This window comes from Canis aureus, chromosome 19 (genome assembly GCF_053574225.1).
Source record: "Canis aureus isolate CA01 chromosome 19, VMU_Caureus_v.1.0, whole genome shotgun sequence".
In the NCBI taxonomy this organism is placed as follows: domain Eukaryota; kingdom Metazoa; phylum Chordata; class Mammalia; order Carnivora; family Canidae; genus Canis; species Canis aureus.
The window spans coordinates 52,971,421-53,110,311 of record NC_135629.1 but is presented as its reverse complement, the minus strand read 5'-3'; the positions used below and the strand labels follow the sequence as shown (position 1 = coordinate 53,110,311).

The 138,891-nt window shown below is 45.7% G+C and overlaps 3 protein-coding genes across 7 annotated transcripts in view; 1 reads left to right on the top strand and 2 right to left on the bottom strand.

The window, feature by feature from the left end:
* The window catches only part of LOC144290644 (uncharacterized), a 20,626-nt gene extending 6,234 nt beyond the window's left edge, over nt 1–14,392 (bottom strand). The window contains exons 1-6 of one of the 3 annotated variants that reach the window (XM_077860081.1): nt 14,107–14,392; nt 12,745–12,851; nt 8,003–8,122; nt 7,203–7,299; nt 6,410–6,498; nt 5,683–5,809 (exon numbers count right to left, since the gene is read on the bottom strand). In XM_077860081.1, coding sequence (XP_077716207.1) covers nt 5,683–5,809; nt 6,410–6,498; nt 7,203–7,233 — 247 coding nt within the window. In that variant the 5' untranslated portion in view covers nt 7,234–7,299; nt 8,003–8,122; nt 12,745–12,851; nt 14,107–14,392. The remainder of the gene's footprint in view (nt 1–5,682; nt 5,810–6,409; nt 6,499–7,202; nt 7,300–8,002; nt 8,123–12,744; nt 12,852–14,106) is intronic. The other 2 variants (XM_077860080.1, XM_077860079.1) reach the window with 2 other exon arrangements.
* Nucleotides 14,393–22,825: 8,433 nt separating this feature from the next.
* On the top strand, nt 22,826–27,739 carry MBD3L1 (methyl-CpG binding domain protein 3 like 1). 3 transcript variants are annotated; one of them, XM_077860058.1, is made up of 2 exons: nt 22,826–22,962; nt 26,814–27,739. In XM_077860058.1, the coding sequence occupies exon 2, from the start codon at nt 26,832–26,834 to the stop codon at nt 27,465–27,467; it is 636 nt and encodes a 211-aa protein (XP_077716184.1). In that variant the 5' UTR covers nt 22,826–22,962; nt 26,814–26,831; the 3' UTR covers nt 27,468–27,739. The 3 variants fall into 3 exon arrangements, with proteins under 3 accessions (XP_077716184.1, XP_077716182.1, XP_077716183.1); XM_077860056.1 differs by lacking the exon at nt 22,826–22,962 and adding an exon at nt 26,160–26,292; XM_077860057.1 differs by lacking the exon at nt 22,826–22,962 and adding an exon at nt 26,187–26,238.
* On the bottom strand, nt 27,436–134,745 carry MUC16 (mucin 16, cell surface associated). Its single transcript, XM_077860055.1, has 67 exons — nt 134,613–134,745; nt 123,701–123,805; nt 122,379–122,489; nt 107,938–120,942; nt 106,451–107,002; nt 104,668–104,781; nt 97,717–100,632; nt 96,490–96,614; nt 96,328–96,395; nt 93,827–93,999; nt 91,285–91,320; nt 90,997–91,062; nt 90,167–90,291; nt 90,004–90,071; nt 88,831–89,003; nt 86,864–86,899; nt 86,555–86,620; nt 81,980–82,104; nt 81,818–81,885; nt 79,648–79,820; nt 79,014–79,049; nt 78,747–78,812; nt 75,648–75,772; nt 75,392–75,459; nt 71,419–71,591; nt 71,057–71,092; nt 70,751–70,822; nt 68,610–68,669; nt 67,297–67,418; nt 67,024–67,091; nt 66,261–66,433; nt 66,114–66,149; nt 65,831–65,887; nt 62,381–62,502; nt 61,961–62,028; nt 60,212–60,384; nt 59,843–59,878; nt 59,546–59,605; nt 58,427–58,551; nt 58,106–58,173; nt 55,843–56,015; nt 55,685–55,720; nt 55,091–55,215; nt 54,830–54,897; nt 54,072–54,244; nt 53,925–53,960; nt 52,770–52,894; nt 52,606–52,673; nt 51,983–52,155; nt 51,681–51,716; nt 48,321–48,445; nt 48,161–48,228; nt 46,088–46,260; nt 45,158–45,193; nt 43,740–43,805; nt 42,716–42,837; nt 42,548–42,615; nt 42,217–42,389; nt 41,152–41,282; nt 40,750–40,817; nt 39,832–39,980; nt 38,589–38,752; nt 37,987–38,054; nt 32,632–32,798; nt 30,934–30,975; nt 30,652–30,731; nt 27,436–29,715 (listed from the first exon to the last, which is right to left on the bottom strand). The coding sequence occupies exons 1-67, from the start codon at nt 134,698–134,700 to the stop codon at nt 29,617–29,619; spliced, it is 22,749 nt and encodes a 7,582-aa protein (XP_077716181.1). The 5' UTR covers nt 134,701–134,745; the 3' UTR covers nt 27,436–29,616.
* Between the last annotated feature and the right edge of the window lie 4,146 nt (nt 134,746–138,891).

Below are 138,891 nucleotides of genomic sequence, written 5' to 3'. Positions count from 1 at the left end.
TTGGGTAAATTTTTTAAAATTTCCTTCCTAAGGTGCCTGGGTGGCTCAGTCAGTTAAGCGTCTGCCTTTGGTTCAGGGTTTGATCCCAGGGTCCTGGGATCAAGTCCCACATTGGGACTCCCTGCTTAGTAGGGAATCTACTTCTTCCTCTACCCTTCCCCTCTACTCATGATCTCTCTTCTCTCAGATAAATAAAATCTTTAAAAAATGTTTTTCCCTCCTATTTCTTTAAATCTAGAAATCTAGGATTGGTCACATGCTCAGAAAAGACTTGAAACAGTGCTAAGCCCTCAGCTTTGGCTGACCTTCAAGTCCTGCACAAGCAGAAAGTGAAGATTATGGCTGAGTTGTAAACCACCTGCTGATTTTGCAGGTATGCCCTATACACACATGCAGAACACATCTGCAGAGACTACAGGTTTTTAATCTCTGACAAACTACTAGCTAGCCGTGAAATTAACAAAACAGCCTTTAGGGACCACGTGTGAGAAATACAGACATTACAAAATTAGTTCAGGAGTATCATTTAACAACATACAAGTAACAAAAAAAATTTTAGTGATAGGGAAAAATCTGATTCCAGAATTGCCATATAACAATGTTCCAAATATCCAGTTTTCAACAAGATTTTGAGGCAAGCAAAAAACAAATGTGTGGCCCATCACAGGAAAAAAAATTCCTCCCTGAGGAAGCCCAAACATCAGACTTACTAGTCAAAGAATTTAAATCAACTATTTTAAGTATGGTCAAAGACAAAAAGAAAGCCATATAAAGAATAAAGGAAACCTTAAGGATGAATTCTCATGAAATAGAACACATGTTAAAGAGATAGAAATTGCAAACACAAGTAAAAAATTTTGGAATTGAAAAGTAAAAAACTGAAATGTAAAATGTAAAATGTAAAATTTGGAGGATGTGTCCAACAGCAGATATAAGCGGGCAGAAGAATCTATAAGCATTTATACTATCTCATCGGAAGAATAGAAAAAAAAAGAATGAAAGAAATAGGAACAGAACCCTAAAAATCTATAGGATACCATCAAACATACCAACATACATATCATGGGAGTTCCTGAAGTGGAGAAGAGAATGAGGTAGAAAGAATATTTGAAGAAATAATGGCCAAAAACTTCCAAAAACTGATGAAAGACACAAATGTATACAACCAAGAAGCTTAAGAAACCTCAAGTAGGCTAAACTGAGAGACACAGAGATCACTAGCACATCTACCCTACAAGAAATGCTAATGGGAGGCTTTCAGGCTGAAATGAAAGGATAATGGATATCAACTCAAATCCACACAAAGAAACAAAGAACCTGATAAATGGAAATACATAGGGCAATAATAATTGGCTCTTTATTTTTGGTTTTAACTCAAATTTATGATTTGAAATTCTTTTTTTTTCTTATATAATTTCAAAGAGAAATGTCCAAACTGGTAATTATGAATCTATGTTAATGGGCATAGAAAGTAAAAAGATATAATTTGTGAAAAGGCAATATAAAGGGGGTGGTGTATGTGCACCTATACAAGAGCAAAAACTTGGTATGCTATTGAAACATGGTTGGTAATTAAATCAAAATAGACTGCTATAAGTTAAAATGTTAATTGTAATCCCTAGGACAACCATTTAAAAACATAACCAAAAACCAAAAAGAAATGAGAGAGAATCAAAGTGGTCCCCTATAAAACATCTAACACAAAAATAACAATGAAAGAACTGAGGAACAAAAATGGTGTAAGACATGTTGAAAATAACAAAATGGCCTACCTACATGAATCTTTAATAATAATTACCTTAAATGTAAATGGATTAACCTGTCCAATTAAAAGGCAGATTTTGGCAGAATAGATTAAAAATATTCCATTATATGCTATCTATAAGAGACTCAATTTGTATCTAAATACACTAAGGGGCTGAAAGTCAGCAGATAGAAAAATATATTCCATGCAAGGAGCAGCCAAAAGAGAATGTAGCTATGTTAATTTCAGGCAAAATAGACTTTAAGACAAAAACTATTACAACACACAAAAAAAATTATTTCATGATAAAAAGGTCAATTCAGGGCAGCCCGGGTGGCTCAAGGGTTTAGTGCCACCTTCAGCCCAGGGCCTGATCCTGGAGACCCGGGATCGAGTCCCATGTCAGGCTCTCTGCATGGAGCTTGTTTCTCCCTCTGCTTGTGTCTCTGCCTGTGTGTGTATGTGTGTGTGTGTGTGTCTCATGAATAAATTTAAAAAATTTCTTAAAAAGGTCAACTCATCCAGAAGATGTAACCATAACAGACAGTAACAACAGAATTCTACATATTAAATTTCAAGCTGATAGAATTGAAAGGAGAAATAGGAAATTCTACAATAGTTCCAAACTTTGTTGCAAACACCCCACTTTGGCAATGGGTAGAATAACTAGTTAGGAGGTTAATAAGGAAATAGAGGACTTAAACAATCTTACAAATTAATTAGACCTAACAGACATATAAAATACTCTGCTCCACAACTGAAGACACATTCATCTTAAGTGCATGTGGAACATTCTCCAGAACAGTCAGACCATATGTGAGGCCACAAAACAAGTCTGAATAAATTTTAAAACAGTGAAATCGTACAAAGTATTTTCTCTGAGTATAACAGAATCAAATAAAAAATTAGTAACACAAAGATGTGTATTGGAAAACTTCATATTGTTAGGATGACAACACTCACCACAGTGATCTACAGATTCAGTGCAATCATTACCAAAATCCCAACAGCTTTTATTTGTACAAATGGTCAAACGAAGCCTAAAACTCACATGAACTTGCAAAGGATCCCAAATAGACAAAACACTCTTGAAAAGAAACAAAATAGGAATTCTCACACTCCCTGACACCAAAACTTATTTCAAAGCAAGAGTAATGGACATTCTGCAGTCCTGGTATAAGGAGAGGTGTAAAGATCCATGGAATGGGACTGAGTGAACGTAAACTCCCAAGGGTGGTCAATTTTTGACAAGGGAGTACAAATAATTCAAGGGGGAAAGAAAAGTCTCCTACAGAAATGCTGGGCAACTAGGTAAACACAAGCAAAAAAAAAAAAATGAAACTGGCACTTTCTCTAAGCTATACTGAAAATTAATGGGCAAAGGACCAAAGACCTAATTGAAGAGAAACTAGAAAAATTCCTGGAAGAAAACAGGGATTAAAGTTCAAAGCTTTGGTGGGTTTGGCGATAACTTCTTAGGTATGATACCAAAGGAACAGCAAAAAAAAGAAAAACGATAGTTATCCATCAAAATAAAAACTTTATCAAAATTAAAACTTTCCGTGACTGGCTTATTTCGCTTAGCACAAAACTCTCTAGTTTCATCCACGTCATTGCAAATGGCAAGATTCATTCTCTTGTATGGCTGAGTAATATTCCATTGTATACATACACCACATCTTCTTTGTCCATTCATCAGTTGATGGACTTTGGGCTTTTTCCATAATTTGGCCATTGTTGATAGCGGTGCTATGAATATCAGGGTGCATGTGCCCCTTCAAATCAATATTTTTGTATTCTTTGGATACTTAGGAATGCAACTGCTGAGTCATAGGGTAGTTCTATTTTTAACTTTTTGAGGAACCTCCATATTGTTGTCCACAGTGGCTGCACTAGTTTGCATTCCTACCAATAGTGCGAGAGGGCTCCCCTTTCTCCACATCCTCACCAACACCTGTTGTTTCTTGTGTTGTTGATTTTGGCCACTCTGACAGCTCTGGGGTGATATCTCTCACTGTAGTTTTGATATGAATTTCCTTGATATTGAGTGATGGTGAGCATCTTTTCATGTGTCTGTTGGCTATCCAGATGTCTTGTTTGGAAAAACAGGATTTCACTCATATGTGGAATTTAAGAAACAAAACAAATGAGGAAAGGGGTGGGGGGAAGAGACACACACAAACCAAGAAATCGACTCTTAACTATAGAGAACAAACAGATGGTTACCAGAGGGGAGGTGGGTGATGGCTGGGTTAAGTAGGTGTAGAGATTAAGGAGGGCACTTGTGATGAACACCGGGTGATGTACGGAAGTGCTGAATCACTGTATTGTACACCTGCTGAATCACTGTATTGTACACCTGAAGCTAATCTAACACTGTATGTTAACTAACTGGAATTTAAATCAAAACTTAAAAAAAATAAGACTTGGGGTGCTTTGGTGGCTCAGCTGATTAAGCACCTGCCTTTGGCTCAGCTCATGATCTCAGGGTCCTGGGTTGGAGCCTCACATCAGACTTTCCTGCTCAGAGGGGAGCCTGCTTCTCCCTCTCCCCCACCCCCCACTTATGCCCTCTCTCTCTCTCTCTCTCTCTCTCGCTCTCAAATAAATAAATCTTTTAAAAAAATTAAAACTTTCATATGTTAAAGGACATAAGAAAATGAAAATACATCACAAAATGGGAGAAATGATTTCCAAATCATATTGTGGATAAGGGACCAGTATTCACAATATATAATATATTTTTATAATCCAAGAACAAAAGATAAACAACCAAATTTCAAACTGGGTGAAGGACTCCACAGAAGATCTGCAAACAGCCCACTGGTACGTGAAAAAGTGCTCAAGGTCATTAGTCATGAGGGAAATGCAAATCAGAACAGCAACGGAATCCCACTTCATAACCATGAGGATGGCTATGGTCAGAAAAACAAATGTTGGCAAAGACATGGAGAAATCAGAACCGTCACACCCTGGTGCAGCGGCTGTGGAAAATAGTTTGGCAGTTCCTCCAAAAGCTCAACGTAGTAATATGTGACCCAGCATTCCACTCCTAGACACATACTCAACAAAAGTGGAAACATGTTCAGACAACAACCTGAACGCAAATATTCATAGTAGCATTGTTTGTAACAGCCAGTCAGTGGAAACCACCCATGTTTATCAACCGATGAATGAATTTTAAAAATATGGTAGACCCATAAAAAGGTATGCTATTCAGTCATAACGAGGAATAACGAACTGGTACATGAAACGATACAGCTGGACTTTTAAACATTATGCTGCCCGCATGACGAGATGAGCACTGAGCGTTATATTATATGTTGGCAAACTGAATTTGAATAAAATATTAAAAAACAGACAAAACAAAAAACCCCATTATGCTGCCTGAAAGAAGCCAGACAAAAAAAATCACATATTTAAAATTCCAATGATATTAAATGTTCTCCACAGGCAAATCCATAGAAACAGAAGGCAAATTAGTGGTGGCCAGCAGGGGTTGGGGGGGAGGTAATGGGGACTGAGCACTTGATAGGGAGGGGCTGAGGGGTGAGGATGATGTTCTCTAATTAGATAGTGTTAGGGCTGCCGGCTGTATGGATAGCTACTGAGTTGTAAGCTTAAAATAGTTACAGAGGTAAATTTCATGTTTATGAATGTCATGTCAACTAAAAAAGGAGGGAGGGGCACCTGGGAGGCTTGGTGGTTGGGCCTCTGCCTTTGGCTCAGGTCGTGATCCCGGAATCCTGGGATCCAGTCTCACATGGGGCTCCCTGCAGGGAGCCTGCTTCTCCCTCTGCCTATGTCTCTGCCTCTCTCTCTCTCTGTGCCTCCCATGAATAAATAAAATCTTAAACAAACAAAAAAAAGAGGACCTGCATCATGTTATCTTTGTCACCTGCATCATGAAATAAATGCAGGGCTGCGGTCAGGCTTACCTAGAGATGCCAGGTTCCTGCAGTTTTCCCGCATCACATCTCTGTACAGTGTTCTCTGAGAAGGGTCCAGCAGGGCCCACTCCTCCTGGCTGAACTCCACCGCCACATCCTCGAAGGTCACCAAGTCCTGAGTGGTCACAAACATCATGGCTTAGCCAAGGACCACCCCCACCAAGTTAACAGGAGGATGACAAGATTGAAACAGGGAACCCAAAGCACAGGATGCATGGGTGCGGTTCTGAGCTCAGCCTGCAGTGCTCCTCTCCTGTCAACCTACTCCCACTCCTAAGGCTAAACGTACCTCTAACACGTAGGTGATTCTCTTATTCCAGTGAGACTGTGAAACTGCAGTCTTATCCCTCAATCTCAGGGTTGAGCATAAGATCGGGTCATGGTAGATGTCAGAGAAATACTTGGTAAGTGAATGAGTGATTTCCCAACAGCCATCATCAATTACTTGACTCTAGGACACTTAAGTTTACCTTCCTCTTAAAACTCTCAGCAGAGCACGATGTAGACAGCGACCCTAGAGGAAACTATGAAAATGTAAAAAATGCTGACAAACATTGACGTTCGTGCGGCAGCCCCTAACCCCCTATCAGACGTCCTCAGACCCTGGGCTGTCTGAGACCTGGTTCGGCTGTGGGGCTCTGAGTCACTGAAAGATAACAAAGCCAACTGCCAATGAGAGGAATAATGATTCGGAAAAAAAGAGTATGTGACTCACCGGTAACCAGCCTGTCAGGAAGCCATGAACCAACCCTTCCCCCTCTGCGCATCCTCTCTGAGGGGAGGCCGAGTACAGGGAAGGCTGAGCTGGAGAAGAAGAAATGGGTCAGAAGAATCTAGGATTGCTCTATACTCTAGCACTCACCAGTTTGGAGGCTTCCCCCACTTAGTTGTAACTGGCCATACCCCAACACACACACACACACACACACACACACACACACACACACACACAGCTTTCACAGGACACGAGGGCACAGCCCTGTCTCACCAGGGCCAGAAAATAGGCCCAAGGCTCTTACTGCCCTGGAGGAAGACATTATTATTCCCATTTCACAGATGAGGAAATTGAAGTTCAAGGGACAGCACTGTTACTTTATCAAGTTTTTTTTTTTTTTATGATAGTCACAGAGAGAGAGGCAGAGACATAGGCAGAGGGAGAAGCAGGCTCCATGTACCAGGAGTCCGACGTGGGATTCGATCCCTGGTCTCCAGGATTGCGCCCTGGGCCAAAGGCAGGCGCTAAACCACTGTGCCACCCAGGGATCCCTACTTTATCAAGTTTATAGAAAGAATGAAAGGTACAATTCAAAGGCTCTCCCACATTCACCACACAGGTGACACCCCCACGGATGCTCAAATCCCCAAACCCCCAAATCCCAAGAACCACCTGGAGTCCCAGGGACCCCGGACATTCGGGCCTCTACTCCTGCCTCACCACTCAGCCCCTCCTTTCCTGCTCTGTGGTGCAGGGGCCTTTAACACCGGGGCTCTGGGGGCCCCCAACTTACCGCAGGTGGGAGACAGAACCATGGCCGCCATCCTGTGACTCAGACAGAGAACCTGGATGCTCGTGCTCTTGTCCCCACAGTGCACGCAGGCCAGGCTCTGGAAGAAACGGGAAACAGGAAGCCTTCCCAGTCTCTCTCCCTCTCCCGGCTGCTGAGGAAGAACCTGCCTCAGCCTGCCCGCCATGTCCTCCTTCAAAATGCAAGTGGGCTCTCCAGTCCTGGGTCTTCACTTTGCTTGGCAGGTGATGGGCGCAGGGCACGTGAAGGCATAACCTGTCCTCTTCTGTCCTGACCAGTACGACCAGCACATGCCTGTCCCACCCCACTCAAGTCCCCAGCTTCACTGGGTCCCAGGGCACCTTCCTCCCATCCAGGTGGTCGTCACACATTCCCAAGCACAACCCTTTACCAACTGGGGTCGCTGGCACCTGCCTGCCCTGAGTCCTTCAACCTCTGGTCCCAGCACCCTTGGATGATGTCAGAGCTCGTGAGGATGACCTCACTGTGTCACGTTTGTTCCCATCCACCTTGGCTGCACCTTCCATCCGCATCACCCTAGACCTCGTCATCACCTGACACTATTTTACCATCTAGAACAACCGCTCAGAAATGTCTCTGAACCCAGCCTCCTAAACTACATCCTTGCTCACTCAGCATCTCCTTCACCACACAGAGGACCCATCCAGCTGCTCTCCTGCTTCCCCAGTGCTCCCCGTTCTCACTTCACGCTTCCCCACCTTGGATTTCATGACCCTTCACGTACGCATTTCCTCATCTATACGCCCCACCTTCACGCTCACCCAGAAGAACTCCAACTAGGCAGGACTCCCATCCTCCGCCTGCACCAGGGCTGTAACGCTGCCACTTCTAGGGAAACGCGGTCACCATCGCGCAAAAAGCCCCTGACCCTGCAGGGTATCCTGTAAGTCAGGGTGGCTCCATACCCACCTGCTCGAATCTCTTTACACCTCACACACCCTCCCCACTCCCTCCACATTAACCAGCTTCCTAAATGGCCCTCGATGACCCAGGCCTCCTGGTGTCCACACCCGCCTGCATCAGACTGACCTGCCAGACAAGACTACCTTGGAGGTGACTTCCAAGGCTGGGTGCTAGCCACGCTGCAAGGAACTCGAGCAGCCCCATGGAGAGACTTTCTGGGAGAAGAACCAAGGCCTCCCTCCAACAGCAGCGCCAACAGGGCCGGCCTGGGAGTGAAAGGCCTTGGCTATGAACCCTCAGCACCAGCCAAGGCCACACATCACTGCAGCCCCAGTTGATACCCTGCTAGGAACTCATGAAAGTCCTTGAGCCAGAACCTTCTAGCTAAGCTGCCCTGAATTCCTGAACCACAGAAACCATGAGAGATAACACATGATTGTTACGGTTTTCGGTCACTGATTTTTGGGACAATCTGTTAGGTGGTAACAGAAAACAAACACACCCTTACTTTGGGCAGATGGTCCTGCCTCCTACTTCTCAAAGTAGCCTTCCTGAGAATGAATCTACCTGCCTGCGTTGCTGCCCAAATGGCCACGTGCACCATGGTTTCCGCCCTCCCTCCTGTTACAGACCCAGAGCCATGTCCCCTTCTGCAGAAGGCCCAGCTCTTGGGCTCTGCTCCGTGCTCCGGTCCACCTGCTGCTTTAGGGGCTGCACACAACCCACTGCCTCCTGCCTGCCCTTCCTCCCAGCTCTCCCACTCTACTGGATCCTTTCCTACACCATTTAAACCTGATGCAGTGGTTTTCAGCAGTGAAATAAATCTATCTTAAGGGCAGTTTTCTTTCTGTTACTGGCCAGCCTCTCTCTCTGACCACAGGCCAAGTGTCTTACTCTCTATCTCATTTCCTCATATTCCACACCCTCCTCAACCCGGGACAGTCTGGTTTCTATCATTACCATTTCAAGGACACCACCCTCAATAGAATCACAGTGATCTTATTCTTTTTTTTGTTTTTTTTAAAGATTTTATTTATTCATGAGAGACACACACAGAGAGAGAGGCAGAGACACAGGCAGAGGGAGAAGCAGGCTCCATGCAGGGAGCCTGATGCAGGACTAGATCCTGGGACTCCAGGATCATGCCCTGGGCCGAAGGGAGGCACTAAATCACTGAGCCACCCAGGCATCCCCTGATCTTATTCTTAATAACAGAGACACACACTGCAACTACACTGATACCATTTTTTACCTGTCAGATCAACAAAGACCTGGTGGACCACATCTCTGCGCAAGCTGTTGGTAAAGGCTACTCTCATATACTTCTGGGGCACAATTTCTATGGAAGGAAAATTGCCAATTTCAAGCAAAATGCAACACTTACACTTTCCCTGCCAATCACACTTCTAGGAGCCCATCTTGAGGATACACAAATACTAACTGGCAAGGGTGCTATGATTCACCTCGGCCTTACTTATAATATCAAAGGACTGGAAACAATACAACGGATCATCAATAGGGAATTAGCTCAATAAATTAGCGAATATCCACAAAATGAAGAAACATGGGATGCCTGGGTGGCTCAGTGGTTGACCATCTGTCTTTGGCTCAGGGCATGTTCCCAGGCTCCTAGGATTGAGTCCCGTATCAGGCTCCTTGCAGGGAGCCTGCTTCTCCCTCTGCCTATGTGTTTGCCCTCTCTCTGTGTCTCTCATGAATAAATAAAATCTTTAAAGAAAATAAAGAATGAAGAAACATACAGCCAAAAAAGAAAGGAGGACCTCTAGGTATTGATAGAGATTATCTTCAATAAATTCAGGTGAAAAAAAAAATGAAGGTTCAGAGCAGTATCTATGGAATGTTTCCTTTTTTATAAAAAGGGAATGAATGCCTCCTTTACCTGGAGTTAGGGAACAACTCCTTAAAACCAGTTTTTTTTTTTTAAGGTTTTATTTATGTATTTGAGAGAGAGAGAGAGACCACAGAGGGAGAGTGAGAAGCAGACTCCCTGCTGAGCAAGAAGCCTGACACAGGACTCAAACTCAGGACCCTGAGATCATGACCTGAGCTGAAGGCAGATGTATAACCAACTGAGCCACCCAGGTGCCTCCATAAAACCAGCTTCTCGAGGTCTCTATGAGTGTCTTCCCTGTACCCAACAGATAACAGCAATAAAGGGTTTGAGTGTGAGTAGGGAGGAGGATCTGGGACATTAAGAGTTTGGGCCAGGTGGAGGGAACCAGTTGCAGGGCATCTTTGCCTCCTGGGCCTATGTGGAGACAGATTAACGCCCTTGCCCCAAAGGCACCCAGATTCTACTCCTGAGAATCTGTGAATATGTGAGCTTCCATACAAAAGGGACTGTGTGGCTGTGATTAAGGTAAAGCTCCTGAGATGAGAGTATCCAGGATTATCCAGGAGAGCACAATGTCATCACAAGAGTCTTTATAAGAGAGAGGTAAGAAGGTCAGGGTCAGAGAAGGAGCTGTGATAATGGAAGCAGGAGTCAGAGAGAGAGAGAGAGAGAGAGAGAGAGAGAGACTTGAAGATACTACTCACTGGAACGCAGGTGGCCTCCACAAGGTGGAAAATACAAGGAAAAGGAGTCTCCCCTAGAGCCTCCAGAAGGAATGTGGCCCTGTTGACTGACCCATTTAGGATTTCTCCCTCCAGAATGGCAGGAAAAGAAGTCTGTGTTGCTTTAAGCCACTGAGTCTCTGCAAATTTGTTACAGTAGCCACAGGAAATGAATGCTGCCTCTCACCTCCAACTTTCCCTGAGGCTTGGAGTGAGTCCAGGAGACCCAGACAACTGCTGTGGAGGTGGAGGATGTCTCCTTTCTCCCCACCAGAGACCCAATTTACAGTTAGGAAGATTCTAGTCACTGAGCTGAGGAGTCACAGGGCTCTCAGGAACTGGGAAGATAGTAATGGCTGAGCTGAGACAACCAAGTTGGGGGCAGGGGTGTGAGCCAGCCCAGAGCAGGGCAGGCTGGACCAGGTCAGGTCTTAGATTTGGACCTGTCTTCCCAGTTTCTGGAGCATACAAGGCTCTCTCCTGCTTTGGGGGTTGTCTTCATGTGGTTCCCTTTGCCTGATATGCTCTCCTGAAAGTAATCCCATATCCTTGCTCCAGCTAACCCTACAGCTAACTAAATATCAGTTCTCAAGAAGGCTTCTCTGTTCCCTCGACTGAGTGCTCTTTGCCAAGCTCCCACATCACTCCCGTCATTAGTTGTTTAAAATCACGGGATCCCTGGGTGGCGCAGCAGTTTGGCGCACAATTCCTGGGTGCCTGGGTGGCATAAGCAAGTTGGTTAAGCATCTGCCTTCGGCTCAGGTCATGGTCCCAGAGTCTCAGATGGAACCCCGCAGTGGGCTCCCTGCTCAGCGGGGAGTCTGCTTCTCCCTTTGTCCCTCACCCCACCTGTGCTTTCTCTCTCTCAAATAAGTAAAATCTTTAAAAAAAATAAATAAAATCACAATTTCCTATTAGAACATAAATTCCATGGCAGCAGAACAAGGTCTGTTTGGCTCTCTCTGTTTGGTCTCTATCATCTGGCCCAGGGTCTGGCTCGGGGAGATGATGAGCCATCCTGGTTGCTTAGAACTGTCCTGGTTTGAACACTAAATGTTCTGTGTCCTGGAAAACCTTTCAGTCTCAAATAAACAAGGAGGGTTGATCTCCATAAACTGTGCACTCAAAAAATATCTATTGCATGACAGATAAACATTCCCCTCCAAAACATTACAGGAAAGCGAGAATGAAAAAGGGGCACATACATGTAATTAGTAAAACCCGACAATTAAATAGTTAACAGGATTTTCTGTAATGTGAATCATAAGACTGTTATTTCAGAAAAGTTTTAAGAAATAAAGTTAATTCCTGCCAGACGACCAGGTAGAGAGGACAATCTTTGTGGAAACTAGTGTCCTAACCTTCAAAATCTAAGCTGTTGCTGGATATTCCTCTAAATAATCTTAAATCTTATTAAGAAAAAAAAATCTACTTCTTCAACATGCATCTGGTGGCTGGGCCATTCAATTTTACATTTCTATTATTCATAGAAAGAAGTTAAAAGCATTTTTTTTCCCCCACAGATGTCCATATATTTTGAATCTTTGTGGAGGATTTACAGGGCTTAGAAGTCAAATCGAATGGGCCTGAGGAATGTTGCTGAGTAGTCCTGCTAATCTTTAGTGGGATGACTTGTAATACTACATATATGTAAAAATTTCATATATTTATGCTTATTTATAAAATCCTGAAATTTTTAGTATTATGGAATGCAAGAAAATCTCTTTCCATAGCTAACTAAATAACTAAATAATAACTAAATAACACACATTTAGTTATTTACATATTTGTTTAATGTGTACTTATTTGCATATAACTGTATTTACTGCCTTATTTCCACACATATAACCACACCCGCCTTAGTATCCCTTCCTTTGAACATAATCTATCAAACATACAAATAATTTTTCTTAAGATACCCTCGCTCTTAGGGGCTTCTTGTGATTACCACCTGAGCACAGGAAAGCCCATTAACAGCTCCTTTGAACAGTGGAAGCTGCTGGAACCTGTTGCAAGTACTCACCTGGTCACACCGAAATCCACGGATCAGTGAGGATGGTGGACTTTGAGGCTGGTGGGCCCTGAAGCGGGTTTTAACACAAACTGGAGCTCGAGAGATGCTTTTCCTGTCTAGAAAAAAAAAAAAAAAAAAAGGCACAAAGATTGCTTTTGAGGCCTTTTTACAGGGAGTAATATAGTTCTCAGACAGAAAGACCATCCACCCATCCTTTTTTGTTTGTTTTTCATTTACTTAAAGTGTAAATTGGATTTACCTGATTCCCATCCAGCCATCTACACCCTAAGTGGGAGAAAGCCGTGTCATACTGTGCGTGCATTTGACTTGCTCAACTCATCTGGCTGGATAAAGATTTTTTTGGTGACTGCATACACTTTTTTCAAATTTTTATCTATTTATTTTTAATATTTCATTTATTTATTCATGGGAGACAGAGGGAGAGAGAGGCAGAGACACAGGCAGAGGGGGAAGGAGGCGCCATGCAGGGAGCCGGATGCGGGACTTGATCCCCGGTCTCCAGGATCACACACCCTGGGCCGAAGGCGGCGCTAAACCGCTGAGCCACCCGGGGCTGCCCCCAAATTTTATTTTTTAAAGATTTATTTACTTTAGAGAGAGAGAGAGAGAGAGAGAGAGCGCGGAGGGTGGGGATGGAGGGAAGAACTGAAGGGGAGGGAGAGGGAAAGAACCTCAAGCAGACTCCGTTCTGAGCAAGGAGCCTGAAGGCGGACGGATCCCAGGACCCGCCAGAGGGTGACCTGGGGGGAAACCAAGAGTCGGAAGCTTAACCAACTGAGCCACGCAGGCGCCCTGCCGACTCCAGACACTTTATTTATAACAGCGGCTTGTCACTTAGGGGGCCCGTAAGTGACTCGGCTGACTTTAGATTTCCACGGCTGACTCAGGGCTTCAGAGATTTTGCAGCCCGACAGCAGGATTGCTGGACCCCTGCATTACTGATAATGCATCGCCGTGGGGGGTGGGGCGGGGGTGGGGTGCTGAGCAGCATCCCGTGGCCTCCACCCCCGAGATGCTGGTTGCGCCTCCCCACACCCCTATTTGTACAACCAAAACAATGCCTCCTGACGTTGCTCAAAGTCCCCGGGGTGCGTGTGTGTGCGCGAAATCAGCCCTCAGAGCGCGGCCGGTGGCGTCCGGAGCTGGGAGGATCAGCCGCTTGGGACCGACCTGCGGAAACAGCCCAGGGCGGGTCTGCGGGGCTCCGGCTAGGGACGCAGGGGCGCGGGGACGCCACAGCCCGCGACCGCGAACGCCCGCGGCCCGGGCCCCTCCCTGGGCGCCCGCCGGAAGCCCCGGACTGCCCGCCGCGCACCGAGTTCGGCCCTTCGCCCGGGAGACCAAACATACCACGTGAAGCCGGTCACGCGCGAAGGAGACCGCACACCCCACGCAGCAAACCACCCGAGGCTCCCTCCGCGGCACCGCCCCACGCTTCCGCTTCCGGTCTCGGGCGGGCCGCCTCGCGCCCCAGTTCCGGTCTCTGTGGAGCTGCCGCGGAGAAGGACGTTTAGGGGCCCCGGGGTGGGCGGGGGTGCGGGCAGGGGCGACCGCCGCGCACCCCAGCCTCCGGCGGGGGATTTCCCGGCTCAATTATTGAGGGTCCCGGGGCTCCGGGCTGCGTCAGCACCAGGGACGGAGACCAGCTCCGGTGGCGGGGGTGTGGGCGGGGTCGTGGCCAGGGGGCGGGGCGGTGGGCGGGAACAGCGAGGCGGAGGGCGGAAACGAGCTCAGGGGGCGGGGCGGTGGGCGGGGTCATGGCCAGGGGGCGGGGCGGTAGGCAGGAACGAGCTCGGGGGCGGGGCGGTGGGCGGGGTCATGGCCAGGGGGCGGGGCGGTAGGCAGGAACGAGCTCGGGGGCGGGGCGGCGGGCGGGGTCATGGCCAGGGGGCGGGGCGGTAGGCAGGAACGAGCTCGGGGGCGGGGCGGTGGGCGGGGTCGTGGCCAGGGGGCGGGGGCGGTGGGCGGAGACTAATTCCCGCGGTAGGGGAGTGGCCGGAACAGGCTCGGCGGGCGGGACGGAGGGAAGAAACCGGCTCCGGGGGCGGGGCCGGGGGCGGGGCTTTCCGTGGCTGCACTCAGCCGCCGCGTGCGCCAGGAACGACTTTCCTGCAGTCCTTTCTCCACGTTCCCGCAGCACCGCGCAACCCTATTGAACGACGTGCCCCTATTTAGGGCTTTTTTGTGTGTGTGTGTGTGTGCATGTTTGCTGTCTTAATTTCTTTAAAAACGGGATTATATATGCACATTCCTCTACAACTTGTCTTAGAGATCTAACGCTATTTTAAGAATTTCGCGGGGACGGGGAGGCTACTAGGTTATAGATACATATATAGGAAAACTTTAGAAAGCGATACAAAGTCAGCAAAATATCCTCACTCCCAGCAGTGTCTCCCAGTCCTTTGCCCAGGGATAAACATCCTTTCCTCCTCTATCCTTTTAGGTATAGGTGTATATGTATGCATCCGTATTTGCTCAAGCCCAGGAGGGATGTCCCCAGGCAACAACTGAAACTGATAGACTGTCCCATGCTTCTGGATCTACTGAAAAGACCTTTACATTTCTGGTGGAGAGGGAAAAAAACAGCAATGGATTGATAGGGGGCAAAAAAAGAATTTTACCATTTAAAGAGTCAAAAAAAAACGAGAAAGAAATTTTGTTCATAATATTCTACATGGCATATCAACGGATAAGATTCACATGTCACAAAGTGCTAAACATTTATGTAATAAAATAGACATAGAATTTTGGTTTATCCTAATTCGTTAAATAATTACATTGCCCAAGGGGAATTATGTTTTAAGATATGTAAGAGAACTGCATGCCATTTTTTTTTCAGAGAAGTTATTAGAAAAAGTCAAAAGCTGAAAAATGAAAACGCTCTACAAGGAGCTAATTTAGAAATACAGAGTTACAACTTACAATGAAGAAGTTGTTTCTGAGAGTCAGAAAAGAGGATCCTTTTTCATTATAAAGCATTAAGTTTTATTTAAAATATAATTGTATATATAGGGACGCCTGGGTGGCTCAGTGGTTGAGCATCTGCCTTTAGCTCAGGGCATGATCCCGAGGTCTCAGGATTGAGTCCCGCATAGGGCTCCCTGCAGGGAGCCTGCTTCTCCCTCTGCCTGTGTCTCTGTCTCTCTCTGTGTCTCTCTTATGAGTAAATAAATAAAATCTTAAAAAAAAAAAAAAGACACGAGTTGGGCTCTGTGTTCAGTGGGGAGTCTGTCTGGGATTCTTTCTCCCTCTCCCACCCCTGTGGGAGTATCTTCCTAGATGTGTCTCTCATGAATAAATAAATAAAATCTTTAAAATATATACATAGTTGTATACACAGGCACACATACACACAGAAGCCTGAATTTGTATTCCAAAGGGATCATTGGACTGTAAGAAGAATTTTGAAAGTGATTCACTTTGTAACAATAGAATAGATTTTGAAAACTTCAGTTTTCAATTATAAAAAAAACTATAGTCATCCTTGTGGAAAATGCATACAGCATTATTTTCCAATGTGCATGATGGTAAGCACTTTATGCATGTCACTCCCAAGTATTTTCACAGCAAATCTATAAGGAAGATGCTATTATCTATCTCCATTTTACAGATGAGGGAATTGATGGCATCATATTGCTGAAATTTTCATATTTCATAGAAATTCTCAGTAGGTATTGTCTTATTTTAACATTGTTTATTGAATTCTCTCTTTTTAAAAATTATTTGAGAGAGGGAGAGAGCAAGCATGAGCAGGGGGCGAGGCAGATGGAGAGAGAGGCAGACTCTGCTGAACAGGGAGCCCTGGGATCATGACCTGAGCTGAAGGCAGAAGCTTAACCAACTGAGCCACCCAGGCACCCCTGAATTCTCTTTTCATTAATAAAATAACATGTGCCATTCTAACAAGTAAGCAAAGACTATGTAAAAAATTATTTAATAAAACTACAGTTTTCTTTGGAATATAGTTAACTATAGCAATCACTTTATTTTTCTGCTCTCTGCTTCACATCTAGGAAGATACTTCCTATCCTAGAAAACACTACTAAATATTCAAGAATTAGGAAATTCTCGGGATCTCTGGGTGGCGCAGCGGTTTGGCGCCTGCCTTTGGCCCAGGGCACGATCCTGGAGACCTAGGATCGAATCCCATGTCAGGCTCCCGGTGCATGGAGCCTGCTTCTCCCTCTGCCTGTGTCTCTGCCTCTCTCTCTCTCTCTCTCTGTGACTATCATAAATAAATAAAAAAAATAAAAAAAAAGAATTAGGAAATTCTCAAATCATATGCAAACTTCCTGAACACACAAAAAGCCATTATGAAAAAATATTTGATGAAAAAATCTTAAATTATTAATGAACAGAAATCAACACAAATCACAATTAGGCAAAATTTATCTGTAGAGTGGCAAATATTTAAACTTTAGAAATTTACAAAGGTAATTTGTTACATTAGCTAATGTATGTAAGAATTTTCTTTTTCAGTCTCACTGAGTGACAGGAAAACATTAGAGAAAAATGCACTGCAGCAGTATTTACAATAGCCAAAAGATGGAAACAATCTAATTGTACATTGTTGGATGAAAGAATAATGAAAATGTGGTGTGTTCATATAATGGAATATTATTCAGTCTTAAAAGAGAAGGAAATCCTGTCATATGCTACAACATGCATGAACCTTGAGGACATCATACTAGGTGAAATGAATCAGTCACAAAATGACAAATACTGCATGATTATATGAGGTATCTAAAATAGTCAAACTCATAGGAACAAAGTAAAATGATGGGTGCCAGGGGCTGGGAGTAGGGAGTGATGGGGAGTAGAGCTTCAGTCATGCAGGATGAGAGCGGGTGGTTCTGCATCTGTTGCACAATAATGCGCATGTGGTTGATATTATTATAATGTACACTTGACAAATGTCAGGATGAGTTTTATGTTATGTGCCTTTTTTCCATAGTAAAAATATTTTTGAGAAACATAGTATCCATTTCTAATATAGAATGCACAGAATGGAAAGGCATTCCTTAATTTGGGAAATCTTAAAAGGGCGTTAAAGCCTGTAGGAGAGGGACGCCTGAGTGGCTCAGTGGTTGAGCGTCTGCCTTTGGTTCAGGGCATGATCCTGGAGTTCCAGGATTGAGTTCCACATTGGGCTCCCTGTGAGGAGCCTGCTTCTCTCTCTGCCTTCTCTCTGTGTGTCTCATAAATAAATAAATAAAATCTTAAAAAAAAAAAACTTGTAGGAGTTTCCTGGGGCTGCCATAACAAAGTATCACAGACTTGGTGGTTTAAACAACAGAAATTGATTTTCTTGCAGTTTGGAGGCTAGAATTCTGAAGTCAGTGTGTCAGCAGAGTTGGTTCCTTTTGAAGATCATGAGGGAAGAATCTCTTTCAGGCCTCTCTCCTTGGCTTGTAGATGGTTGTTTTCCCCCTGTGTCTTCACATGGTCTTGCTTCTGTCCATATCTCTGTCCAAATTTCCTCTTCTTATAAAGATACCAGTCACTTGGACTGCCCTGAAGACCCAATTTTACCTTAATTAGCTCTATAAAGACCTATCTTCAAATACAGCCACATTCTGAGATACTGGGAGTTAGGGCTTCAACATAGGAATTGTGAAGGGAGGAGGTGGTGCACATTTCAGCCCATAGAAATCACTAATGGTTAAGAACTGGAATAACTCTCAGTCTATATGAGACCAGGACAAGGATATCTACAGCATCATTAATGTTCCTAATGACAAAATCATCTGCCCAGGAAATCCTAGAAGTTCTACTCACAATTTGATTTCTATTTTATTTTATTTATTTTTTATTTTTTTAAAATATTTTATTTATCTATTCATGAGAGACACAGAGAAAGAGAGAGAGGCAGAGACACAGGCAGAGGGAGAAGCAGGCTCCACGCAGGGAGCCCGACGCGGGACTCGATCCCGGGACTCCAGGATCACGCCCCGGGCTGAAGGCAGACGGTCAACCGCTGAGCCACCCAGGCGTCCCCTATTTTATTTTTTTTAGAAAGAGTGCACAGGTGGGATGGGAGGGGGGCGGAGAGAGAGAGAGAGAGAGAGAGAATCTCAAGCAGACTCCCAGCTAAGCACTGAACCCTACACAGGGCTGGATTTTATGACCTTGAGATGATGACCTGGGCCAAAATCAAGAGTCAGACACTTAGCGAACTGAGCCACCAGGCACCCCATCACAATTTGATTTATAATCAGTAAGCTCATCATGGTGACTGCATACAAGACCAATATATAAGAAGCTTTTTATACCTGAGGATAACAAGTTGAAACTGTAATAGAGAAAAGAACTCCTTTATTAGGTCAACAAAACATGAAAAATATGAAGCAAAACCTTAAGAAATACCCAATTAGTAAAAAAGAAAAGAAATACACAAATAGTAAAAAAAAAAATGTGGCTCCTGGTTTTGAACAAAATGGTATAGACTCACTTTTCCCTGCTTCTCCCTGATAAATACAATCAAAAGCCTTGGGAAAAATTTAACAAATAATTGTATAAAGACTAGAAGATGGAAATAAGAAGGTAGATTGGCTAAGGACCTCAGCACCTGAGGAATGACACACAGTAAGTTCCTTAAATTTTATTAGAATTTTCCATTTTCCCCATTATTCTCATCACTGAGATGTCTGTAACTTGGCATCACCAACAGACACAGGGAAATTAAAAGCTCTTAGAAAAACATGTTCTCTCTGGCTAAAGGGTCAGGTCATGGAACTCAGCAGGACAGAAACATTTTTTACCCACTCTACCCCACCTAAACTCTGTGCTGTCAGTGAAATGGAGTGGGAGTATAGACACCTATTTCCTACCATCAGCATCAGGCAGCAGAGGCAGGTACTTTCTTACCTGCTGATGGTCTACTGACTCCCTGATTCAGCAGCAGCAAGTGCCCCAGGAACACACTTTACTGTCCTGCCAGCAACAACAACAAAGAGCAAGCCAGACACCTGGACTCTTGCTACCTACTGGGCAACAGCAGACATCCCAGCTGGGTGCTTTCCTATTTCACTGGCAGCATCAGTGGACACAGTGTTTCTTTGTCTCCTGCTGGTGTGGTAGAAGATAGCCTTCTGGATCAATGTGAGGGGAGAATGAGTAGGAAATCTGGTCATTCGCACACCCATGGGAAATCAGCAGGCAAACCAGGGTTGCATTCCCTTTTCCAGCTGGCATCTTGTCAGTAGAGATGGAGTGGGAGTCTAAACTTCCACTCCCTTCCAGTGGTGGGCACGTGGCATCCCTTATTCTCTGAATTAAAGACAGAGGGAGAATCTTGAAGAAGTAGGAGCTGGAGAAAGAGCATGCCAAAAGTAGACTTCAGATCAAAGAAAATTGCTAGGGACAAGGGCATTACTTGAGGATAAAAGAATCTTTCCACCAAGAAGACCTTGATTACAATAGAGAATCAAAATATGTGAATCAAAAACCGATATATCACATTGTACACCATAAAAAAGACACATTGTACAACCTAAATATATACATTTTTTGTTTGTCAATCCTATCTCCATAAAGCTGAAAAAGAGAAAGAGAGAAATGTATCAAAACATAAGGTGGTTTTATTAATGATAGGTGATAGCTATATGCTAAAACAAGTATAACAAGGCGTTAATGGTAATATCTATGTGATGAGTATGCAATCATTCACTGTAAAATTCTTTTAATTTCTGTATTCTTGAAAGTGTTCATAATAAAATCAAAATCTAAAAAAAGTACTAATATAACCAGAAGGAAAAGTAGAGGGATCCAAAATTCTAACTGTGGACTTGAACATCTCCCTAATAAATTTATGGTACTACAAGACAAAAAGTCAACAAAGATATAGAATTGAACAATTGAATGATGTCATTAATATCAGTATCCAATCAACATTTATAGAACAGTCAGTTGACATTTATAGGACATTGCAACAAACCACTACAGAACACAGATTCTTATCAAATTCCCATGGAACATCCACCAAGATAGAACAGGTACTGGGTGATAAAACAAATGTTAACAAATTGAAATCATACAGGGTATATTCCCTGACCACAATGGAATCATCCTTAAATCAAGAACATAAAAATAACAAGAAAGTCTCCAAATAACTGGAAATTAATCCATTTATAAATAATCTATGGTTCAACAGGCACTCTCAAATGAATTTTTAAAAAGATGAAAATAATACAACATATCAAAATCTGTGGCATGCAGATAAAGCAGTGCATAGAGGGAAATTTACAGCTCTAAATGCTTACATTAGTTAAGAGGGAATGTCTGAAATCATTAATCTAAGCTCCCATCTCAAGAATTTTTTAAAAAGAAGAGGAACATAAACTCAGAGGAATCAGAAGGTAATAATGACAATAATAATGTCAATAAATTCTAAAGCAAATGAAATAGATAATATGAAAAAATGATAAAACATTAAAAAGGAAATAAAATCCATGATTAAGTAAAAACAAACTTGTATTTATCAATGGTTACAATATTGTAAAGAACTTATTTTCACCCCAAATATTTGATTCAGTGTAATAAAGTTGGAATAGAATCCATAATATACTTTTTTTAGATGAAGATGTTGATTCTCAAACTCAAGAAAGTGAAATTTTTTTTCTTTTTCCTTAAATGTTTATTTTAGAGAGAGAAAGAGAGAGAGCACAAGTGTGTACACACATGGGTTGAGGAGGGGGAGAGGGTGAGAATCTTCAAGTAGACTCCCCACTGAGCTCAGAGCCCCACACAAGGCTTGACATGGGGCTCTATCCCAGGGCCCTGAGATCATGACCTGAGCCAAAATACACACACACACACACACACACACACACACACACACACACACTGGAATACTACTCAGCCATCAAAAAGTGGAATCTTGACATTTGCAACAACATGGATGGAACTGGAGGATATTATGCAAACAAAGTTAAGTCAATCAGAGGAAGACAATTATATGATCTCACTCATATGTGGAATTTAAGAAACAACACAGGATTATAGGCGAAAGGAAGCAAAAATAAAACAAGACAAAATCAGAGATGGATACAAATCATGAGACTCTTAATCATAGGAAACAAACTGAGGTTTGTTGGAGGGGAGAAGAGTGGGGGGACGGGGTAACTGGGTGATGAACATTAAGGAGGGCACCTGTAATGAGCACTAGGTATTTTATAAGACTGATAAATAACTGACCTCTACCTCCAAAACCAATAATACATTATGTTAATTAATTGAATTTAAATAAAATTTATTTTTAATTTATTATTTTTATTTTAATAAAAATTTATTTTTATTAAAATTTACGAGATAAAACCTGAATCCCTATTTCCTCTTGGACTCATTTTAATTCTTAAAGCTCTTGAAGTGTAACTGAGGAGGAGGCTTCAGGGGTCCTCTTGGAGAACACCAGAGGAGAAAATGAGGACTCTGGTTCTGCTCCCAGGATCCAGCACACCGAAGAGCATCTTCATAGACCTCTAGCCAGGGAGAAACCAAGATGACACCTTGAGGGTTGGGATTAACATGGGTAGAGGTCCTTGGTACCCAGAACTCACCTTTCCATCCCACCAGCCATGAGCTGGGGTATGAACATGACAGACTGCCAGGTTTCCTACAAATAACAACCTACTCCTGCCCAGGAAGGCCTCCCCTCCTCATTTCCTGCCTTACTCCCCCTAATCCCCCAACATACATAGGAAGGTGTAAAGGGCATGGGCTGCCTGGTTGGATCACAGTTGTGGCTGGGCCTGGACTGACCTGTCCTGAGCTGTCCTGTATTACCTTAGAGTACTCTGTACCAAATGGCCAGAGGTGTTAGAAATAAGGAGCCAATGTCTATAGAGACGAGTAAGGCTCTCACTCTTGGCTCTTCTGAGGCCAGAGCCTTGGAAAGTTAGGGATACAACAGGACCACATGTTGCTCTATTGAGCATCTCTGGTCAAGTGAGTTGGATGAGGGACTGTCTCTAGAATGTGGGTGCCTTGTGACCAGAATTCTGTTGGGTTCTGTCACCAAGGAATTGAGATTACTTCCAAGATTCCATTTCCTGGGCCCCTTCCTTCACTGAAACCCACTCAAGACCCCCACTGGGCTATTGACTGCTCACCCTCCTTGGTTGTGTTATCTCCATAACTGTACACAAATATCCAACACAGCCCACCCCCACCGCTCCTTGAAAATGTAACCAGGGTCCCAGCTTGGAGGTCAGAGCTGAGTTCAGTTCTCTTTTTTTCTGTCAGTTTCTTATTCTGGAAAAGCCTTTGTGCCACTGGGGACCTCTCCAGTCTCCCAAAATGCATAATGGGGTTCATGCTAGTAACTACTTCCTTTTGACATCACCAGGTGTACATGAGATTATATCTGCAACATCTGTGGGTTGGTGACACATGTATCTGATGAATAAACTCAGAGATGAGAATTATAATAAAGAGACATAGCACAGGATACTCCTCAAAATGGGCCTGGGGTCCAACTCTACCATTTATTAGGCATTTCACCTTGGATGAGTGACTTACTTGTCTGTGCCTCAGTTTCTCCATCTGCCATTGGCATAATAACAAGTGTAACTATAAGGTCATGGAGAATCATTAAAGGCGTTAGTATTTGAAAGATGCTTGGAGCACCTAACATATTTCAAGTGTTATATCTGTATATTATAAATAAAATTTATAAATTCTTCTGGCACTGACTGTAGGCTCCCGAGGGCAGGAACTAGTGCCTTGATGTATGTAGAAAACACTCCATTACAAACGACAGATAAACGAATGAACCACATTTGTGAATGCAGTGCCTATGTTGCACATGTCTTCCTACTGATATTCCCTAGCAAAATCACACCCAAACATACCTGCTCTGTCTGGCACCCTCTTCTCTGATTCTATCCAGGAATCACTGGAGCTTCTTCTTAGACCCTGACACCCCTGCACACTATAGATTCTTTTCTCTGTGTCAGCGAATCTTAGTCCTTGTCCAATCTCTGCAGCTCCCATGGCCTGCACCTTGATTCTTTCCTTCACCTGGGAGAGAAGTGTCACCTCCAGAGCTGGGTAAACACACAGAACATGAACCTTGGAGAAAATGTTTCCTTGGCTGGTAGCGGGTAGAAGAATGCAGTGGTAGAGTGGGATATTGGGAAAATCCTCCAGGTATTGTCAGAGGGGTGGAGCCAGGGGATTGGCCAGCACCAACTGGTCTGGTTGGCCAGCTGTGGTAGTTAAATAGGGCTTGCATGTTCCACAAGTCCTAGTGCAACACGATCAATCTCACAGCCATGTAATCAGAATCAGCCTAAGAGTCCACATTAATCCAGTCTCGTCTGTTCCCTGACTCACAAATCCAATAGTGATTTGATAATAATGATATTTGTGTTCTATCCTCTTATTTTCATTTATTGGTTAGAATGATTCTCATTTAGATTTATTGTGTATTTTTAAAATGACCCTCCCTGAAGAAGTTCCCCAAACAAATTGTATTTACAATAGAGGCCAATGGTGGGCAAGTCACAAAAAATTTTGACTCATGGTTTCTGCTTTGGCTCTTCTTAATTGGTAAATTATATGGACTTTGGATGTCTCTCTTGAGATCAAGTCCAGTTTGGGCTGTGTGAGGGTGCAACCTCATGGCATTTGAGAAGTAGTGGTAGTACTCTGAGACAATGTCTACTTCAGGGTGTGTGTGCTGAGGCACACTGCATCTTGCTATGGGGTCGAGATACACTCCTCTCCTTGGGAAAAGTTTTCCCAGACATTTTGCTCTGGGCTTTATTTTTACACATGCCTTGAGCCGTGCTGTCAGTAGGACCACTAAGCACTCTATATTATGGAATTTAAATTTTTATTTAGTAGCCACCTTTACAAAGATAAAAACAAAAACAAAAAAAAAACAAAAAAAAACAAAAAAAAAGATAAAAACAAACATGTGAAATGAATTTTAATAATGGATTTTAAAACACTGTAACAAGATGTTTTCACCTGTGCATGCAATCAATGTAAAAATTAATAGGGATAGCTCACATTTTTGCCTGTGTACTGAGTATCAGAAATCCAGCTCTTCCAAACTGTGGAAGGAGCCTCGGTGCCCAACGAAAGATGAATGGATAAAGAAGATGTGGTTTATGTATACAATGGAATATTACTCAGCTATTAGAAATGACAAATACCCACCATTTGCTTCAACATGGATGGAACTGGAGGGTATTATGCTGAGTGAAGTAAGTCAGTCGGAGAAGGACAAACATTATATGTTCTCATTCATTTGGGGAATATAAATAATAGTGAAAGGGAAAATAAGGGAAGGGAGAAGAAATGTGTGGGAAATATCAGAAAGGGAGACAGAACGTAAAGACTGCTAACTCTGGGAAACGAACTAGGGGTGGTAGAAGGGGAGGAGGGCGGGGGGTGGGAGTGAATGGGTGACGGGCAGTGGGTGTTATTCTGTATGTTAGTAAATTGAACACCAATAAAAAAAAAAAAATTTAAAAACCCAAAAAACAATAAAAATAAAAAAAAATAAAAAAAAAATAAAAAAAAAATAAACATAAAAAAAAAAAAAAAAGAAATCCTTTGCTCATGCATTGCTCTTTTGACCTTGGCGAACGTCTTTATGACTGTTATTTTGAATTCACTCTCATATCAAGTAAATTACTTATATCTGTTTCATTAAAAATCTGTTTCTGGAAAAAAAAAAAAAAAAAAAGAAATCCAGCTCTTTCCATGTACAGCGCAGTCTCAATTTGAGAGTTGAATTTTGTCAGATGTACTTTCTTTGTATTTAGATTGTATACTATTCACAACTGTAAAATAGGATTCACATATCTAAGTTGTTGCAAACGTAGGTTTTCCACTTAAAGGTGTTGCCATATGAATACTAAAAAGCTCCTCCTGGGTCAAAGGAATCATTGTGGCCTTATCCAGAAAGGCCCACAGAATGGTGAGGGCAGATGGAAGAGTGAGGTGGTCTGAGGAGGTGAAGATGAGGCCCCAGAGGCACACGATGGAGATGACCTTTTCTCAGTGATTCACAATGAAACAGAGGGAGTAGAAGGAGCCCTTTCTCTGTGAAATATCAGGCAAGTTAAGGGATCTTGGATATGGATGAAGTAAAAAAGAAAAGTAAAAAGCTTGAAATAAGCTTTGTGAAAAACCAAGGAATAAATATGCCAACACATAAAAATAAAGTTTCCAGGCATTATGGATGCTTTGCAGTGGATGCAGAAGATTTTGGATTTATAGTGGTACCAAAGTATGTGTGCTCTTCTCAGCAGTTACCACAAGACTAACAGTAGCTATGACATGGCACATAGCCAGGGTCTTCCAGATTTGAAATTTTACAAGGCAGATATGATGAGTGTTAAGGAATTCTGGATTATTCCAAGGGAATTATTGAGATCATAGACCATGGAATCCAGGATTGATAGGAATAGGAGACAAAGTAAGGTGAGGTTATGGTGATCTGGCATCACTTACGATCTTGCAGGACAGGTAACTATTGTATGAGCATTTCAATGAAAACAAAAAATTAGGAATTTTTGATGGGTAAGTATGTTTTCTGAATTATTTATTTTTGACCACGACCATGTGGGTTGATGTAAAGTCTGGGATATGGGAGTGAGTTGCTAAGTGTTGGGCAGATGATAATTTCAATATTGGTGTAAGCTCTGAAGGAGCTATGAAAACCAAGTAGTCAATGGGTCAACCAAATGAATAGTCACACAACACAGAAGGATGATGGGGCTAGAGATTTAGAAAAAGACTGGACACCGTTATCCAGGGAAGGAGTACCAGGAATTGTGTGGTTGAAAGTGACAAGGACAAATAAGAATAAATCATAAAAGAGAGGGCCTTACATGATGGTGAAGGAGAAATGATCTGGAGCAGGTCCTAAATTTTGACCTTGAACTTTCGAGGTTCATCTCCGATGACATCCCAGGACACAGATCAGATCTATCCCCAGAGGTAGAGAAGGAAGGAAGAAGTACAAGATAACCCATACGATGCTCCTAAGAAGTCAGCCTTCATTTATCATTTTAGCCCAATCTCATGATTTATTTTTATAGGGTAAAAGGAAAAGAAGTATGATGGTCAAGCCTCCACAGAGAAAGAAACGTGATTGTGGAAACCAATCCAAACTAAAGTCTTGCTTAAGTGTCTCAATCCCTTTGAGGATGTCCAGTTACATATTCAAGAGGCCAGTTACCAGAATCACATCTCATCGTGGCAATGAGGTCAGATGCCATCACTGGGAGGAAACTCTGGACAAGCCCCAACAGGTGTACTGGCAGAAGAGGCTGCAAGGTCTCCAGGCCTGCAGCAGCACAGGGGAGCCATTAAGCACTTTGGATCTTGCGAAAATCTTACAAAAACTTGCACCTACATGCACAGGTGACTATCTGCCAGGTGTTCTTGCAGGGGGTCTGAACTCTAGCCCCATACCCACCCCTGCCGGGTCTTCAGATTTGGCAAAGTTGATTCCAGGAGCTGGCCTGACTATCCCACAGCTCCTGTGCAAACAATTTCTGGTGACTGAGGAAGATATCAGGAAACAGGACAGGAAAGTGAAGACAGCAAGACAAAGGTTGGCCATGGCACTGGCTGTAGACAGGTTCGCTAAAGAGACAGAGAATATGAGGGACCAAGAAAGACATTCCAAAAAACACCACGAAAAGAAAGAGAAGCTGGTGCAGATGAAATGCAGCACAGCACTTTATTAATGCCTCTTTGCAGTGTCCATGTTGTCTTCGTGTTCCAAGCCCTTGACTTATTAATATGCACCGGTAATTTTCTTGTATTAAATTATTTTGTGTGACATAGACAATCGAGACAGGGATCTTTTTGAGCTGCAAGATTGGGCTTCATGCGAGAAAGGAGATCTTTCTTTTCCATGTTGTACTCTTATCTTCCCTTACTTTGTATATTGTTTGTGTTGTAAAGTCAACAGAGAGTAATCAAAGCCTTGGGATTATTTAGTGTTTGCCCTCACAGTCGGTAAAATAGGCCTTGTCGAAGCGGACTGTTCTTTTTGTGTTATATTCCAGCAGATCCCAACAAAATATTTCTTTAAAGCTGTTCTATCTATGCTCTCAAAGAAGATATCTGTAGGTCTCTATTTTCTGTTCTTCGTCACATGTTAATTCAGAGTTCAATACAAGGAAATACCAGACTTTTCACTTTTAAAAAACTATCTGTGTGTTGGAAATTCGATTCATGAAAACTGATGTGCCATTTTGGGGATCATGATGTCAAGAGAGACTGTTTTCAGCTTCATTAATCTATCACTGAGCCATTGCCCATTGGAATTTAATGGTCAATGCGCTTGAGCAACCTGTGGTAATATTCAAATCCTTTTCATCATTAGTACTTTGGTGTCATGGATTCATCAGTTTCTCAGAATGAGTTATTAAAAAATAATATTTGAGGTATTTCTATCTTCCCTAAAAAGGAATTATTATAAAACGGAATCTTCTCTATTCTTCCATATGATATGCATCTGGAATTTTAGAATGTGTTTTATCATCTTGTTTTAAAACTAATTTGATTTCGATACACTGAATTTCTTCTTTTCCTCATGAGTCCTGTTATGTTTTTCTGGGTTCACATCTCTGCTTCCTGATGTACATCCTTTTACTGGTTCTTTGACTGAAGGCCTGTGGAGGTCAACATTGAGTCTGTCCATATTTTAGAGAGTGTTTTTATCTTTTTCTTTGACAGACAGTGTGGGTGAGGTGTTTAATTTAGGTTCTTAGGAATTCTTTTCCTTCCTTGTTATTTAGTATTTCTGAGCCTCCATATCATTAGCTATAAAATGGGAATGCAGCTCTCAAGGACAGTGAGTGTAAGAAAATGCACACAGAACTTGCTACTCATGTTGCATAGTAGATATTAAGTAGTCAATAATGATAGCTCTTGTTATCTTTATTATAATCTCCAGAGAAGGCATTCTCAGAGAATGGCTGCTTAAGACTGAGGATGTGAAGCTCATACCAAGTAAGTTTGAATGGGTGGCATTGCTGTGACTTCTCTGCCCTTGGGCGTCTTCAGCTGTGGTCTGCAAAACGTGTAGAGATCATGCCAACTATTCTCACAAACCCAAAGCAGGACAGCACAGCTTGCCTCGTGCCCGGCTCATTGAGCACTCCTTGCTGGGAAGCCCCTGCTCTGTCTAGTTGGAGTCAGTGCAGAGAAAGATGAAGAAAAACTGTCTAGCTTTTTCCTCAGAATTTTTTCCACATTGGGTGTTCTTTGTCTCTATATCCAAAGCAGACACTATGTCTCTCAAGCCTTGGTATTTCTCTGGGACTGAGGCTTCCCAGATCCTAGTGATTTCAGCTCCAAGTCCTAACATCAATTGCAGAGTCATTTCTGACCCACTGCTTGTTCTTTCTTGGACTATTTCCCATCTTGGAGTACCCAGGAGGGAAGAGGAGCCACTGAAGCAGACTGGTCTAGAAGTCCCGGTGAACCTGAGCTTCAGAGAATGAGACAGAGTTGGGTTAACTTTGGGAGTGGGGAAATATTGGAGGAATGGAGATGGGTGCAATGGCTGACACAGAGCCAAGGGGAGGTGTGCTCCAAGGTTTCTAGGAAGAGAAGTCTCTCATGGAGGTGGAATGTTGATTTTACACAATGACCACATCTAGGCCTCTTGCCAGTTCTGTTGCCCTTGAGAAGTGAAATGGCATGAAACCAAAAGACAGAATTGCAATTGTCCTTCAAGACCTAGTGAAAGGGGACCTTCACCTTTTGTCTTGGTCTCCTGTGAACTCGTAAGGGGCCAAGTCAAGAAGGGCCCAGAGACTGTGTCTGACCAATGTGGTTTATTGTTGTTTCAGCCAAGCTCCGTTGGAGCCTCAGGCAGAGCTCTCACTGTAGCTTCCTCAGGTCTAGGTGTGGCAGGTAATAGCCTAGGCTGTCCTGCTGCACCTCGTATTCTCCCTCCTTCTTCCGCCGGCAGACAGTGACCTGTGAGGGGAAGGAGAGGGCATGAGAATGGCCTGGGACCACAGGATGGGGGTGGCCAAAGCCACAGAGGCCTGCTGCTCTCTGTATGTCTGTCAACCCTTTCCACTTCATTTTCTCTCATGCCTTGTCCCTCTTTTATCTCTTTCTCTTCTTTCTTCCCTTTAACCCTATTCTTAATATATACATTTAAAGGTTTTTATTTATTTATTCATGAGACACACACACACGCACACACACACAAAGGCAGAGATATAGACAGAGGGAGAAGCAGACTCCCTGTAGGGAACCCAATGCGGGACTCAATCCCAGGACCCCAGGATCCCGACCTGAGCCAACGGCAGACACTCAACCACTGAGCTACCTGGGTGACCCTAACTCTATTTTTCTACCCTTTTCTCTGATATCCCATTCATATCTCTCCCTCCCTCCTTCCCTCCCCTCCCTACACAGACACACACACACACACACACACAGACACACACAGACACACACTCACACACACACACACTGTAGCTTAATGGAGGTATAACTGGCATACAATGAACTGTTTACATGTAGTAAAGCAAACCATTTGATAAGTTTTGATTATAACTCCTCAAACCATCACCACAATCAAGACAAGGAATGCTCGTCCTCTCCAAAAGTGTCCTATGCTCCTTTGTAATTCCTCCTTCCCTGCTCCAACCACTGATCTGACCAATATCCCTGTAGATTAGCTCGCATTCTACAATTTGTTTATAAACAGGATCATATACTACATACTTATTGTTGTCTGAGCTTCCTTTACTCTACATTATTATTTTGAGATTTATGCATGACAGTGCAATATTTATAATTCACTCATTTTTATTGCTGAATTAGTATGCCATTGTGGGGCTAGATGACAGAACTCTTATAACCCAATTGTTAAAAGACAAGCAACCCTTCTTTACTTACCAGGAAGCAGCAGATCAGGCATGTGATGAGTACCAGCAATCCCGCCAAGCAGATAAGGATGATGGCCCAGAAGGGGAGATCTGGGGAGACAAGTGCTGATGTGAGCCACCTCTTGTCATTCCCCCCAGGGTTCCTATTGTCCCTGTACTGTGCCTAATAGTCCCTGACATGGGGTGTCCAGTTTTCATCATTATCAAGACTCTGGGTACATGGTTTTCTTTGACTAGGGACAGCTTAAGACATTCTTTCCCCATCCTGGGCTGGGGTTTCTTGGAGGCTTACCAGAATTCTCAGCCAAGACATCGTTTTTGTTGGGAGAATATCCTGCAAGTGAATGAAATGGAGAATGCATGTGAGTGTGTTTTATGCTTTTTTGTTTTGTTTTGCTTTATGCTTTTTAAATAAAACTCTTCAAATATACAGAAAAACAGAACACTATCATAAACATATGATTTAAAACAATATTGTTTAAAATTAAATATTAAAACAATATTTCATCCAATGTATCAATTATCAGCACTTGTCATCCTTGCTTCATTCCTATTTTCACTGGAATCCTAAAGTAAAAATCATAATGTTCATCCATTTTTCTCTGAAAAATGAGGATACTTTGCTACATAATTCAAGTATCACACTACAGGAGTATAATAAATCAATCAAATTCATACCTCATCCCATGAGGATGGAGGACTGAAATTGGGCTAGGCCATCTTATGATGATTGAGAGAATGGGTCATCATAGTTGGCAAGCCCAAGTGATCTCTCTAACTTTGTAAATTCCCACTCAAATGCTCTCTTCTCTGCCTAGAAAAATACTCACCCCTTCTCCTTCACCAAATTGTTTTATACTCATTTTCCAGGATTCAGGTACAATGTAATTTCTTCCAAGAAGGCTTTTCTGATCCCCACTCCCAAGTATGAATTATTTCACACCAAATAATTTATAATTTTCAATTGCCCATTCTTGTTATTGCAACTGCAACATAAACCCCATTGAGGGTAGGGACACATAGCATTCACCAGGCATGGGGGAGAGTTTCAGGTCCCCCTACTGTACAACTTCTCCCCAGTCAACTTTTTATAGATGTGCTGTCCAATATGGAGCAGCTCCAAGTGGCTTCTTAAATTAAAAATAATCTGAATTAAACAAAATTTTAAAAATATGGTACCTTAGTAACATTAAAAATCAGTAACTGCAAAAGCCAGTCATAATAGCCAGACTTTAGGGGGATCCCTGGGTGGCGCAGCGGTTTGGCGCCTGCCTTTGGCCCAGGGCGCGATCCTGGAGACCCGGGATCGAATCCCACATCGGGCTCTCGGTGCATGGAGCCTGCTTCTCCCTCTGCCTGTGTCTCTGCCTCTCTCTCTCTCTCTCTCTCTCTGTGTGACTATCATAAATAAATAAAAATTAAAAAAAAAATTAAAAAAAAATAGCCAGACTTTAAGTACACAATAGTTGCATGTGGCTACTGCTCTGGATGGCACAGATACAGAACATTTCATCGTTGCAGAAAGTTCTGCTGCATGGTGCTGATCTAGAACAGAACTTGGCAAACTATAGACTATGGACCAAATCAGGTCCATTGCCTGTTTTTATATAGTCTATCTTGGAGAAAACAGGTCCATCCCCTATGCCTGTCAAGGCTGGTTCACGTATAGCTCGGAGCTAGAGTCCCTCACTGACCACTGGCCAAGTGACTTTCAGTACAGGGATGAGAAACAGAATTACAGAGAGGGAAAGTGATCAGCCGGAGGATACAGAGCTATCTCTAAGAAGGCAAGTATCTCCAATATTTTATTGGGGAGAAAAGGGCCTCTCCCTCAGTGGTGGGTAAAGCCTGAGGAGCTATGCCACCTCCTGCCAGCCTAAAAAAGTTTAATGCTGACTCAATCCCAGGTCTACAGATTCTCAGGAAAGGCCCCACATGTGGAGGTTGGTACCTAGTCCCCTGTCCTGGCCCAATGACTAGGAAGCCTTACCATCCACAAGGACACTGTTTCTGTCCAGAGTAAAGTTCTGCAGTTGGGTACCATTTTTGGTCAGCCTCAGGAACTCCAAGTAGATAGCAACTCTGTCTAGTCTCCGAGCCAATGGTGAAAAGTTACACACAGAGTCCACCCCAGTGTGGTTGCTGTGGGGGAGAGACCTGGAAGGCAAGAGGGATGAACAAGGATATCTTGAATTCTACCCTGCTTCCAGGTTCCCTGCTTCTAGGTCCTATCCAAAAGAACTTTCTGCAATGATACAAACATTTGTGTCTACAATATCAAAATACAGTCATTAACAGCCCCATATTGTTGTTGAGCACTTAAAATACGCTAGTGTGAATGAGAAGCTTAACATGTCATTTAATTTAATTTAATTAGCTTATAAATAAATAGCCATGGGGAGAAAATTTTTGAAATATTTGGAGTAAGGCCTTCCAGAAATTCATAAAATCATTGAGAACATTGGCAAGAATGATCAAAATCAACTTTTTCAGAAGTCTAGAAATTAACCAAAGGCTTGCAACAATCTGAGGATCATTTAGTTAAGAAAAAAATGGCTGGGGATCCCTGGGTGGCGTAGCGGTTTGGCGCCTGCCTTTGGCCCAGGGCGCGATCCTGGAGACCCGGGATCGAATCCCACATCAGGCTCCCGGTGCATGGAGCCTGCTTCTCCCTCTGCCTGTGTCTCTGCCTCTCTCTCTCTCTCTCTCTCTCTCTGTGACTATCATAAATAAATAAAAAAAAATTAAAAAAAAAAAAAGAAAAAAATGGCTGAATCTCAGTAAAGGGAACAAGCTTTATGGCATTAGAACTTCCATTATTCACATCCTGCTCTCATAATATCCCCAGAAACTTTGAAAGCCAGCAGTCTGAGAACCATGGTAGCTTAGAAAACCAGCAGCTTAGCAGCCATAATCTTTTGGAGATCCCCAAAAGATCCATTCCCATTTTCAATTGCCCATTCTTGTTATTGCAACTGCAACATAAACCCCATGAGGGTAGGGAATTTTCAATAGTTGACTTGTCTGGAGATTCCTTTAAAAAGCCCCATTTCTAGGGATTGTCTTTATTTGACTCACAGCTTTGTCAGTGAGGACAGCCTATCCCCAGGGCACTTGCCAAAAACAATCAGTGGTAGTTGTTTAACATGGCAGCTGACTGAGGGAGCCATACCAGTTAGGGTAGGCAAGAGGTGAGCCAAAAAAAAATATTTTTAAGTGGGGAAAGAGATGTCTCTGAGGGGTTTGGAAAACTCCAATGTGTCTGTGGGGATCTAGAAGGTCACAAGTGTGTGGGGCTGTGTGAATACTTCTTTTTTTTAAAAAGATTTTATTTATTTATTTATTTATTTATTTATTTATTTATTTATTTATTCATTCATTCATTCATGAAAGGCACACACAGAGAGAGGCAGAGACACAGGCAGAGGGAGAAGCAGGCTCCATGCAGGGAGCCCGATGCGGGACGTACCCAGGGACTCCAGGACCATGCCCAGGCCAAAGGCAGGCGCCAAACCACTGAGCCACCCAGGGATTCCCCCATGTGAATACTTGAAAAGGTCTTAATCTCTCAACTCTAGCTAAAAGGTTGGCTTAATATCTGAAAAAAATTATCAGTGTAATAGAGCATATTAATAGAATAAAGGACAAACACCACACAATGTCAGACATATCCAAAAAAAAAAAGAATTTGAAAAAATACAACATTCTTCATGATTAAACAAACAAAAAAAGTTAAACAAACTAGGAAAGTGGCTCAACCTGAAAAATAGCATTCATGAAAAACCCACAGATAAAACCATACTCAATGATGAAAGACTAAAAATTTTTTCCTATGACTAGGGACAAGACAGTGTTGTCTTCCCTCATTTCATATCTTATTTACATTTTAATAAATGAAATTCTAATAAAACAGGCAAGAAAAACAAAGAACAGGCATTCAGTTTTGAAGGAAAGATGTAAAATTATCTCTATTCACAGACGACATACTATTGAATATAGAAAATCCTAATATACACACACAAAACTAAAAACTGCTAGTTCAGTATGAATGTAGGATAGAAGGCCAATATACAAAAATCAATTGTGGGGATCCCTTGGGGGCTCAGCGGGGCTCTGCCTGCCTTTGGCCCAGGGCGTGGTCCTGGATCCTGGGATCAAGTCCCACATTGGGCTCCCTGCATGGGGCCTGCTTCTCCCTCTGCCTGTGTCTCTGTCTCTCTCTCTCTTTCTCTGTGTCTCCCATGAGTAAAATTTTAAAAATCTTCAAAAATCAATTGTATTTATATACACTAGTAATTAGTTCTTAAAGTGAAATTCATAAAACGATTCCATTCATAATAGCATCAAAGAACAAAATACAAAACACTTAAGAATAAATAAACTTAAAAGTATTGTGAGATATGTATACTGAAAACTACAAAATATGTTGCTAAATTTTGAAATGCCTAAATACATGGAAGAGCATCCCATCTTCATGGACTAGGGACTTATTATTTTTAAAATATTCCACAAATTGGTCTGCAGATTAAATGTAATCCCTATTAAAATCCCAGCTCTTTTACAGAAATTAACAAGCTGATTCTAAAATCCATATGGAGCTGTAAGAGACCTCAAATAGGTAAACCAATATGGAGAAAGTACAGAATTAGAGAACTCCATTTCCCAATTTTAAAACTTACTACAAAGCTATAGTAATAAAAATAGTGGCCACTAGTATAAGAATAGACATATAGTCAGTGGAATTGAACATAGGGAAAGGGAAGGAAAAATTAAATAAAATAAGATAAAAACAGAGAGGGAAGTAAGCCATAAGAGACTCTTAACTATAGGGAACAGACTGAGGGTTGCTGGAGGGGTGGTGAGTTGGCGATGGGGTAACTGGGTGATGGGCATTAAGAAGGGCATGGGATGTAATGAACATTGGGTGTTATATGCAACTGAAGAATCACTAAATACTACCCCTAAAACGTATAATACACTATATGTTAACTAAATTGAGTTTAAATAAAAAATTAAAAAATATACAGAACTTAGAATCCATAAACAGACTCATGCAATCATGGACAACTGATTTTCAACAAGAGTGCCAAGATAAAAGGGAAAGAATAGTCTATTTAACAAATCGTACTGAGACAATTAGATATGCACACAGAACATGAGAGACTCTTAACTCTGGGAAACGAACTAGGGGTGGTGGAAGGGGAGGTGGGCGGGGGTGGGGGTGACTGAGGGGGGCACTTGATGGGATGAGCACTGGGTGTTATTCTATATGTTGGAAAATTGAACACCAATAAAAAATAAATTTATTTAAAAAAAGAATGAAGTTGGATTTGTACCTCACGACATATACAAAAATTAACTCAAAATAAATCAAATGACTAAATGTGAGAGATAAGATTATAAAAACCTCAGAAGAAAACCTGGTGTAAATTTGTGAATTTGGATTAGGCAATGGTTTCTTAGATATAGAACTAAAATTACAAATAACCAAAGAAAAAAATTGATAAATTGAGAGTCGTCAAAATTAAAAATGTGTTTCAAAAGGCAGTACCAAGCAGGTAAAAAGGTTAAAAAGGCAGCATAACAAATGGAAGGACATATTTGCAAATCACTTATTTGATAAGGGTCTAGTATCAGAACATACAGAGAATGATTATAACTCCAACAATGAAAAAAAAAATCAATGTAAAACTGGGAAAAGAGAATAGGCTCTTCTCCAAAGAAGATAGAGAAATGGCCAATAAGTCCATGCAAATATGTTTAACATCACTAATTGTTAGGAAAAGGCAAAATGAAACCACAGTGAGGTACCACTTCACATCCACTAGGATGATATGGATGATTGTAAAAAGAGGACAATAACAATTGTTGGTGAGGATCTAGATAGTTTGAAACCCTCATATATTGCTTGTGGGAATGGGGCATGGTAGGGCCACTATGGCAAACAGTTCAGTAGTTCCTCAAAAGTTACCACAGAATACCATATGACCATACAATACCAGCCCTAAGTATATGCCCAAGAGAACTGAAAACACAAATTGATGCAAAAATTCACACAAGAATGATCATAGATCTATTATTCATAATAGACAAAAAGTGGCCACAACCCAAGGTCCATCAATGAATGGATGGATAAACACAAAGTGGTATAGCCACCCTTATGGTTTGCCTCCATAAGAGACTCGTAACTATGGGAAACAAATTGAGGGTTGCTGGAGGGGAGATGGGAGAGGGGATGTGGTAATTGGGTACTGGGCATTAAGGAGGGCACTTGGCATAATGAGCACTGGGTGTTATATGCAACTGATGAATCACTAAATTCTACTTTGGAAACTAAGAATACAGTATATGTTAATTAAATTGGATTTAAAGGAAAAGCCTTTTAAGTGGCCTAGCTATATTATAGAATATTATTTAGTAATTAAAAAAGGAATAAAGTACTATATTGCTACAACATGGATGAACCTCAGGGAAACATTACACTCAGGGGAAGAGTCAGTCACAAAAGACCACAGAGTATAAAATCCTTTTATATTGAATGTTCAGAATAGGCAAATCTAGAAGACAGAAAGGAGATTATTTGTTTGCTAGGGGATGGGGATAAGGGAAGAAAAGGAAGCAATTGCTAATGGGGACAGGATTTTAAGAAAATCCACCATTAGTGGGATGGTTATACCACTCTATAAATATACTACTAAATTGTACACTTCAAAGGGGTACATTTTAGGGACAGCTGGGTGGCTCAGAGGTTGATTGTCCGCCTCTGGCTCAGGGCGTGATCCCAGGGTGCCAGGATCGAGTCCCACATCGGGCTCCCTACAGGAAGCCTGCTTCTCCCTCTGCCTAACTCTCTCACTGTATCTCTCATGAGTAAATAAATTTTTAAAAATCTTTTTAAGAAACCCCAATGGGGTACATTTTATATGTGAATCATATCTCAATAGATGTGTAAACAGTTTTGATTGCCTCGTGTGATTAGTGGCTACACTACTGAGCAGTACAGTTAGACTGCTGGATTCTAAGTCATCTGGTTCTAGTCTTCTAGACTATCTTCTATGGGTCTTGACTTCAACAGCAATTAGTTTAAGGCGTGGATGCTACACTCCATATTCTATGGCCCCAACACAAGGCACCTCCATGTCTGCTGAGGTCTATACTGCCTCTCTTGAGTTTCTAAACCAGTTGGGCTCACTGGTTTAGGAAGAAGTTGGTTTTTAGGTAACAGTTCTATGCTCCCAGGGCTATGTTCCATAAGAGCTAGAAACTGGGACCATGACACAGGGACATTTTTACTTAAAGAATAGTGGGAGTCTCCAGAGTGATTAGGTCTTGAATTGGAACTCACCTGAATGCTAAAACTTGACAGCTAGAGAAATAGCTCTTGATGCTGCTGTTTCGGAAGACCTGGTTGAGCTGAAAGACAGGGCGATATTCCATTGATCACCATCCCAGGCCCAATGCCATTAGAGAATTTTTAGCCACTGAGCAAAATTTCCCACCTATTTTTTTCTTTTCTCAACAAACACTAGCCTGGATATGTATACCAAAGGACATCCCATTCCAGGGTATGACTTAGCTATATGACCCCAGACTAGCTACTAAAACTCTCTGAGCCTGTTTCTTAATTTGTAAATGGGTATTAGAACCTGTCTTCACGGGATGCCTGGGTGGCTCAGTGGTTGAGCATCTGCCTTCAGCTCAGGTGTGATCCCAGGATCTGGGATTGAGTCCCACATCGGGCTCCCTGCGTGAAGCCTGCTTCTGTTCCCTCTGCCTATGTCTCTGCCTCTCTCTGTGTGTGTGTCTCTCATGAATAAATAAATAAATCTTTTTTTAAAAAAAGAACCTGTCTTCATGAATTGTTATGAAAAATCACCCTCTGACTACCCAGGATCCATAGGTCTGTCTCTACATAGGGACAGAGTGGACATACAACCCCATTCTCACCGCATTCTCAATACTTCGCTTGTTTCGCTGATGTGTGGTGGTGCCTGGCTGGGCTATGTCCTCGGAATAGAGTAGGTTGGTGACAGTGAAATTCAGCTGGAAGTGCTCGGTGCTGGGACTGCTTGTTGGTTTGTCTGTCAGTAGGTGAGCTGATGGCTCCACTTCTATAATAAAAAGAAGGTATATAAGTTCTAATTAGGTGAAGATTTTAGCCAAGAAGTCATTTTAGCTTGGTTACTTATTCCTGGAAATGTGACCTGAGCTGGATTTTTAAAGTGAGCTACATAAGACCTTCTATTTACTGGGTCACTTTGAACCTACTGATCTGTCCATCCATCTGACTCTCCTCTAAGCATTATGAGAATTCACAAGTATGTGGGGAAGAGGAGACTGGGTCCCTCTGGGCGCACAGAAGGCAAGTGCAGGTGCTGACCACCTTAGGGGACATCCCTCATACACCTTTGCTGACCTAAGTTACTAATGTGTCTTGCCATCTCTAGTCTTCTCCCCCTCCCAACCCACTCACTATACAGCACCAGAGGATGAGCTTTCTAAGGCAGAACTCTGTGTTGTGTTCCCCTGCAAACTATTCCAGTGCCCAAGAAAGTCCCTCCCTGCACCTATAGCCTTACCTGCCACTTCTTCCATGTCAAAGTGTTTGCTCCAGCCACACCAAACTCCTTATAACCTCCCTAAGTATTCTATCGTCTAGGTTATAAACACATGTATCTCAACTCCCTATCTCTTCCCACTGGCTGGGTCATGTTCACCATCACATCTCAGTTTGTTCCTCACTTCCTCCAGAAAACTTCCCAGGATGGGCTGCGTGTCCCTCCTAGAGGTTCCCACAGGCTCTTGAAATTCCCTGATTATAACAGTTATCACAGTGCGTCATCAGTGCCTATTTACTTTCATAACATATTTGTTGAATGAATGAATGAGTCCTTCCATCAATCAATGCATGACTCATAATCAGAAGGCCTAAGAAGGCAACTTAGGATACTCTATATTTGGGGTGGGAAATACTTACATGTAAAAATAACCATTCCCTTGGGTGCAACTGCTCCATGATTTTTTCCTACCTCCCGTTGGATGACCCACTGCCATGGGTCATCAACATGGGCATCCAGAAAGTCCCCCTTTCCCCTCCAGAGCCTCTACCCATTCCACTGCTACTGAGAAGCCCCATTCTTCCTCATAGCCCCATCTCTTCAAACCATGAAGCCAGCCCCTAGTCTTGCACCTGTCACATGCAGGTCTGCCAGCTGATAGGTGGTGCCTAGCCAATGGGATGAGACATTCAGGGTCTTGTTCAGAAAGACTTGCTCCACCACACTGGGGTCCACATTAGAAGAGAACAGTGTCTTGATGGTGACCAACATGGAGCCCAACCTAGGGACAGAGACCATGGAACTCAGCCAGCATTCAACACCAGCAATGCCTCCTGAGTTCCTGTTTTATAGACCCAAAGACTTAGAGGCAAGATGTGAGAGGTTATCTGGCTTCCTCTTCCCCCAAGCTAGAGAAGAGACTGACTAAAAATACAAGGTTTCCAGGAGTTGGGAATAGAACAAATAACTATAAAAATAATGAACATCTATTGAGCACCTCTAGGAAGTGACATACATGTTCCCTCAACATCACTGTGGTGGAAGCTATTATTATAATTATCCCCATCTTAAAGACAAAGGAACTGAAGTTTGGAAACACTCAAAGTTGGCACTGTGTCCCATGATCCTCCTGTTCCCCAGTGTAGATGTTTTGGTTCCTCCACCCATTCTTCCAACCCAATTTGGGCAATTCTTGGGCTGTTCACTTTGCCTCTCAGAGCCTCAGCTTCCCCATCTGAACAACGGGGATGATCACAGATAATATCCATCTCACAGGGGCTGTGTGAGAATCCCATAAGATGACCATGCATGAAACTGTCTTATTTGTTGAAAGTATCCAGAAGAGGAGAAGGTGGAGGATGCTGGTATAGGTTGCCCAGTGTGGTTAATCTTTTTCCTGCCCACCCCCTAGACCTATGGAAGGAGCTGAAAGGGATGTGGGGGAGCATGGGCACCATGTCAGTGACTTCCAGCTCAAGGACTGTGCCAGGATGGGAGCTCAGAGTCACAAACTGCCAGCTCAGCCAGTGCTTCCAACTTCCTCAACTTACGTCAAGTTGGTGACCAGGCAGGAGCGGAACATGTCTTGTAGCTGGCTGTCTCTGTAGAGTTTGGTGACCTAGAATAAAGGGTGGGGATAATGGGTGAGATGGAGACCTTCTGGGGCTGGAGGGAGCTACTGGGGCCAGTGAAAGGGCACAGGCCTTGGAGCAAAGGAGGTCTGAGTTTAAATCCTGACTGTGTGATCTTAGGTACACCACTCCCCTTTCTGAGCCTCAGTTTTCACATCTGGGAAATGGAGAAGGCAGGCAGGGCACCATCTTTGGAAACTGAGAGAACTCAGAGCACATAGGTAAAGAGTTGAAGCCATCACTTAATAGATGTGAATCAGACAGAGGAATGAGGGGGGCACCCAGGTCAAGGAGAGATGGGATGGGTGAGAGAGACTCCACCTTGTCCTGGATGTCCCTCTGCAGGGATGTGTATTCCAAGGATGTGGGGTCTGGGTTGCTGAGGTTCCAGTTGATGATGCGGAAATTTAGCTGATACTCACTCTGGGTAGATAAATTCTGGGGTGCATAGCCTGCAGCCAACGGGATGAAGAGAAGACAGTTGGAAACTCTTAGCCTTTAGCACAGAAAGAGGCGTGGTGCCTATCATCAGAATCAGCCAAACTTGGGCCCACATGTTAGAGGCTTCCAAATTGAAAGTCACCGCACAGAGAGGGAAAATAGAAACTTTACAGGGATTCTCCTGAGGTGAGCTTTTCTGCTTGTGCTTATGCAGGTCCCACTTCCTGGAATGTTCTTCAATCTTCTGCTTTTCCTGGAAAACTCCTACTCATGTATCAGAACTCCAGTGAGATGGAATTCAAGGAGAGTAGGTACCCATTTGTCTTGTTCTTGTCATGTCTCAGTGCTTAATATAGTGCTGCATACATAATATCCTCTTCCAGGAAGTCCTCCTTGACTTATCTGTGCTTTCATGGCGCCCTGTTAATAACAGTGTTTCTGCCTTTTTTGTGTGTCCCCAAGTAATGTTTAGTTATCTTGATTATGGGTTTTTCAGGGAGAGAAACTGTGTTCTATCTCTGTACCCAGCACATGGCTTGGGATAGAATGTATATGTGTTTGTTGAGGATCTCCTGTTCATTGGAGGACATTAACAACATCCCTGGCATCTCACTCTTCCCCAGTTGTGGCAACCAGAATGTCTCATCATTGCCTAGTGTCTCCTGAGGGGCAGAATTGACCCCTGGTGAAAACCACTGACATAGAGGAGTTTCACATAGAGAATTCCTGTACCCAAAGATCCCTTGAGTCAGATATCTGGGGTTCAAATTAAAATTCATTATATTAATTTGTTAAAGAATTTCATTCTTTTTACTTGAAATAACAGGAAAGACTCTCTCCATGGAGATTTTGGGAAAGGTTTCCCCTAATCAGAACTTGGGCTGACTTGTTAAAGAGGAAATAAAATAGAACGGGGACAAAAAATGATTGCTGTAAATCACTCACCATTGACGAAGAGGCTGTCCTTGACCAGGGTGTAGGGGCCCATCTGGGTGACACCATGGGTCAGCTGGTTCAGCTCCCAGTAAAGTCGCTCTCTGTCCAGCCCATGACCCATGGAGTCATGGCGGTAGTTGCAGATGGCATCAACACGGGTGGCTGCCCCATCCTTATCAGGTCTGGGGAGAGAGGGATGTGGGAACTCTAAAGAGAGGTCCTGAAACCTTACTATGGGGGCCACAAAGAGGGAGGGACAAAATGGGAGGTCAGTGGGAAGACCAGAAGGGTCAGTCCCCAAAATGGTCACTACTGGCAAATACTCAGGAAAAAGTCTTACCTGAGGGAGATTAATCTGAAACCTGAGTAGAAGGGTCCCAGACTGCTCCTCTGGATCAAGGATCCAAGCTGGGAAGGAAGAATGAGGAGGATTAACAGGAGGGACAAGGATAAAGGAAGGGCTGGGTGGAATTTAACCCACTAGGAACTGCTGGGAGCAGGGTCTTACCAGGCGCTGCAGGGTCCTCTTGGTGGAGTTGAACATGGCTGAGCCATTGCTCATGTCCATTGAATATGGGAGGTTGGAGACGGTGAAGTTGAGTGTGAGGGTCTTCAGACTGTGTCCCGTAGCTACAAGAAGAGAGAGGAGAGAGGGCTACTATGGACAGTTGGCCTGAGACCAAATCAGGGTCCCGAATTCATTGTACTCTGTCGTCTTCTCTTCCATTGGCACCACCACCCACCATTTGGTCGCCTGAGTCAAAACTAGCATGTGGCTCAGGTCCTCTTGCTTCCCCACCAAATAACACCAATTCCACTTTTAGGATGGCCCTAACATGCATCCTATCTCTCTATCCTGTCCCAGTTCAAGTCTTATATTCTCTCACCTAGACAAATACCTCAGCAGACTTATTGGATGCCACATTTAAAGAATGTTCTCTACACTGAACACTAGAAGAAGTTTTCTTAAGTGAAAAAAATCTCAGTATAGTCACTGCTATCCATGGCTTCCTTTGGCCTTCAGTGTCAGGTTAAAGCTTCTTGACCTGGCATTCAAGGTCCTTCCCAAAACAGTTCTTGCCAACCTTTCAGCTTCACTCCAGGTTAAGTTTATTCTTTATGCAAACCAAATCCCTCTCAGTTGTCTCCATACAGTATGCTGAGCCTTTGCTCATCAAATCCCCTAGAACAGGAAAACTCTTTATCCTCTATTTTCCTGGATGACTCCTACTCATTCTTAAAGACTCAGTTTGGGTGAAACTTCCTCCAGAAAGCCCTTCCCCTCCAAATTATGCTAGGTGCCTCTCCCCAGAATATCTCACATTGTGTTATCATGGTCTGTTGATCCCATAAGACTGGGAGCTCCATGAGTGTATGCATTAGATTAATTTGTCAGTATACTCTTCCAATTGGCATGAGTGTCCTAAAACAGAATTTTACACCCTGGCTTCCCAGCTCTTGTGTACAACTGGCTGGTAGAGGTGTTGGGCTGGAGAACTTCTCTTGGGAAGGAAAAGGGATCTCCCAGATACCTGTGGTGGCTTCTGGTTGTGCAGGTGATGATGAACGAGGCAGGGATGTGGTGGCTACCTCAGGAGCTGTGGAAAGGGCAGTCATCAGAAAAGAGCAGAGCCCCCCCACCCCAGAGCAGGAGAAACTCCCCAAACCTTGCCTGGGCTCCAACAGTGGTTTTCCCAGGACAAGCATTCACAGGTATGCCATTAGTGAGAGTAAGGGAAGGAAAAGTTGTGGGAGCAGAGGGTTGAGTGAGCCCATGAGTAAAGTAAACCCAACAGAGTACATGTAGGTGAACAAGAGAGAGAGTAATCAATGGGCATAAAAGTGGACAGACAGATGGGTAACCTGGATGGACAGAGGAAGAATGAGCAAATGAAAGGTCAAAGAGAAAGCAAGAATAAACACAAGGAAGAAAGTTGGACAGATGGATGTAAGGACAAAAAGAGGAAAGGACAAACAGGTAAACAGGATGGATGGATGGAGGGGGGAAAGGGAAGGAGGAAGGGAAAAGGAAGAAAGGATGGAGGGAGGGATGAATGGATGGAAGGAAAAAATGAAAGATGGGTAGATGGAAGAATGAACAAAGGAGAGAGGAATGAAAGATGGATGGAGGGATGAAGGAAAGATGGAAGGATGGATGAATGGATGGATAGGTAGATGAAAGAACAGAGGGGAGGAGAAAAGGATGGGTGGATGAATGGAAGGAAGAATGGATGAATACATGGATGGACAAATGGAAAGAAGGAAGAAAGGATGGAGACATGAAAGAATGGATGAATGAATGGATGGATGGGTGGATGAAAGAATAGAGGGAAGGAGCAAAGGAAGGATGGATGGACGAATGGAGGAAGAATGGATGAATACATGGATGGGTAAAGGGAAAGAAAGAAGAAAGGAAGGAAGGTAGGAGAGAAGGAAGGAAGGAAGGAAGGAAGGAAGGAAGGAAGGAAGGAAGGAAGGAAGGAAGAATGGCGAAGTCTGAGAGAAGGGATAACTCGGAGAATGGAAGAATGGATGGGTTAAAAGATAGATGAAGGAACCACTGGACAAGTGAATGGGCAAATTTGGCCAAATCACTGAATGGCCACCACAGTTTGCAGCTTGACATTAAGGCCTCTTCTGTGGCCCTTGTAGGAGATCTTGCTTTCAGGAGGCATGGATTCCTCATCTGACCTCAATCCCCATCCCTGTAGGAAATGCTTGTTCAAAATTCTTCCTCCATCCCAGAAAGGTATGGAAAGTTTAGAAAGCCAGTACTATGCCCACAGGCCCAGAAAGGACCCAGGGACTCAGCATTCTTCTTCCCACTGACACCTGGCCCTACTCAGGAGAGCAGCCTGAGTTTGGGGTAAGTTCCCTTTATTAGCGAGGAGAAAAGCTTGGCTCAAGACCCATACAGGCTGATATGGGTACTGGATGCAAAGATACATACTTGTAGGAGGCTCATCTGGACCGCGTTCATTATAACCTGGAAACAAAAATGTCACACATAAGGGGAGATGGCAGAAAAATCCCAGATATTCCATGCCTTTGTCCATATGGGGCTCCTGCTGGATGCCTTTCCATCTGTGAACCAGGTAAGCATCTATGCATCTTCTAAGATCAGATTCAAATGTCATCTATACCATTAAGGTTCTCCTGATCTTCCAGTTAGAAATGACCCTTCCCTATTCACCTCTCCAGCATGTCCCCAAGAAACTCTCATCACATTTATGTTCACACATTTATTTCCCCACATAGGCAACCATCCCACCATCTGCCTTCCACCTTCCCTCCAATCTATCCCTCCATCCAACAAATATTTAATGAGAACCTACTGTGTGCTAAATTCCATTACATTTGGGGAATACAGCACTCTACAAAATGTCTCTGCCCCTTTGGAGCTTACATTAGGACAGGTTGCACATGTGACCTGTCTGTGTCCCTGGTGCCAAGCCTGGCTTATAACAGATGCTGGTGATTGCTGACTGAGTGAACAAAATGAAGCACATTTTACAGGGGGAAATATCCTAAAATGGCCTCTGCAGTGGCCAAGGTGAAGGGAGCAGATGTGAATTCAGGCGTAGGGTGGGGGTGCAGCATTGGATGCTGACCACTGGGGCTCATGCCTGGCTCCACCCCATTTTAACCTGGGTGTCCACTTGAGAAAATTACTTAACCTTTCAGAACCTCTATTTATTCATCAGGTGTGATCAGAGACAGCCTTACAGAGTAACTGTTGGAGGGTGGGGGGGTCAGTGTGGAGTTGAGATTCACACCCGAGTTTCTCTCAAGGTTTCCCCTAGAGACCTGACCTGTGATGAGTGGAGACCTTTCTGGGAATGAGGGGTGGAAGCAGTGAGGTGGGCTGAGAACCACTCACCATTGAGGTAGAGGCTGTCCTTGTCCAGAGAATAGGGGCCCAGCCGGGTGATGCCACGGGTCTGCTGGCTCAGCTCATGGAACACCTGCTTGGCAGGTAGACCCGGGCTGCTGGGGTGCTGCCGGTAGGTACAGAGGATATCCACCCTTGTTTTGGCGCCATTCTTTACAGACCTGAGAAAGGAGAGATTGATGTTTAGGGAGTGCAGCTCATGTGGCACCTCTTCACCTGTGGTCACTCCACACCTCATATCCTGTGTCCTAGCCTTGTTGAACCATTCAGTTTCTCTACCTGCCCATGCTCTCTCACCCCAGGATCTTTGCACATGCAATGACTTCTTTCTGGAGATCTCTCCCCTTCTGTCCTTACTTGGGTAATTTCCTGGTCATTCTTTAGATCTCAACTTAGACACCTCCTCCTTCTCCAAGAACTCTCCCACGCTGTCAAGAGAGGGTTCTGGCTGCCACATTCCTCAGGCTTCTCCCATCAAAGCCCTGATTGCTCTCAGTGTGAACATATATTATTTTTTTCTGTTCCCTCCAGATGGTGACCTCTATGAGGGCAAGTAACAGGACAGTGTAGCTCACTGTTATGCTGAACCCCCGGTACCTCTCATATTGCCTATTACATGTAAAAACCAAAGTCCTGAGGAATAGATAAACAAAATGTGACTTTCATAGTTTAACATGATATATTCATGCAATGGAATATCATTCAGCATTAAAAGTGCAGGAAATCCTGACGCCTGCCATAGCGTAGATGAAACTTGGGGACTTTATGATCAGTGAAATAAGGCAGTCACAAAAAAACACCATATAATTTCACTTGTATGAGGCACCCAAAGTAGTCAAATTATGGAGATGGAAAGCAGAATGGCGATTGCTAACATCTGGGGGTAGAAGGAAGCAGGGAGCTGTTATTTAATGGGTGTACAGTTTCAGTCGCAAGTTCTGGAGCTTGGTTACACTACAATGTGAATATACTTAACACTACTGAACCAGACACTTAAAATTTTTCTTTTATGAATATTTTACTACGATTAAAAAATATCAATTCCCGCCAAGACTCTATACTGTGTAGACCCTGCTGATGTCTGGAAACACACCTACTTTCTCTCTGTCCCTTGTTCTCTCTGCTCCAGCCACCCCGGCCTCCTTGCTGTTCACTGCATAAGCCAAGCTCATTCCTACCTCAGGACCTTTGCCCATGCTGTTTCCTCTGCCTGGAACAGTTTTCATGGCCATGTCCTTCTTTTCTAACTGGGACACAGCTCAGAAATCACCTCCACAGACAGGCTATCCTGTGCCCTGGGTAAAGCTGCTTTTCCGTCTCTATGCATTTCTGCTTCCCATCACCTTACCATATTTGAGGCCATTTTAGATATTTATTCTCCCACTTAGTTTCTGCTTTCTCCACCAGATGAGTGCAGGGGCAGTGCCTGTCCTGTCACTGTGGTGCCTACCACCTGCCTCAGAAGAGCTGCATCACCAATGAAAGTGAAATGAAAACAAAGATGGGAAGTCTCCTAACTCTGGGAAATGAACTAGGGGTGGTGGAAGGGGAGAAGGGTGGGGGGTGGGGGTGAATGGGTGACGGGCACTGAGGGGGACACTTGATGGGATGAGCACTGGGCGTTATTCTGTATGTTGGCAAATTGAACACCAATAAAAAATAAATTTATTATTAAAAAAATAAAAAAAATAAAAAATAAAGAAAACAAAGATGGAGAAGTGCTTTGTAAACACCAACAGGATACACCTTGACCTGGAAAAGTGCAAGTAATTGCCTGATGGGCACACAGTGATGAAGAGTTTCAGAACTAGGTAGTGGTGATGGGTGCACAGTATTGTGCGTGTAACAGATGCCACTGAAATGTATACTTAAAAATGGTGAAAATGGCTAATTGTATGTCCAATACGTATTTTGTCACAATCATAACAATAAAGTAACATGAAGAAGTGTATTCCAAAAAGGACCCTCCAAGACAGCTTGCCACGACTGGGAGTGACCCCCTCCCACAGTCAGAAGTCCTGTCCTTTGGTGGTGGGCCATGGTGGGTAGAAGGGTTCTCACCTTAGTGAGGTGACCTTGCAGCCTGCATATCGGGCGCCGAGGCTGCTCCTCTGGAATAATGGGCCAAGCTAGAGAGGAAGGAGAGGGCCAGCGTGGTCAGAGCTGGCGACAGCCCCGAGGAGGGGTCGTGGAGGTGGGGACGGGGAAGCTGGCCTCTCACCAGATGCTGCATGAGGGTGTCCGTGATGTTGAACTTCAGGGAGCCAGGAAGGCCCATATCCGCTGAGTAGCGCAGGTTGTCGATGGTGAAGTTGAGTGTGAATGGCTCCTCACTGACCTCCCCAGCTGCGGTTGGTGCAGAGAGAGCCAAGGATGTGGGGAGGTCGAGGCGCCCAACATCAACCCACTGTGGGGCTTCCAAGGGCCTCCTGCCTTCCTCCCAATGAACCCGAGGGTCACTTGTTAACAGAGACTACTCCAGCGACAGGTAAGGACAGGCTTAATGATTTGGGGGCTGGATATGGTTTTCCTACCCAGGTGCAGGAGTGGAGGGCTCTGTGAAAACACTGGTGGCTTTGTTCTTTCCAGGAAGGAAAGGCTCCAACTTACCACACTAATTTGGGACTGGGGATAACCTCAGACATTGTCCTCCATTCTCTCTGCTGTCTTTATCTCTCTGTCTCTGTCACCCTTTTCCTCTCTCTCTCTCTCTCTCTCTCCCAGGTATGCCAATCTTCTATGCATTGCACACACACAAAAGGCCAACCAGCAGCTGTAACCAGCCTCTCTGTATCTTGATTTACTCATCTACAAGATAATGATTCCTATTTCAAAAGTTGTAATGAGGTTTGAACAAGTCAAATTCTGTACAGTGCTTGAGCACAGTGCTGGGTACAGAGTAAGCAACATATAAGTGTTCATCACATAAAACATATAAGAAAATACTTTCTGATCACTCACTACATATGGAGCTCTTTCCCTGGATAAATACGAACTGGGCACTAGAATCATCCACACTGAACAAAAGAGGAACCACAGTACAGAAATGGTTATCTGCCCAGGGTTACATGACTGGACAGGGAGTGTCCGGGTTTGGACCCAGACTCTCCAATCCCAGAGTCCTTTCTTTTTTTTTTTTCATATTTTATTTATTTATTCATGAGACACACACAGAGAGAGGGAGAGGGAGAGAGAGAGAGAGAGAGAGAGAGAGAGTCAGAGACACAGGCAGAGGGAGAAGCAGGCTCCATGCAGGGAGCCTGACGTGGGACTCATTCCTGGGTCTCCAGGATCAGGCCCTGGGCCAAAGGCGGCGATAAACCACTGAGCCACCCGGGCTGCCCCCAGAGTCCTTTCTAATGACCTCCCCTGTGAAGACACACGCTCTTGTTTAGACACATGCCACTGGTCAGGGTTCAATAGTTGGGGTGACCTGTGTAGACCCCAGAAGAAGTATAATAAATGAACATATGATAGAAGTGAGATCAGAGGCCCAGTGGCCTGACTCTAGAATAGAGAAGCAATGAGCAGCGCAGGGTTAACTATTCGGGATAGACCTCTGGAAGAAAGACTTATCTCCCCTCTTTCCTCCCTCTCCTATTTTTTTTATTTTTATTTTTTCCCTCTCCTATTTTTATTACTCCTTCCAAGTTCCCTTTTATCCTTTCCTCCATCCTTCCTTCTTTCCTTCTGTTTTTCTTTCTAATCATCCATACTCTTATCCTTTGTTCCTTCAACCTTTCTTTCCATCTATCCATCTTTTCTTTTATCTTCCTCCATTCTTTCTTTCCTTTCTTCTATCATCTATCTGCCCATCCATCTTTCCATCCATCCATCCTCCATGTTTCCATCCATCCACCCACCCTCCCATCCATCTACCCATCCATGCATCCATCCATGTACCCATGACATCCATCCATGCACCATCCTTGCATACATCATTCCTTCCTTCCTCATTCCTCCTTTCCTTCCTTCTTCTGATTCATACCCCTTTCTATGCATCCTTCTCTCTGTCCTTCCTTCTAACCCCACTGTCTTCCATTTACCCAGCTTCCCTTGCTTTCTTCCTCCACTCTTTCTTTTCTTCCATCTATCCATCCATCTTTCCTTTCTTCCATATCTGTTCATTCTATCAATCCAGACATCTTTCCTCCATCCTTTCCCCCTCCATTCATCTTTTCTTCCATCTACCATCTCTATTTCCATTTATCATTATTTCCTTCCTTCCATCTATCCACCCATTCATCCATCCATCTTGCCTTCCCTCCATGTACATTGAATTGATCCTACAATGCTTCTGAACTATTCCAAGGACTGGATACTGATAAACAAAACACAGTCAATGGAACTAACTTTAGCTTATTTTTCCTCCTATCATTTGGGAAAAGATGGTTGTCATTGGACCTGAGGATCCTAGAACCCTACTGATGTTCAAAGGAGCAAGGGAGGATGCTGTGGTGTAAAAGACCAGAGATGGACCCAAGAAGAGAGTTTGAGAGGGTTGCAGAAACACTTCTAATGCAAGGGCAATTAATTCTTGAAAAAGCTACAAGATCCTTATTTCAGGATTTGCTGGGGATGCAAAGAGAGTTTGGTCCACGAACTTGAACACAACAGGTATACACCAAAAATTAGCATGTCTTTCTAAAGTAATGAACTGATGGATGAGTGAGATTATGAGTTTTTGGAGACACAGGAACTCTTGGTTCTATTATTTATTTGCTGTGTGGCTTGGCAGCCTCTCGGAGCCTGAGTTTACTCCTCTCTAAAATGGAATTAATTCACATGATTGTAGCGAGAACTAAAGGATAAGATGTATGTGTTTTTGGATGAACTGTGTCTCCACTCCCCACCACACACCAAAATTGAAGAAGCTATAATCCCTAGTACCTCAGTAGGTGATTGTATTTGGAGACAGGGCCTTTAGAGAGGTAATTAAGTTAAAATGAGGCTGTTGGCGTGGGACCCAATCCATTCTGGCTGCTGTTGGTGTAAGAAAGGGAGTTTAGGACACAGAGGGACACTGGGAATGTGTGTACAAAGGACTGACCGTGCCAAAAGGTGGCAAGAATGTGTCATCTGCACATCAAGGAGAGGCTGTAGAGAAACCAACTCTGCTGGCACCTTGATCTGGACTTCTAGCCTCCAGCACTATGAGAAAATATATTTCTGTCATCTGAGCCACCCAGCCTGTGGTATTTTGCTTTGGCAACCAGAGCTGACTAAGACGGTATGTAACTTAGCATGGTGCCCAGAAGGTGGTCAACTTCCATATGTGTTCACTGAAAACCCAAAGAATGGTGCAACACCGATGCTGAGACACATCCAGAGCAACAAGCATAGAGGTGAGTAAAAGAATAAGAGCAAAGTATCAGGGCAGGGTTTTTAGGAGAATCTGAGTGATAACATGAGAGTCAGGATAGTGGGAGGACAGACCTGTATGTGAGAGACACACTTGCCCTGGGCTAGAACTCTCCACCAGAACCAGGGGAGAGAAGGGATGAGTGAGGGGCCCTTCCAGGTATATTCCTCACCGAGGACAGGAGGCAAAGGAGAAGGGACAGGGCCTAGGAATACTCACTAGTGGTAGTCGGGGCTATAGCTCCATAGGTGTAACCTGCGGAGAGAAGACCAGAGAAGATGAATAAGAGTCAGGGTGAGCATAAAGGATTAAGGGAAAGGTAGGATTTAGGGGCCTTTGTGGGAAAAGCAAAGGGGAAGAGACAGTGGAGGGAAGGAGATTGTAGGTGGCTGGAGCCCATGATTATATCATCAGAATGAAGACTGAGCCCAGACCAGAGGAGATGCACCACAGCAGCTCCTTTTAGAGAAACACAGAGCTCTGGCCAGGAGAGAGACCCTGGCTGGAGCATAGCCCCTCACCATTGACATAGAGGCTGTCCCTGTCCAGGGTGAAGGACCCCAGCCGGGTGATGCCATGTGTCTCACGGCTCAGCTCCCAGTACAGCTGCTCTCTGTCCAGCTTGGGGCCTTTGGGATCAGAGTGGACAGTGCAGATCATGTCCACTCCAGTGGCTGCTCCACCCTTCTCAAGCCTGGGGAAGAAAGGACATGGGGATGTAGAATCCTGAGGAGGGGTCCTTCTGGTTGTGGAAAGCAAGAGAATAGAAGACAGGAGGCTGAGAGAGTACAGAAAGGTCTGGCTCTGAAGGGGCTCTCCTTAGTGTCTCTCATCTGGGACAACTCCTTCACAACTAAGGACAGAAAATACTTTAATTGGAATTTGCAGACATGGTACAGTGGTTCTTCTAAGAGGAATGCTTTCATCTAAAACAAATAATCATCTGGATTCCATAAGGATAAACAGAATGCCTCATCTCTAAGCCTTGAGCATTCCCAGCATCTGGGTATAAAGAACACATGAAGGTGTTAATGGTGGGTGCTGGACGCCAGCAGTGCCGAAGGCATGCCCAGGAACTGAGCCCCACTAGCTAGCACATGAGAGTCCACCAGACCCAACACATCCCTCCATTTGGGGGTCTCACCTGAGCGAGGCCAGTCTGCAGCCAGCATAGAGGGGGCCAATACTGGTCTTACTGAACAAAAGCCTGAGCTGGTGAGGAAAGAGAAGGGGGGTGAGCAAAAGGGCTAAAGGACTATGTGGGCAGGCGTGTGGTGGGGCTGATGGTAGACATTGAGGGGCTCTTACTCGGTGCTGGAGGATCCTCTCAGTAGAGTTGAACTTTAAAGAAGTTGAGTGCCCCATGTCTTCAGTGTAGTGCAGATTGGTGATGGTGAAGTTCAGGGTGAAGGACACCAGAGTGGGGCCAGTGGCTGCAGTGGGGGAGGAATAGAAAATTGTCCAGTTTGCACGATAGTAAGGACACCAAGGTTGCCTGGAGCTCTAAAGTGGAGAACCAGCAATGGACCTAAGTACAGCCATGGACTGCAGAAGCTGAAGGAGAGAATATTATGAGATTTTTAAGACATCAAGAACCTTTGCTCACTCATTCAGCAAGTGTGTATTTAATGTATATGCAGCTCTGTGCTGGGGTCCGTGGGTCCAAGGGTGGATAGGGCATAGTCTCTTAATACTGTGGCCAGGAGAGTGGCTAGACCATTATGCTACAGGAGAGCCAGAAGGGTGTACAATTCCAGGGAGACACCCAACCAACAATTGAGGATTGCTTCCAGGAGGAAGCATCATTTCAGGTGTTACCAAAGGCATAAATAAGAGTTAGGTGAACATGAGCTGAGCAAGTAGAAGAGTGCTCAAGCAGAAGAATCAGTCTGGGCTTGAGCCCGACAGGAGGACAGAGCAGTTGCACCCAAGGGACTTGATGTTTTCATTATGGGCATGTAAAAGTATACACATGAGACTGGAGGAGCCCTCTGAGCCCAGAAAGGGGGGTCAGCGACTGTGCGTCTCAGGGATTTGGACATGACTTGTAGATAAGATGGAGTCATCCAAAGATTGTGAACAAGACAGGAACTACATGGACACAGGTACATTGGGAGGGCCATTGCAGTTGCTGTGCAGAGGAAACCAGAGTAGAGGCTACTGCATTAGTCCTAGCAAAAAAATGTCTGTGGCCTGAATAAAGGCTGAATGACACAGATGTAGAGAAAGGACTTGCAAGATATTATGAAGGGAGAAGAGATGATTTGGTGGTAGATGGATGTGGGAGGTGAGTGAGAGGGTGGGTCAAGGTTGGCATCTGTGGGTAGGAGTATGGGTCCCCATTCACCCGAGGCTGGGGTGGAGCAGGGGTGCACAGGGCAGGCCATGGACTCCTGGACACTTCCATTTTAAGGGTGGGGACTCACAGAGTTGCAGAGACTCCTGAAGCCTCTGAATACTCACTGCTGGGGGTGGTGGCCTGGGTCTTGCGGGTGTAACCTGCACAGGGAGACGGAGGAAGGGTGACGAGGGTGAGTAATCACAGAAAGGGAGGAATGGAGAGGAGGATGTGGGCCTGTTGAAATGTGGACCAAGATGGCAATCCCTCACCATTGATGTAGAGACTGTCTGGGTCCAGGGTGTAGATACCCAGCCTAGTGATGCCTCTGGTCAGCTGGCTCAGCTCCTGGTACAGCCGCTCTCTGTCCAGCCCAGAGCCCATGGGGTCAGGGCGGTGGGTGCAGATGGCATCTACTCCAGTGGCTGCCCCATCCTTCTCGGGCCTGGGGAGGATGGGTAGGGGTATCACTAGATGGAGTCCCAGGGCAGGGCTCCTGGGACCTTGGGGGCAGGCCAGGAGGGGGCCAGGGCAAGTGAGAAGGCTGGCACCCACTTCTGGCCAGCCCAGGAATGTGCAAATAGTCATGGGGGGCGGGGGCAGGATTTCTTAAATTGCAAATTTGAAACCCGCAACCTCAGAGCATGGGGACAGGAGAGCTCCTACTTGAGACAGGTGAAAAGCTGGAATTTGGATTAAAGCAAGTAGAAAAGGCAAGCTTGCCTTGAGAGGAATCCTGGGGAAGGAACTGAAAACCCAAAGGAAATGCCCTCTTTGGTCAAAGGGAGGTAGGAGGAATTGGGAAGGATGACCCAGACTAGGGGCTCTGCAGAAGCTGGGGACAGTGTGTGTGTGTGGGGGAGGCAGGGGTGGTTACAACCAGAAGAGGCCTTGGTTCTGGAGCCAGTGCCTCCTGAATTCCACCTCTGCTGAGGACATGGACAGAGAGGGCAGGTAGGAAGCAGAGGGAACTCTTGGGGTCCTCAGGGAGCCCTTGACGCAGCCCTGGCCGGGGATTGCAAGGTCTCACCTGAGCAAGGTCAGTCTGCAGCCGGAGTACAGGGGGTCCAGACTGGTGTTCTTGAACAACGGTCTGAGCTGTGGGTGAGAGCAAGGGAAGTAAATAGATCATCTGAGATGCAGGAGCAGGATGGGCATGGGTGGGTGGGGCAAGAATGAGGTGGGAGGGGCTAGTCCCAAGGTCGGGGCAGGCATGGGCGGCCTGGCGTCAGGATGAGGCATGAAGGCTGGTTGGGCGGGACTGGCAGGGGGAGGTGTGCGGGGCTCTCACCTGGCGCTGCAGGGACTTCTCTGTGCTGTTGAATTTCAAGGAGCCTGGAGGCTGCATGTCCTCCGTGTAGGGAAGGTTGGTGACAGTGAAGTTGAGGGTGAATGGCATCAGGGGTTGTCCGGTGGCTGCAGCAGGGGAGGGAGACGGGAGTCTACCTTGAGTCAGGCCAGGGATGGATATATGGGCAGGGCCTGGGACCCACAGCTACCTCACTGGAGACTGCACAGCAAATGCTGGGGGGCCTTGGGGACCTAATGCCAGAACCAGTGTGGACAACAGGAGACCAATCCAAGCAGCAGGTGAAGGTGGGCAGGATTTGCAGGGGACAATCTACCACCTAACGTTCTTATTTATTCAAGCCCACGTACAGGTACCTTCTTCCATGCACCTGACCTGGACCACATGGTGGCCCTTTCTCTGTGTCCAGTCAACAGCACAGAGGTGATGCACAGCTGAAGCTTACTGCGATGACTTCTCAGCCTGCATGCTCGACCCCTTCCCTCCCTGACAGCTGGAGGTGTGGGCAGGGGCATGCTGCTTCCTTCCCTATTGAGGAGTGGGGGGCAGAGCTCCTGAAGACCCTTGAGTACTCACCACTGGGGGCGGTCACTGGTGTCTGGTGGGTGTAGCCTGCAGAGAGAGGACATAAGAGAGAGGAGGTGCTGAGATGGAGAAGGAATAAAGAAGCCTTGGGGGGTGGGGGTGGACCATGAGCTTCACAGCTCAGCGGAGCGTGGGTGGCCACTGCTCACCATTGACACAGAGACTGTCCTGCTCCAGGGTGTAGTGGCCCAGCCAGGTGACGCCATGGGTCAGCCGGCTCAGCTCCCAGTACAGCTGCTCTCTATCCAGCCCGGGGCCTGCAGGCTCCAGGCGGCGGAAGCAGATGGCATTCACGTGGGTGGCTGCTCCGGCCTTCTCGGGCCTGGGGAGGGCAGGACACAACAGTGCAGATGATTAAGATCTGTTTGTGGAGAGTCCTTGAGGGGTACCATTATGGGGGTACCATGGGGACAGCTAGGAAGTAGTGGGGCTTCTGATGACAGGCCCCAGGAGGCCCATCATCCACTGCTGAGAGAATCTGCTCTGAAATGTGGCCACCTTCTGAGTCCAGGCCTCCCGGTGCTGCGTGATCCACGCTCATCACAGCACCAAGTCCCACTTAAGATGGGAATCTTCCCTTGTTAGGAACTTGCTGAAATCCTCTGGCCCCCTACTACCTGTGAATGAAGCCCCACTGCGCCTGCCCCATCAAATACAACAGGTCATCCACCACCTGCCCTGTGCATCTCCCTGCCTCCCCACCCCTGCTGCTGAGCATTTCTGCTCTGCATGCTCGCTACCTTAGGCTCTCCACCTGTGGTTCCTTCTCCCTGAATCATTCCTCCTGGCCCGGAGCTGTGTCTCCTGGCCACAACGACCTCCTCGCTAGGAACTGAGCTGCCACTTCAGCTCCTCCTAGACCCACTATACTTCCCGTATCCCAACACTTCAATAGGATCTCTGGGCCTCAGTTTCATATCTGTAAGATGGGTAGAATCATGGTACCCAGGTGTATCCTGTGAAGATTAAGTCTGTTGATATAAGCATAATGCTTCTAATAGGATCTGCTGCATCCCTAAGTGCCAGGGAAGTGTCTGTCACTATTTTATTTAGTATTATTTTTGCTATTAATTATATGTCTATATATATAATTACACAATTCACATATAATAATCACACGTAACTAATTTGTATAAATGTGTTTGTTTATGTTATAATTAATATAATACACGCTTCTTGATAGCAGAGTCTGTGCTTTGGCCTCCATGGAGATTTCAGAGCTCAGCAAAGAGCTTGGACATAGTAGGTGTTCAAGCAATGTTTATGGATGGAAAGAAAATTTGTGGAATTCCAGGCCAGGGGAGTGGAGAGGTCACTTCTGCTGTGGGTGCATCAGCATCGTGGGCTAGGCCCTGAGACAAAGGGCTTTATTCCACCTGTCTCTATCCTAGCACCTTAGTAAGGGAATGCTTTCTTAGATTCTATTTTTGGAAGCAGGGAGATATCTTGGAGAGCTGTCCACTGAGGCTAAAGCCTCCAGGGGATCTTGGAGTGGAGAAGCCCTCTAATGCTCAGAAGCCCCATCACTCAGTGAAGTGAGGCCAAGTTGCACCTCTCTATCTTGGAAGGGAGCAGGGAAGTGAAGGCTGCGATTATAGGGAGGGGGAGTGAACTGATGGTTCTTCCCAAAGAAAAGAAGCAAAACAAGCTTAGTGGGAAAGGGTATGGACTCTGAAGAGGCTAGGTTTGAATCCTGGCTCCGCCATTTGGCAGCCATTGGCTCTGGGAAAGTTCCTTAACCTGTTTGTGCCCGATTTCTCACCTGTAAAATAGAAATAACAGTAGTGACATTAAGAGAGTCTAGGGAGATGATGGACAGGAAGCATTTCACCCAGTGACTCTAACCTGGGCTGCTCTGCATCTCAGGAGACATCTGGAAATGTCTGGTGACAGATTTGGTTGTCTCCAACTTCAGGGGTTGGGGTACTTACAGCATCTATCTAGTGGCCAAGATGCTGCTAAATATCCTATCGTGCAGAGGATAACCACCCACGACAATAACTAGCTGGTCAATAGTGACCAAACATTGAGAACCCCAATGTCTGACACATACTAAGTCTGGCTGAGTGTTAGCCAGAAATATTTAATGCAGTGTGGGGCCGGAGGCACAGTAGACCAGGGATTGCATCCTTTGTGAAGGATCAGAGGTGCATCCTTTATGAAGGATTTTGGTGTATACTTTGCAGTTGCTATGTTTCGTCATTTTGTTCCTATCAAATACCCCATGGGAGATTTGAGGCTCAGGAGGATGGGAAGGTCCAGCCAGAGCAGGACCTGGGGGGCCAGCAGCCCAAAGGACAGGCTACCCCAGGTTGGGAGTTGGAAAGGGCTGAGGCCAAAGGGAAGACCTAGCCCTAGCCATGGTAAGAATCTCCGCTGTGCTTCACTGGGCCATCTCCTAGGGGGTCCCACCTGAGCGAGGTCAGTCTGCAGCCAGAGTAGAAGGAGCCAACAGTGGTGTTCTTGAATAATGGTCTGAACTGTTGAAGGAGAAGGAGGTGAGTAAGACTGAGCTGGACAGGGGCAGGACAGGGGGGGACCTGGGTGGGGCATGAGGGAGGTAGGTGGGGCTGGCATCTGCTTGGAGGCGGGGAGGTGGGGGGGGTGGGGGGGATGAGTGGGCGGAAGGGGGGTGGGAGGAGCTGGGCAGGGTATGGGGGAGGTGGGTGGAGCTGGCCTCAGAGGGTAGGTGGGGATCAGTGGGTGGTGGGATGAGGTGGGTGGGACTCTCACCAGGTTCTGCAAGATCTTCTCTATTTTGTTGAACTTGGCTGAGCCTATTAGCTGCATGTCCTCCGTGTAGTGCAGGTTGGTGATGGTGAAGTTAAGGGTGAATGGAACCAGGTCGGGTCCAGAGACTGCAGTGAGGTTGGGCGAGAAATATCCCCTGAGTCACTGCCTTAGCTGGATTTAAGGATGGAGGGATGGTGGGGGTAGTGTCTGGATCCACATCCCTGGTGCCCAGTATATTCACATCTGGTGCGAGAGTTCAGAATATCTCCTCCCCAAATGGGGAATCTTATTTTGTTATTCTACTAATATAGTAATGATATAAACAATGGCCCTAAATAGCAATAATAATGATAAGACCTGATGCTTGGTAAGAGCTCACTCTGTGCTAAGAACTTTTCATCCAGTATCTCATGTCATCCTCAAGCAAACCCTGGAAGTGAATCCTTTTATTTATCCTCCCAACTGACAGGGGATGAAAATAAATTTCAGAGAAATTAAGTCACTTCCTCAAAGCCACACAGCTGTTTTAGGGCAGAAGCTCAGATTCTAGAGTTTGAACGACTTGAACATGAGTCCTGCCCATCCACTGGCTGCGCGACCTCAGAAAAACACCCAGATCCCCAAGAACCAGCCTGTTTTTCTTCAACAGAGAAAGATCAGTGTCCATCTGCTGGGACTGAAGATGGTACATGTGAAGCAGAGTCCCCATCATGTGACAAACAATCAGTGAATGCTGCTGCCATGGCTTTGTAGTCATTTTTCTCGTTGCTACTTATGCCTGATTCCTCTGCTTTAGTCTCTGCGCTCTGGGAATTAGTTCTGGATTTGACTTTGACTATTTCCGTTCCATTCTAGAGGAGGTAAAGCTTTAAGAATTGTTCTAGAATGTACCACTGCATCTAATCTCACTACTCACTCCCTGGGTCTCCTCAGGCCAGCATGGTCACAAGTTGGACCCTGGCATGCCACATGGGGTGGACGGTAAAAGTGACCACAAATTCTTCACCTCCCCAAGCTGTCCCCTTGCTTTGAGCTGTGTGTGCATACTCTCTTGCTCTTCTCGTTGCAAAGCACAGGTGTATGGTGAGAAGGAAGGAGACATGGAGAGAAGGCTCTCACCTGTAGGGCTGGAGGAGATTGGAGCCGCCGAGGTTTCTGAGGGCGTGGAAGTCACAGGGACTGAGGAGGAAGCAGCAGAAATAAGAAAGACAAAGCCCCCATCACCTTGGAGATGCCAGAGACAGGAGCCCTTGATGCCCCTGATGCCCAGCCCGAGTCACAGAAGGCAGAGGTGGGGAAAGGAGGGGGACCAGGCCCCTATGGTTCCATTCCTCCATGAGGCCCTGGGCAGGGAGAGGGAGCAGCTGTTCCCATGAGCTGTGGGGACATGAAGCCATCTAGGATTTGAGCACTTACCACTGGGGCTGAAGGTCAGTGGTGGTCTGGTATAACCTGCAGGAAGTGGATAAGAGTGAGGTGGGATGTTTGAAAGGCTTAAGTGAGGGATGATGGGGCTGGACTGCTGGTGGAAGAACAGTTGCCATGAGGAGGTCCTGTCCCTTCCACACTGTGGATGGTGCCTCCCAGAACCTTTCTCTGACTTTCTACCTCCCTCTGTGTGATATAGCCCTTGGTGGGGAAGGGGGATCTCATAAGGAAAGGAAGAAGGAGGAGAGAAAAGTCTAGAGGCAGATGCAGGTGTATCCTCTGGCCAGAGATCAGAGCATCCACAGAATAGTCCATCTGGGGTGCAGGAGGAGACCCCTGTCACCACCAGATGCTCACCGTTGACATAGAGACTATCCCTGTCCAGGAAGTAGGAACCGAGCTGAGTGACACCACGGGTCTGGTGGCTCAGCTCCCAGTAGAGCCGCTCCCTGTCCAGCTGGAGACCCGAAGGGTCAGGTTGGTAAGTGCAAACAGCGTCAACTCCAGTGGCTGATCCACCCTTTTCAGGCCTGAGGGGAGAAGGACATGGGTATGGGAACAGGACGGAGGGGCATCCCTGCCAGGACATCCTTTCAATAGCCCACATGTATGTGAATACCTGTTTATCTGCCCTCTTGGTCCAGACATAAGCTGCTCATAAGAGAAGGGACATCCTTGCACAATAAAGGACCAGAGTGGGTGTTCTAGAGTCAGGTGACCATTGGTTCAAACCTTAGCTCTGTCACTTGTTGAATAATCCACGTGTGTCTGACTCGGTTCTCCCATGTTTGCAGTGTGGATAAAGCTCTAACCCTTTTGTTGGAATGCCATGGGGTTCAGAAATGACTGATCTATCACACCTAGCTCTGGTGCCAAATGCTCATCAATTAATTGTTTAATTAAACAAATATCCACAGAGCTGAATATTTACAGTCCCTAGCACTGGATAGCAGCTCTGAACAACCCAATGTTTGGACCTGAGCATCTGAGCATGAGATGCTGCATAGCAAAGACCCCCACCCACTGGCCACCTGCTTCCCATATTCTCAGCTATCTAGGGAAGGAAGCAGAAAAAATTAACCCTGATGAGACAACCTGGGGGAACTAGCAGGTTGCACTGCCAGAGAGTATTCCTGGGGAGAAACAGAGTATCCCTTGCGCCTCAACAGGATGAAAGTGACCTTGAGCTAAGTTGCTTCTAGCTGTGGTCTCCTAAGAACTTGCTACAGGTGCAATGTCAGTTGTGTTACCTGGTGATGTTGCTTATGGTGAAAATGACCCCTTGTTGGTGACCTGCATCTTCTCTGGGAGGGCAGAAAACAGACAATAATACCTGGTGGGAAGCTAGAGCTTTGGGCTTCCTTTGGTATGGTAAACCTCTTAACTCGTCAGGACTGTTACAAGAGATATTAGTTACCTTTTGGGACATGGGACATGTAAGCTGGGGGGAGCTCGATCACCTATCTACTGAGGTTATATTTCTTCTTTTTAAAATTTAATTTAATTCTTTAATTTAAATCAAAGTCACCTAACATATAGTGTAGTATTCATTTCAGGGGTAGAATTTAGTGATTCATCAGTTCCATATAACTCCCAGTGATCGTTATATCAAGTGCTCTCTTTAATGCCCATCACCCTGTTACCCCGTACCCCCATCCACCTTCCCTCCAGCGACCTCCACTGAAGTCATATTTATTAATTGTCACCTGGATGCCAAAATAATAGTCCTTGGACTGCCAAGAAGGTTCTTACAAGAAAAGAAATGCCCAGTGCTGCCTCGCTGGCATGCCCTTTCCTGTCTGTGTATGGCTTGTTCAGGTCTTGCAAGTCTGATTATCTGATTGGGCTTAAGATGACCCAGAGAGGGCAGTGCATGGGTCTGGCACCAGAGCTGGGAACTGTGTGAGACAAGCAAGGGGCCTGGACACAACATCTAACGGAGTGCTTACACTCAGGGCTGTGCAAACATCGAGTTAATCCCTGAGCGTGAGCACCTCCTTTTATACTGTGCTCAAGGTATCTTGGTGGCCTCCCTAGTCCGGACCCTGGCTAGCCCAACCAGCCCACACCTTATTACACTTCCTAAGGCCAAAAAGGAGGTCTTACCTGAGTGCCGTCACTCTGCAGCCAGTGTAGAGTGAACCAATGCTGCTGTTGGCAAACAACGGCTTGAGCTGAGAAGAATGAAGTGAGTGAATGAAAAAGAAATGTAAAACCAACCATCATTTCAAAACACAATATTTTACAAGGAAACAGCAACTCCCCAATCGTCTCAATACAACACTGAATTCTCAAAAGAACCCTCTGGGATAAAGGCTTTTATTATCTTACTTTTACAGATGAGCCAATGGTACCAAAAGGCAAGATCACTACTCTGAAGGCACATCACCTGCCTGTGGCAGTTCCGAGTTTTGAACCCAGAAACTGTCCGCTCTGGGGCCCTCCATATTCTCCAAAAGCACAGTAGGGAGACTCAAAGAGGATGGGGAGGATGGAAAAAAGGGATGGGCAGCAGGGGGCTCTCACCAGGCCTTGTAGAACTGACTGGGTGGAGTTGAACTTCGCAGAGCCCGGCCGCATGTCCTTCGTGTAGTGCAAGTTGATGATGGTGAAGTTGAGGGTAAAGGGCACTGGGGCATGGCCAGCAGCTGCAGAGGGACAGGAGGAGAGGAGGCCATGCTCTGAGTCAGGCCTGGATCAGATGTGGGGCAAAGGGCCACTGGGACACAGCTCCAGCCTGTTCAGAGGACCCATCATCTTGGAGGTACTTGGGAGAGGCTGCCTTCCCCTGGGACTCTCCTGAGTATCATTCTCTGTTCATCTGAGGCTGGAGATGGGGTGGGGGTGGGGAGAGGAGGCAGCTTTGGCCACATACGGAAATGGAAGATGCTGGTGTCGGGGTGTTACATAATGAGCCAGAGATGGTGCCTGCATATGAGCTCATAGGGTACTTAATTCTTCACAGCAGGCTGGGATCCATGAGCTCAAAAGCCTGCCAGGACCAAACTCAAAATTTTATATCCAGTTCTTTTAAATATAGCCCAAACAGGCAGATTTCAGCCGATTTCTGTCACTTTGAGCCTGCCTGCTTTGCATACCCCCGAAACTGCACCCAATAGCTGGGAGCTATAAAATAGACGGACCCCGTGGCTTTGGAGAGCCTGAGCCACTGCTGCTGGGCAGAGAGCTGTGCAACCCAGAGACTCCTTTCCAGGCTGCCGGGTGACATCACCTAGACAGGAGAATGTCTTCTCTGACCACTCCTCTCCCCTGGGAGTCCTCTTGCCCTTCCCCCTTTTGAGAAGGGATGCCCACCCAGAACCTCCTGAAGATGTCACAGACTGACACCTGCTGGGAAGGCAAACCTGCACTACTCACAAACATTTGTGCTTGCTACTGTCATCTAGTGGTCATGTTTTTTCTTTGCTCAACCTAGAAATACCTCAAAATCCCAATAGCCAAACTGTGGAAAGAGCCTCAGTGTCCATCGAAAGATGAATGGATAAAGAAGATGTGGTCTGTGTATACAATGGAATATCCCTCAGCCATTAGAAATGACAAATACCCACCATTTGCTTCGACGTGGATGGAACTGGAAGGTATTATGCTGAGTGAAGTAAGTCAATTGGAGCAGGACAAACATTATATGGTCTCATTCATTTGGGGAATATAAAAAATAGTGAAAGGGAATAAAGGGGAAAGGAGAAAAAATGAGTGGGAAATATCAGAAAGGGAGACAGAACATGAGAGACTCCTAAGTCTGGGAAACGAACTGGGGGGGTGGAAGGGGAGGTGGGCGGGGGGTGGGGGTGACTGGGTGACGGGCACTGAGGTGGGCACTTGACAGGATGAGCACTGAGTGTTATTCTGTATGTTGACAAATTGAACACTAATAAAAAATAAATTTATAAAAAAAAAGAAAAAGAAAATAGGTAAAAAGAAAGAAAGAAAGAAAGAAAGAAAGAAAGAAAGAAAGAAAGAAAGAAAGAAAGAGAAGAAAATAGGTGAGAAACCCATAGCTGAAGACCATGAGACTGTCTTGGCTTGAGCCAGTTTCTTCCTCCTTCCAGGGCACCTTTGAAGACCCACCCAGACAGGTTCAGCTTTCAATGCTGCGTTTGAAAATTGACCTCAGGAGCAATTTGCCAACTAACAATTTCTTTCCCCAACTTACTCATTTAATAAGATGTATTGTGTGAATAATTCCTCTCAAGAATATTCTTATTCAAAAGTATATTTTTAAAAAGCAGGCAAAGACAGCTTCTGTTCTGTTGTCTTTAAAAATCAAAGTCCTAGGGGCATCTGGATGGCTCAGCGGTTGAGTGTCTGCCTTTGGCTCAGGTCGGGATCCCGGGATCCTGGGATGGATCAGTCCTGGGATCAAGTCCCACATTGGGCTCCCCGCAGGGAGCCTACCTCTCCCTCGGCCAATGTCTCTGCCTCTCTCTCTGTATCTCTTATGAATAAATAAATAGAAAATCTTTAAAAAAAGAAAAAAGCCACCTACCAAAGGGAGATATTTGGGGAAAATGTGAGTACAAACTGCAATGCTAGATGACACCATAATGTTCTTATTTTTTGAAGCACAGTAATGCTATTATGGTTACATAAGGCAATGTCCTGATTTTGTGGGGATTCTTGCTGAAATCTTTAATGGTGAGGCCTCATGATATTTGCAAGTTTCAAGTGGATCAGGGAAAAAAATTACGTCTACGTCTTTGTCTAGTCAGTTCTACCATAATGCTTGTTTTGAAAACACAATTTTTTCAGGGTCATTGATAGATACATTAGGTAACTGTGAACACAATGTAGATTTCATGTTTGTGTGTGTGTGTGCAATTTTGTCTGCAAGACACACAAACCTGAACCCTGAACGCAGCTACCCCCCTCTGTAGGCGTACACAAAATGCATGGACACAACTCAAGCATCTACTGGCTCAATCACACCCCTGAGGTATTAGGAGGGATGACCCTACTCATCCTGGGTTTCTGCTTTCTGTAGGATTTCAGGTAATCCTCCTTCTTTAATCCATTTGCTAACTTCCACAAGCCAACAACGTCAGGCCTCTTTCAGAGTAAAGTGCTGCATTTATTGCACTAATTTGTATTTCTTAGCCATTTAACATTTGTAAAACTGTGCTGTCTTATTAGATGCCTATTTTTTTATTTTGTCACTGACAAGGTTTTCGAGTGTTGACCCCATCCTCAGCCCTGCACCTTCTGTCGTGTGATTTTGCATAGCATAGTTTAGGGACACCTATGTCATATAACAGAATCATGTACAAAGACAAAAGGTCAACAACTGTGGTGGACAACTGGATTTCCTTGCGCTATTCTTTCAATTGCCACTACTTTTGGCAATTTTCATAATAAAAAGGATAAAAGGATTAAGATATTCATGAAAAGTGGAAATGACCCCATGGTCCCTAGACTTTGACAGATCCGACATTCCTTAAATGAAATGATTATATGCATTGACTATGGTCAGGGAGAGACTATATATATTCACAAGGAACATATTCATAAAGACATGATAAGAAGAAGAATAAAGTCATATCTATTGAATATGTTCACAGAGAATATTCCTTAAAATAAGCTGTTGGTAAATTGGTTAGCTGGGGAAACTGAAGAATTGATTCTTCACTGACTAGGCTTTGGCAAGCTGGCCACTGGACAAATCTATTATCAGTGAATAGATCTGCTCTCTACTTTCCAAGGGATGCAGGGTGATTTGGACATCAGGGGTCACCTATAGGTTTCAGACACAGGCTAAAGAGAATGGCTGAAGACTCCCAGTGCTGGGAGTGGGATTGGTGTTCAAGAAGTCCCTAGGACCTGGGTAGGGCCTAGCAGATCCTCAGAAGTCACCCTTGGGCTCCCCTGGGAGATACCACCCACTCTACTCCTCCTCCCATGTCCTGTGATTAGTACCCACCAAGAGTAGCTGGGAGCCTCTTCAGAGGAGAGAATGCCTACCTGTGGGACTGGAGAAGGAGGCTGGCATCCCTGCAGAAACTGTGGCCACCATAGAAGCTGGAGAGAAAAAAACCAAGAATTTGAGGGTGAGGATCCCTCACTTCAGGGATTACCAGCGAGGGGGTAGCCGTGCCTGGGAATTTCTTAGGTGTAGGTCCCAGTTCACACGGAGCTGGGGGTGGAACAGAGGTGCACAGGGCAGGCCATGGGCTCCTGGACACTTCCATTTTAAGGGCAGGGACTCACAGGGTTGCAGAGACTCCTGAAGCCTCTGAATACTCACTGCTGGGGGTGGTGGCCTGGGTCTTGCGGGTGTAACCTGCACAGGGAGACGGAGGAAGGGTGACGAGGGTGAGTAATCACAGAAAGGGAGGAATGGAGAGGAGGATGTGGGCCTGTTGAAATGTGGACCAAGATAGCAATCCCTTACCATTGATGTAGAGACTGTCTGGGTCCAGGGTGTAGATACCCAGCCTAGTGATGCCTCTGGTCAGCTGGCTCAGCTCCTGGTACAGCCGCTCTCTGTCCAGCCCAGAGCCCATGGGGTCAGGGCGGTAGGTACAGATGGCATCCACTCCAGTGGCTGCCCCATCCTTCTCGGGCCTGGGGAGGGTGGGTAGGGGTATCACTAGATGGAGTCCCAGGGCAGGGCTCCTGGGACCTTGGGGGCAGGCCAGGAGGGGGCCAGGGCAAATGAGAAGGCTGGCACCCACTTCTGGCCAGCCCAGGAATGTGCACACAGTCATGGGGGGGTGGTGGAGGCAGGATTTCTTAAATTGCAAATCTGAAACCTGCAACCTCAGAGCATGGGGACAGGAGAGCTCCTACTTGAGACAGGTGAAAAGCTGGAATTTGGATTAAAGCAAGTAGAAAAGGCAAGCTTGCCTTGAGAGGAATCCTGGGGAAAGAACTGAAAACCCAAAGGAAATGCCCTCTTTGGTCAAAGGGAGGTAGGAGGGAATTGGGAAGGATGACCCAGACTAGGGGCTCTGCAGAAGCTGGGGACAGTGCGTGTGTGTGGGGGGGGCAGGGGTGGTTACAACCAGAAGAGGCCTTGGTTCTGGAGCCAGTGCCTCCTGAATTCCACCTCTGCTGAGGACATGGACAGAGAGGGCAGGTAGGAAGCAGAGGGAACTCTTGGGGTCCTCAGGGAGCCCTTGACACAGCCCTGGCCGGGGATTGCAAGGTCTCACCTGAGCAAGGTCAGTCTGCAGCCGGAGTACAGGGGGCCCAGACTGGTGTTCTTGAACAAAGGTCCGAGCTGTAGAGGAGAGGCAAGTGAGTAGAAAGTCTCAGGGGTGGAGAGCAGGGCAGAAATGAGAGGAGTCGGGCCAGCACCAGTGAGCCAGGCCTGCATGGGGGGCTGCACAGGTAAGGTAGGTGGGTCTCCGTAGGCGTGACAGAGATCAGGTAGGCGGTGCTTGCATCAGTGGGTGGGGCAGGAATTCTGCTGGCGGAGCTCTCACCAGGCCCTGCAGCTTTCTCTGGGTGGCGTTGAACCTCCAGGAACCAGGAACCATATCCTCTTCATGGGACAGGTTGGTGATGGTGAAGTTGAGAGTGAACAGCACCAGGGTCGGACCAGTGGCTGCAATGGAGGCAAGAAGGAGATGTCAGGGAGCCTAAACATGGGTCATCCCACATTTATCTCTTTAAATACTGGAGAGGGGCTTCCTCCATGATGAGCAGTCTCCACAAGAAGGAGATCCCAGACATTAGCATTAAGTGAGGGGCTCTGGGGATAAGTGTGGAAAAACACTATGGAGGTAAATGCAACAAACATTCTGACCCTCCAGTTGGCTAAAATTCCAGACAGACATCCTCTTTTTCTGAGGGTTTTTTTTTTTTTAACTCAAATTATTTCTCTGGGACCCAACTATTTACTGATTTTTAAAGATTTATTTGAAGAAATACATTTCATTTGTATAGGTCAGGCCCTGTTTTAAATGCTTCACTTAAATTTTAATCCATTTAAGCCTTGAGGCAAATCATTCAGAGGGAGATAGTATTCTTATCTCATTTTACAGATGTAAGAACTGAGCCCAAGGGTGATTAAATAATTTGCCCCCAGTCACACAATCTATAAATGGCAGAGCACAGTTCAAACCTGAGCATTGTGGTTGCAGAGCCTGTGCTTCTAACCCATCTACTCTAGTACCAAGGGCAGGTCCATGTAATAACCTCACTCTGGCCTGAATGGTCAGTGGTCAGAACACCCTCAGGAGGCCCTAGCTGATGAGTAAGTAGAGACTCAAGTAAGACAGTGTTAGTAATGATGAGTCATCCAGGACCCTCAGCAGTGTCAGTGGGTGGTATCAAAATCTACCTTGGGCCAGTGAGAAGCCAAGAATGGGAAGTTAGCTGTTGGCCCAACCAGAGTCTGCCCAAATCCCTAACCAGGACCTGTAGGAGGGCATTTTCAGGTACATACGTAGCTCACGCTGTTGTTCCCTTCTTTGTTGGAAATGAAGACCAAGTATTCAAGAGAGAAGCCCACATACACATTTGCAGATCTCACCCCACAACCATGCTGATTGTAATTCAATACTTATTTGTACACTCAAGTCCTTATTCTATTCTCTTTCTTGCTGGAAGTCCATCAAAGACTAAGGCCCTTTCTATTCTGTTCACTGCTGCTTTTGTCCAGTAAGGGCTAAATGAATGCTTCTTGAGTGAATGAATGAATGAATGAATGGGCATGGTGCTCCATATGATACCACCCACTGGCCAAGTGCATGAGACCTCTGTAGGGGAGGAATGGCAGAGAGGAAGCTCGTACCTGTGGATATGGAAGTGGGGGTTGCTGAAGTTGTTGAGGAGATGGTAGAGGCAATTCCAACTGAAAAAAAAAAAAAAACACAGTGAGGCAAATATGGGAGAAGGGAGGGCCTCCCCAGCTAAACAAGGCCCATCAGGGGTCCATGAAATGCTCCTCAAGCCTGTGTCAGGCTTGTCTTTTCTGATCTGGGTAGTGAAGTTGGGGAAAGACTAGAGCTTTCCAGGACCCTTCTGTCCCTGAGGAGGTGGGGTAGGGATAGTGAGGAGGAGAGATGTGTCCCAATGCAGAGAAATGCGAGGGCCTGAATTACTACACACTGTTGGGATTGGAGGTCAGGACCTGATGGGTGTAACATGTAGAAAGATAGGAAGAGAAAGTATGAAGAGTTGTAAGGATGGGAGAAGAAAGGAAGTGTCAGAAATCTGGGGTTCTTTGGGTGTCTATGAATCTATTTATGTAAGTAGCATTTAGAGAGCCCCCTCAAAGTGCAGACCCAGTAGACAAACTCCAGAGAATGCAACTGAAACCCAAGGAGGCATTTCTCTATCAGGTCACCTACAGACTATCCTTCTGCCATCTGTGCCCCAATTCTCTCCATGTGTCTGATCCCTCCATGAATCTCCAGAAAAGCTGTGAATGTTTATTGCCTCATACAAGAAAAAACAAAGGTGCAAGCCAAAGTTGCTACTAACTTTTCCTGGATACTGGTCAGGAGGAGGTGTGAACAGGCTTGGATCAAACTGTTGTTCCCAGCCATGACCCAGCTGAGGTTGAGCAGTTTTCTTACTTTCTTTCTTTCTTTCTTTCTTTCTTTCTTTCTTTCTTTCTTTCTCTTTCTTTCTTTCTTTCTTTTCTATCTTTCTTTCTTTTTTTTTAAGATTTTTATCTATTTATTCATGAGAGACACACAGAGAGAGGCAGAGACATAGGCAGAGGGAGAAGCAGGCTCCATGCGGGGAGCCCGACGTGGGACTCGATCCTGGGATTCCAGGATCATGACCTGGGCTGAAGGCAGTGCTAAACCGCTGAGCCACCCAGGCTGCCCCAGGCTGAGCAGTTTTCAACTCACAAATGCCTTCCAGGAAAACCAAAGAGCCTTCCACACATCAAGGAACTTAATTTCCTTGAATTCTATCCCACAATCCTGTGGCAACTTCAACTGAACTGGTAGTGACTGCCTAGGGTATTTTGTTGGTAAGGATTCTGGAGCTGTTTTGAATTCAGAAAGCAGGGAGGCTGTTACCACTTAGTGATGTCTGCCATGGATGAGGGAATAGGGAATGATGGCACAGATGGCATGTATTTGTCCTGGACAGAATCTGACAGTCATTAAAGATTTGAACAAGGACAAGAAGGAAGTATTTCTACATATTACAAAAAAGTGTATTTCATTCCTTATTATCCTGAGAAAAATCTACATACTTCCTGTGGACTTACAATACACAAATGACCTAAGATCACCATCATCATCATCACCATCACCACCATCATCATCATCACCATCACCACCATCATCATCATCATCACCACCACCACCATCATCATCACCATCACCACCATCCCCACCATCACCATCATCACCACCACCACCATCATCATCATCATCACCACCACCACCATCATCACCATCACCACCATCATCATCATCATCACCACCACCACCATCATCATCACCATCACCACCATCACCACCACCATCATCACCATCACCACCATCATCATCATCATCACCACCACCACCACCATCATCACCATCACCACCATCACCATCATCATCACCACCATCACCATCATCATCAGTATCACCATCATCACCATCCCCACCACCACCACCATCCACCACCATCATCACTATCACCATCCCCATCATCACCAGCTCCATCACCACCACCATTATCAATATCATCATAATTATCATTATCATAAGAATATGAGCTTTATGAAGGCAATAATTTTTGTCTGTTTGTGTTCCCTGCTGTCTTCCCCAGGTCCTGACACAGAGTAGGTGCTCAATAAGGCTGTTGACTGACTCATTATCACTAGATTTACTATGAATTTCTATAATAACTTGAGTAAGCAATATTAAGTATGTTTTTACTCATCAGGTGCCCCCAGTAGATGTGCCACTGACTGGTACTTACCCGTGGGGCTGGAGCTGGGGACGGAAGATGGAGTCCCAGAGGTTCCTAGGTCCACTGTGGAGGTCCCTGGAGCTGAGAAAAAGCCCTCATCAGCGAAAGCAGAAAAGCAATCACATAGCAGAAATGCCAACAAGAGAGACTATTTATTAGGCTGCATGTGGGGCTGAGATTCCCTCTGGATCTGGGGCAGAGAGGAGAGTAAATAACTTGTGGCCTCCCAGGATCTTTCTTCCTCCTGGCATGAGGAGGCATCAGTGCTTTGCCTGCCCTGGGTGAGGGGGCCCTGAGTCATAGATGAATACTCACTGTTGGTGATGGGTGCAGAGCTTTGATGGGTGAAACCTGTAGGGAGAGGGAGGGAAGATTATGGGTATGGGTTAAGGGAGAGGCAGAGGACCAAACAGGAGGCAGGGCTATCCTGGTGCAGTGGAGGGGTCTCTAGCAGGGGGTGCTGTTGGGGATTCTCCATCAATACCCATCAGGAAAGAAGGCTCCAAGGGTGAAGTTAGTCCAAGATGAAGAGGAAACCATGAAGTGCAGACCAGAATCAGCACATTTAGTGCCTAGGGCTAAGGCCCTAAGAGCCAGACAGGGAATGCATTCTCAACCAGAGGGCAGAGGTTGCCCTCTGAGGGGGAAGAGACTCTGACCACATCACGGTTGCTCACCATTGACACAGAGACTGTTCCTGTCCAGGGTATAGTGGCCCAGCAGGGCAATTCCATGGGTCAGCCGGCTCAGCTCCCAGTACAGCTGCTCCCTGTCCAGTGCAGGGCCTTCAGGGTCAGGGCGATACATGCAGATGGCATCCACTCTGGTGGCAGCCCCATTCTTCTCAGGCCTGGGTAAAAATCACCACATAGTTGGTCTAACCATCTATCTATTGATCCTTTTCTCTCTCTCCTTCTAGCCCCTAAGGCAGAAACTTGGGAAACCCTAGTTAACAAAAGCTGTGGCCATCAGGGAGATGCCCTCCATAAACAATTAGCACACCACAGGTCTGAAGCCTCCTGCATGCCTAGGAGAGAAGACTCCAAAACCCCTGGGAGTGGCAGATACACGAGGATGCTGTTGATGGAGTGAGCTGGAAGATGCCAGATGAAGCTCCAACAGCCACATCCTGTTACAGGTCTTGACGAGCACAAAAAAAGATGTCTAAGATCATGCTGCAATGGTGGGGAGGGGCAGTGGCCCCAGGAAAAGTGACTTCAGCTTGGTTTGGTGACATTTTCCTGCAGAGAGTTGAGGTTTCCAAAGAGAGAGACCAAAAAGCTAAAGTCACTCAGTCTGGAAGCAGGACTGGGGCATTTCTAAAAACTCAAGAGACTAAATGGTCAGAGACACACATGCCCTTTGGGTGAGTCTGAAAGCATGACCTGTCCATGTCTCAGCATCACCTCTGGCCACAGGACACTACCTACCCGCCTGCCCACGCAGCCATACACTACTGAGTGATGTGGAGAGAAAGGCGCTCCCACACCCCAGAACCATGGATGCAATGTCTCTTGTAAAAACAACCACCCCTTGACAACGTGGATGGAACTGGAGGGTATTATGCTGATGAAATAAGTCAATCAGAGAAGGACAAACATTATATGGTCTCGTTCATTTGGGGAATATAAATAATAGTGAAAGGGAATAGAAGGGAAGGGAGAAGAAATGGGTAGGAAATATCAGAAAGGGAGACAGAACATGAAGACTCCTAACTCTGGGAAACGAACTAGGGGTGGTGGAAGGGGAGGAGGGCGGGGGGTGGGGGTGACTGGGTGGCAGGCACTGAGGGGGGCACTTGACGGGATGAGCACTGAGTGTTATTCTGTATGTTGGCAAATTGAACACCAATAAAAAATAAATTTATTATTAAAAAACAACAACAACAACAACCACCCCTTGTTGAATTCTTAGCATGCAGCAGGCCCAGCACTTTGTACTCAGGAACACATCGCTTAACCCTCAGAGCGTCCCTGTGGGCTGTATTGCTGAACTCCCACAGTTGTTATTCTATCCATCACACGACATATTGTATGCAACGTAATTATACATAAGGTAAATAGAATATATAATATAATGATTTAACACATAAGTAAATGGTATATGTTTGTTACATTTTAATTTTTATTATTATTACATTATATAACTGTTATACCTAACATATAATATATAATACATATTAGAGATTATGTCTATATTGTTATATATAAAAGATATTATACCCATATAAATATACATAATATTTTACCTATATACAGTATACATAAGCCTACATATGTATATATATATAAGGTTTGGGTATCGATGTTTCTAGAAGCAATGTCCACAATAGCCAAACTGTGGAAGGAGCCTCGGTGTCCATCGAAAGATGAATGGATAAAGAAGATGTGGTCTATGTATACAATGGAATATTCCTCAGCCATTAGAAATGACAAATACCCACCATTTACTTCGACGTGGATGGAACCAGAGGGTATTATGCTGAGTGAAATAAGTCAATCGGAGCAGGACAAACATTATATGGTCTCATTCATTTGGGGAATATAAAAAATAGTGAAAGGGAATAAAGGGGAAAGGAGAAAAAATGAGTGGGAAATATCAGAAAGGGAGACAGAACATGGAAGCCTCCTAACTCTGGGAAACGAACTAGGGGTGGTGGAAGGGGAGGTGGGCGGGGGGTGGGGGTGACTGGGTGACGGGCACTGAGGGGGGCACTTGACGGGATGAGCACTGGGTGTTATTCTATATGTTGGCAAATTGAACACCCATAAAAAATAAATTTATAAAAAAAATAAGGTTCGGGTATAATTATATATTATTCTCATATTGTCTACACTTAGGTAATATGTGTATTATATAATATACAAATATATTAGGAATATACTTATATATCATCTATGTTAGATATTATATCTATATATGACATATTATACCTATTATGTGTATATATGACATATATGTAATATATACCCATGTATAAAGTATAGGTATGATTATATATTATACTTATATATGATATATATTATATATAACTTTATTATAGTTATTATATATTATAGTTCTGTATTATATATAGATTATGTATATTATAGTTATATTATAATAATTATAGTTATATATTATATGTAGGTATAACATATAGCTATATTATAGTTATAGTTATATATTATGTATAATAATATATATAATATATAGGTACATATAGGTATAACATATATATTAGGTATAGATATAACAGATATACTATAAAATTATACCTATTCTTTCTCTCCCTTTCTCTCTCTATATATGTGCATACATATATGTATGTATACAGCTGACTTTTTTTTTTTTAAAGATTTCATTTATCTATTCATGAGAGACACAGAGGGAGAAGCAGAAATATAGGCAGAGGGGGAAGCAGGCTCCCCGGGAGAGCCCAATGTGGGACTTGATCCCAGGACCCTGGGTGTCCCTATACAACTGACTTTTGAACAACATGAAGGTTAGGGGTACGGACACCTAACCCAGTTGTAAATTTTCATAGACCTTTTGATTCTCCTAAAACTTAACCACTAAAAGAGTGCTGTTGACCAGAAGCCTTACTGATAACACAGTCAATTAACAGATATTTTTATGGTATTGGTATTATATACTCTATTCTTACAATAAAGTAAGCTAGAGAAAAAAACGTTAAGAAAATCATAACAGAAAATACATTTATAGCACTGTACTGTATTTATCAAAAACAAAATCCATGTATAAGTGGACCCTGCAGTTCAAACTCAGTGTCCAAGGGTCAACTCTCTCTCTGTATACATATATATGTTAGTATACACGTATTATGTACAGGCCTAATATGTCATATATAACATGCGGAGTAACGAGGCACAGCAAGGTTTTGGGATCTCATTAAATGGCAGAGCTCACATTTGAACTCTGCTCTGGCTTCACCGAGGCTCTTAGCCACTAGGCTCCTATGCCTGGTCTTGCCCCAGGAAGGCAGGGGAGCTGGAGGTAAATGCCTGTGATAAAACAGGAATGTGAGGAGAACCAGACCTAGAGATTCTGAGAGAGATGTAGGAGGCAAGAATGCCAGGTGTGAAGTAGGTCAACCAACTGCCTCCCCAGCTGCACCCATGGGATGGTGTCGTCCCCAACCTTGAGCCATCCTAGGGCAGGGCAGTCCTCCTTCCGTGAGTCTGACCCATTCAGGAGCACACGCTCTCTCTCTAACAGTGTGCTTGCTTTCCTTCCCTCTTAGATTCTTTCCTTTTAGAGGTTGCCAGGTCGGTAATCTCCCCATGCTGCATATGGGGAGATTACCATAATGAGGTAGAGGAAGCAGTGCTGCTTAAGAGCTAGGAGTTTGGCTCTAGAACCCACAATGTGGGGTTGCTCTGTGTGACCTGCACAATCTACTCAATTCCTCTGAGCCTGTTGCACCTCTGGTTCCTGCTTCATGAGGCTGTCGTGAGGGCTGATGGGTTGAAATATGAAGTACTAGCACAGTGCCTCGGATCTTAGGAATTACTAACTGCTGGATTGTCATTGTCAATGATGATGTGTAGTATCCATGGTGGTAGTCGTCCCAAGTATGGACAAAGTCAGGGAGCCTGTAGGTGAGGGTCCCATACACCTGTTGGGCTGTGTTCTTGGGGAGAGTCTTACCTGAGTGAGGCCAGTCTGCAGCCTGAATAGAGGAAACTCAGACTGCTATTCTTGAACAGGGGTTTGAGCTATGAGAAAAGAGATTGAAGGTAAGAAGGAACCTTTGAGGGAGGCCAGGGGGAGCAGGGGTATTGGTGATGTGAATGGGGCAGAGGCGATATGGGTAGGGCAGAAGTCAGGTGGACAGGGCTGACACTGATGGGCGGGGCAGGAGGTGTTGTAGGGTTGGGCTGGTACCGGTGGGTGAGGCTCTCACCAGACCCTGCAGGATCCTCTCCGTGGAGTTGAATTTCCAAGAGCCTGGATGCTGCATGTCTTCTTCGTAGCGCAGGTTGGTTATGGTGAAGTTGAGGGTGAATGGCACCAGGTAAGGGACTGCTGCTGAAGCAGGGGGAGGAAAAAGGAGGCCATGCATGAGTCACACCTGGTCTGGATCCTAAGGCAACTTCTGGGGATGGAGATGGAGGGTCCAGATCTGAGGTAGCAGGGGTTCCGAGTAGGCCACCTAGGCTAGCTACCTTAGGACCAAAGACAGAGGCCAGATAAAGAGCAAAGCTAGATGCTATTAAGTAGAGTAACATGCACATCCTTTCGGATGGCTATTAGGCTATTATAGAAAGAAAGGAAGAAAGAAAGAAAGAAAGAAAAAAGAAAGAAAGAAAGAAAGAAAGAAAGAAAGAAAGAAAGAAAGAAAGAAAGAAAGAAGTCAATCAGAGAAGTACAAACATTATATGGTCTCATTCAGTTGAGGAATATAAAAAATAGTGAAAGGAAATAAAGGAGAAAGGAGAAAAAATGAGGGGGAAATATCAGAAAGGGAGACATAACATGAGAGACTCCTAACTCTGGGAAACGAATTAGGGGTGGTGGAAGGGGAGGTGGGCGGGGGGTGGGGGTGACTGGGTGACAGGCACTGAGGTGGGCACTTGATGGGATGAGCACTGGGTGTTATGCTATATGTTGGCAAATTGAACACCAATAAAAAATAGATTTATAAAAAAAGAATATTTTTATCAATAAATCTATTTCTACATCATTAAAAAAAGAGAAATAAAGAAAGGGAAGAAAAATAATTAGTTTTGTCAAAGATGTGCAGAAATTGGAATCCTCGTGCATTGTTTGTGGGAATGCTGGTGGAGCTGCAATGGAAAACAGTTTAGTGATTCCTCAAAAAGTTAAATATAGGATTACCATATGATTCAGCAATTTTGCCAAATGCTAGGTATAGACCTAAAAAAACTGAAAACAGGGACTCGGATCCTTGAATACAAAATATTCATAGCAGCATCATTCACAATAGCCAAAAGGTGGAAACAGCCTGAGTCCATCAGCAGATGAATGGATAAACAAAATGTGGAATAATATTCGGCCATAAACATGAGGGGAGCTCTGACACCTGCTACAACACAGATGAACTGTGAAAATATTATGCTAAGTGAAATGAAACAAACACGAAAGGACAAATATTATAGGTTCCAATCACATGGGGTACCTAAAATAGGCAAATTCGTGGAAACAGAATGTAGAATAGAGGTAACTAGGGGCTGGGATTGGGATTATAGGGAGTTAGTGTTCATATGGGAACATAGTTTCCATTTGGAATGATAAAGAAGTCCTGAGAATAGATAGTGGTGATAGTGGCATGACACTGGGAATGTATTTAATGCCACTAAATTGCACACTTAACAGTTGGTTAAAATGGTAAATTCTATGTGTTCCATAAAAATTGTTTAATGCAGCAGTTGGATCAAAATATAGGTTATGGGGCTCTTGAGTCTGTATATGGGCCAGGGTAGGTGTCAGGTGTTGAGGTTTTGGGCTCTGGTGAGACTCCAGATTGGCCTGATAGTCTTTACTTGAGAGGTTAAAAGTAATAGGATTGGAGCAATCTCATGGATTAAGGGGAAAAGAAAGAAAAAAAAATCAATTCAATCCCATCCAACACAGAAGAAACATTCTTTTTTAAATATAAGCCAAATATCAAATTTTAAAGGAACCTTCCTGTCACCTACTCAACTCATCCCACCCTACCTGCCCCATAACTCTCAGGACTTGACCTTTAATAAAGAGACCATGTGCAGAGCTGTGGTTACTATGATCACCACCACACTAATAAGTCAGACTTGGTTTCAAGTGCCCTCTGTCCTCTCCCCAGCTGTGTGACCATGGACATCACTAAACTTGTCTCTACAGTTGTTCCCTTTATCTGCAGCTTTGTTTTCTGTGGTGTCACTTACCGGAGGTCAGCTGCAGTCTCAACGCATGTGGTCCTCTTTCTGAGGTATCATCAGGAGGTCAATAGCAGCCTAACACTACGTCACTCACCTCACCTCATCTCATTGTGTAGGAATTTTATCATCTCACATCATCACAAAAGCGTGAGTATGGTACAATTAGACATTTTGAGAGAGAGCACATTCACATAACTTTTACTGTTATAATTTTTCTATTTTATTATTAGTTATTGTTATTAATCCCTTCCTGTGCCCAATTGATAAATTAAACTTTATCCTAGGTACATATGTATATTTTTTAATAATAAATTTATTTTTTATTAGTGTTCAATTTGCCAACATACAGAATAACACCCAGTGCTCAGAATACATATATATAGGGGTCAGTACTATCTGTGGTTTTGGGCATCCATTGGGGGTTTTGGAAAAAATCCCCCATAGATAACAGAGGACTACTCTACCTTCATTTCTTCACTAAAAAATACTACTTTGTAGAGGAATTATAAAGGCTAAGTGACTGTTTGCTAAAAGAGTTAGTTAGCATATTTTAAGGGCTTTATGCTGAGTGAAAAAAGTCAGTCCCCAAAGGCGACATGCTATAATGATGCCATTGGTACAACGTTCCCAAAATAGCAACATTACAGAGATGGTAAACACATGAGTGGTTGCCAGGGTGAGTCTGGGTGGGTATAACTGTAAAAGATCCTTGCAGTGATAGAACTGTTCTGTACTTTGACTGCAGTGATGCTTAAAAAAAATCTGCCTACGTGATAAAATGGTATAGAATCACACATGTACATGGGAGTGTACACACACACACATACACACACGTGTGCATGTGCACATGCGAATCCGTGTAAAACTAGTAACATCTGAAATCTGAAGTCTGTGGATTTTAACAACTACTTGGCAGGTGAAGACACTGAGAAGAGGGTCAGTCAATTGTCCAAGGTCAACACAGCTGGAAAGATAAGGAGGACACAGTCTCTGCTCTTGTGGAGTTCAGAACAGAGCAGGGGAGCCCATGGCAGCTCCATGATCCCTCACTGCAGCTTTTCTCTACAACTTCCAGATGTATCTTTGAGCCTCCTTACAAGGAGCTGGAGAGAGAAGTCGCCTACCTGTGTAGCTAGAGAAGTGGGTTGGCACCGCTGAGGTCCTTGGAAAGAGCACGGAGGTCACAGTAGCTGAGGATAAACAGTCTGGAGTAAGAATGGGGATTCTGAGTGGGGTGTCTTTCCTATCCGGCTATAGCCACGGAATGTAGGAGGAACTGGGTAAGAGTATCAGGTCTCTTGGCTTCCTCTCTCCCCAGGCCCTGGAGTAGGGGGTCAGTTGCTGTCCACCGGGGCCCAGAGCATATGGTTATCAAGACTGTGGGTACTCACCACTGGATGTGGGAGCTGAGATCTGGTGGGTGTAACCTGAAATGAGAAAAGGAGACAGAACTAGAATGCAAGCATGGGAGGGAGGTCCAAGGTGTAGCCCAAAGCCACCTGCCTCTACCCCCAACAAAGACTGCAAGTCTACACAGTTCAACAATTGTGATTCAGGGGTAACTATTTCTTGTTCCTAAATGGCTGAGAAATCAAAGACCCAGTTTCCTGTCTTCATGAGCTTGTAATTTATTTGGGAAGATAAATACACCAACATTTCTAGAAATGGGCTTGCAAACTGTGCTTTTCAGGGTCCAAAGGGGATTTTTGAAATATCAACAGGGAGAAAGATAGCCAGATGCTTGAATCATTGACTTCAGCCAGAGGGATATCCCCTTTCATCAGTCTGGATAAAGACTTTGTGGCTCAGACAAGTATATAAATCACAGTCCTGAAATGCAGAGATGCAAAGGGAAGAAAAGGGTTTGCAAACCAAAGGGCCTATAAGGGCCTTTGACTCATCATGGGACATTGCTTAGGTGGAAAATAATACATACAGTGAGTCCTGTGGCAAAGTGGATAGTCTATATCCCTTCCTGGGGGCAGATTCTCAGCTTCAACTTGTGGTTACAAAAAGGTTGCTCACCATTGACATAGAGGCTGTTCTTGTCCAGGGTGAAGGAGCCCAGCTGAGTGACACCATGGGTCTGATGGCTCAGTTCCCAGTATAGCTTCTCTCTGTCTAGCTTAGGGCCCACAGGGTCAGGGTGGTAAGTACAGACAGCATCAACTCCAGTGGCTGTTCCCTTTTTCTCCGGCCTGGGCAGGGAAGGACACAGGAATGGGGAGGTGGGGACTCCAGGCAGGGCCCCTGAAAAGGTTCACTGAGGGAGGGGACAGAGAAAGCAGGAGGAATGGTAGGCAACCTGGAATGGTCTTGGTGCTGGTGGAGGATTGGAAATGGATGGGATGACCATGGTCCCTGAGCATAGAGGATGCAGCATCTCCAAATGCAAACGTTTGTGCTGAGCTTTAAAATGATAATCATAAGGCAACATACATGCTAACAACAGAAGCATGATGGAGGGGACTTGGGCAAGGTGGGAAAAAAGGCAGTGTCAAATGGCTTAAATCTCAGTTCTGCTGCTCCATTTCTGCAAGACTCTGAGTAAGTCTCTCAACCTCTCTGTGGCTTGTTTTTATTTCATCCATCAGATGAACAGGACAGACTTCATAGCCCTAGTAAGTGCTCAAGAAAAGACAACTATTTTTATTAGGCATTAATAGGCCCAAAGTTCTTGGTGTGGAATGGACCTTGCAGTGAGAGAGCCTAAGCCTTTTGAAAGAAAGAGTGAGGCCAAGTAGCCATCCTAGGATGGAGATGGGCATGAGGCTATGTGGTATCCCAGAGCTAGAGAAATCTCAAGGCCAGTGGAAAGGGAAGACGTAGCATCATGGATGGAGGACAATGTATCTTTGAAGTTGAGGGCATTCCATCCTCAGATGAAAGGTCAGTGATTGGGAGATCTCACACAAGGGGTAAGGTGACCCAAGTGTACAGATGGGGGCTCCCACGTGCTGGAGTTAATTCTCAGCACCTGGGTTTAGGAAAGGTCATGAATAATTTACTGCATGTTCTCAATATGCTAGTTCCTGTCCTAAGCACCTTTCATCTTAATCCTTATTATGCTCACACAAATGGCCACAAATTCTTCCCTTCAATCACTAGTGGAATCTGTTTCTCTGTCTCTTGAATTGGAATTTGGCCACAAGACTAGCATTGGCCAATGGATCTTCACAAATGTGATGTAAGCAGAGGATTGGAAAGCATGTGTGCAATAGGGCTTGCCATTTCTGCTGCTCTTGGAACTCTGAGCATGTGAATGAGCCCAAGCTAGCCTGCTGGATGATGAGAAACTATGGAGGAGAACCAAAGTATCCCAGCCAGGAGCTGACTGCAGACATATGAATGACCCTCATTTAAGATCAGGTGAGCCAGGTCAGGCAGGAGAATCTACCAGCAGAATCTAGACCAAATCACCATCCAACAGAATCATAGGCTAAATTTGTTGTGCAAGAAAGCAAATTGGTGACACTCCAACTGACAGGTGAGGAGGCTGAAGCACAGAGATGTTAAGTAACTTGCTAGGGTCATGCAGCCTTGAAGTAGGGGAGCTAGGCCTGTTGGACTCTTTATAACCCCTGTAGTTTACTACTCAGCGATTCCAAGTCCACCTCTGAGAGGTTAGAAAGCAGGAGGTCATTGATGGAGGACAGAAGAAGGGAGGGCTGGCTAGGTGGTCCAGGCAGGCCAACCATGAGCCAAAATGTGACACAAGCAGGAGAGAGAATTATGCATCCCTAGAGCAAGGTTTCTCAACCTTGGCACTATGCATATTTCAAGTCAGGAACTCTTGGTCCTGGGAGACAGTCCTCCATATTGTAGGATATTTCGCTGCATCCCTGACCTCACTTGCTAGATGCCATTAGCAATTCCCACTTTTGAGCTGTGACAACAAATAATGTCTTCAGACATTGCCAAATATCCTCTGGGAGGGAAATCGCTCCTGGTTGAAAAGTAGGGCTCTATTATGATAAAGCTAGCATGATTTACTAGTTGTTTTTTCAATGGGTTCCAGAAGAATGATCTTCCTGAAGAGTTCAACCTGGGCAGTTGTTACCTGAGAAGGAGAGTCTGAGAGGATTCTGCATTTTTCTGGTTAGGAACACAATGTGACAGATTGGTCAGCAGTCCCTGGAACAGTGGTCCCCTCACCCCCTGCCTATTACCTGCATGTGCACCCTGGAGTTCTCACCTGAGCAAGGTCAGTCTGCAGCCATTATAGAGGGGCCCAATACTGCTGTTCTGGAATAAGGGTTTGAGCTGGGGATGAAAGACATGGATGTAAGTAGATGGGCCAAGGGGCTGGGCAGGACAAAAGTAGGCACTGGAGGGTAGGCATTAGAGGGGTTCTTACCAGACGATTCAAGGTCCTCTCTGTGGTGCTGAATAGCTCAGATCCTGGGAGCCCCATGTCCTCTGTGTAGCGCAGGCTGGTGATGGTGAAGTTGAGGGTGAATGGCACCAGAGATAGGCTTACACCTGCAGCCAGAAAGGGGAAGGGGGTTTCATTATGATCTCTGGCTAGGATGCTGTAAGAGGCAGATCCAAGGGTTGCCACTCCCTCAGTGTTACCCTTGCATCCAGCCAGACTTACAGATGGGGAGGGGCCTCTATACTGGATGGATGATTTCAGCTGCAAAAAGAACCTCCAACCCTTCAGCTCAGTGTGTCTACAGGCAAACGATTGGTAGATATTTTGGTGGGAGGAAAAGAAGCAGTCACTCCGCTGGCCCCTGGGATAGAGATCTCGCATAGTCTTCTGACTTTGCCATGGGAGAATGTGCAACCGCTGAGTGGTCAAGTCTGTTCCCTGTACAGTGACTCCTGCCTCAGCTTCATTAAGCCATCTTTGAAAAGTGAATTATGCATGAACTGACCACATCTCCTGGTTTTCCCTGGACAGTCATGTGGCTCTCATGTAAATGTTAATTTCGACGTCCCTTTCTTTGTCAAAAGTGCCCCATAAAAACAAACAAACAAACAAACAAACAAACAAACAAACAAAACCAACTGTATGGTCATCCTGGGGTTAGGGTACGAAGAATCAAGAGGCCAGAGGTCTGAACTGGGTGACTATACCCTTTACAAATTTCATCTGAGTACAACCTGAAATCTGGCATTGTGATGCCCCCAGCTATGGTTTTCTTTTTTAAAATTCCCCTGGCTATTTGGGGTCTTTTCTGATTCCACACAAATCTTAAAATAATTTGTTCTAACTCTCTGAAGAAAGTCCATGGTATTTTGATAGGGATTGCATTAAACATGTAAATTGCCCTGGGTAATATTGACATTTTCACAATATTAATTCTGCCAATCCATGTGCAATTAAAACCACAATGAGATACCACCTCACACCAGTGAGAATGGGGAAAATTAACAAGGCAGGAAACCACAAATGTTGGAGAGGATGTGGAGAAAAGGGAACCCTCTTGCACTGTTGGTGGGAATGTGAACTGGTGCAGCCACTCTCGAAAACTATGTGGAGGTTCCTCAAAGGGTTAAAAATAGATCTGCCCTACGACCCAGCAATCGCACTGCTGGGGATTTACCCCAAAGATACAGATGCAATGAAATGCAGGGACACCTGCCCCCCGATGTTTCTAGCAGCAATGTCCGCAATAGCCAAACTGTGGAAGGAGCCTCGGTGTCCATCGAAAGATGAATGGATAAAGAAGCTGTGGTTTATGTATACAATGGAATATTCCTCAGCCATTAGAAATGACAAATACCCACCATTTGCTTCGATGTGGATGGAACTGGAGGGTATTATACTGAGTGAAATAAGTCAATCAGAGAAGGACAAACATTATATGGTCTCATTCATTTGGGGAATATAAATAGTGAAAGGGAATAGAGGGGAAGGGAGAAGAAATGGGTAGGAAATATCAGAAAGGGAGACAGAACATGAGAGACTCCTAACTCTGGGAAACGAACTAGGGGTGGTGGAAGGGGAGGAGGATGGGGGGTGGGAGTGACTGGGTGACGGGCACTGAGGGGGACACTTGATGGGATGAGCACTGGGTGTTATTCTGTATGTTGGCAAATTGAACACCAATAAAAATAAATTTATTATTTAAAAAAATAAAAATTAAAAAAAATTTTAAAAATTTCATATGAGGAACACCAATTTTGTGCTAGCCTTTGTACTGGGCACTTCATCTATAGCACCTCAACTTACCCTCATCTCAATCCTGAGAGTGAAGTATTACCAGTTCCATTTTACAGTTGGGGAAACTGAGACTCAGAAAGTAAATTTTACCCAAGGCCCACATGCAAATAAACAGCACAGCTACAATGTTTTTTTTAAATTCAAAAATAGATATTTTTCTGTTTGTACAACCATGTTTATAGCAACATTATTCACAATAGTCAAAGGGTGGAAGTAACCCAAATGTCCATTGACAAATGAGTGGATAAATAAGGTGTGTTATAAATCCAAACTACAATGAGAAATCACCTCACACCTGTCAGAATGGCTAAAATAATTAAAAAATAAGAAACCATAGGTGTTAGTGAAGATGTGGAGAAAGGGGAACCCTCCTGCACTGTTGGAGTGAATGCAAACTGGTGCAGTGACACTGAAAAAAGGTATGGAGGTTCCTCAAAAAGTTAAAAGTAGAACTACCCTATGATCCAGTAATCGTACTACTGGGTATTTACTCAGAAAATACAAAAATATTAATTCAAAGGGATGCACCCCAATGTTTATAGCAGCATTATCTACAATAGCCAAGCTATAAGAACAACTCAAATGTCCATTGACGGACGAATGGATAAAGAAGATGTAATGTATATATATATGTATAAAAAAAAGAAATCTTGCCATTTCCAACAATATGGATGGAGCTAGAGAGTTGCACTTGTGAAATAAGTCAATCAGAGAAAGACAAATACCATATGATTTCACTCATATATGGAATCTAAAAAACAAAACAAACAAGCATAGGGAAAAAAGAGAGAGAGAGAGAGAGCCAAATCAAGAAACAGACTCTCGGGCAGCCCAGGTGGCTCAGCAGTTTAGAGCTGCCTTTGGCCCAGGGCCTGATCCTGGAGACCTGGGCTCAAGTCCCACATCGGGCTTCCTACATAGAGCCTGCTTCTCCCTCTGCCTGTGTCTCTGCCTCTCTCTCTCTCTGTGTCTCTCATGAATAAATAAATAAAATCTTAAAAAAAAAAAAAAGAAACAGGACTCTCAATTATAGAGAACTGATGGTCACCAGAGGAGGGATGGGTGGGGAGATGAGTGAAATAGGTGATAGGGATTTAAGGAGTGCACTTGTATGAAGTGATGTATGGAAGTGTTGAATCACTATATCATACACCTGAAACTAATACAAGACTTATGGTAAGTAGCTGGAATTTAAATAAAAACACACAGAAAAAGAAAACTACAGCAGACAAAGCTATAGTTATCAAGATAGCAAGGTACTGGATGAGGATAGACACAAGTCTAGAAACAAATCCTCATATTTGTGATGAATTGATTTTCAACAAGGGAACCTGTACAATTTAAGGGCAAAAGAAATTTTCTAAATAAATGGTAATGGTATAACTAGAAAAAAAAGAAAGAGTGGCTAAAACTTCCCCCAAATTTCTTGAAAACACACATTTTCAATTCAGGAAGCTTCAAAAATCCCAAACAGTATTTACCAAAAGAAAATCATGCTGAGATACATCATACCCATCATACCCAAAGATGAAGAAGAAATCTTGAATGCATCTACAGAAATGATGCCATCAAACATGGAATGACTTGGTCTATGGTGTATGTCACAAATTTACAAGCTTGTAGCAGTTAGGCCTATTATAGAAATGGTTGAATTGATCAGGGTAGAGTAAGGACATGGAAAGTGTGCATTCTGTCTAAAGCTTATAAAAAGTTTGCAATGCTTTGACCCATGAAACAAAGAATGCCAGAAGACAGAAATCAAATTATAGGACACCAGCTTGGATCCCACAACTCCAGACTCCCATGGCAGGATTAAAGGTCAGGGACACCCAGCCTGGGTCATGATGTAAGCATGAAAAATACCCATAGACTCAATTTTTAAAATAAATCTTAAGGGTTGGAGTAAGATGGTTTCCTGACATAAACCAAGCCCTTGTGTCAGGTTCCTGGAAACTCAAGAGCCCTCAGATCCACATCTGGACAAGATGAGGAGACAGAGCAAGAAGCAAGTTCAGATCCTGAATGATTTTCTGGATGTTCAAATAGAATCCACAAATGTGGACATATACAAGATTGCTACATTCATCCATTCATCCAGTCAATAAATATAAAGCAAGTGCAGACTAGGCCCTCAGCTCCAAGGTGACAAATAAATGAATAGACTAAATAGAGCCAACAGTAGTAAATTCCATGAGAAAATACTCATGGTGGTGGATAGAGAAAACCTGTGGCCCAAGTGTGTATTCAGATGTGCTACTTCTTATAAGGTAGTCTAGGAACGTTTTTTTTTTTTAAGATTTTATTTATTTATTCATGAGAGAGACATACACACACACACACACAGGGAGAGAGAGAGAGAGAGAGAGAGAGAGGCAGAGACACAGGCAGAGGGAGAAGCAGGCTCCATGCAGGAAGCCTGATGTAGGACTTGATCCCAGGACTCCAGGATCACGCCCTGGACCAAAGGCAGGTGCTAAAATGCTGAGCCACCCAGGGATCCTCATAGGAGGGTTTTTCAAAGGCGATGGTTGAGCTGAGATTTGAAAGGCAATAAGGCCCCAGGTGCAGCTGATCTCTAGAAAGAGCTAGTATAAAGGCCAGACAGAGGTTAGGACACTAGAGGAACAGACAAGTGTCTGATGTGGCCAAAGTTTAGAGAGCGAGGGAGACAGTGAGTAGGATAGGCTAAGGATAGGTGGTCGATAGCAACCAGACCGCATAGAGTTGAAGTTTCACAGGTCCCAGAGAGCAGACTCCTACCTGTAGAGTTGAGGATGGAGGACAGAGTTGTGGAAGATTCTGGAGTGAAGGTAGAAGTCACTGGAGCTTAGAAAAAAAGAACATGGAAAAAATTATTAAGTCCCATCCTGAAGGAATGTGGGACCAAAGCTGTTCATTAGAATTTGGTCTTCTGTCTTGACTCTGAGCAAGACCCTGGGTGAGTTGGGGGTTCCTCTGAGTCTGTGGCTGGACACTTAGGGAGGAAACATTGTCAGCTTCTCTCCAGAAGAATGTGCTTGGGGAATAGGGTCGAGTGGGCATTGAAATTTCACAGTCGTGAATACTCACTGCTGGTGGTAGGGGTCTGGTACCGATGGTTATAACCTGCAGAAAGGAATAAAGGACGGTTATAATGGGCAAGAGTTAAGGAAAGGGTAAGATGGTAGACATAGAGATGAAATTCATTAACATGCTTGGTGAGATTCATAAATGAATAACAGCCACATTTTATTCAGTGCCCTTATGTGCCTTGTCCTTTGCAAATAATGGTGAACATCTTCACTGTTATTATTGCCAAAAGAAAAATACAATAGTAAGAGCTGTCCCTATTTATTGGGACATACACTAAGCACCAGAAATAATGCTAAACACCACATGACAAGGAACTGGGGATAAATTTACAAACAAGTGTGTTCCAAGCTTTATCCATGTCTTCTCAATCCAGAAAGATAACTTATCCTTGCTCTCTCAGCTTCTCTCCATTCACAAATTTTATGACAATATGATTTTATCTTTATAGCTTAGTTTCTGATTTTTTGGGAGTGATGTAAAAATGATAGAATTGTGGCAGGTTGAGAGAGGGGTCTGTGGAAGTGAACAAGATGGAGAGGGAATGTACATGTGGTTTGGAATATCAGAGTAACTTTGGAAATGGGCTAGGATAATGAAGATAAGAAGAGAACTGGAAGTCAGATGGATGGCATAAAAATTGGAGTCTGAAAGGAATTGGGAATTGAGAATTTTTTATGAGTGTTTCTCTGAGTCATGGTCATCTCCTTGGGTGCTCTGTGAGGGGTGGGCGTCAAGACTGGACCTCTTTCATTTGACAATCAGGACAATCCTACATGACATGTATGCTTATTCCATTCTGCAAATGGGATATTAAAGCCTAGAGAGGTTGCACAGCTTGTTCAGCATCACATAAAACAGAGATCTGTCATTCACCAATCCTCAAAATCCTCAAAGTTAACCACTGCTTTAAGGAAATCTCCATGTTGATATAGAGGGGAAATAACTAATCAAGATATAGATTAGATTGTTAGGCTAGATGTCACTCATGCCCCTTTCTGTCCTGAAATTTGAGGCTTTCTCTATCTGGATGGTCTGTGGTGTTGCCTTGTGGTTAGGAACTTGGGGTTTAGATTCAGTTCTGGGTTTGAGTCTTGTTCTGTCATGCATGATGGCTGGATTATCTCAGGCAAATGACTTCTTGTTTGAATATACAATGGCTCTCTCTGTAAAAATAACTGCAACAACTCACAGGGTTTTGAGATGAGATAATACAAATAAAGACGTTATCACAATTCCTGGCACATAAGAACCATATGATAAGAATCAACCATGATTATAGTTACTATTCTCAGTGTTTGCATTGGTCTTAGGGGCATTGTTGCCAATGGTTTTGTGCACAGAGTCATTACTTATGGAGCATGTGCTAAGTATGATGTTATTTCATGAAGTCTGTGTAGCTCTGACTGGCCTGTGGGAACTTAAACATTGGTTGTCGTGATGGAGAGAGTGACATGGGGTGAGGGTTGACATGGTTACCCACTGCCCATTTGGAAACCTTAGCCACAGAGTTCTGCATCACCCACTTATCCCCCTAGAGTCTGCATGCTCCAGTTGGGCTCTTGTGGGGAGCAGTGGAAATAAGGAGGAAGAAAAATGTCATCTAAGAGGTGAAAAGGGAGAGGAAATCAGCCTCCCATGATGTGTTAAGCAGTCAAAAATAAGTCCCCAAGGAAATGCTAGGTTTGCATCAGAACTATAAATCTGTACATAGCAATTTCTCAAACTCAGCATTATCGACAATTTGGTCTAGATAATTCTTCATGGTGGAGCGCTACATTGTATATTGTGGGATGTTTAGCAGCACCCCTGGCACCCACTAGATGTCACTAGTACCACTCCGGTTACGACACGAAATATCTCCAGACATTGCCAATGTCCCCTGGGGAGCAGAATCATCCTAGTTGAGAACTACTAGTATAAAGTAGTATGGGACTGGAGACCCTAACTGCAGCACAAACACTCACCATTGACATAGAGACTGTCTTTGTCCAGGGTGTAGGTTCCCAGCAAGGTGACACCATGGGTCAGCTGACTGAGTTGCTGGTACAGTTCTTCTCTATTCAGCCCAGGGCCCATGGGGTCCGGATGATAGGTGCAGATGGCATCCACTCCAGTTGCTGCTCCATCTTTTTCAGTCCTAGGATAGTAGGGACGTGGGAATAGGGGTATCCTGAGATGTAGGAGAATTATATACTTTGTTCAACTCTAGCCTTCAGCTTGCTGCCCCTTGCCCCCAGCCTTGTTTTATGACGTTTCACGTTCCTGGGTCTTGTCTGGTTTCTCATGCACATTCTTTTCTGGGGCCTTCTCAACTAAGATGAGCCAAATATATGGAGCCAAACATGTGGAAATATTCTGGACCTTCCCCTGTCCTTGGTACCCCCCATCCAAGCAACATCCAGGTCTAGCCCAACATCTCACTGGCTTCCCCACCTCCTGTCCCTTCCTCACATCTACCAGTGCACTACTTAAAATAAATGATATCACATCAAAATTCTGCATACAACTCCATGGTTCCTCATGGATCTGAGATATGCCACCCCTTGAAATATCTTTGCCAAAATTTCTTCTAGCTAATACCTATTCATACCTATTCAGCTCAGGCATCACCTTCTCCAGACTGTCTCCACTCCACTTCCTCACAATGAGCTAAAAGTCCATCCTCCAGGCCTCTATGGCCTCCTTGTAGTGAGTGCTTTATCATTGTAGTAATACTGTTCCTATTATGGTTTTAAGTCCTCTCAATTATTATGGTTGCTGTCCTCTCAATACTGTGGGTACCTTGAGGGAAGGGCCCATGACTGACTCTCTCAGTGCCCTTAGCACCTGTCACAGGCCATGGCCTGAAGTGTGTCACTTTATGTCTGCCTAAAGAGTCAGTGCTGCCCTTTCTGACCAGTGAGCATGAATGCTCCGTGGCTCTGCTTATGCAAGTAATTTAAGACTTTTATTTGACAGCCACCTCTTTCAGGAAGCCCTCTCTGAAATACCCAGTCAGAGGGGATGCCTTTCATCTGAATTCCTGGAAGACCTCAGCCATTTATGATTCTTCTGGTTGCTATGTTCAGGTCCGCACTACCAGGTGAACTTGCCTGTAACAGTGCAAGCCTTCATGTTATAAGAGAAGGAAGTCTCACCTGAGCAAGGTCAGTCTGCAGCCAGAGTACAGTGGGCCAACACTGGTATTCCTGAACAAGGGGCCAAGCTGGGAGGAAGGAGAAAGAATTGAGCAGGAGAGGCTGAGGTGACTGGGTGAGGGAAGGACAAGGCAGGCCAGGGAAAGCATTGTTGGGCTCTTACCAGGCGATTCAGGGCCCTTTCAGTGGAGTTGAACTTCATAGAGCCTGGGTGCTTCATGTCTGGGGTGCAGAGCAGGTTGGTGATGGTGAAGTTGAGGGTAAATGGCACCAGGGCTGGACCCACACCTGCAGCAGGAGGGAGAGAGAGAGGAGACCTATCACAGTCTTAGGCCTGAGACCTCCCCCTGTACGTTAGAGGGAAGACACTAGTGCCATCTCTCTGTTCAGTGCCCAGTAGGTGAAGCCTGAGATATCCCTTCCGGGGTACCCTCCCTCCTTAGCCAGCCAAGGGAGGAGAGGGGACCTCCATGGTAGATGTGTCATAGCAGCTCAAAAGGAAACTTCAATCTTCTCATCCCAGAGTGTTCAAAGGCTGACCTGTCACAACATCTTGGTGGGAAGAGGAGGGGCCAAGACCTTTGGTGTCACAAATGTTTGGACAGTCAAGAAATCCAAACAATAGTAATTTCCATGAAGGAAATGATCATAGAGATGGAATAGAGATTAGAACACATCTATGTGTGAGATATGGGGAAAAGCTACTTTCTAGGAGGAGATCTGAGCAAGAGCCAGCTGACCTGAATCTGGAGGACAAAGAGAAACCAGGAACAGAACTGAGTTCCCATTACAGTGAGAGCAAAGGCCCTGAGGATGGAAAGGTGTTTGGTCTTTGGCGGAACAGAAATGGGGCTGGTATAGCCAGAGATGAGGGAGCAAGGGAGACAGTGGGACAACCTGGGGTTGGGTGGATAGCAGGGTCCAGATCATGCAGGGATTCACCAATCAGAACAGGAGTTGAAGTTTCATGGGACTCAGAGATTAAACTCCTACCTGTAGAGCTGGGAGTGGGAGGCAGAGATGTAGGGAGTCCTGGAGAGAATGTGGAAGTCAGCAGAGCTGAAGGAATGAAAGAATACAACATGAATGCAAATTGTTGGGCTCTATCATGAAGCAATGAGAGGACAGGGCTGTTGACAGGAGCTCGCGTCTCTAATGGGTGGTCTGGAGCTGCTCTGGGGCTGAGAACTGGGGGTCGGTGGATACTTCCCCCCCTCAGGGAGCAGGTGTAAGGAGGAAGCATCCCAGGGGTGCAAGGACATCTGGGCCCTCGTGACTTACTGCTGGTGGTGGGGATCCTGTACTGATGGTTATAACCTGCAGAGAGAGCCAGAGAGGAAGAGTAAGCTGATGGGAGGAGGTTAAGAAAAGAGTAAGGGGTAGGACTTGAAACACACAACACAAATATCCTTGAGTGGTTTCTCTGAGACTCATCAACTTTATAAGTTAAGTTATAAGTTAACTGCCTCATACTCCAGTGCTCATGACCATGTCATCCTCATGGTCACCAACCACAAAGACAATAATGATCAAAATCTCCCTCATCATGTAGGAGTTTACTAGGTGCCTGGGACAGTATTAACCTCATTAAATGAGTATTAGGAACAACAACTTTATGAGAGTATTTTCAGCCTTATTTGTGTTTTCTCTGCCAATTAAATATACCTTTGTCCTTGATCTGAAATTTTCCCACTACCTCACTCTTCAGGGACAGTGTGATCTTTGACATGGTTCCTAGACTTTTATAATGTGGAACTGAGATCATGAGGGTGAGAGAATGAGACAGGCAGACAAAGGGGGGAGTCAAATAGAGTATAAAGTTGGAGAGTAAGAGGGAAAAGGTAAAAGAGAGTTTGAATAAGTATGGTTCTGGATCATAGTTTGGATCCTCTCTGATGATCTGTAAGTAATACAAGTAAAATTTAGATTTATTTTATATTTGATGGTCTGACTGGGCTCCTTGAAATGGAATTCTTCTTTGAGACTGGATCTTGTGGAGGGAGCCCTGTAGTGTACTTAGATTATTCAGGTTTTATCTCATTTGACCTTTATAATAATCTTAGATGATGTTTTTAAAAATTCCATTCTAAAAATAGACACTGAGGCCTAGAGAGGTTGCATGGTTTGCCCAGGGTCACAGAATGAGCAAAAAACCAGGATGAGGGCTTAAGGAAAGACTTGTAAATCACCCAAACCCACACTCAACTACAGCTTTAAGGAATTCTTGAGGACTACTGAAATACAATACAGGTTTTAATCCAGATAGAAAGCCAATGTCAAAGGCAATTCAGTGGGAATGTAATTAATTAATCAACCATTAGTTTAAATTGTCATATTAGAGGTATCTTGATATGCCTTCCTATCCTGAGATTTGAGGCTAGTTCTAGTTAGTCTAGGTAGCCTAGTAGTTAGGGGGCCTCTTGGGAGGCCTTGGAGCCAATTTAGGGTTTGAGTCCTATTGCTACCACTTATATTAGCTGTCTGAACTTGGGAAAGTAGATTTCCCTCCTTGAGCCTTGGTTGCTCCTCTGTAAAACATACATAATATGTCACAGGGTATTGGACAGGATTAGTAAAAGGTGATACACAGAATGTTCCAGATCATAGGCATCCCTCAATAAATATTAGCCTTTAGTATAGGCGTTACTGTGGGTTTTGTTGCTAAGAGCATTGGTGCAGCGGGATTTATTGCTAAAAACATTGCTAACAGCCTTGTTGTTTTATACTCAGGTGAGGTGTAATCTGGCTGGCCCCTAGAAAATGCATAAGGGCCACAGGCTGTCATGACAAAGAGAAAGAGGCAGATCAGTCACCACCTTGGGAACTTGTTGCCTGTTGGGGAGGAGTTAATGCCTACAGCCACTGTGGGCTTGCTTTACCTTCTTCCGTCCCTGACAGCTGCATGCTCCAGATTTGGGTTTCTGTGAAAGGTTACTGCAATAAAGAAGACTTTGGAGGGAATCCTATTTCCATACCTTGGAAGTTGTTCTGGGAGTACCAGGTAATGCACGAAGTGCCAAATCACTCTACTGTACATCTGAAACTAATGTAACACTATATGTTAACCAAGTGGAATTAAAATTAAAATGTTAACAAAAAAAATAGTAGGACTTAGAGACTAACTGACCATGGAATGTCCACACTGCTGATATTTGAGAGACTATATTTGTGCAACTAAAGGAATGTAATGAAGACAAATATCAGTATTCATGAAAAGAGATGTAACAAAAAAGTGATAGCCCAAGGAAGTGACATCAGCAAACAAAACTTCACATTAATGAAATTTTCAGAGTAGTTTACCATACTGGAAAGCACACAGGGTAAAATGCTGGAATCTGATCAAAAATTAGAAAGTAATATAACAATTCACCTTGGCAGAGAAAAAGGCAGGCCCTGTATTGTAAATCAGGTGATAAGAAGGTTCCTAAGAATTTTCCTAAAATAGGAAAAGGATATTTTCCTAAAATACCCCTTTCATTCTCAAAGTTTCTAATATTTAAAATGACAATGTACAAAATAAATATTAGATTTACAAGAAAGAAAGGAAGAGAGAGAGAGAGAGAGAGAGAGAGAGAGAGAGAAAGAAAGAAAGAAAGAAAGAAAGAAAGAAAGAAAGAAAGAAAGAAAGAGAAGGAGAAGAGAGGAAGGAGAGAGGAAGGAGGGAAGGAAGGAAAGTTGCTTTCTAGGTGTTCTGATGGAAGAGAATTTCCCCTTGGAAATTCTAAGTTGGCCCAAAACTATGAACGTGGATACTGAGAAACTGTACCAAGGAGCGCCCATCTGGGAGTCAAGAGGAGACCCCAACAGCAATGGAGGTGCTCACCATTGACACAGAGACTGTCCCTGTCCAGGGTGTAAGAGCCCAACCGAGTGACACCATGGGTCTGCTGGCTTAGCTCCCAGTACAGCCGCTTTCTATCCAGCCTAAAGCCTGTGGGATCTGGGCGGTAGGTGCAGACTGCGTCCATTCTGGTGCTTGTTCCATCCTCTTCAGCCCTGGGGAAAGAAAGACACAGGGATAGGGACATGCAAAAAAAAAAAGGAATAGGGACATGCAGAGACACCTGAGAGTTGGCCACTTTTGACAAAGCCTTCCTTCGTTGAACCCCTTGGTGTGTATTAGCACTCTTCTCTGGGTTTCATCTGCTTTCTCAAACACATCTTTTTATGTCTCATATGGGGATGCAGACCACCCCACCTTAAATGCAGTATTCTCCAGGGCTACTCCATACCTAATTTCCCTCTTTTGCTCCTCAATCATTTTATTAATTGGTTTATGTTCATTGTGTCAACTACCAGCACCTAGTACAGTCCTTGTCCACTCAAGAAGGTAAGTATAGATGGTGTCCCCTCCAGTAACAGCTGAATCCTGCTTGGGTCATGGAATAGGGGGTGTGGAGTTTCCGGGGAGGAAACAAGAATCCTGAGCCCAGGCCACGTATGGAAAGGAATAGCAAAGGACTGAAGACCTTGGAGGAGGTGAGTGAGTCACCCCTGTGGCTGACTGTGACACTGTGTAACAGCCGTCATGGAGCCTGAAAGGAAGACTTTGTTTTAAGTTGGTGAATCCCAAGCCAGACTAACCCATTGGGAATCCCAACCCATTGGGAACACCTTAGGAGCAGGCAACCAAGTTTGGAGAAAAACAGAGAAAATGAATTAAGAGGTGATAAGAGGACTTTTGTCCTGAATTTAAGCTGAACCTACTATGCTTGGCCCATACTGGGGGCTTTACAATGAGAAAGATCCCCTTCTTCCCTTGCCTGGGAATTCTTTCTATTATCCATGATACTCAAAGCATAGTTGTCAAAGTGTGGCCCAGGGACTCCTGGTATTCCCAAACTCTTACAGGGAGTCCATCAAGTAAAAATATTTTCATATTCATACCAAGACATTATTTTCACTTTTATTCTCTCAGGAGTGTCACTGTGAATTTTTTTCCAGAGGCCACAAAGTGAAATATTGTAAAAGACTGAATGCAGAAGCAGATATCCCAGTGTCTTCTCCTAAGCCAGACATTAAAAAGATCTGCATAAAGGTAAATAATGGCTCTCTTCTTGTTATGCTTTTGGGGGAGGCAGGGGAAATATGGCTATTATTCATTAAATTATGTTATTTATGTTAACATGTAATATAGTTATTACTTTTAATAAATTAATGATTAAATATTTATAACATTTGTTTTAATTTCTAATCCAGTAAATACTAGCAGAAATAACCTCCAAATCCACAGGCTCTTTGGAGTTCTGAGTGCTTTTAAGGATGTAAGTTGTTAATCCCCGTGACCTTGAGCACTGCTGTATTGTGGTTAAAAGGAGGAATTCAAGATCTAGAACTTTTGGGTTCAAATCCTGGCTCCTCTCAAGTAAGTTGACTACTCTGAGCCTCAGTGTTCTCTTCTGCAATGTAGGATAATAATCATGTTGTTGTAAAGATGAAATGAATGAAAACATGTATATTGCTTAGATTTTTAGGTGGCATATCATATGGGCAATATTATCTTATTGATTCCCCCATCTCATGGGGTGATGGGGGCAGGTGTGGTGAGTAGAACTCATTAGGATGGTTTGGGTCTACAACACTCCAGGAACCTCTTCTCACGAAGCCATTTGAGTAGAAGACACCCCTCTCTGGCGGATGACTTGCATTGGCTGGATGCAAGACCCCAAGGAGAAGTCATAAGGTCGTGAAATGTACGGAAAGAATTCTGAGCCCCCACTGACCTCAGAAGACACCAAATGGGCATAGGCAGAAAGGAGAAGATGGACTATTTCTGCAGAGTTCAGGTCCATTTGGGAATTTTTAAATTGCAATATATCCTGCCAGTATTCAACATTTGGGTTTTTTGCCCCCTTTGGTTCTATATAACATCCTTTGGGAAAGTCCCTATCTCTTTTCAAGGAATATACTGCAGAATTGCAGTGTCCAGAGTTTGTCCCCAATAGGGTAGATAAGAGCTGGGGCAGGCAGAGTGTCGGGGATTCTGGGGACATGGTTGGCAAAGATACTACACTGGCTAATATTATTAGATCTCATTGAGTGTTCACAATGGGCTAGGCATTGTGATGAGTGATTAAGAACCCCAAGAGTAAGGTACTAGTATGATCACCACTTTGTAGATAATGTGAAGAACAGAGAGGTTATACAACTTTCCCAAGGTCACACAGCTAGCAAATGGGAGGGCAAAGGTTCAAACCCAGGCACTTTGGATCCAATATGATATGCTGCCTCTTGGCAAAGGCCGGAGGCTGTGGTTGACTGGGATGTGGGGGACCAAGAAAGGAGAGAACTGGGGTTCTGTAAGTCCTTTGGAAGAAGCCTCACCTGTGCAAGGTCAGCCTGCAGCCGGCGTAGAGGGAGCCAACACTGCTGTTTTCGAACAAAATCCTGAGCTGGGAACAAATGAGAGGGTGATGAGCTGGAGAGGCCAAGACTTCAGGGTTTGGCAGGCTTGGAAGAAGGTGAGCTTTGGTGGGGGGCTCTCACCAGGCGCTGCAGGTCTTTCTCAGTGGCATTGAATATCTCAGATCCCGAGTTTTCTATGTCCTCTGTGTAGTACAGGTTGGTGATGGTGAAGTTGATGGTAAAAGGTGTCAAGAAAGGAACTGCAGCTGTGGTGGTGGGGAGAGTAAAATGACCCAGTCCTGAGTCAGTCCTGGGCTAGGGATGGGAGGGAAGGCTCTGAGGACATACCTTAACTCCAGCACTGATTTGGGGTTTGGCCTAGAATGGCCTGCTGTTCAAGACCCTCCCATACAGGGTGACCAACCATCCCAGTGTTCCCAGGACTATGTGAGTTCCTGGGATCAGACGTCCGGTTGGAAAAGTGAGACAGTCTTGGGAAAACCAGGGTGAGTTGGTCACTGTCCTCTCACTTCCCCTTGTCTCTTACCATTTCAGCACACAGCAATGCTTGCATCTCCTTGTCTCAGGGGAATAAACAGGCCCAGGGAGCAATGATTGATGGGAGCTGATGGATAAATACCTCAGCTCCCTAACTGCCCCTGCAGAGAGGATGACTCCAAAATTCATGTTCTGTACATTCTCCCAGGATCCCCTTCAGCCTCTAGAACTGATATATTTCTATTGTTCAAAGCACCCAGTGTTTGGTATTCACCGCTGCCCTAACAAACTAGTACACCACATGACTCAGCAATTCTTTCTCGAGATATTATCCCAAAGAATTGGAAACAGAGACTCAAACAGATCCGTGCATACCCACATTCATCGCAGCATTGTTCACAGTAGCCAAAAGGTGGAAACAGCCTGAGTGTCCATCAACAGATGAACAGACAGATAAAATGTGGCCCATCCATACAATGGAATGTCATTCATCCATAAACAGGAATGAAATTCTGATACACGCTATGACATGATGAACCACCATGACATTGCACTCAGTGAAATAAGCCAGACACACACAAGAAAACAAATATACTATTTACACATACATGAGATCTCTAAAATAGGCAAATTCAAGAAGACAGAAGTGGATTAGAGGGGCTGAAAGGAGTCCAAAGGAAAGCTAACGTCTAATGGGTACACAGATTCTGTTTGGGGTAATAAAACGTTTTGGACAAAGGATGATATTTGTAAAACACTGTGAATAGAATTAATGCCACTGAATTATACATTTAAAGTGGTTTAAATGGCTAGTTTTATAGCATATATATATTCTTACTGCAGCAAAAAAAAAAAAAAAGTCATTCTTACTTGTTTCTGAAGTAACACTCAGAGAGGCCAAGGTGGACATCTCAGGCGAGGTCTCAGCGACAAAGGAACTTCCTGCCATTGTACTGAAGGTAGTTGTGGTCTCTGCCATGGTGGGGCCTGAACCTGTAGCGGCTAAATTAGTGGTTTCAAGAATTGTGGTTTTCAGGACAGTAGTTGCACTCAATCCTTCCCTGTGGCTTGTTTTAGGTGGTATTGGGGTCTCTGATGCTCTCAAGGTCACAGTCTTGGACAATTCAGGGAGTCCAACTGATGTCACAGGTGATGATGGTTCTGTGCCCCAGGAAGTTAAGGTATAAGGCTCGCCGGTGGTTTCAGGGGTACTGACAAGCCCAAGAACACCAGCAGTCAACGTTGAGATACCTGTGCCGGCATCTGATGCAGGGCTGGTGGCCAGTAAGCCTGTGGTTGCCAAAAAAGTAGGGGAAAGAGTTGAAGTTGAACTAGTGCTGATGTCTGTGCCAGGACCTGTGGAGAGTGAGGCTGTTTCTGCAGAAACACCAGGTGAGACAGTTGGGCCTAGATGAACTCTGCTGGTCTTGGTCACAGATGTGGCGAAGGATGTTGTTTCTGCTGAACTGAAGGAAACAGTCTGAGTTGGAAGAGCTGCACTGATCTCCAACTCGGGTTGGATAGATAATGAGGCTATGGTCTCTGGTAAATGAGGAAAAGCAGTTGTGCTTGTCTTTGCACTGGACTGGGTGACTGATAAGGTTGTAGTTGCTGGTTCACCAGGAGAAAGTGTCACACTTGGAATAGTCATATTGGCATCTGTCTTAGAACTAGGGAACCAGGAGGTAACCATATCTGTTATACCAGGAGAGACTGTTGGAGCTGGAGCAATTGAACTGGCTTCTGTCCCATGGCTGGTGGCCATCAAGTGTGTGGTATATGGTTCACTATGGGAAATATTGGGGGTTGTCCTGGGAACTGCTGGGCTGGTCTCTGTAGGATGGTTGACCAATGAGACTGCTGTATCTGACTCCCCAGGGGAAGAAGGCAGAGCTGGAACAGCTGAACTGGCTTCTTTCTCAGGATGGGTGACCCATGAGGCTGTGGTCTCTAGTTCATGCAGAGAATTAGTTAGACTTGAAAAAGTTGTATTGGTTTCTGCTTCAGAACTGGTAACCAGTAAGGTCACTAACCCTGGCACACTGGATGAGATAGTTTTAGCTGGAAGTGAATTGACTTCTACCCCTGGAGTTGTGGCTGTTGAGAGTGAGGTATCTGATTCACTGTAGGAGAAATTTGGAGTTATTGTGGAAACAAGTGTGCTGGTCTTTGTGGAATGGGTGACCTGTAAGGCTGTTGTATCTGAATCATGTGAGGAATCAGTAAGAGTTAGAAAAGTTGTACTGGTCTCTGCCCCAGAACTGGTGACCAGTGAGGTTGCCACCCCTGATACACCAGGGGAGACAGTCAGAGTTGGAACAGAACTGGTCTGTGATCCAGAATGATTAACCCATGGGACTGTGTTTGTTGGTTCACCAGAAGAAAGAGTTCGAGGTGAAATAACCATACTGGCATCTGTCCCAGAACTGGTGGCCTGTGAAGTCACTATATCTGGTACACCAGGGGAGACAGATGTAGTTGGAACAGCTGAACTGGCTTCTGTCTCAAGGCTGGTGGCTGTTGAGGGTGCACTTTCTGATTCACTATGGGAAACATTGGGGATTGTCCTAGGAACCATTGGGCTGGACATTGCAGGATGGGTGACCAAGGAAACTGTTGTATCTGATTCATGCAGGGATTCAGTCAGAGTCAAAGAGGTTGTACTGGCATCTGTTCTGGAACTAGTGGCCTGTGAGGTCACCATAGCTGGTATACCAGGTGAGACAGTAATTGCTGGAGTGGATGAGCTGGCTTCTGCTCCAGAAGTGGTGGCCATAGAAAGTACAGTGTCTAATTCACTTTGGGAAAAATTTGGAGTTATCCTGGAAACAGATGTGCTGTTCTCTTTGGAATGAGGCCATGAGGCTGTTGTATTTGGTTCACCAGGGGAAACAGTCAAAGTTGTAATAGTGGAAATAGTTTCTGTCCCAGGAGAGACAGCTGGAGTTGGAATGGCTGAACCAGTCTGTGCCCCAGAATGGGTAACCAGTGAGACTATTGTATCTGGCTCACCAGGAGAAATAGTCAGGGTGTGATCAGCTGGGCTGATCTCCACTCCAGAACTAGTATCCAGTGAGGTCACCAGCCCTGGCTCACCAGGGAAGACATGTGAAGTTGGAATGGCTGAACTGCTCTGTACCCCCGGATGAGTGACCCATGAGGCAGTGGTCTCTGATTCATCTTGGGAATCAGCCAGAGTTGAAATAGCCATACTAGTCTCTGCTCCAGGACTGGTCACCAGTGAGGTCACAATTTCTGGTACACCAGGGAAGACAGTCAGAGTTGGAACAGCTGAACTGACGTCTTCCCCAGAACTGGTTGGGGGTATGCTATATGATTCACTGTGGGAAGCATTCAGGGTTTCCCTGGAAACAGTTGAGCTGGTTTCTGCAGGATGAGTGACCCATGAGGTTGTGGCCTCTGGCTCACTAAAGAAAACAGTCAGAGTTGGAACAGGTGAACTGTTCTTTGCTTCGGAACTCAGGACCAGTAACGGTGTGGTTTCTGACCCTCTATTGAAGACAGATGAGGTTGTCCTGGGAACCTCTGTGCTGGTCTCTGCTTCAGGTCTGGTGGCCAATGAAGCTGTCATTTCTAGAGCATCAGGGGAAACATCTGGGGCTGTAATAATTGTTCTTCTTGTGCTTGTGCTGGCCGTTTTACCTGATGTCCCGAGGAGAGTCAGCATTCCGGAAGTGGGAGTAGAGACTGTAGTGGTCAAAGTTGCTGTAGAGGTGGGCTTCAGAGCTGTGATCTCTGCTCTTTCTGTCCACTCTGTTGGTAGTCCTGTGAATTGGGGGATGGACACACAGTTTGGACAAAATGATTGTTGCTTACTGTTCCGGCAATAGCTTATTTTTTCTCCACATGAGGAAAGGAAGAGAAATGTGTCTGCCTGGGATATGCCTGCAGTGCTTCTGGAATGGGAAAAGGAATTGTCATTGACATTCCTGCACCTTCCCCTTCTCACCTTGTGCTGTAACTCCGTGAATTCTTAACCACTCCCTGTTCCCAAATGTTGTCTGTACTCTTCAGTCCCTAACCCTTTGTTCAAGCTGTTTTCTCTGTCTGCCTTGCCCATCTTTCATCAGCTTCCAGACTCTCAAATTGACCTTTACATGTCAATCCATGTCAGAATTAATTTCTCCCTTCTCAATATTTCACTATTCTACTGCCTGAGTCTGCACCCTGGCACTCCTCACAGTCTGCTTGATAATAGCTATTAATAGCTAGAAGACTGCTTGGCATATAGGAGGCGTCCACAAAAATTTGTTGAATAAATGAATGAATGAGTGAATGAACGGATATGTAGATGGATGTATGCAGAGACAGGTCTCCTTTGGCTTGAGAGAGATTATGTGTCATTGTACTTAAGAACTTGGGTTCTGGAAGAAGGCAGTCCTGCACTTACATTCTGGCTTCTCCACTAATTGGATGTATTATCAAACCTTGCTCGACTTTCATCTTCTCATTTGAAAAGTAGGTATAAGTAGAGTGGCCATCTCAGAATGCTGATAAAAATGTACCAAGCTGGGGCGCTTGGCTGGCTCAATCGGTTGGGCAGCCAACTCTTGGTTTCGGCTCAGGTGGTGATCTCACGGTTGTAGGATCGAGCCCCATGTTGGGCTCTGTGCTCAGCCTAAAGTCTGTTCAGATTTCTCTCTCCCTCTCCCCTGCTCTTGCTCTCTCACTCTTACACATGCTCTCTCGCTCAAATAAATGAATAAATCTTTTTTAAAAGTGCACCAAGCCTGGTGCCTCCTGGCTCACAATACTACCACTGCTACTTCTATAACTACCTGCTGTTACTGCCATTACTACTGTCACTGCTACTACCTACCATGACTGCTCTTATTGCCACTATTACTAATGCTGTGACTACTACCACGGCTAATATCTACCATCATTGCTGTTACCTCTATTACCATTGTTACTATTATTGTTGTTACTGCTACTCTTACCAACTATTACTGGTTATTACTACTGTTTCTACAACTGCTACTTTTTGTATTTCCACTACAAAATAACTATTTGCGGAGTCAGATTTGCCAGGAATCATGCTAGACCAGTACTGAAGCTGGCCAGGGTGACTGGAATTCAGACCCTGAAGATGCATAAAGTCACATTGGCTGAGACAGCAGCTGCTGACTGGAGCTTCAAAAAATGGTCCCCAGGAAGGCAGGAGAACAACCAGCAGACTTCTCTATAAGGACCACAAGACTATCAGCACTTGATCCAGGGACAAAATAAAGGGGATTTAGACTCTGATGGAAAAGTGATGTCCCTCTTTTGCTAAGACTATCCCAAACCCCTAAATTTCTGAGAGTGGACATACTGAAGTGCTTAATATGTATTTGGTGATGAGGAGGAAGAGGAGGGGAAAGAAGAGGAGGAGGGGGAAAGGAGGAAGAGGGACATTTGCAAGCACCTAGCATGTTTTATCTCTTTGATCCTCACCAGAGCACTGAATATACATCATATTATTCTTGTGGTTTCATAGAAGAGAAAGACAGAAACTCAGAGATCATCATCTGCCAAGGTCACACAGCTACTGACTGCTAATGTGGAAATTCAAACATTATTCTGCCTCATGTTAAACCAATGTTCTCTGGCACTGTAGTATATCATTCTCTAACTGAATTTCAGGATTTTGTGGGGGTTCTGATGAAAAGAGAAGAACGTAAGGAGGAAATACACATCTGGAGAGATTGTTAAACAGAAGTTTTTTGGTTCAGGTTCTCAATCCAGGGTGATTTTGTTCCCAGGGGATACTTGGCACATGTTGGGAGACAGTCTTGGTTGGCACAACTGTGTGTATGTGTAGGATGCTACTGGCGTCTAATGAGTAGAAGCCAAGGATGCTGCTAAACATCCTACAGTGCACAGGACAGCTCACAAGTAATTATTTGCTTAATAGGGCTGAGGTTGAGAAACCCTGCTCTATATTGAAAGGAGTCAATGAAAACTGTTAGCTATTCCTCATATGCTTTGCTATCTAAATACTGGTCACCACCTGAAACCCAGTGATTCATTTCCTGGTGAACTGATGTAACCAATCCTGTCAATGCCCAACTATATTCCATATAGTGACCCCAAGGGGGTCCTGATGCAGCCCCTGTGACTCCACACCTAAGGGCTCTCACTTAGCCTGTGGCGGGGGCAGGGGGTAGGCTGGAAGTATTGAGAGTTATTACCCAAGGATCAAACATTCTAGAGCCAATGATAGAAGAGAGTCGGACAACAAATGCCCCATCCACTTCGTTCCTCAGATAGAACAACACTGAGGTACTCTCTGCTGTCTCCCAGAGCTTCCTAGTGGGACTGACACTGTTGTTCACAGCTGTGGCCTGCTCATGAATGCAACTTGCATTCACTTCCTTTCCTTGTGTTCTCCAGTGCTTCCTGGGACTATCCCCCACCTGAGACAAGCCACTTGCCCCATATCCTTAACTCAACTCTGCTTTTGAGGAAATCCAACCAAAGACACCTGGGTCACAGGATGAGACTAATCATCTGATTGTGGGGTAACTCTGTCTAAAGCCTGTATCTTGCAGAAAGCTTCCAAAATGTAAAATAGTCTGGGCTCCAAAAATCTTGGGAATAAATCAATGGGTATGGGGAGCTTTAGCTTTTAACCACACAGTGAGGAGAACCCCTTCCTATACACCTGCACTTCTTAAACTCTCAGGCAGAATAATCACTGAGAAATGTTAGCAGGTGCCTTTTAGAGAGAAAGATTATGTAGTCAAGTAACTGTAAAACTCTTATGTTGAATAAAGCTAAACACTTTCTTTACAGTAGGATTTCTCAGAGCCTTTAAAATGTTTATACATGTTATGGTTCTTTAGGAAGGAACAACATGTTTGTCAAACCTTTTTTTGCCTCAAAATTCTTTGTCCTTTTGTTAAAGAATATCCAACCAAGCATTACCAAGCCTGAGAAGGTTTTCTGAATGTTGTTTTCTGCCTCTGTCTCCAGTATCATTTTCCACCACTCCATCCTTCTATCTCACATTTTAGCAATTTTTTTGTACCTCCCAAATATTTCCAGTCTTATCCCTCTCTATGCCTTTGCACGTGCCTGTTCCCTCTATCCAGAATGTCTTCATCAACCCCCTTCATCTTTCTGTTAAATCCCTAGTCATTCTTTCAAACCCAATTCAAATATTATCTTCCTCATTAAGCTTTCCTTCTATAGTTCAAATATATCTTCATTGCATATGTTTAAAGTTGCATCATAGTAATTCTGTTCCTTTGTTGCTTCCCTGCTGGTCTGAGAGCTCCATGGATACAGTATTTTCTTTTTTTTTAAATTTTTTTAAATTTATTTATGATAGTCACAGAGAGAGAGAGAGAGGCAGAGACACAGGCAGAGGGAGAAGCAGGCTCCATGCACCGGGAGCCCGACGTGGGACTCGATCCCAGGTCTCCAGGACCGCGCCCTGGGCCAAAGGCAGGCGCCAAACCACTGCGCCACCCAGGGATCCCTGGATACAGTATTTTCATCTGTGCATCCTCCATTTCAGCACAGCCTCTAATACAATGAAAGTGATTAATAAGCATTTTCAGAATTAAGTTAAACTGGGTCATATTTGTGGAACTGACATATCCAATCTTGAACTCAACTCACTATGCATGTTATGAGTAAAAAAAAGTGGCAACATCCACCCGGTAGCTATTAGACAAAAATCCAGCTAAGACAGGGAAGCCCATGGCCACCCCACCATTGTTCTTCCTCTAAAGAAACAAACATGCCATCTCTCTGGAAAAGGAAATAAGGCCACATGTGGGATTACTGGGAAGTAAGCAAAGTTGAACCTACCTCTAGGACTAGCAGATGATGTGGGTGACACATGGACATGGATTGGTCCTGTGGCACCTCCATGGACTGCTTCATTGGGTATCTTTGTGATGCGTTCCACGATGCCATCAGTCCCTGCAAGTGAGGTTGGAGAAGAAACCTGAGTTAATTCATCTTATCCAGAAGGAGAGCACTGTCTAACTGGATCCACTTAGATGACTATACAATTCAATTCTTCTCAAGTCCATCTGTATGGACTTGAGCCAGGCTATGTGTTACGAGTGGCCACCCCTGTCCATTGACCCATTCATCCACCTGTAGATTTGTCCATCTTTCCTCCCACCTATCCCTATATCTACCCATCCATCCTTCCTTCTTATCTCCCTTCTCTACATCAATCCTCCTTTCTATATATCAGATCTCTCTTCTTTCATTTATATGTCTTTCCATTCTTCCTTTTACCCTTATATCCATCCAACCACTCTTCTATATTCTTATCATCCCACTCATCACTTGCTTACTGAATATCCATGACTCAACTACTGAGCCACCTTTTAAGACATGCATCAACACTATTCAATGTGTCTAATTTTACTGTGAATTGAGAGGTAGCCAATTCATCTTCCTATAGATATTGTCTAGCAACGCAGGTGCTAAAGTAGTTAGAGGACTTCGTTACACTTGTCTCCCAAACAAAAGTTGGGGGCAAATTCAACTTTTCAGAGGAATTCAATCCCCAAGAGGTTCCCTTCTTCATCTAAGGATCTCTTGGAGATGGTGTACCTCCTTGACCCCGAATCCTTCCCCCATTGCATCATTACTTTGTTCCATCATTTCCTTTGCTCACCTTTTCCTTTCACTTTTCCCTTACTTTTGACTCTGTTCTTAATATAGAAACACACTCAATTCAATGGAGGATATCCTAACTCTGGGAAACAAACAAAGGGTTGTGGAAGGGGAGGACAGTGGGGGGATGATGGGGTAACTGAGTGATGAGTACTGAGGAGGGCACTTGATGGGATGAGCCCTGGGTGCTATACTATATGTTGGCAAATTGAATTTAAAGTAGAAAATGTAATTAAAATGGGGGATATCTCCCCGGCATCTATGTGTAGTTCTAGTTCTAGTTCTTTGCAACTTATTCATACTCCCTTCATTAAAGTCCCTGAGTGCCCAAATGTTATAGAAAGACTCCCCTCATTTCAATTTGACTATTAGTAGCATTTGACAGAACTGACCATTTTCCTTCCTAAAAATCTCCCATCCTACAGCTTCTGCAATGTCAGAGTCTCCTGCTTTTTCTCCTCCCTTTATGACCACTCCTACTTAGCCTAATAACTAAGAACATAGACTCCTAGAGCCACACAGTCTGAATTCTTACCACTTACTAGCTTTGTGATTGATTTTGAGTGGATTACATAACCGTCTGTGCCTCATTTTACTAATCTGTAAAAATGGGTTTATAATCATCCTTTCTTCAAATTGTGTTCCAGTAAGGATTAAATAACTTAATACAACAGTGCCCGACACAGAATAAGTGCCCTATAAAAAAATCTGCTGTTGTTAGCATTATCATCATAATCATAGTAATGTTAAAACATCTATCATGGTACTAGAATCATCTACTTGCTTACTTATACTTTGTTTCCTAGTTTCTAGCCTAGGACTGAGGATAGATCAACAAATGTTTCCTAAAAGAATTTCCGTGCAGTTATAAACTCATTAACTCCCTTATGCCTTTCAGGAAAAGGGTCATTTCATATAAGCCACTAAAAATAGACGTATAGGAGCTGTGGGACCTTACTTGTCAACTGTGTTGAATTTACAGGAAGTTGAGAAGGACTTGTCACTGCTTCCAAGTGAATTTGTTCTGTTATTCTGGTATCCACATTGGATGACAAAGATGTCCTGACTGGTTCAGTCCATGTTTCCAAAGTACTGACCACAGCCAAGGGTTGTTCAGCAGTGCTCTTCTCTGTCCCGATGTTGGTGCCCACTGTACGCTGGGTAACCAGTGAGGAAGTAATTCCCTGAGGGGCTGGGCTGATTGAAGAATAAGCAGTAGTGAAGGTCGAAGAGGGAAATGGTATTGAAGCTGATGAAAGTAGACTCTCTGCAATGGTGGACATGGCATCTTCAGGGCCTGGTTCTGTTCTCAAAAATGAACTGGGTGAGAAGGCAGCTGGGCTGGCACCTGAAACTCCAGATGTGACTGTAGCTGCAGACAGAGAAGGCACCGATGTGTCAGTTGAAATGGCCTCACCTGAAGACAGCCTTACGGTGCTCAGGTGATAAGTAATTTCTGACACAGACATGGAAAGCTTGGGTTCTGGAGAGGAGGTTATACCAGCAGACCCTGCACAAGAGAGAAGCATAAGAGTGAGAGAGAGATTTCCACTGAAATTTTAGCACACTGGCCAGCTGAAGGCTGGTCTGAAACCAAAACCAAAAAGGTAATATCAGACTTGGAACACTTCAAAACATGGTGGACGAGGAGATAAAGGTGTATATGTGGGAGTGGTGGAACTAGAGTCCAGGGATATGAGTATCTCCTGCAGTCCAGAAAAGACATGGGAAAGTGGACCTGTCTCAATGTTCTGGGGTCAAAAAAAGACAAGTACTGAAGTAGACATAGTGGTCTCCTCCATAGAACAGATACTATCAACTGGAAAGAGGCTCTGCATAGGTCACAGAGAAGGGGACAGAGGAAGGTGTATGATATCTACCAAGGCTAGTCAGCACATTAAAGTTATATTTATAAAAAATATTCATACTTTTAAAATCTGTGGTAACATCAAAGGTGGCCAATGTTTCAAGGAAGGTGTTCTTAAAAACTAGAGGTAAAATGATTTTAGTTTCCAAGACTATAAGAAGAAACTAAGCTTTACAGGGACAAAAATGAGAAGTGAGGTCACAGGAATAGGAAATGACATTTACTAAAGATACTGTGAAAAAAATTTAAAAGTAATATCGTGGAAGGGATCACTGCCAGAAAAACGAAGCACAAAGTTTGAAAAAAGAAAAAAAAATTCACATAACCCCTTACAAACATTCACAATACTAGTGGTCATGTAGCCTGTGCTAAAACCAACCACTCTACCCAGGATTGTGGTTGATGCATCCAAGAGTGATCTTTGATACATCCCCAAAGGATGTATCAGTTAAAAGGGTGATTTTCCTATGATCAAAAAAGGGAAGAAGTAGAAAGCCTGGTGTTGATTCTTGCAGGAATATCAGGTAACATGGATGGAGGAGGGCCAGGGACAGTGTTCCTACTAGAGGACAAGATACCTGTTTTGGAGGATTCGACAGCATTACTGGTGAACACATCAGAAGGGAGAGTAGTTTTCTCTATGGCCTGGTAGGTGGGCCTAGAGGTGCTGGTTTCCCATGGTTCCATACTAAGGGGTGATTTAGACTCTGTGGCTTCAGAAAGGCCAGGCAACTGTGTGGAGCCCATGAATTTCTCACTGAGGGAAGAAGTGACAACTGGAGTGGTGCCTTTGGGGGTCTCTGACCCAGGTGGGGCAGAGGAGTGGGACTCCTGTGCGGAAGGGTTCGTCCCCACACTGGCCACTGCTGTGTTGTCAGAACGCAGGATTTCCACTGTGGCAGTAGAGGGTTCAGTAGTGGCCTGTATCCCTTCTGGGGTTCTGCTCCAATCTGAAGGTGAACTTGTCACAGGTGCCAAGCTTGTGGTCCATCCTCCAGTGGTCATCAGCGGTTCAGGGACTCCAGGTGAGGTGGCAAGGACAGGTGCAGAAAAGCCACTGGTCTGTGATATGGGGGATGCTAGAGAAGTCAAGCTCATGGCATGTGAAGGCACCAGGGAAGATGGGGATTTCATGTCCTGTTCAGAGGAAGGGCTTGTCTGGGGCAGGCCCTCAGATGCTGTGTCCATGCTAATGGTCATGTCTGACTGTACTGAGCCCTGAGTCCCAGCTGTGTGACTCTCTGACAGGAAGACCGTGGCTGATGCACCCGTGGTTTGTGTGCCCTGTGATGAGGCCCCGGGGGGAACTGTTTTGGTGGCCATGGCTGTATCTGCAGACACTGTCGGGACTGGGAAGGTAGAGAGCCTGGTGTCAATACTCGAGGAAACGTCTGGTGACATTGTAGACTGAGCAGAGCCAGGGACAGACATCCTGCTAGACGAGATGACCTCTGTTATGGAGGCCACAGTAGGACTAGCAGTGGACAGCTCAGAAGGGACAGTCGTGTTTTCTGTGGCCATGCTGGTGTGCCACACGGTGCTGGTGACCCTTGGCTCTGGAGACAGGGACGATTTTGACTGTGTCTCATACTCAGTGGTGTCAGAAAGGCCAGTCAATGGTGTGGAAACTGTGGAGTCTTGACTAAGGGAAGAAGTGACAATTGGAGTGGTGCCTTTGGGGATCTCTGAGCCAGGTGTGGCAGAGGAGTGTGACCCCTGGATAGAAGTGATGGTCCCCACGCTGCTCACCACTGTGTTGATGGAACTTTGGATGTCTGCTGTGGCAGTAGAGGATTCCCAAGTAGCCTTTATCCCTTCTGAGGTGCTGATCAAATCTGAAGATAAACTTGTCACAGGTGCCAAGGTTGTGGTCCTTCCTCCTGTAGTTGTAAGCAGGCTAGGGGCTCCAGGTGAGGTGGCAGGGACAGGTGCAGAAAAGCCACTGGTCTGAGATGTGGGGGATGCTAGAGAAGTCGAGCTCATGGCATGTGAAGGGACCAGGGAAGATGGAGATCTGGTGTGGTGTTCAGAGGAAGGGCTTGTCTGGGGCACCCCCTGAGAACCTGTGTACATGCTAATGGTCGTGTCTGACTGTGCTGAGCTCTGAGTCTCAGCTGTGTGACTCTCTGTCAAGGAGACTGTCGCTGATGTATCTGTGCTTCGTGTGCCCTGTGATGAGGCCACATGGTAGAGTGCTTTGGTGGCCAGGGTTATAAGGGCCATGTTGGGGGAGGTAGAGAGCCTGGTGTCGATACTCGTGGGAACGTCTGGTGACATTGTAGACTGAGCAGGGCCAGGGACAGACAGCCTGCTCGAGGAGGTAACATCTGTCCTGCTGGCCTCAGTAGGAATAGTAATGGACACCTGAGAAGGTATAGTGACCTTTTCCATTCCCATGCTGGTGTACCGCAGGGTGCTGGTGTCCCCTGGCTCTGGAGACAGGGATGACACTGTTTGGGTCTCCAACTCTGTGGGTTCAGAAAGGCTAGGCAATGGTGTGGAAACCATGGAGTCTTCACTGGGGGAAGAGGTGATGATTGGAGTGGTGCCTTTGGGAGTCTCTGAGCCAACTGGGGCAGAGGAGTGGGACTCCTGTACGGAAGTGATGGTCCCCACGCTGGTCACCATTGTGTTGTCAGAAGGCTGGATGTCTGCTGTGGCAGTAGAGGCTTCCCAAGTGGCCTGTATCCCTTCTGAGGTGCTGCTCCCAATTGAAGGTGAACTTGCCAAAGGTGCCAAGCTTGTGGTCCATCCCCCAGTGGTGGTCAGTGGGCCACGGGCTCCAGGAGACGTAGCAGGGACAGGTACAGAAAGGCCAAGGGACTGTGATGTGGGGGATGGTAGAGGAGTCAAACTCATGGCATGTGAAGGGAGCAGGGAAGATGGGGATCTGGTGTGGTGTTCAGAGGAAGGGCTTGTCTGTGGTACCCCCTCAGACCCTGTGTCCATGCTAATTGTCATGTGTGACTGTGCTGAACTCTGAGTCCCAGCTGTTTGAATCTCTGTCTCAGAGACCATTGCTGATGCATCTGTGGTTTGTGAGCCCTGTGATGAGGCCACATGGTAGATTGCCTTGGTGGCCATGGTTATGAGGGCCATGTTGGGGGAGGTAGAGAGCCTGGTGTCGATACTTGTGAGAACGTCTGCTGACATTGTAGACTGAGCAGGGCCAGGGACAAACATCTTGCTCGAGGAGATGACATCTGTTGTGGAGGCCACAGTAGGACTAGCAGTGGGCAGCTCAGAAGGAACAGTCGTGTTTTCTGTGGCCATGCTGGTGTGGTGCAGGGTGCTGGTGTCACCTGGCTCTGAAGAAAAGGATAACTTTGACTGTGTCTCAAGCTCTGTGGTTTCAGAAAGGCCAGGCAATGGTGTGGAGATTGTCGAGTCCTGAATGAGGAAAGATGTGACAATTGGAGGGGTGGCTTTGGGGGCTTCTGAGTCAGGTGAGGCAGAAAAGTGGGATTCCTGTGGGGAAGTGATTGTCCCCACCTTGGTCGCTACTGTGTTGTCAGAATGCTGGATGTCCTCTATGGCAGTAGAGGCTTCCCAAGTGGGCTGTATGCCTTCTGAGGTGCTGATCAAATATGAAGGTGAACTTCTCACAGCTGCCCAGGTTGTGGTCCTTCCATCGGTGGTCTTCAGGGGGTCAGGGGCTCCAGATGAGGTGTCAAGGACAGGTGTAGAAAAGCCACTGGTCTGAGATGTGGGAGAAGCTAGAGAAGTCAAGCTCATGCCATGTGAGGGGACCAGGGAAGATGGGGATCTGGTGTGGTGTTCAGAGGAAGGGCTTGTCGGTGGTACCCTCTCAGACACAGTGTCCATACTAATGGTCATGTCTGACTGTGCTGAACCCTGAGTCCCAGCTGTGTGACTCTCTGACAGGGAGACCATGGCTGATGCATCCGTGGGTCGTGTTCCCTGTGATGAGGCCCCAGGTAGGATACTTTTGGTGGCCATGGCTATATCTGTAGACACTGTCAGGACTGGGAAGGTAGAGACCAAGGTGTCAATACTCGTGGAAACATCTGGTGACATTGTAGAATGAGCAGAGCCAAGAACAGACATCCTACTAGACGAGTTAACCTCAGATGTGGAGGCCACTGTAGGACTAGCAGTGGACACCTCAGAAGGGACAGTCATGTTGTCCGTGGCCATGCTGCTGTACTGCATGGTGCTGGTGTCCCCTGGCTCTGGAGACAGGGATGACACTGTTTGGGTCTCCAACTCTGTGGGTTCAGAAAGGCTAGGCAATGGTGTGGAAACCATGGAGTCTTCACTGGGGAAAGAGGTGATGATTGGAGTGGTGCCTTTGGGAGTCTCTGAGCCAACTGGGGCAGAGGAGTGGGACTCCTGTACGGAAGTGATGGTCCCCACGCTGGTCACCATTGTGTTGTCAGAAGGCTGGATGTCTGCTGTGGCAGTAGAGGCTTCCCAAGTGGCCTGTATCCCTTCTGAGGTGCTGCTCCCAATTGAAGGTGAACTTGCCAAAGGTGCCAAGCTTGTGGTCCATCCCCCAGTGGTGGTCAGCGGGCCATGGGCTCCAGGAGAGGTAGCAGGGACAGGTGCAGAAAGGCCAAGGGACTGTGATGTGGGGGATGGTAGAGGAGTCAAACTCATGGCATGTGAAGGGAGCAGGGAAGATGGGGATCTGGTGTGGTGTTCAGAGGAAGGGCTTGTCTGTGGTACCCCCTCAGACCCCGTGTCCATGCTAATTGTCATGTGTGACTGTGCTGAACTCTGAGTCCCAGCCGTGTGACTCTCTGCCAAGGAGATCGTCGCTGATGCATCTGTGCTTTGTGTGCTCTGTGATGAGGCCTCTGGGAGGACTGTTTTGGTGGTCATTGCATTATCTGCAGACACTGTCAGGACAGGGAAGGTAGAGTCCATGGTGCTGATACTTGTGGAAATATCTGGTGACATTGTAAACTGAGCAGGGCCAGGGACAGGTATCCTGCTCGAGGAGATGACATCTGTCATGGAGGCCATAGTAGGACTAGCAGTGGACAGCTCATGAGAGACAGTCATGTATTCTGTGGCCATGCTGGTGTGGCGCTGGGTGCTGGTGTCCCCTAGCTCCAAAGACAGGGATGACTTTGACTGTTTCTCAAGCTCTGTGGTTTCAGAAATGCCAGGTAATGATGTGGAGATCATCAAGTCCTGACTGAGGAAAGAGGTAATGATTGGAGTGGTGCCTTTGGGGGTCTCTGAGCTAGGTGGGGCAGAGGAAGAGGATTCCTGGGAAGAAGTGATGATCCCCATGCTGCTCAGTGCTGTGTTGGGGGAAGGCTGGATTTCCACTGTAGCAGTGGAGGTTTTCCATGTGGCCTGTATCCCTTCTGAGGTGCTGATCAAATATGAAGGTGAACTTGTCACAGGTGGCAAGTCTATGGTCCTTCTGCTGGTGGTCTGCAGCAGGTCAGAGACTCCAAGTGAGGTGGCAGAGACAGGTGAAGAACGGCCATTGGTGTGTGATATGAAGGATGGTAGCGAAGTCAAGCTCTTGACATGTGAGGGCTCCAGGGAAGATGGGGATCTGACATCATGTTCAGAGGAAGGGCTTGTCTGGGGCACCCCCTCAGACTCTGCGTCCTTGCTAATGGTCATGTGTGTCTGTGTTGAGTCCTTGGTCCCAACTGTATGACTCATTGCCGAGGAGGACGTGGCTGATGCATCTGTGCTTCGTGTGCCCTGTGATGAGGCTCCTGGGAGGACTGTTTTGGTGGCCATGGTTATCCCTGCAGACACTGTCATGACAGGTAAGCTGGAGAGCCTGGTGTGTATACTTGTGGGAATGTCTGGTGACATGGTGGACTGAGTAGGACCAGGGACGGAAATCTTGCTAGAGGAGATGACATCTGTCATAGAGGCAACAGTAGGACTAGCAGTGGAGATCTCAGTGTGGACTGTGATGTTTTCTCTGACCATGCTGGTGTGCTGCCTGGTGCTAGTTTCCCCTGGCTCCAGAGACAGGGATGATGTTAACTGTGTTGCCAACTCCGTGGTTTCAGAAAGGCCAGCCAAAGGTGTGGAGACTGTGGAGTCCTCACTGGGGAAAGAGGTGATGATTGGGGTGGTGACATTGGGGGTCTCTGAGCCAATTGGGGTGGAGGAGTGGGACTCCTGTGTGGAAATGATGGTCCCCACACTGGTTACCACTGTGTTGTCAGAACCCTGGGTTTCTGCTGTGGCAGTAGAGGATTCCCATGTGGACTGTATCCTATTTGAGGTGCTTATCAAATCTGAAGGTGAACTTGTCACAGTTGCCAAGCTTGTGGTCCATCCGCCGGTGGTCGTCAGCAAATCAGGGGCTCCAGGTGAGGTGTCAGGGACAGGTGTAGAAAAGCCACTGGTCTGCGATGTGTGGGTTGCTGGAGAAGTCAAGCTCATGGAATGTGAAGGTACTAGGGAAGATGGTGATCTGTTGAGTTCAGAAGGGCTTGTCTGTGGTGCCCCCTCAGACCCTGTGTCCATGTTTATGGTCATATGTGACTGTGATGAGTCCTGAGTTCCAACCTTGTGACTCTCTGCCCAGGAGGCCGTGGCTGATACAGCCAAGGAATGGGTGCCCTGTGATGAGGTCCCAGGGAGGACTGTGTTGGTGACCATTGCATTATCTGCAGACACAGTCAGGTCAGGGAAGGTAGAGACCATGGTGTTGACACTCTTGGAAATGTCTGGTGACATTGTAGACTGAGCAGGGCCAGGGAGAGACATCCTGTTCATGGAGAATACATCTGTCGTGGAGGCCACAGGAGGACTAGCAGTAGACAGCTCGGAAGGGAAAGTGGTGCTTTTCATGGCCATGCTGGTGTACCACAGGGTGCTGGTGTCCGTTGGCTCCAGAGACAGAGATGACTTTGACTGTGTCTCCAGCTCTGTGGCTTCAGAAAGGCCAGGCAATGGTGTGGAGACTGTGGAGGACTGACTGAGGGAAGAGATCACAATTGGAGTGGTGCCTTTGGTGGTCTCTGAGCCAGGTGGAGCAGAGGATTGTGACCCCTGTGAGGAAGTGTCAGTCTCCACACTGGTTACCTCTGTGTTACTGGAATCTTGGATGTCTGCTGTGGCAGTAGAGGCTTCCCAAGTGGCCTGTATCCCTTCTGAAGTGCTGATCAAATCTGAAGGTGAACTTGTCACAGGTGCCATGCTTGTTGTCCATTCGCTGGTGGTCTTCAGCCGGTCAGAGACTCCAAGTGAGGTGGCAGGGACAGATGAAGAACGGTCACTGGTCTGTGATGTGGGGGATGCTAGCGAAGTCAAGCTCATGGCATGCGAGGGCTCCAGGGACGATGGGGATCTGATGTCGACTTCAGAGGAAGGGCTTGTCTGTGGCACCCCCTCAGACGCTGTGTCCATGCTAATGGTCATGTGTGACTGTGTTGAGCCCTCAGTCCTAGTCGTTTGACTCTCTGCCTGGGAGGCCAGGGCTGAAGCAGATGTGGTTCTTGCAACCTGTGATGAAGCCCCAGGAAAGACTGTTTTGGCATTATCTGCAGACACTGTCAGGACAGGGGAGGTAGACACCATGGTGTTGACACTCATGGAAACGTCTTGTGATATTGTAGACTGAGTAGGGCCAGAGTCAGACACCTGGCTCGAGGAGATGACATGTGTCATGGAGGCCACAGTAGGACTAGCAGTGGACTGCTCATGAGGGACAGTTGTGTTCCCGGTGGCCATTCTGGTGTGGCCCACGGTGCTGGTGACCCTTGGCTCTGGAGACAGGGATGACTTTGACGGTGTCTCAAACTCTCTGGTTTCAGAAAGGCCAGGCAATGTTGTGGATATCATTAAGTCTTGACTGAAGGAAGAGGTGACAATTGGAGTGGTGCTTTTGGGGGTCTCTGAGCCAGGGAGGGCAGAGGATTGGGACTCCTGTGTGGAAGTGATGTTCCCCACAGTGGTCACTGCTGTGTGGTCAGAATGCTGGATGTCCACTGTGGCAGTAGAGGCTTCCCAAGTGGCCTGTATCCCTTCTGAGGTGCTGATCAAATCTGAAGGTGAACTTGTCACAGGTGCCGTGCTTGTGGTCCACTCGCTGGTGGGCTTCAGCAGGTCAGAGACTCCAAGTGTGCTGGCAGGTACAGGTGAAGAACGGTCACTGGTCTGTGATGTGGGGGATGCTAGCGAAGTCAAGCTCATGGCATGCGAGGGCTCCAGGGACGATGGGGATCTGATGTCGACTTCAGAGGAAGGGCTTGTCTGTGACACCCCCTGAGACTCTGTGTCCATGCTAATGGTCATGTGTGACTGTGTTGAGCCCTCAGTCCCAACCATGTGACTCGTTGCCCAGGAGGCTGTAGCTGATACATCTGTGGTTCCTGTGCCCTGAGATGAGACCCCAGAGAGGACTGTTTTTGTGGCCATGGCTATATCTGCAGACACTGTCGTGACAGGGAGGGTCGAGAGCCTGGTGTTAATACTCTTGGGAATGTCTGGTGACATTGTGGACTGAGCAGGACCAGGGACTGACGTCCTTCTAGAGGAGATGACATCTGTCATGGAGGCCATAGTAGGACTAGCAGTGGGCGGCCCAGAAGGGACAGTGATGTTTTCCCTGGCCATGCTGTTGTGAGGCATGGTGCTGGTGTCCGTTGGCTCCAGAGACAGAGATGACTTTGACTGTGTCTCCAGCTCTGTGGCTTCAGAAAGGCCAGGCAATGGTGTGGAGACTGTGGAGGACTGACTGAGGGAAGAGATCACAATTGGAGTGGTGCCTTTGGTGGTCTCTGAGCCAGGTGGAGCAGAGGATTGTGACCCCTGTGAGGAAGTGTCAGTCTCCACACTGGTTACCTCTGTGTTACTGGAATCTTGGATGTCTGCTGTGGCAGTAGAGGCTTCCCAAGTGGCCTGTATCCCTTCTGAAGTGCTGATCAAATCTGAAGGTGAACTTGTCACAGGTGCCATGCTTGTTGTCCATTCGCTGGTGGTCTTCAGCCGGTCAGAGACTCCAAGTGAGGTGGCAGGGACAGATGAAGAACGGTCACTGGTCTGTGATGTGGGGGATGCTAGCGAAGTCAAGCTCATGGCATGCGAGGGCTCCAGGGACGATGGGGATCTGATGTCGACTTCAGAGGAAGGGCTTGTCTGTGGCACCCCCTCAGACGCTGTGTCCATGCTAATGGTCATGTGTGACTGTGTTGAGCCCTCAGTCCTAGTCGTTTGACTCTCTGCCTGGGAGGCCAGGGCTGAAGCAGATGTGGTTCTTGCAACCTGTGATGAAGCCCCAGGAAAGACTGTTTTGGCATTATCTGCAGACACTGTCAGGACAGGGGAGGTAGACACCATGGTGTTGACACTCATGGAAACGTCTTGTGATATTGTAGACTGAGTAGGGCCAGAGTCAGACACCTGGCTCGAGGAGATGACATGTGTCATGGAGGCCACAGTAGGACTAGCAGTGGACTGCTCATGAGGGACAGTTGTGTTCCCGGTGGCCATTCTGGTGTGGCCCACGGTGCTGGTGACCCTTGGCTCTGGAGACAGGGATGACTTTGACGGTGTCTCAAACTCTCTGGTTTCAGAAAGGCCAGGCAATGTTGTGGATATCATTAAGTCTTGACTGAAGGAAGAGGTGACAATTGGAGTGGTGCTTTTGGGGGTCTCTGAGCCAGGGAGGGCAGAGGATTGGGACTCCTGTGTGGAAGTGATGTTCCCCACAGTGGTCACTGCTGTGTGGTCAGAATGCTGGATGTCCACTGTGGCAGTAGAGGCTTCCCAAGTGGCCTGTATCCCTTCTGAGGTGCTGATCAAATCTGAAGGTGAACTTGTCACAGGTGCCGTGCTTGTGGTCCACTCGCTGGTGGGCTTCAGCAGGTCAGAGACTCCAAGTGTGCTGGCAGGTACAGGTGAAGAACGGTCACTGGTCTGTGATGTGGGGGATGCTAGCGAAGTCAAGCTCATGGCATGCGAGGGCTCCAGGGACGATGGGGATCTGATGTCGACTTCAGAGGAAGGGCTTGTCTGTGACACCCCCTGAGACTCTGTGTCCATGCTAATGGTCATGTGTGACTGTGTTGAGCCCTCAGTCCCAACCATGTGACTCGTTGCCCAGGAGGCTGTAGCTGATACATCTGTGGTTCCTGTGCCCTGAGATGAGACCCCAGAGAGGACTGTTTTTGTGGCCATGGCTATATCTGCAGACACTGTCGTGACAAGGAGGGTCGAGAGCCTGGTGTTAATACTCTTGGGAATGTCTGGTGACATTGTGGACTGAGTAGGGCCAGGGACTGACGTCCTTCTAGAGGAGATGACATCTGTCAAGGAGGCCATAGTAGGACTAGCAGGGGACAGCCCCAAAGGTACAATTGTGTTTTCCTTGGCCATGCTGGTGTGCTGCACAGTGCTGGTGCCTGTTGGCTCCAGAGACAGGGGTGACTTTGACTGTGTCTCAAGCTTGGTGGTGTCAGAAATGTCAGGCAATGGTGTGGAGTCCATGGAGTCCTCATTTAGGTAAGAGGTGATGATTGGAGTAGTTTCTTCATGGTTCTCTGAGCTAGGGGGTGCAGAGGAGTGGGACTCCTGTGTGGAAGTGATGGTCCCCACACTGGTTACCTTTGTGTTAATGGAATCTTGGACGTCCGCTGTGGCAGTAGAGGTTTCCCAAGTGGCCTGTATCCCTTCTGAGGTGCTGATCGGATCTGAAGGTGTACTTGTCACAGGTGCCATGCTTGTTGTCCAACTGCCAGTGGTCATCAGTGGGTCATAGTGTCCAGGTAAGGTGGCAGGAACAGGTGCAGAAAGGCCACCGGTCTGTGATGTGTGGGATGTTAGATAAGTCAAGCTCATGGCATGTGAAGGCACCAGGGAAGATGGGGATCTGGTGTGATGTTCATAGGAAGGGCTTGTCTGTGGCACCCTCTCAGATCCTGTGTGCATGCTAATGGTCATGTCTGTCTGTCCTGAACCCTCAGTCTCAGCCATGTGACTCTCTGTCCTGGAGACTATGAATGATGCATCTGTGGTTTGTGTGCTCTCTGATGAGGGCCCAGGTATGATAGTTTTGCCAGCCATGGTTATAGCTGCCATGCTGGGGGAGGTAGAGAGCCTGGTGTTCATTTCTTTTGGGATGTTTGATGATATTGTGGTCAATGCAGGGCCATTGGTTAACATCCTTTCAGAGGAGTCCTCCTTAGTAGTCTCAGTGGGCACTTCAGACATTACAGTGTTTTTCCTCATGGTAATGCCAGTTTTCTGGGATGTGCTTTCAGATATTGTGGCAGAAACCTGGGTAGAATTCTGCTCTGCTTCTTTGCTGACATTGTCTAGCTTCCATGAGAACGTGACTCTAGAACTACTTTCCACATATGCAGGTGTGACCCCACTTGTCATTTCTGTTGTAAATAGTGGCTGTTGTGAGGTAGTCGAGCTGATTATGTTCTCCACAGGGAATGTTTGAGTTGTGTCCCCTTGAGGAACTGAGGTAGTGGTTGTGGCTGATGACACAAATATCCCAGTAGCCCAGTCAAGAGTGGGCAGAGAATCAGACTTTGCATTTGAATGGTCAGTAGAAACCACTGAAACAGGTAGAAATGTTTCTCTTCTACTAGTAGTCCAACTTGTGCTTAAAATATGAGGAGATGAGGGTCTCATCCTTTCGGTACCAGAAGTAGTTGAGATGGGCATAGATGCCGTCGTGTCTGAATGACTGAATGTTCTCATACCTGTGGACTTCATCTCTTCAGCTGAAGCATGAGAAGATGGAATGGGTAAGCTGGTTCCAGTGATAGTCGCAATGTCATGGGGAGTAGATGTAGAGCCTGATTCAGTGCTTGATGCTAAGGATGAAGTAGTGCCCATTGCAGAATTTGTTTCAGGGGAACCTGTGACTTGCAAAACTGAAGTTATTTTTTTTAAACTCCAAAGGCCTGATGTTGGGGCAGAAGCAGTTGTAGGTGACCATGTGGAAGGATGCTCTAGGGCAGATGTGCTGGTCTCTGTGGCCAGAGTGCTCACTGTCCTCTCTGAGTCAGACATGGTAGTCAGGACTGGGTTGGTTCCCATGGTGGTGATGGTGGTGGTAACATCTGGAGTGGGAGGTGTGGTTACACCCACGGTGCTCATTTCTGCAGGAGATGAGGTCTGTGACAGTAGTCCAGTCCTAGAGGGAGCATCACTTGTCACTACATTTGTGATGGCCACCAGAGTCTTAGATCCCATTGAAGGAAGTATGATAGATGGTAAAGAGCTCATTTTTCCTCCTGAGGCACTGGGGGGGCTGGTAATGGCTTGACTTTTAAAGGTCAGAGATGGTGATGTGGTTTGTTCTATGGAGGTTAGATGCAATGTGTCTGTGGTCTCTGGAGACGCATCATGCAGATCACTTTCAGTTGTCTTCTCTGACCGTGTGATAGCAGATGAATAAGCCTCACCCACAGATATACTTGACTGTTGTTCAGCTGTTGCAACAGCCACAGCTGAGGAAGCAAGTGTCCTGCCTGTAGAAGTGTCTTTGGGCAAGCCAGTGGCATGGAAGTGGGCAGCTGTGTCTGTGACAGTCCATGGAGAGGTCTCTGGTGCTTGGGTGCTGTCTGTGGTTCTGGACTTCCTCTGTGGGCTAGGCATTACAGTTGAAACTGACCCTGCTCCCTTGGGGCTAGAGGTGATGACCCTCACAGTGGGGGTCCCACCCTTGCTTGTTAGTTCTGTAGGAGATGATGTCACAGAAAGGGCCTCAGGTGGAGATGCAGTTTCAGTGGTCTCCAGTCCTGTGATGGACTCAGACTTAGGCCCCACTGAAGGGGAGGTAGCAGATATAGAGGAGCCAGTTTTCTCTCTTGTCATCCTGATGAGGCTGATAGTGGTTGAGCCTTCTGACCCATCAGAAGGGAGGGTGGTAAAAGCTGTGTCTGGATCCACAGGGGAGGCACTCAGTGTTGGGCCATTCCTAGCTGTCTGCTTTGACCATGGGCTAGCAGACGAATAAGTCCCATCCACAGATCCACCTGAAGGCCATTCAGCTGTCATTGCCTTTTTACTGAAGGCAGTGAAAGGAGTGACCATAGTGCTGACCCATGTCCTGGTTTCAAGTCCAGATTTCTCTGTCACTGAGCTTGTGGCTATCTTGGGGGTTATAACTAAACTTGTTTCAAAGTCCTGAAGGCCAGTGGAAGATGTGCTGGAGGGGAAATGTGTGTCCATTGCAATTCCCTCAGTGGAGCCAAGCCGTGTGGACAAGTCCACTTCAGTTGTTTTGGAAGTCAGGACTGAGCTGACTTGCTGGACATTCCCTGTGGAAGTTGCCTCTGGGTGGAGGAAGGACATTGTTCCTCTTGACTGGCTTGTCCTTTCTGGCGTTTCAACGTATGCAGTGGCCCGAGCTGTAACTGGATATGGGGAGTGGGAGGTGTTATTTGTAACTACTGCCATTTCTGTAGATGATTCTGCTGGCACCGTGGTTCCTGTGGGCAAGTGAAGGAGTCTGGTGCTGTCATTCCCTGTGGTCATAGCAGTCTCTGTTGAAGTCTCTCTAAAGGAAGTTTCCACAGTGGTCCTGGTCTTGTAGCTACTGCTGGACCCCTTGGAGGTTGGATTTATGATATCTTCAGATGTTCCTGGGCTTCTGGTGGACAAGCCTGTGACTAAAACAGCTCTTCAGTTAGGAAGTTTGCAAGGAGATTTAAAAAAAGGGGGTTCTTTTGGTTTTGATTCTCCTTATAAATCTGTACATATTCTGCTCCTTTGGATGGTAGGAATCCTATCATCCATCCTTGTGTCTGATGTTGGGTATATGAGCTTGGTCTACTGCCTGCAGGGCTCCCCCTGGCATCCCAGCTTTCTATATCAGTGTGGCCTCCATGTGGACCTATGTACAACATCTCATGTCTTAATGGAGGGTAAAGATTCTACCTGGGAACAGGGGAAAACTCTCCCACCTTTTGCTCTGTTTTTCCTCCTTGGTCCAACCTTCAATCAATTTTAGTCTGATATCTGCCTTTATCCCCCAGACTTCAAAATTGTGATTCTAATTAAAAGTTCTATGGCTTGGTTTTAACAGGTTAAAGAAAGAGGCCAACCAAGGCACCTTACTTCCTATATATTTTCATGTTCTTTCACCTCTCATCAGGAAAAGGTGGAACATTTTAATGTCTAGCACAAAAGACATGTCAAATGATTGCTTTCAGGACTCAGGACAACTGTATCCATCTGCTTAAGCACCATACGTTGACACCTCTCACCTGCAGGCCATGTACTGAACATTGTAACAAGGGACAGTGTTACAATCATCTTATAATTATGAAGTGACCCATAGAATAAACTTATGACAAGTGTTCCTTTCTCCGTTCATGGGAATCCCTGACCTTAGTGACCTAGTGTCTGAGTTAGGAAGGCTCTTCACAATTGGTCAGCTGATTTGTAGAGATACTATAGCTGTTCCGAAGGTTGAAGTGATTGGTTCTTGAACATATAAATTACTAAGAAGCAATTAATATTAGAAACAGGAGTGCCTGTGTGGCCCAGTCAGTTAAGCATCCAATTCTTGATTTCTGCTCAGGTCACGATCTCAGGATCCTGGGATCGAGCCTCACATTGAGCTCTGTGCTCAGTGAGGAGTCTGCTTGAGGACTCTCTCCTTCCCTTTCCCTCTGCCCCTCCCTACTCTCTCTGTATCTAAAATAAATAAATAAACCTAAATAAATAAATAAATAAATAAATAAATAAATAAATAAATAAATAAATTCTCCATAAAAAATATTGGCTGCTGGAGGGGAGGTGGGTGAGGGGATGAGGTAAATAGGTGATGGGCATTAAGAGGGCATGTGATGTGATGAACACTGAGTGTTATATACAACAGAAGAGCAGTTGAACTTTATATCTAAAACTGAACATACACTATATGTTAACTAATTGAATTTAAATAAGATAAGTTAAAAGATAAAAAATATATATTATCAATAGCCTCTGGATACAACAGCAGAAAATTTTGATTATGTACCAGCACATGGGACCCAAGCAATCAATTATTTTACCCCAGAGACCAGTGTTAAACATAGTGTACACAGATAATCATACGTACCCAGGCTGATGGTAGTCATCAGAGATGCAGAGTCACTTGTTGACCATGTGGTGTCTCCATGTGCTCCCTCACTGAGCTCCCTGCTGGTGGTTGTCACGGATTCCTGAGTCCCTGAAGGATAAGAGGATTGAGGTGTCAGCCTAGCATTCCCTCAAGATGTGCATAGACAAGAAATGCTCTCACTAGACGCTGGCTCGGCCATGTCCTCATTTATCTCTGAGAAGGCACATTGCAAGGAAGAATTCTCTTGTTGGCATGAAGTCAAACCCACAAGATGGCCTGCATCATAATAATAGAAGAGCTTCGTGTTGATGGTGGGATTGTTGTATTGATTGGTCTCAAGCAAAAGCATTTGGTGATACTCTGTCTTCGATACCTATGATATGTGAATTCATCATTGATTGACCTCCCATGTCTGACCTACTCCAGAAGCCTCAGCAAATGCAGCGGTCATCTGCTGGCCATCAGGAGAAGTTGTGACTTGGACAGTATAGTTGGCTCCCCCCAGCCCTCTATTGCTAAAAAGTGTACTCATAATGTTAGGAGGTATTAGTTATTGTGGTGAAGTTTCTATGAATGTCAGATTGATCTCTTTTGAGTTTATCCTGAGAGAACATTTAACAATCCCATTTCCGACCACCTGAGGGAGAATCTGTTTCTCCTTTTCTACATGTATTGTTCCTTTCCCATATCCGGCCTTATTCACCAAGTGCCTATGGTCCCTGCTAACCCATCTGAAACTCTTGACCACTGAATATTATTTCCAAGGAATTACGGCATAATTTAATATCTATTTTATTATTATTGTTGTTGTTGTTATTATTATTTCCCATTTTGGAAACTCCTGTTTGGCCCTTAAAGAGAAACTAAGTGCAGGGAATATTAGATTATAAAATGATAGGTCAGTCTCCAAACTCCTATCACTTCTTCCTGACAAGAGAGAACCATTTCCATTTCAGAAAAACCTCTAGGACACAGAGTTGACTTTCTCATGGCATCACATCTTCCAAGATGGTGGCTTTTTCTCACATAAGGATCATTCCAGGAACCATCAACCATCTGTGATCAATTCTTATCATGATAGTTTGGAACTTCTTTCAGTAAGAGCCATATATTAATGAATATGTCCTGAACACAGAATGATCTCTTGTGTTCTTGGAGATACTTATGTTCCATATTGAAGAAACGGCAAAGAGACCTACATTCTTAGGAGAAATCCAGGTAGTGCCAATTTCTCAGACTGGTTCTAGCAAAAGCACAATTTACCAGGGATCAGAAAGCATGGTTCCTAGAGAGACAAAGCTAAGCAGCGGCTATCATACCTGCAGAGTCCACCACTGTCACAGGTGTTGAAGGGTCACTGTTCAGCCATGAGGAATTTTCATATGTGGAAAAGTTAGTGATGGACACCACAGTCCCATCAGTGCCTGTAGGAGAGACAGGTGGGTTGGATGGATATTGGTCAGTTTAGAAGGAAGGCACCTGAGAAAAATCACACTTTGGGAAACAAAGATTATTTACAAGGAAGTGTTAGTCAAAGGTTAGAGACAGGAGAACACAGGCTTGGGGTGATTTGAATACCAACTCTGCACAAGAATTGTGCCATGAACAAGCACAATGGAATAAGGTATTAATGGGCAGTAACTTATTCTCTTCTCTCCTTAATTCCAGCATCATCAGAATCCACATTAAGTCTGGAAGGTCATGGGCATCAAAGTGCTGGTCTATTCCATAAAGAATGTGCTGGTCAAAGAGGTATATGAGTGAGGCAGACGGCTGCCCAGGTGACTTCAAGTCAGATATTCTAATAGGACATAGTGGAGGGCATAGACTAGAGAGTGTCAGGAAAGACTATCAAGATTCCTGATGGGAGGGACGCCTGGGTGGCTCAGCGGTCGGGCACCTGCCTTGGCTCAAGTCGTGATCCTGGGATCTGGGATCGAGTCCCGCATCAGGCTCCCTTTGAGAAGCCTGCTTCTCCCTCTGCCTATGTCTCTGCCCCTCTCTCTGCGTCTCTCGTGAATAAATAAATATTTTAAAAAAAGAAAGATTCCTGATGGGAAGCTGTTTGTTTTTAAAGATAATGACAACTAAGGTGATGTGATCAGTCATCTCAGGGACATGAGTCAGACACAGAAGCCACCAGTCTTACTGAGAAGGATCTCATCAATCAGGGATACCTGAGAAAGCTTAGTTATGATGGGCTGATTCTCATCTGGGTGAGAACAGGTGACCCCAAGAAGTTTCAAAACGTAAACATAAAAATATAGTATTCCATTACATTGTGTAGGAATCCCACTACTAGGTATTTGCCCCTAAAACATGAAAAAGACTCAAACAGGTATTTGTACACTAATGTTCACAGCAGCATGATTCTTAATAGACAGAAGGTGGAGACAACCCAGATGTCCACCTATGGGTGAATAAACAAAAGGTGGTTTATATCCACAATGGGATATTATTCAGCCTTAAAAAGGAAGAAAACTCTGACACCTACTACCATAAGAATGAACCTTGAAAACATTACACCAAGTGAAATAAGCCAGACACAAAAAGGCAAATATTACATGATTCCACATATATGAGGTACCTAGAATAGTCAGATTCGTAGAGATGGAAGTAGAATGGTGATTTCAGATGCTGGGAGGAGGGGGAAATGAGGAGTTAGGGATTAATGGGAAGAGAGTTTCAGTTTGGAAAGATAAAAAAGTTCTGGGGTTGGGTAGTGGGGATGGTTGCGGAACAATGTGAATGTACTTAATGCCACTGAACTATATATTTTACCTCAATAAAAAAAAAGTGTTTAACAAATGTGATATGCATTGAGCACCTGGGTGTTTCAGTCACTTAAGAATCTGACTCTTGGTTTCAGCTCAGGTCATGATCTCAGGGTCGTGATCTCAGAGTTGTGAGATCAAGCCCTGTGCCAGGTTCCACACTGAATACAGAGTCTGCTTGTCTTTCTTCCTCGCCCTCTGCCCTTCCTCCCTGCTCATGCTCTCTCTTTCTCAAATAAATAAATCTTTTTTAAAAATGTGATATTCAGGGGTGCCTGGGTGGCTCAGTCGGTTAAGCGTCTTCTTTCAGCTCAGGTCATGATCTCAAAGTCCTAGCATCCAGCCCTGAATCGGGCTCCCTGCTCAGTGTGGAGTCTGCTTCTCCCTCTGCCTCTGCCTCTCCCCTCCATTTGTCTTTTTTTTTCTCTCTCTCCCTCAAACAAACAAATAAATAAAATCTTAAAGTAAAATAAAAATGTGATATTCATCAGGAATAGCTACAAAGCACAATATGGATGAGCAATCCCATACTCTGGGTATATGCAGGCAACTTCTACAGTGAACTTCTTCTCTACAGTCCTAGAAAACCAGATATAGGGAGCCATAGTGGCCACCATGGCCAACTGGTCATTTCCCTGCACCCAGAATCCTGAAGCAATACAAGTAAAATACCCCATAAAAAAAAGGAAGGGGCTTTCTTACCTTCCTCAATGACCAACCAAGGAAAACAAACCCATTTCCAAGAAGGCAGAGGCAGCAGGTCCTTACTCATGAATGGAGGCAAACTATCACAATCAGGAACAGATGCTTCCTAACCCAGAAGTCTCACCTCTGTGGGATGAGGCCTCTGACAGTGCAGAGGTGGATGTCCGGAGGGGTTCTCTCTTGGCTTCAGAAAAGGTTAGTGCTCCTGGTGAGGTTCTGGCCAGGCCTGTCTCCACTCCTGGGCTGGTGTGCTCCAGCCCTGGGTTTCTAGTCTCAGGAGAAGTGTGGCTAGTCTGTGCCAGGAGGTTGGCAAATGCTGATGAAGAGACCCAGGTTGAGGCCTTGGGATCTAAGGGAGAGGCCCCAGTCACTGCTGTGGTGGACAGATCAAAAGAATCAGGACTGTTGCTAATGGTGGGGGATGTGTAAGTAGAGGAATTTATTTTCCTTCCAGAAGATGAGCTGGACTGTGACATGGTTGAGCTTGTCCCTGGGTTCTGTGACGCTGCTGTGCCAGAAAGGGGTGCCCTGGCGCGCTCAGAGCTCCCAGGCATAGCCGTGCTTGTGCTGTGCCCTGCGGGGGCGCCCCGTGTGCTTCTGAGCTCCCTCATTGGGTCAGGTGAGGACGCCTGAGCATCACCTGTCGCCCTGCTGTCAGGGCTGGTTAAACCTGGGCTGGAGCCTGAAGTGACAGTCAGATTGTTCTCTCTTCCAGGAGCAGAGGTTCTGGTCGTGGTCTCAGCTGGGGAAGTAAAAGACAGGGCACTTTTGTTCACTGTAGTCACACCTGTGGAAACCTCACATCGCAAACTGGTGCCTGTGTGCCCATGTGGATTCGGTGCTGCGGCCCCATGTGTTACAGGATGGGGTAGGAGCACTGGATCTGGGGAGGCCCACGGGGTCAAGCAGGGATGGGTCAGCATTTGCCTTTTGGGGGAAGGTCTAAGACTTGTCCTCTGAGAGCCAGCTGCTGGCTGCCACGGGCTCCCTGCAACTTTTCCTGATGGGCAATGTAACTGGAATCTCTGCACTTCTCCTGAACAAACCTACGTCCGTCCGGAAGACCTGCTGTGGATGTGGGAAGCTGGGGGGAAACTGGGCAATCTTTCTGACTGAGAAGAGACAAATTTGTACAGGAGAAAGGACAGGGCAACCACAGAATTTCCCTAAGATGAAAAACCAGACTGCATCAGTTCTCCCCTTCAAATCTTAGTCCTTAAAGATCCATCTTGCCTCTTCTTCTCACACTGGTTCTCAACTCGGTCTGACATTCCCCCCCAAGGAATATTGGGTAAAGGTGATGCCTTTTGGGTTTTTAGCCCCCAAAAAACCCTTTGCTGCTACCTACTGGGCAGAGGCCAGGGATGCTGCTACCAACCACAGAGGCTTGGGCCACAGTACCAACCCCCTGCAAAGAGTACTGGACCCCCAATGGTCAAGAAGGCTGAGGTCCAGAAACCTTGCCCCAGCTTTACCTCCCAAAACATCCTTCCCATCGCCTTCTGTAAGTCATAGTGACATTGTTGAGGTTCCCCAGCCAAACAAATCATAATTCTTCAGCCTCTTTCCTTTCTGTCCATGGTTCACACTCTCCTCTTTCACAAATTAAGACCTATTCATCATTCAAGATCCAGTTCAAGCTAGTGTATTCATTCTTGTGTCCTCACTGAATTTTCTCAGTGTTCTACAATGGGCACACATGACTTCCACTGGAATTTTCAGGAAAGTCTGAGAAGGAAAATAAATATTGAGGCAAAAGGAAAAAAAATGTTAAATTTCCTTACAACTTATAAGTCAGTCAGAGAAAGGCAAGTACCATACGATCTCACTCATATGGGGGAAAGGAAGGAAAAATCAAATAAGATAAAAGCAGAGGGGGAAGCAAACCATAAAAGACTCTGAGCTCTAGGAAACAAACTGAGGGTTGCTGGAGGGGAGGTGGGTGAGGGGATGGGGTGACGGGGAGATGGGCATTAAGGAGGGCACTTGATGTAAAGAGCACTAGGTATTGAATGCAACTGATGAATCACTGAATTTTACCCCTGAAACTAATAGTATACTATATGTTAATTAAATTGAATTTGAATTTAAAAAATTTTTTAAATAAAAATAAAATAAATAGAAAAAAGGAAAACAAAATTTAAAAGTTACTGTGATAATTTTAAAAAGATCATTATTCAATACAATTTTGTCTTAGAGGTGCTGTATATCAGTATTGCTACTCCTGCTCAAACTAGGATTATGGTTCTCTTTTGGGGCAAACTCCTGGAGTTGCCAATTTATAACTGTATCGTGAAAGACACATGACAGTAATTCAACATTTCTTCCTTCTTAGTTCATTTAAAAATCATTTTAGTGTCTTAGTGAATGTTTTTGTTACTCTGCATTTTTTGTTGTTGATTAGTATATTACTTTATTTTTTTTTTAAGATGTGTATTTATTTATTTGTGAGAGATAGAGGCAGAGACACAGGCAGAGGGAGAAGCAGGCTCCTGTAGGGAGCCCTAGTATATTACTTTATTTATTTATTTTTTAGGTTTTTTTTTTTTATTGGAGTTCAATTTGCCAACATATAGCATAACACCCAGTGCTCATCCCATCAAGTGCCCCTCTCAGTGCCCATCACCCAGTCACCCCCACCCCCTGCCCACCTCCCTTTCCACCACCCCTTGTTCCTTTTCCAGAGTTAGGAATCTCTCATGTTCTGTCTCCCTCTCTGATATTTCCCACTCATATTACTTTATTTTTAAATTGTGATCTAAGTTTGGTTATCTTTATCATTCACTTTGTAAAACAGAGGTTGTAAACATTAAATACGTAGGTAAATTTCCCTATGACTTACAGCTCGTTGACAAGTCCTTGAAACAGGCAGAGTGACCTAGGAAGCCAACTGCCTTTTGGAATATTCCTCAGCCATCAGAAAGGATGAATACCCACCATTTGCTTCGATGTGGGTGGAACTGGAGGGTATTATGCTGAGTGAAATGAGTCAATCAGAGAAAGACAATTATCATATGGTTTCATTCATATGTGGAATATAAGAACTAGTGAAAGGGACCGTAAGGGAAGGTGGGGGGAATTGAATGGGGAAAAACCGGAGAGGAAGACAAACCATGAGAGACTCCTGACTCTGGGAAACAAACAAAGGGTTGCCGGAGGGAGGCGGGAGGGAGGATGGGGTAACTGGGTATCCATTTGTTGCATGAATGAATCAGTGCATGAATGACTTCATCTCAGGAGAGCACAGCCTGTGCATACCTATCATGGGAATGGGATGAAAGTAAAATTCACTGGTCCATTCATATATTAAGTCTCTACTGTTCACAGAAATACTGTGCTAAGCTAAAAATGACATCAGCTTCCTTAGACACCTGTAGATAATCTGTCCTGCAGAAAGCTGCCACCTCCATCCAGAGGGGTAGAGGATGATGGAGACAGAGCTGATAAGGGTAAAATAAAAAAAAAAATTATTCAAAGATCTCTGTACCAGGTCCTCTCTTTACATAGGTTGCCCCAATGACTCTTCATAACCCTGTGAAAGTTCTTACTATTGAATGAATTAATATGTACAGTGTTTGTGTGGAAGGAGCCTCGGTGTCCATTGAAAGATGAGTGGATAAAGAAGCTGTGGTCTATGTATACAATGGAATATTCCTCAGCCATTAGAAACGACAAATACCCACCATTTGCTTCAACGTGGATGGAACCAGAGGGTATTATGCTGAGTGAAATAAGTCAGTCGGAGAAGGACAAACATTAAATGGTCTCATTCATTTGAGGAATATAAAAAATAGTGAAAGGGAATAAAGGGGAAAGGAGAAAAAATAAGTGGGAAATATCAGAAAGGGAGACAGAACATGAGAGACTCCTAACTGGGAAACGAACTGGGGGCAGGGTGTGGAAGGGGAGGAGGGTGGGGGGTTGGGGGTGACTGGGTGGTGGGCACTGAGGGGGGCACTTGACGGGATGAGCACTGGGTGTTATTCTGTATGTTGACAAATTGAACACCAATGAAAAAATAAATTTATAAAAAAAAAGAAAAAATATGTACAGTGTTTGACACATAGTAAGGCACCCCAACATCAAGTCACTCTACCTTCTCAGGACAACCTAATGCAGAGGTAGTATAGACAAGATCATTTTTGTTTTCATACCCAAGATCTAGACAGCTCTCTCCAGTACCTGGAGTGTCACCAGCTATCCCACCACACCCTGTTTCAATTGAGCTTGGCATGATGGTCTCTGTAGTTAGGCAATGGAAGATACAAGGAGCAATGGTACGTATAAAAGTTCACTCTCTGAACGGAGAATTCTTTCTGAGAATGTTCTGGTATAGAGTCCAAAGCTGAGGTTACACACTGGCTTTCTGTTCTCCAACTGGTAAGAGGTGAAATCTCAAAACAGAGTAAAGGTCAGGATTGTGAAAGCCTGCTAGATCTAGAAGGCAAGGAATCTTTAGGACCCAGTAGCTCAGGTTGTCATCTTACAAGCGATTAAAGAGATGGATGCAGTTTTGGGGAATGGAGCACAGAGAGGTCTGTGGTGTATCTCACAAACCAGAGACTGGTGTAAGTTTTTAAATGCTCCCAGAGGCCCTGACAGAGATAAAACCAGTATTCCCAAGAAGACACAGCCCCCAGTGTGAAAACCCCAGGACAGAGGACAGTGGGCACTGAGCAGTCTTCTTGCAAAAAGGATGGATTGGAAGAAGCAAGGACAGGATGTTTAGCAGCATCCCCGGTGTCTACCCACCAGATGTCAGTAGCCCCTGCTCTCCAGACACAGCCAATGTCCCCAGAGGGCAAAAATTGCACCCAGTTCAGAACCACTATTTTGGAGGCATCTTCTCATTTAATATAGATTTCACAACTACTCAATCACACATTTTTTTCTCACATTATAGATAAGAATCTGGAGGCTTAAAGAGGTTACCTCACTTGTCCAGAAAGTGGCAGAGGCGGGATTAGAACCCAGGTTGTCTGGCACCAGCACAGGTACTGTTAACTGCTCTGCTGGGTTGCATCTTTGTCATCCAGATACAGGGGACAATTTAGACTCCATGATGAGGAAGAGCCATCACTCAGGGGCAAGGAGCAGAGCGTGAAGAAGCCAGATGGGACTCGGGCCTCAAACTCCCTCTTCTTGTCTGCACCAGTTCCCCCCGAGAGGACATGTGGGCAGCTGTATCCCAGCAACAGGAAGCTGGACTGTGCATGTACCAGAGCTGATGGCCAGGTCCAGGCTGAGACCCGTCCACACTATTTGCATCCAGGATAGGAGACAGATGTGGATAGAGAAGGTGGATTGGCACCCAGGAGGGTAGAGGCAGAGGGATAAGAGCCAGGTTGTCTCTCTCCTGGCTGCTCTTAGGGAAGCCAATATTCATGACTAAGGCAGAGGAGGTGTGCCAGGCCGCAGAAGAAGTGCCAGGAATGGAATAAGTACAGGAGAGGGACCAGGATGGACTGCGACCAACTTGTTGTGGTTTGCCCTTGGACTTTCTCAATTTTAGCACTTAAAGATTCACATTCTGGGAGCACCCTCAGTCTCCGGCAAACCAGGATGGCTGGGTGGTGGCCCTCCTGGGATGTGTCCTCCTGACCTGGCATTCGTGCCCCCACAACCCTGGATCTGTGATGCACTGAAGCTTCTGGGGACAGCTCTGAGATCTGAGTAGAGAGCCAGAAGACAAGGGAGCAGGCTGGTACCCACATCCAGAAGCCAGATCCAAATAGTGGCAGGGCGATACAGAGCATGGTGTTTGGAGTCGCAGCCTGGGTTCCAAGCACAGCTCTCCCCCGGCCACATGGGGGACCTTCCACTGAGCTTCTGTGCCCTTCATCTGTGCAATGGGTGGGGTAATCTGGACCATGGAATCTACTGTCAAGAGTGGGTGGGTCCCTGTAAAAGCCACTGGGTCGGGCCTGGACTCTCCCAGAAGGTGGGAAAGGCTCATTCACCTGCTCACACTGCCCACCTGGGGGCAGCCCTGGGGACATCAAGTGACAAATTAGATGCAAAGAAGCCCAGGGCTGCCCCACCTGTCTGGACCCATCACTCTCCTTTTGGGGGAGGCCACCCAATAACTGGGAAGAAAGGTGACTCTTCCTTGAGGCCCAAGGAAAACATGAACAAATCTTTCCTCTTCTTTGGGAGATGAGTCCCAAGTGGTAAAAGATGAGCTGAAATCCTAGCCAGAGCGGGTTGGACTCAGGGGCCCACCTCTTAGTTCCAAATATTCTCTGGCCATTGTCCAGGGACCCAGGAAGGCACTCAGCAGAGCGCAGTGAGATCTTTATATGTTCTATGCAGTCTTCGCCCTTGGGGAGCCCTGCTGGGAGGGGCAGTGGAGGACAGCCCCTCATTTCTCCTGGAGGAGGCACCCGGGGACCAGGAAACTCCCAGGACACCAGTAATCTTGGTCAACCCTCTTGCCAGGCAGAGGGTGAAGTCAAGGCTTAGGAATCATCCAGACACTGAGATTTGGATCCTTGCTGTGTGACTTTGAACAAAAGAATTCACCTCTCTCTGAGCCTGTCTCCTCTTCCACAAAATGGGAGACAGTAGAGGTCCCATTTTCAGCCACTCAAGGCTCAATTGAGATAATGCAGGTAAAACCCTGGCACACAGGATGTGCACAATGTAAGATGACGGTTACTAAGGTCCTTTGGGATCTCTCCAGGGGAAAGGAGAGAAAGAGCACAGGATACAGATGTGGGAGAAGATGGATGGGGCCCAAGGTGGAAGGAGAGGTAAGAAATAGATTCCCTCCAGCTCTGGAATTTTTAAAAAATTACTCTTTGGGGGCACCTGGGTGGCTCACTGTTTGAGCATTTGCCTTCGGCTCAGGTCGTGATCCCAAGGTCCTAGGATCGAGTCCCGCATTGGGCTCCCTGCAAGGAGCCTGCTTCTCCCTCTGCCTGTGTCTCTGCCTCTCTCTCTCTCTCTCTCTCTCTCTGTGTGTGTTTCTCATGAATAAATAAATGAACTAAAAAATAAAAATTTATTTTTATTTAAAATCAATTTTAAATAAAATTTTAAAAATTACTCTTTGGGGAGAAGGAAACTCAGAGAGGTTAAGTGTCTGGCCCAAGAACACTCAGCCTGTCAGTCAGTGCGAGATTTAGATTTCTTTTCATCTCTGACCAGGGATTAAGGGAGTCTTTTCCAGCATTTAAGTCAAAAGTCCTGGAGGGTGTCTGGATTGATTCCAGGGGAATCCCTGCCCTGAGTGGTGTCCCAGGCACTATGGAAATGATGGGGCAGTGGGGAGGGGGGTCAAGCCATAGTCCAGGCGACCAGCACTCCCTGGGACAGGAACAGGAGTTTACCCAGCTCAAACAGCACCCTAGCATCAGACTTGGGAGTGAGCCTTGGGGACAAAAGCTGTTAAACAGCCTCTGTTTGTGGCTACGTGCTTTGGGGACAGCTCAGGGGGGACACACCCCATCGGAGGTGGTGGGATTGTCCCATATAAACCCGCCCACCATTCAGGTCATTGTGTGGATGGATGCCTCACAATGACATCTAACCACAAAGCTCTTCCCGGGACCAGAGCCGGCCTCCGTGACTCAGGGCTGGGGGGCTGGGGAGCCTTCCCCACCTGCTCTGGGAGCTGCAGCCTGGCCTGGGTGAGGGAAGGGCAGGGGGGCTCCCAGGCTGCCACTGTCCAGGGTCTCATGCCTGTCCAGGATGGGGAAGCCCCTCTTGACTGCCCCTCATGCCCTGGTGGCCTCTGTTTCCCAGCTAAACATTGAGGACAGTCCTTTCTTCTAGGACGAGGAAAGGAACAGGTACTTAGGCACCTGGCAGAGGATCGATGTTCCCTCTACAAGCCCCCGGATGTCTCGCACACCCAAGAGGTTTGGCTAGAAAGCCCAGACTTCCTGCCCAAGGAAGCAGCTGGGGTGTAACAGTCTGGGGGGCCAGACAGCCCAGGGGTCACAAGAGGGAAATCTTGGGTCTTCCCTCTGTAGACGAGAGAGCCTGGTCTCTCCCCACAGCATGCAAGCACACCAAGCCGGCCCCCTGCCTTTCCCAGAAGCCAGTGGGCTTCCTCCTATAGGCAACAAGGCCCCAGCTAATCCCCCCAAATGACCAGCCGGCTTGCAAAGTCCCCTTTGGGATCTAAGAACACACCTCCCTAAACCTCACAGGCTGCCTTTCTGCTTCCACCCCTCCCTGTGCCTTCCCTACCGTGCAGCCCAGATCCGCTCACATCACACTGAACTAACCCAAACACACTTGGCAGTTCCCTGCCTCCTGGCCTCTGAGCGCACAGATCTCCCTGCAGGGCTGCCCTTCCCTCCCTTCCACTAATCGTACCCATAGAAATCCCTGCCAACCCCAAAGCCACCCTGCAGCGCAGGAACTCCCCAGCCGCCAGTGCTCCTCTGCTCATCCTTGCACCCCGCGTGACCAGAAGCTCCTGGAAGCCGGGCTCTGTGGCGGCCCCGTTTCCTACCTCAGAGCCAGGCACAGGTGCCGAGGCCAGGGGGGCAGTGCACGAAGGAAGGAGTGCCTGGCCATCTCTGCACCCATCCTGGCAGATGTTTAATGCGTGACGCAGTGGTTTTGTGAATTGGCCTGTCAGTGGGGGCAAATGCAGCCTCATCTGGCCAGCGGTGATGCAGGACTTTGCCAGAAAGCAAAAGGCCTCCTGGCTGCCCCCGGGGTGGCCGGGGTGTTGGGGACGCCTGAGCCACCTGTCCCATCTGCCCCTCCTCTCCTGGCCCCAGCCCGGCCCACTCACCTGGCGCACAGACGAGGAGGAGGCTCGCAGCCAGAGCCAGCAGGTGCCCGCGCCGGCGCCCCGGGTGTGCAGGGCCCCCCCAGCGCATGCTCCTGCCTGGCCGCCCCGGCCGTGCTCCTCAGCCCTGAACAAGTCCCAGTGACTGAACCTGGCCCAGCCCAGCCCTGGCTCCTGGGAGGGTGGTGAGGACACGCCTTGCTGAGCTTCCCAGAGAGGCAGGGCCCGCCCTGGGGGAAGCAGTGGTTCGCTGCTGGCAAAGGTCAGCTGGCATTTCTCGGTGCCCACGTAGTAGCTAACAGCCACAGAGAGACACCCTCCGTGGGGAGAGACTGGAGGGGACCCCCACCCGCCAGCCCCTCGGACCCCGAGCCTGCTGTCAGACAGAGAGAGACCCACCAGGGTCCATCTGGGCTTAAGGCCAGACAGGGACCCAGGGCAGGGACCTGTCCCCTTCTTTGAAGCCCACGCACACCTTCCTGCTCAGGGGCTGGTACCACCAGACTGGAGCTGGGTGGACCCTCCCTGGGGGAGGCACATCTGGCTCTGAGCGCTTTGGAATGTGCGGGAGTGGAGAGGAGACTGCACTCCCACATGGGAACTGCCCGGCTGCCAGGGGAGCCGAGGGCTGGGCCTGTTGCACCTGTGCGCCCCGGACCACCCCCGAACCCCGCGAGGCACACGTGGCTGTCCTGGGGGTCCGCAGTCCCTCACTCGCAAGCCAAACGCTTTTGCTGTCCCTGCCCGGGGCAGAGAGGAGCATGGGAGGCTGGCAAGGGCTGCAGGGAGGGGATTTGGGATACTGACTCCTCCTTGAAAACGCTGTAGTCTCCACAGGCTTCTTACCACCCCAGGCTTTGGGCTGGACACCCGAAACTGCGTCTCTCCTGCCACCTGCCCAGTGCAGATGGCCAGAACAATCCTCCGTAGGTACCCCGTACTCCTCAGTGGCCCCCATCCACTCCCCTTAGGAGCCCCCCACCCCCCACTCATTCCCCAACCCCCCTGAAGCCTCTAACAGCCTGACAGGTGGGTTGATCTTCTGAACCAGGGGAAAACACAGGCAGGTGCCCAGTGTGAAGGCGGTGGGCAGGGGACACCCTACTGCGTCTTATATCCAGAGCCAAACTCCATGAGCCCGTGGTAATCAAGGCAAGCTTATCAGAAACCCCCAGGTCCTTCCACGTTCAACGAAACTTCCTGCTAACCTACTCTCTTGTCTTCTTTTTTTTTTTTTTAAAGGTTTTATTTATTTATTCATGAGAGACACAGAGAGAGAGGCAGAGACATAGGTGGGGGGAGAAGCAGGGTCCCCCCACAGGGAGCCCAACGTGGGACTTGGTCCAAGGACTCCAGGATCACACTCTGGGTCAAAGGCAGATGCTCAACCGCTGAGCCACCCAGGTGTCCCTGTCTTCTTGCCCTGCTCCCCATTCACACACTCCTAGGACAGAGGCAACCCGAGCCCCGACTCTGCTCTGGGCATGCAGCCTGGCCGAGATGTACAACCAATGAGTTTACAAGTGATCAAGCTGGAGTGGCAGCGGCATAGAGGCTGAGAGGAGACACCCGTTTCAGACTGGGAGGGGACAGGGAATCAGGGAAGTCTTCCTGAAGTAAGTGCCACGTACACTGAGCTTGAAGGATAAGCTGGGTCGGCTGGGCGAGGCAAGATAGAGAGAGGGGTCCAGAGGAAAGACACAGTGTTAGCAAAGACTGAAGGCGGCGGGAAGGGGGCCTCTGTCTAGACCCCCATTGAGAGTTCTCTACCCTGAGGCACCCCTTCCCTTCTTTAAGTAAAACAATCACAGAGAAACAGAGGCCAAAGGGGAAAGGAGAAAAAATGAGTGGGAAATATCAGAAAGGGAGACAGAACATGAGAGAGACTCCTAACTCTGGGAAACAATCTAGGGGTGGTGGAAGGGGAGGAGGGCGGGGGGTGGGGGTGACTGGGTGATGGGCACTGAGGGGGGCACTTGACGGGATGAGCACTGGGTGTTATTCTATATGTTGGCAAATTGAACACCAATAAAAAATAAATTTATATTAAAAAAAAAAAAAAAAGAAACAGAGGCCAAGGTGGTGGGTCCTGTTAGAAGGGGATCACCGTATACATTCCCCCCACCTCACAGAGGGGACAACAGGGCACCCAAGAGCATCAGATTAATGACAGAGCTGGGACCACACCCCAGACCTCTGGATCCCCCAAACTGTCCTCATTTAAGCAATTCAATTTTTCTTTCTCTAGTAGGTGACAACAAGCCCCCCTGAGCCCCATCAGTATCTGGGAGCTGCCCTGCTCTCCACAGTGCACACAGGGGTTAATGGGTTCAAGTTCACACTGGGTGATCACAGCTACTGTTTACTGAACACCCAGCTATGTGCGGACACGGCATCCAGTCATCACCAGGACACTGAAGCTGGGTCTCACCCTCACCTCAGTTCTGTAGGCCAACGGCTGTGCGCTGCTCCATGGCGCAATGAGAACCCCAAGGCCTAGGGATTTGCCCAAAGTCACTCAACTAGCATCTAACAAAGCTAGGATTTAAACTCAGTTTTGATCTAGAACAGTGCTTCTCATCCAGGGGTGATTTCTTCGCCCTAGAGGGCTGTTGACAATGTCTGGAGTCATTTTTTGGTTGTCGTGACAGGAAAGGGGGCTGCTACTGGTATCAAGTGGGTAGACGACAGAGATGCTGGTGGAAATCCTACAGTGCCCAGGACAGCCCCCCAACGCTGAACTATCCAGTCCTGGGTGTCAATAGTGTCACCGATACGAAACCCTGGTTCAAAGCTGGGCTGTCGTCCAGCAGAACCTTCTGTGATAATGCTCAGATTTCACGTCTGTGCCACCGGATGGGGCCCCCCACAGTGAGCCACATGTGGTTCTCCAGCATTTGAAAGGTGGCTGGTACAGTTAACGATCTGAATTTCTAATTTCGCTTCATCTTAATTTAAAAAGCCAACTCTCCGTTTGGTCAGTGGAAAATGTGTGCTTAGGCTTGCAACACCTTGGGCATGTGCACGTACGTTTTCTTTTCTATTTTTTTTTATATAATTTATTTTTATTGGTGTTCAATTTGCCAACATACAGAACACCCAGTGCTCATCCCATCAAGTGCCCCACTCAGTGCCCATCACCAGTCACCCCCACCCCCCGCCCACCTCCCCTTCCACCACCCCTAGATTGTTTCCCAGGGTTAGGAGTCTCTCATGTTCTGTCTCCCTTTCTGATATTTCCCACTCATTTTTTCTCCTTTCCCCTTTATTCCGTTTCACTATTTTTTATATTCCCCAAATGAATGAGACCATGTAACGTACCTTTTCGATGGGAATTTTATGAAACATAAAGGCAGGTCAAATCGTTTCATATGAAAAAATCTAGCATCTGAAATGAAATGAGCTGTAGTTGGAAATGCATGCTGGATTTAGAAGACACGGTGTGGGGAAAAAAAGAAACGTAAACCATCTCCTTGGTCATGTTCACACTTACTTACTAAAATGATAAATATTTGGATATATTGGGTTAAATAAAATATCTGGTGAAAATTGATTGCACCTGATGACTTTTTACTCTCTTAACCTGGCTACTGGGAAATCTACAATTACATATGTGACTTGGGGCCCCTTCCTATTGGATAATGCTGGTCTGGGATCCTATTGGATAATGCTGGTCTGGGATAATGCTCCCCACTATAAATAATTGTTTAAGATAATAATACCATTATTGTTTAATTGCTGAATCTTAAACACCTTAACAAATAAATACCTTCACCTCTCTTTGCTCTGTCTCCCTCGTCTTGGTGGTTCCTCCACCATGAGGCGGCATCCATGGTCCCCTGTCTACCTCTGAGGGTGTTCAGATGTGTCAGCAGGAACACTTGGGAATTAGGGGTGACAGGGCAGATGTCTGGGTGTTCTCCTCTCTCAGAGGCCTGCCTGTCCTTCTGTGGGTGTGTGGAGAGAACGGTGGTATCAGAGAGGAAGTGAAACAGCCTCTGGCTCCTGCCGTCCCCAGACCAACAGGGCAGAAAGAGGGAGGAGAAACCCACAGTGTCATCACGGAACCAGCAGGAGGAGTGGGTTTCTAGGACAAGAGAAAATCCTCCATACAAATGTCATAATCAAGGAGGAAGGAGAAGCTCCAGAGAAACTGTTGGGTGATACTTGAGAAAGGAGTTTCCTTGCAGAAGGATGACAGATTGTCCACTTAGAAGGCAATGACAAGTAGAACTCCAATAAAAAAAAAAAATACACACACACACAAAAAAAAGGCAATGAC

Excerpts from the sequence above, each read along its gene's own strand:
- MBD3L1 (XM_077860058.1), top strand. The coding sequence starts at position 26,832 with ATGATGGTCAAGCCTCCACAGAGAAAGAAACGTGATTGTGGAAACCAA.
- MUC16 (XM_077860055.1), bottom strand. The coding sequence starts at position 134,700 with ATGCGCTGGGGGGGCCCTGCACACCCGGGGCGCCGGCGCGGGCACCTG. Across the intron at positions 67,092-67,296 it reads AGAGAAAGCTGCAGGGCCTG|CTCGGACCTTTGTTCAAGAA; the intron begins GTGAGAGCTCCG and ends TCTCCTCTACAG. Across the intron at positions 65,888-66,113 it reads CCAGGCCACCACCCCCAGCA|CTTCTATGGTGGCCACAGTT; the intron begins GTGAGTATTCAG and ends TTTTCTCTCCAG.